Here is a 144,179-nt window from a genome sequence, read left to right on the forward strand (position 1 = left end):
GGGGAGGCGGCGGGCGAGGCCGCGGCCGCGAAGCGGAGCTGGGACTCGCTCAGCTCCACCGCGGGTGCAGCAGGCACTGCGAGGGGAAGGATCGCCTGCAGACCTGCAGCTAAAGGCCCAGAGCCCCTGCCCCCGCCGTGCTCCGCTTTTTGGCTTCTGCCGACCCAGCTTGGCCTTTTTTTGCTGGTGGACAGGGGACGCCTGGCTTCTCTTGCTTTTCCGAGCAGACGATAAAGAGCTGAGATTTCTCTTCTGCGGCTCTCTGGGTGATTCCTTCTCCCGCTTTGCTGTCTTATGCTTGTCCATTTACTTTAAAAACTTGGCGAAGGTTTCTGTTCCCGGAGCTCCAGATACATCTCCTGACAAGCAAGACTCGCAGTCGGCTTTTTCCCTTTCGCAGGAAACCGCCCTGCCAAAGGGGGTTTCTTCTCTGCTCCAAGTTCAAAGGCACAGTCCTGAAGTAGTTAAGGGGGCAAAAGGGACAAACGTGGGGGAGGCACTGGGTCAGGAGCGCAGGGTCGAAGACATTAGAGCCTCCGCCTCTGCGGCCTTGCCCTTTATGGCCTCAGCATTTCGCTGCGGGCACCGTCCCCACGCCTAGGACTGAGGGGCCTGAGGGACACAGAGTGGGGAAGGAAAATACCCTGGTGCTTTTCTTTGCAAACACTAAAGAGCTGACACTGAGGGCCACCGAGCCCAAAAGAGTGACCCCGGCAGAGAGCAGGGCTTGAGGAGAGCGTGGTTTTCCCACCCGCTCTCCTGCCTGCTTGGGATCCGCGATCACTGGGGTACCAGGGCAGGCATATCCTACTAATACATGGAATAATAATTTCTCTGCCCCTCCCGGTACCTGCTTTTCTCCGTCCACTACATCCCCTGTCAGCCCGAGGGTGTCTGCTGGGGAAATCTTCCCTCGCCGCTGCCCTCTGCTCCTTCCCTGCGAGTTATTGGGTTACATTCGGCTGCTGCGTTATACGGGGCATGTGCTGCGTTGTTTGAAACCTCTATAAAAGAATAAAGACTTAGTGGCAGCCTGCGCCTGAAACTTGTTTACCTACACGTTACAACACAGTCCGCAGAGGCCGTTTAGAAGCGACGGGATTTGGGCTTGTAGAAAGACAAGTCTCCCACTATTTCTATTTGATCGAAAGAATAAAGCCGTGTAAGGTGTTTCCTGTCTACTTGAGATTTTGTGCGGCACTTTAGGCAGGTTATTTCTTTGGAAAACAGCCATGGAGCCCATTGTCTTTATCTCATGCTTGAAAGATTGGGGAGGAGAGGAAGAAGAAAAATCATTGTTAAAAAACACTTTGAAGTTGTGCAACTGTTGCTGCTCCAATTTTTTTCTCCAGTTTCCAGATGCACCAGAAATCGTTACTTTGATCTCACAAAGCAGCAATTTATATTTTTTAATTTTTAAAAAAAAAATGGTTGGGTAACTCAAAGCGTAATGGCAAACATGCCGGGGATGAGGTCATCGGGCCGCGCGGGGAGGCCCGGGAGGCGGGAGCGAGCGGGCGAGCGCCGGGAGCGCAGGAATGAGGCTGCGGGGAAGGACGGGGCTTTCTCTGCGGACGAGCCCGGTTGCCGGAACATCTGCTCAGAGCTAATCTTACATCCCCGCTCGTTCCCAAGGGAGAAGTGTGCCAGTGCACAAGGGGCTGACTGAGCGTGCGGTGGGAGCCTCCCTTTCATGCGCTTGCCAGGGGCTGGCAGAGGGGCGCGATGCCACGGAGAGAGGCGCGCACACATCGAGTTGCAAGGAGCCCAGGAGCTATTAAAAACTGCGGCTGGAGCCGTGGCGAGGGCCAGGACACGGCTTGGCAAATGGTCCCGACCCAATTTCGTCAGAGCAGGAGGGAGATCACAGAACCATTTAATATACTGAGTTGCAAGGATCATCGAAGTCCAATTCCTGGCCCTGCACACGGCAGCCGCATGAATCACACCACGTGCCTGAGAACGCTGTCCAAACGCATCCTGAACTCTGTCAGGCTTGGTGTTGTGACCATTTCTCTGGGTAGACCGTTCCAGTCAGTGCCCAACCACCCTCTGGGTGAAGAGCTTTTTCCTGATATCCAATCTAAACATACTCTGACACAGCTTCAGGCCGTTCCCTCGGGTCTTGACACTGGTCACCACAGAGAAGAGATTAGTGTCCGCCTCTCGGGCGTATGAGTGCCCTCTGCTTTCACTGGTGCATGGCCAACCCTCTTTGAGCGTTCCTCCAAAATTAGTTGCCCCATATAAAACCAGGAGCCTCGCGTCTCTTGCGACGCTCCCAGCTCAGGGATACGATGCATAGGCTGGAGTTACCAAAGCCAACCCCACCCGTTGCCTGAGTCCACCGGGGCGGCTCTCTCCCATCTGCTCCCTCCTCGCCCGGAGAAGCCTGGACTGGTATCCCTGTCCCCAGGGTCACGGCCGCGGCCGGGCCCGCGGTGATGGCAGGGACAGTGCTAAGATCGGCCGGACGGAAGCAGCAGGCTGACAGCTGCCTCCCTCGGGCCTCCCCCTCCCCGACCGAGCCACAGCCACCTGCCTAATGGCTGGGCTCCCGGGAGACACCCACCCGTGCGGAGGTCAGGAGTTTATTTTGCTAAGGAAAATCAAATGGGAGGAAGGATAAGGGGAGTGTGTTTGTGCGGTGGACCCGAGAAACACCGACCCCATCACTCTTCCACTGAAAACGCAGGCCCGTGTTGGATCAGCGGCGTTGACTGCCGGTGATTGCCTTGCTGGGCAATCCCTGGGCAATCCCGCCGCTGCCTGGCTTTTCCATTCCAAAGATACCGACCCGAATCAGGCTGCTGACCCTACAGACCACGCAAAGTGTGAATTGGCTCTCTCGGGAGCCCGTCGTACCCAGTGGGGATGTTCGCAAAGTTCCTCGGGTGCCCGCGCTGGAGAGAGCTCGACCGGGGCTCTGCTTCTGCCATGCCCGGCGGGTCCCCGCTGGGATTGCGCGGGAGCTGCGCCCTCCTCCCCCAGCGCGGTGGGAACGGCTCCGCAGCAGCCGCATCCCAGCGGGATTTCGCTGTAAGGCCGCCTGGACCCACGCGAGCCCCTGGCAGCAGAAGGCTGGCTCTGATCCCGCTGCTGCCAAGGGGCGGGACGGCTCCAGCCGCCGGTGGCTGGCGAGCGGGCCCAGGCAGCGGGTGAGACACATCCCGCAGGGTGGCTCCCCGCACGGGCTGGCGTGTCACCGCCCCGCTGCCCCGGGAGCGGAGGCTCCGGTGCTGCCGCCGTCCCCGCTCCGCTGCGTGGTGAGCGCTGCTCGGTGCCTCCCCCGCTGCGGGGAGGGGTGCGGGGAGAGCTGCACACGCCAGCGGGAGGCGAGGTGCCCGTGGGGGACAGGAGACCTGCCAGCTGGCGGCCAGGCACACGGCCGCCCCCTCTGCTGCCTGCGGGCGGGGAAATAAATCTATGGTCTCCAGGGTAGGGGGCAGCCCCGTACTGCTAGAAATGTCCCTCCCGTGGGAAATGGGGCCGGAGTGACTCGAGGGTGAGGTGGTGGGATCTGTCGCGACTGTTCAAACCCCTTATTTTTAAAAGGGAAGAAATGCGAGGGGAGGAGGAAGAAGAGACAGAAATGAGATGCTGACACTGAGGAGTCGCAGGGAGACATCAACAATCGGTGCCTATAGACCACATCAAAGCACTGCAGAGCAACAATAAAATGCCTTGAAATACTTCTTAATGCAATGTTTGCATTGGGCAAGTCCACAGATGACGCCGAATTTGCCATCACAAGAGAAAAAGAGCAGCAGATGAGGTTTAACCAACATTTCTCTGAAACCCGACTGTAGAGGGAAAAGAGAGGAAGGGAGGGGGAGAGATTTTTATAATCCTGAAAGGCAAGAGGATAAACCACATCAACGCAAAGTGAGTAAAATGCGGCAGGGCAGGATTACTAAGGCACAGGGGGATCTTAACAAATAGACCAATATACCACAAAACATCTGTAAAGAAGAAAACTTTCAGTCAGGATTGCTAGGGAGGCACTTTTGACTCAGAGGCTATTACTCGGCCCTGCTATTTTAGAAGAGGCCATACTCGTTCCCCCTGGCGCTCGCGTTCCCCAGGCGATATGCGGGCACACACAACCTTAGTTATGTCCCGATAGCTGGAGAGCTTTTCTGGGCGGGACGCCTCTCGCACGGATGGTGAAGAAGGAAAACGGGGGCGAATGTGTGTGCTGGCAAGGGGAAAGCCTCCGGGTTCCGGTCAGTCTCTGCCAAGCAAGCAGTCATACTCAGATGAGCGCTTAATTGCTATTGTGTTTTTGTTTTCCAAAGGCAGAACTCCGATTCCCCGAGCGCGGCTGCAGTGTGGCACAGGCTGGCTTTGTCTGGTTGCTGTGCGGCCGCTCTCGTCATGCTGGCCCCGCCTGACTGCAGCCCAAAGCCAGGAGTGCCTATTTAACCTCCTGCCACCCACGCACGAGAGAATGGCTGGACGCAGGCGGCTGAACACCCCTCTGCCCTGCAGCGAGGCTCTCCCTCGCTGACCGCTCATTCCAGAGGAGAGGAAGCCCCAACCTGTGCTGAACTGTCAGATCCCGCTCTCAATTTGCCTCGTTGCCTTGCCCCGTGGGCGAGCTGCTGTCCCCTCTGAATTTGGCTCTCCCAGCTTACCCCCTGGCCGGCCGTGCCAGGCGAGACCCGGCACTGTCTTTCCCTAAACCGGAGCCCGTCGCGGCTGAGCTTTCCGTGCTGTTTTCACCCAGAACCTCCCATTGCTGCGCCCACGCCGGGCAGCCTCGGGAAGTGCTGCCGGGGCTGCCCGCCCTAGCTCCGGCTGGCCGGGGCGCTCCGCTCTTCCCTGCTGCGGAGATGCCCCCGCGGTCCGGCCCCCTCAAAATATTGTTCTGCGGGAGCCTGAGAGGCGGCATTGCGGCCCTCGGGCTCCTCCTCCGAGTATGCCACACGCCGCTCCCTGACCCGGGGCGACTCCGTGCCCGCAGCGGCAGGGGCCGAGCCCAGCGCAGGGAAAGAGGCCTTGCGGCGGGGGAAACTCGGCACACGCTGCCGGGCTCGCTGCTGCCTGGTCCTGCCTCCCCAGGGGATGGAGAGAGAAGATAATTTCACTTATAGAATCATGATAGAACGTGACCCCGACAGGAATGCGGCCGGCACCGAGACGGGAGCGGGGGGATATCTACAGGTTTCTGCGGCTTTGCGGGGAATTAGCGGGATGAGCTGTGGGGAGCCGAGAAAGCTGCGCTGAGAGAGGGATAAAGGTTCAGCTGGATCAGGGGGTATCCCACGGTGTACTCGCTCGTCGCCCTCCGTTCGATTCCAAGGTTTCTGTCTTCCAGGCAGGAGAAATCCCTGCGAGGTATGCAACTCACACGGCAAAAAAAGGGACCACAGATACCAAGAGAAGTTCCTCCCGCCAGCCCAAAATTTCGTCCTGAGAGAGACCAGTCCCCGCCAGCTTTCTGGTTACTAGAAACTAATAAAAACAGTATTAGAAGCTAATAAAATATTGTTTAATAATAAATCTGGGTGAATTCCGGGCGCGGGGCAAGAGCGGGAGAGGTTTGAGATGCAAAATGAGAGCACGGGTCTGGGTCCGGGGGTTCATGGCCACTTTCGAGGGACTTGTAGCCTCGTGTCCGGCGTGCCTGCCTCACACAGCACTTGTGTTTCACGTGGGTCAAAATGAGCCTTGTTTGAAGTTCCTGGGTTGTGCCTCGAGCGTATCTCGTGAGGAGGCCGGGGACCACTCTCCTGCTTCTGCAGTGGTGCAGAGCGCTGATAGCACTGTTTTCCATAGTGGGAGGATTACATCCGGCGGCCACGGATCTTTTGAATGATCCCATTAAAGTCTGCTTCGTTTTAGGTTCGGCCCCAAACGGGATTGTTTACAGTATAACACATCATGTATGAGGTAGGGGAGCGCAGAGACGTCTCTTGGTTCAAAGACCCGTGCCTTGAAGAGGGGAAGAAAAAAATCTCCCTATATTTATTTTTTTGACCGAACACACATTGAAATGCTGTGCGCATTCCTGCTTTCCTCCCTGGAAAAGCGAGCTTAGGATCCTGTCTCGGTAACAAGGGGCCGGTTGTCCGCCTGCAGCGCCCCGTATGAGAACTATTGTACAAGCGCAAGACCCACAGCGTTTTCTGGGAAACGCCATTTCTTCGGCGTGTGTGAGGCTTGGGGACAAAAGCAGGACAAGGGGCAGCGTGGCTGGGTCCTGCCCGGACCGGGGCAGGTTAAAGCTCGCTTGGCTTCTCCCTCTCCTCCTCCCCGGGGACAGCTCAGGCTGGGGCGGCTGCAAGGTACCATAGGCCCCGTGTCTCCAGATCTCCCCACTGATTGCACTCAGTCCTGTGGGTTTGGGAGCCGAGAGTTGCGTTTGGGCTGGAAAAATAATCCAACAAAAAAGGAAACAAATCCCCAAACGTCAACTCCCTTGAACGATCCCAAATTATAACAGCAGCAATTATCTGCAAAGAAGCAGCTCTTCAATGCTCCTCTGTGTAAAGCTGTTTGCTACCAGCTTTAAACTGATTTCTTTAACTTTTCCAATGGAAAAGTAGTCAGGCTTCCTGCAGAGAACAATCACCTTTCAGACTAAAATCTTCCTGCCGAGGCTCGCGCGTGGGCTGCCCCACGCCTGATCCCGGCCCGGCTTTCCTGGTGCTCCTAGTGGGGTGATAAGGGAGGGACACACATCCCTATCTGGGGTCAGAGGAGTGCCGAGCCACGGCAGAGCTGAGCCCCTCGGCCTCCGGGAGATGCTTGGCCGGATGCTTGGCGACCTTCTCGGGACCAGCTCTTGTGCCCTGACTCTGACAGTGGATCTGGTTAAAGTTCTTGTCCTGGAATTTGTGTAGATACAGCCTCGCTGCCGGCTTTTCCCCGCTCCTCCCGAGGTCTCCTAACCCTCTAGAACTCCGAAATTCCTTCAGGGTAGTTTATGTATTGGGGAAAAAAACAAACAAACCCAAAACCCAAATCAGCCAACAAGCAAACAACCCAACCCAGACCTATGAACCGCTTTGAAATCATTCTCGGTCCCGTCTCCCCGGCTAACACTACTCCAGAGTCCACCTGCAAACAGGGCAGGGGCAGGAAGAAGGAGGCCCCGAGGAAACCTCAGCGACCCGGTGCGGATGAGGCCGGGGGGCGCAGGGGGGCAGCGGAGCCCAGGAGTCCAGCTGCACCTTCTCCTCGGCACCAGCACCCTGTGTGAGCGGCTTCGGCTGGCTTTGCCGCCTCTCCTCGAGGCTGTGAGTGTGTGCGTGTGTGCAAATAAGGCTGTCAGGAAGGTAATGTGGCGGGTGGCATGGCTGATTCGACACCTCTGTTCCGCATGGAGCCAAGCGGTGCACAGGGGTTTTTTTGGGGGGGCGAGGGGAGTGGTGGTCAGCCCTGCTTTCCGGTGGTCTTGCCATCCTCTGCCCTCCTTGGAGCTGCCCCCTGCCTCTCGCCATCCGAGAGCTGCAACCACGAGGATTCACCTGTCAGCGGAGACCTCAGCACAGGGCAGGGAGAAAATTTGCTGAAGAGGGAGGAAAAATAAATGTCTTATAAAAAAGCGGGGCGGCAGGAGCGGCCGGGATTGGGTCCGGGGCGCCCGTGGGTGTGAAGCCGAGTGCGCCGGGCGGGCGCGCCCCCAGGCTGTGCCCGGCGGCTGCAGCGCGCAGGGAGCGTGGAGCGGAGCAGCCCGCCCGTGTGTATCTGCGGGTTCCACGCCAGCAGCGAGACTGAAAGCGGCAGAAACTCCTGCTGACAAGCAGGCAAAGCGGGTCTGTAGTCTGCAAATGAAGAGAGAGATCATCTAGTGCCCCGCTTATCGTCCCGGGTTGTTCTGAAGTTTGGCGTGGTAAATACGAAATGCATGGCTTTTAATCCTGCCTGTGTTGTCCCAAGTCAGCAGCTGAGAAGGCAGAAGGGTCTCTAGCCGGGACTTTGGTCTTTGTTTGCGAGGGGAACCTGCTTTGTGTGAATTATTCATCATAATTGCCTATTTCCAAGCAGCTCCGCGGGGAGGCTCCGAAATGCAGTCAGGTCTCACTGGTGCCTGGAGAAAAGTGACGCCCGGAACCAGTGGAAGTTCAGGGACAACTTTAAGTTCCCGATTCTCCTCCCCACCGGGAACACTGGGGCCGGCATGGGGCTGAATAGGGGGAGAGGCCCGGGGACAAGGGGCATTTTGTTGCCTTAAGCCCAGCAAACGCGCCGATGCGTCTCTGCTCTGCCTGGTCTCCTTCTGCCGCCCCGAAAACAGGAGAGACAAAAATAATGTACGCGCCGAAACAAACAGGGGAGAAGTCCTGGTAAAATGGAGGGAAAGTAGTGGCTGTTTTTTATAGTCCAAGTGTATAATCGGATTTTTTTTTCTGTCCTGATAGAAAGCAGATAAATTTAGGAAGGGAGAGCTAAGAGAATAATTACAGGGTGAAGGTAGTTAAATTTTATTTCGAGTCCCAAAGGCAAAACCTGACATTTTATTGCAAACATCTGGAAGGCTTAAGAGACTGGCATGGTGTTTGTTTAAACACTAATAGAGATTTTTATTCTGTAAAACACAAACAAAGCCCATTTAAAAACACTTGAGACTGTAAATATTTTGCGGTGGTTCAATTCTCAAAGCCTGAGAAAACCGGGGGAATGGGAGGGGGAACGAATAGACAGCATAATAGGGGTATAATTATGAATTAGTTAATATACGCAACAATACCGTTTGTGCAGACCATAAAAATAAATTGCAGGCGTATTTTTTTTCCCCAGTCACAGTAACTGACCCCGCGCAGCACGGGAACATCACCTCGCTCGTGTTTCCAAGCGGCGACTTGTGCTTGCTTTAAACTTGCCTCTTTCTAGAGAGCCAGCCTCGAAATCCTCGATCCGTTCAAAGATAATCGGCGCTGTGTTAAAGCCCGGCAAATCGCTCGCTCACGTTATCAGACAGCCTGGTTTTAACGTTGTTTTCCATTACTAACTTTTTAAAAAAAGAGAAATAACAATAAATCCACGGGCTAGATCTGGGGAAACCTCCGGAAAGGTTTTTCTTGCTGTGGAGAAGGGTTTGAAAGTGGCCCAGCCCCTGCAAACAGCACATCTGGACAGCACTCCCGCCCAGCAGCCGTCTCCCCTTATTTCTCTTTTTTCCCCCCAAATATTTCCATATATAAACAAATATTTTTCAGGCTCGCTCTGCGACAACTGGAAAGCAGAAGTGAATGATTTCTTTATAAACCCCGAGGCCTGGCCCTGCGACCCTTGCTCCTGCCACTTTATTCCAGGGAGCAGTTTCCTGGATTTAATGGGAGCTACCCCTGCGAGTAAGAGTCTGGAATAAAGACCAGGCAAAGGGACGCATTCATCTCTGGCGGCCGGGGGTCGGAGTCGGATCTGAATCCAGATTAAGGCCAGGCCTCGGGTAGACTCGAGGTTTGCGCCGCTCGCCGCGGGGAGAGGGGACCCCGGCCCCGGTGCCGCTGCGGCCGAGGGGAGCCCCGGGGCCCGGGTGCGGGCGGCGCGGCCGCGTTTTGCTCTGCCAGATCTATCTCGGTGCAAAGGCTCAGCCGAGTTCCCATCCCCCGGCTCGGGGTTTTCTCTGAGTGAGCTTTCTCAGCCCAGGGGGCAGCGAAGCCTGCGAGGGGGCAGCTCTCTGTGCCCCCCGCCCCCCTCATCCCTCCCCTTTCCCCCGGCACATCCAGTGGGGCCGCAAGGTCGCTGCAGGGGCTGCCCTCTCTCCCCGCTCGCACGGCGGAGCAGCGGTGCCTTTGTGCTTGCCGCTTTCGCAGCGCCCGGCGCGGACGGGCACAGGAAGGGCGAGCAGTCCTAACCCTCCCGGGCACCGGGACAGGGCCAGGGAGGAGGGAGAGGAGCAGCCGTCGGGGCCGTGAATCCATCCATCCATCCCCGCGGTGCCGGGAGCGGTGTCCGGGACCGCGGGGAGCTGCTCTCCCGCCCCTGGCGAAAGGGTCTGCTCCCTGGGGTTTCACAATTAGGGGCCGTATTGGCTTGGAAAGCGCGCCGTGTCTCTTGTCGGTGCTGCAGAGGCTGTGCTCGGCTGCCAGAGCCGGGCGCGGAGTGCTCGGACACCTCAGCTCGCACAGGAGAGAGCCCCAAGGTAAGAGACCCAAAAGGGGTCGGGGCTGCTTTAAACCGTCCACCCGTAAAACCACACTTGCTGCTCTGGAAAACGTATTTCTGAGTTCTTACATCAGTTCCCAAAATTCGCTTAAATCTCCCTGCCTTTCCAGTACCATTTCTTTTCACTAAACCGCTATAAATAATCCACTGTTTTCTTGGGCTCTTTTGCTAAAATCTCCCTCCAGCTTCTTTGAAAGCCTTCCTCGGTGCCTGCATCCCAGACAAGTGTTTCCGAGGCTTTCGGAAAGAGGGAAAAGAATTGTTTTGATGGGGTTTTGGGGGGGGATTTTTTTTTTTTTTGAGACATTCCTTCGCCTGGGAAAAGACACACAGCTGGGGGACCCGCTGGAAACACGTGTGCCCTCCTCCGAGTCCCCGCTCCCGCTGTCGCCTTCCTCCAAGCCCCTGCCTGGGTCGCTCCTTTCTTGTTGCTACTCCTGCCCGGCACGGCTCCCCGCGGGGCCGGGGAGCGGGCAGTGCAGGGTGGGGAATGCACGACACCCATCCCGTGTGGCAGCGCCGCTGTGCCCGCGGAGGGTGACCTGTCAAGGAGGTGCACTGGAGGGGAGGGGAAAGGAGCCACGGGGAGGGGGATGAGGGCTGCAGGGCGGGTGATGGAGACGTACAAATCCTGCTCCTCGGCCTAGATAACAGAGTTTAGCCGGGATTTCCGAAGAAATGGCTTCTTTCCCTTTTTTAATCTGAAATCCGTTTCCGTGCGTGGGAACGCCGGCGGGCAGTTGTCAGTCGGCGCTTTAGGCCGGGGAGAGCGGGCTGAAGGGCTCCGCCGTACCGCCGACGTGGGCACCATGGATTCTCTCGGAGCAAAAGGAAGTGCCTTTTCCCTCTAGGCTCCAACACGTGTCCCTTTCACTTGTTTCCAGCCCCATAGGAAAAAAATCGTCTGTGAAAAACTTGCCCTAAACAGCTCTGCACCTTCGGGGAGCAGCTGAGAAGCAACGGACAAAAATAATCCCTTCCTGAAAATTTGTGTGTCTCCTTGCCTGCTTTTCCACCACGGCTCGGTCCAGGCTAATCCCCTCTCGTACTTTATAATTATTTATATTTTATTTTGAACTTGTGTCGAATTAACCCCCCGCGGCTATTTTCCGTGTACAGTGTTTCGCTTGACTTCACCTATTTTTCCGGGGTCCCACCAGCTAATGAAAACACACGCTTCTGTCACCTTCTCAAAAGCCGCCCTTGCTGCTTTTCACTGCGAGCCCCCCCGCGCCACGCGTGACCGAGGGGCGTGGGAGCAGCTGCGGGCCCGCCTCAGCCGGGCGGATGTCAGGGCAGAGTGAACAAGAGAACAGAAATAAAATGCTGAATATTATCCAGGCAAGCAGCCGGGATTTGTACCTAGCGGCTTTGTTTTCGCTGTAGCTAGAGTGACAAAAAGGAGCGGGAAAGGGAAAAAAATATTTTTATCTAGATAAAAATCCCTTCCCAAAGAGAAGGCGCTCCCCACGCCCGGGCGTGTCTGGGTCTCCCTGCCAGCCCACGCCGCCCGCTCAGCCTCGCCACTCCACGGACACGCATCGTTTTGAAGTGAAATTTCAACCCCCTCGAGACGTTGCTTCTGCTTCTGCCAAACACCGATTCCGCCGGCAAGGGCAAGTAATACATGGTATAAATGAAGTTTTAAAAACACCCCGTCACCCGGCGCCGCTGGGCGGTAAAGCACCTCTCGGGTGCTTTGCGTGGGGATTAGCCAGCAGCAGCGTTTGGGACGCCTGGGTGCGGCGCAGAGAAGTGCGGGAGTTGTTACCTCTCTGTGTTTAGAGTTATGGGTTTCCTACTGGCTCCCCGTTCTTCAAACAGTTAATTCTCCCGGCCGGTGTTCCAGGACTCAGATGGCCAAAATTCCTCTCCCTCAAGCCCGAGTCTCCCTCCTCTCCCCATTGGGTCGCAGCTTTTGGGTCTCTCCCGAGCTCTCCCTCCTATTGGCCGGGGACATTTTTTTTCCCCTTTTTTTTTTTTTTTTTTTTTTTTTTTTTTTCCCTGACAGGCGCACGCAGCCTGCCTAACTCTTGGAGAAAAAAAAATCCCAGAAGTTTGGATCAATCAGAGAGAGACAGAAGGAAAGGGGAGAAGAAAAAAAAAAAAAAAAAAAAAAAAAAAAAGAAATCCAGCCTGCTGCAGCCCCTCTGAGCAAGTGCTGGGACCTGGGCTGAGCACACCCTCCTGGCTCTGCCTGCGGAGTATCTGCAGCCTCATGTAGTGCCTTCAGGAGACTGAGGGCTGGTTCTTCTGGGGGTGCAGCTGGGGAGGGGTGGGGGGGGGAGAAAGAGGCGAGAGGCTCTGCCTCTGGTCCCCGAGCTGTGCGCTCCCAGCCACTGGTCGCTCCTGTGCCCAAGGGTCTGGGCTGGGGGATAAGATGAGTGAGAGGCGAAGATCGGCGGTGGCCCTCAGCTCCCGAGCGCACGCTTTCTCGGTAGAAGCCTTGATCGGGACAAATAAAAAGAGGAAACTGCGAGACTGGGAGGACAAGGGGCTGGATTTGTCCATGGAAAGCCTCAGCCCCAATGGCCAGCTGGGGGACAATGAAGACCCGACTCAGTGCCTGGACCTCAACCCTGGTTAGTGCGACTCCTTTCTCTTCGCAACCCCCCCTCCTGCCCCGCTCCCTCCCAGCTTCTCTCCCTGAGTCCTGTCGGGAGCTGCCCGCCGGGCAGCGCGTCCCGGAAAACATCCGAGACTGGGAGTACAGAAAAAAAGCGGGAATTTTGGGGAGATTTTTTTTTCTTTTTTTTTTTTTTTTCCTGTTGTTGTTTTTTGTGGGTTTTTTAATTGTTTGGTTGGTTTTTTCCTTTCAGTTTACGGGAACTTTCTCTCACTCGCTGTGTCTCTTTCCCCCCCACATAGCTCCATGATCTCCCGCGAGGGCCGGCGTGTCCCCTCTGCTTCCTTTTTAACCCTCTCTCCTTCCACTCCCTCCGTGCCTGCCGATCGCGATAGTCCTTCCCGGGTGTCTCGGGACGGGCGTTTCGTTTTGCTCCAGTTTCCCGAGCCTCGAGTTGGAGTAGCCGGGTGGCTCGGGGGCAAAGGAGTGGGGTGCGAGATGCACCCTTCTCCTCTTTTCCGAGTCACCCCCGCGTACTCCCCTCGGAAACAGTGACGCCCTAAGCAGAGGTGTCAGTGTAGGAGGAGGATGTCGGTATCCAGGATCAGCGCTGCTCTGGGGAGGGGGTCGCCAGCTCTTCGGAGCGATGGAGACCCGCTGTGTGCTCCCGCAGCTCGGGATCCTTCCCCCGGGACCGGACCCGCTGGGTTCCGGCCGACGCGGCCTCGCTCCGCTCCCTGCACGGAGCGCACAAGCCGCGGCGGAAGCGCGGGGGACACGGAGGGCTCCCTTCCCTCTCCGAAGGGAAAACGCTCCCGGCAGGGAAAAGGAGCTCAGCGGGTAAGGGGCACTGCGAGGAGTCCAGCCCCGCTCCCGAGCCTGGCTCCTCCCGGGAGCCGCGTATGGAGCAGCGCCGGGCCCGCAGCCCCAAGGCCGGCGAGACGGGGTTAGGGGACAGGGAGCACAACACTTCCCTCCTGGTGTCCTGGTGTACTTCGGGCTTTAAATTCTCGTTTGTTTGTTTTTATTTAAAAGGAATCCGGTAGCTCGCAGCTCTCATTTGGCTCAAGCCAAACCCTCGGTCTCCCGAGTTCTCCCTCTCTCTCCGGCCGCTCCTCTCCGGCCTAAAGCGAGGGCTCCGCAAACGCAGCCGCGGACCCGCGGCGATCCCGGGGGTGAAATCGCGCCGGGCCTCGCTCCCCGAGCTGTCCCCGCGCCCTTCTCGCCCGCGCCCCGTTCCCCAGGGCCTTAACAAGGCACGGAGGGAGCGGCCCCGCTCTCACAGTCGTCGTGTGGGGAGAAAGAGAATTTTAGGTGATTTCTCTTTGCTTTTAGTGCTCAGATGGGGCAAAAAGGTCAAACGATTTCTTCGCGCAGCTCTAAGAAAAAGGGTAGAAATATCCTCCTCTCCTGCCAAGTCCATTCCGCTGCATTTGGAGCACCTTTTAAATTTCGTTTTTATTTATTTTGCGTGACGTTCCCTGAGCTATCAATTAGCATAAGCTGCCCAAAACTAAGAGTAAAAACCCCAAACCAACAAAACAAAAACAAAAGGAGGCGAAAAAAAAGAGAAAGAATTTTAGATCGAGGTATCAAAAATATTTGCTGTAAAAAATAATATTTAAAGTGTTTTTGAAGGGAGCTAAAGACCATGAAGACCTCGCCCCCCTACGTCCTCAAGGAACCGCATTTCTATTTGCTTTTAACAGCAGCAGCCTTTCTCGGTGCGGGTCCTAAGAAGAAGTAGGTAATATCTGCTGCCAGGGTCGTCTCTCTCAACGGAAGGACGGGCATAAAGGAGAGGGGACAGCAGCGATCAACCAGTCAAAAAATAGGCTATGGCTTCAGAGGCTTCCCCGTTCAAAAGAATAATTACGTGATCATAGACAACCGCTTTCTAATAACAGAGAGTATCTGTGCATCAGTCTTCTTTTTTTTCTTCCCCCCCCCCTTTTTTAACTGTTTTTCTTTTTTTTTTTAGAACAGTTTTTCATATTTTTTTTAGCCGCAGTGGGTTATGTTTTTATACAGTCTCAAAGTTTAATTTGCTTATTTCTCAGTTAATTCGAATTGGAAAATTGGAAAACTCTCCATGCGCCAGATTGGAGAGCGGGAGAGAATGGCTGCTAGTGCCTGAAACCTCAGAAAGTAAACGTGATGTTTTTCATAAAGCAAAGGAAATCAAGAACAGTTTGAGAAATCATTTTTAGGAGGTTGATAGACTTTAAATAAAGTCCGCGACTGTAATTTGCACAGTCACTTCATTAAACCTAATTCCTCGGCGGTGTACTTTTGCTGCTGGGTGAAAATTGATTAGCGGCTCTATAATGACCACCAAATTCCATCTTTACAAGACCTAATTAAGAACAAACTTTACACCTAACGTATTTTAAACTTGCCAAATCTCCAGCGATATAGAAAAAAGAATTGGAAAAGGGAATTTTTATAGCGTCCCAAAGGTTCAACACTCAAAGCCGCTGCCCCCGAGCAGCGACGGGCTGTTCCCTCTGCTGCGGTACTGCTGGGACGGGGGTGCTTGCGGGGAGGCCGCAAGTCGTACAGTACGCGCTGGGAAATTATGTCCTGATTTTCGTGGGATAACCTACATCGGTCTAACCCCATTTATCGATCTTTTCGCCTAAATTGCCTCCATTTCAGCGCGGGAGGGTCTGAAAACTATTTAGTGTGGGGAGTTAAACGCGGCCACAAATAGAGTAAGGATTTGCTCTCCTTTTCCCAGGTATTTTGCGTGCAAAAGGCGAGTATGAGGATTTCTCTCCCAAGCGCGGGACACGTCCTGCGGCAGGGGTGAGGGGGGAGGCGGCGGAGCGGCCCCGCTTCAGCCCCCGCGTCGGTGCGGATCTGTGCTGGATGTGCACAAGCCGCAGTGCCTGGGAGGCAGCGCTGCTTGTTTCCCCGTTTGGCGGAATCCCTGACCCCTGACGTGCCATCTTACAGCCGTGCCCAAACTCTTCGGTGACGATATTGGCCGAGACCGAGTCTCCCGAGAGACCTGCCCTCCCTCCGGGGCCGCATCCTCCCGGGAGAAGCGAGGTGGCAAGCTGGGAGGTGCCGGGTCGGGCTGTGGCGTGGGCAAAGGGGAGGAAAGCAAGCGGATAAATCCCCCAGGTTTGTAAGGAACATCTCCCGAGCATCCGAGTTATTTATGTCTCAGCCACGAATTTTGTCGCCAGAGTTAATGTGCTTTTTTTACGAGACTCATTTAAAAGGAGGATAAACCTGGATTTTAATCATGTGCGGGTTCAACCACAAGTTGTGAAAAGGAATCCGGGATTACAGCGGCTCTCACCTTCTCTTTCCCACCCCGTGCACTCGGGAGCGCCGGGCCGGGGCAGGCAGAGCTCGCCCGGGGGCTGCAGGAAGCCTCTCCCGCTGCTCCGCCGCCGCCCAGGGCCGCGCTCCCGCATCCTCCTCCGGCACTCGGCTCTGGCCACCGACAGGCCAAAGGAGGAGGAGGAGGAGGAGGAGGGTGGCGGGACGCCCCTCCGTCCCCTTGGCAGGTTCGGTTTCAGAGGGCAGCAAAACAATGGGCTCGGATGTCTTCTGGGTATTTATAGATTTAACCTGAGCAGCGGAAAGGTCACGGGGGCCCCAGGCGTTGCCTCCCTTGATGAATATATTGTTTACTGTCCTTTACGGCCGTGGCATTCGTCGGCCACCCCAAGGGCGCAGGGACAGACCGAGGCAGAGCCGAGCGCGCTTCTTTCCTTGCCGAAAGTTTAAGAATTTTAAAAATTTTTGGAGTGTGGGTGGGAACGTGTTTCCGTGGACGCGTTTGCCTTCACAAGAATACGGCTTGCTCCTTCAGGCGGTCAGGGTCTCTTCACGGCGAGACGAGCACAAGCGCTTCAGAGGCAGAACAAAAGGCGGCTAGATAGACTTTTTCGGCTTTGGGACCGTCCTTTTCCTCGCGTGGAAATACACAAGCCATTTTGTAAACGAATTTTTGCTGCTAGTGCAGTCTTTGTAGCACACGTCCATCCCACCGGTATTTTTGGTTGCATATATTAAAAGTGCACCTACCGGTTAAAAAACCCCAAAACCACCCGAAAACAAACAAACAACCCCCAAACAACAAATTAAACAAAAGAAAGCAAGGCATTTCTGAGAGTTTAGTTATTCGTTCCTTGTGTTTATCTGAATCTACACTGGCGAACTACTGCGAGCCTCTGCAAAGAGAGAAAACACAAGGCGCACATTTCAAGACCCACAATGTGTTTATTACATGTGCTTATCCGTAAGATTAAGATCCGAGAGTTTGACAAAGCCTTCAGTGGCTGACAAGAGTAAAACCTTCAGCTCTTTTAGCGCGCGTGTTGCTCTCCTGTGTCTCCCGGGAGGTTGCATCGATGTCCATCCCAACCCCGCTCCACCGCGGGGTTCCGGCTCCTCCTTACCCACGGGCAAACCCTCTCCGCCGGCGAGGGTGCGGGAGCCACACAGCCCGCCCACCCTCCGGAGAGGTAAAGAGATTTTAAGAGCAGGACAAAATGCCATTGACCCTTCTACTTCCTTTATTTTATTTTATTTTTTAATACCCTTGCTTCTGAATGCTTATATTGATGAAGTCCGTTCCTCGATCAGTGGCTGTTAAACCCGTGAAGAGGGAGTGACTTTGTTCGGTTTCTCACTTCAGCTTTTGTTTGAGTGCTCGGTGGATGGGGCTAGGATTTCAAGGGCTAGCAGAGCAATTTTTCTCGTCTCTTTCCGTAGGTAGAGCATATTGGCATACATAGTCCTTTGCATGTTCCTTGAAGCTCGTGGACGAGCAATGCTCTGTGGCAACGAGATGTAAGACAAGAGAGTGTCAGCTTTGCCTTGCCGTGGGACTGGGTGTTATTGATGAGAAGTCTTTCTAACGAATTTGTGTGTGACTGGGATTGGATGAATTCATTCCACCTGTTGGATCATCAGTTTGCCTCTTTAAGACGGATACGGAGCTCAGTTCCGTTGCTCCCTTGTGTACACGATGGAAGGAAATGCAAAAATCTGCCCCTCCTAATACCTCTGTTCCCCCATACCCCAGCAGCAGAGCTAATTCATCTTTCCCAGAGGAGACAATTGCAGGAGGCAGATGGAGTTGTCCAGATGAGAGCCAGGAGAGCCGAGTCCTGTAGGGGTTTGGGAAAGGGTTTAGTCAAGTTCATACACATCTGACCTTGGAGCCTGAGGAAACAGAGAGTGAGAAGGATTTGTTCCTGTGGTAATATGTGCCTTACTGAACTGGGGAACTCCTGCTGCTGGGTTTGTGAACCTCCTCCTGCAGAGAGGCGAATTACTCACACTGTATTAAGAGCGCAGGTAATAATAGAGGCAAACCTTAAAGAACAGCAGAGCGTTGGGAAAAGGGTAGTGTGTCAAGCAATTTCTTCCTTTCTTTTATATGTATTTTAAAGCTTCAGCATTTTTTACACAGGTTTATCCCATCTGCTGGTAAGGGGAAAGCTGCTGTTTCAAAAGATGTTTCTTGTCTTCGACAAGAACTTTGGGAGAATCCAAAAAGCTTCTGTTACAAGCAAAAGTCAAATAGTTCCTTACGAACCATCAATCACTTCTCCCTCCTCCCATTTGAGACCCAGCACTTATATCAAATATCAGCCCAGTTAGCCTCTCCTCAGGCAGAAGTGTCCTGCTTTATCTGTGTCTGTCTTTAAGGAAAACTGATGCTTTTCTCAGATGGAAAAGCTGAAAGATGCCTTCCAAGAGCACTGCATTCAGGAAAGAGCATTTACATTGTTTTACAGCACAGTCGGTGCCATTTGAGTCACTTCTATTCACGCAGATAGCTGTTCCTTTTGTAATCCGTTGGATTCCTGAATGAATCTTTTTGCTTGCAGTCTTAGGTCTTCAAAGACCAACATTTCTTTTTTTTTCAGAGTTCCTTTTTTCTGCCTTCTGATCTAGATTAATAAGGTTGAAATAGTTTAAATAATGCACTAAAACCAGTCTGAGAGAACTGAAAAAATTCCTGAATATATTGAGATGCAATCAGATGGCATTTACATTGTCATTTTTTGTAAAATTAGTAAAATCCCTTCAGGTGTGATTTAAATCACCCCAAGTGTCCCTATTGAGATCTGTAGTTTACTCTGGTGATGCAAAATCGAATTCAGTGAAAGAAACTTTAATTTTTTAAACTTGACAATGTTTCAGAGATCGAAAGAGTTTCCCAGAGAGGCTGAGTGTGCTAATGCCCATTGATGGAGTTTCAGGATTTTGTGCTAATTCTTAGCTCTCTGATATAATCTTAAACAGTGCAATTAGTTGGCAGTAATGGGATGGGACCTTCTGTTTGAATCCTGGCAGAAAAGGCATTGTGGGTATACAGACATGTGGGCAGTGCCTGTCAGCCCGGGAGCTGAGTGGCTCCTTTGGGAAGAGCAGCCATGGGCACCTGGGTGCAGGGAAAATGCAGGCAAGTGGGATCTTCCCAGTTCTCCAGTTCCTAATCCTGTCCAGAGCAGCTCTGCATTGCAGGACATTGAAAGATTTTGCTTCTGTAGCTTTTTACGTGAACTACAGTTTCCTCAGATAGACAGTACTGTGCAGCAATGCTGAGCCTTTTTTTTTTTTCAGTGGGAAAAAACCCCAAAGGTGTAGCTTTCTGCTGCTTATTTCCAGTATTGTTGAAAATAAGATATGATTGCAACTTTTACACCTGCGAAACATCTGCTGTCTCAAAATACAACCCCCTTGCATTTCCTGTGTTAAAAGCTGTAGTATGCTCTGGTGAGAAGTGCTAGGGAGAGATAACATCGTGGTATGGCAAAATTAAATTGAAATATCTTTGAAAGCACATTGAGAATTTTTGAAACTGAGAAGAAATATGTGCCAATTGAAATTCTTGTAGCAATTTGCATCCTGGAGGCATCTTTTAATTGCATATTCTTCAGGGTCAGAAAACAATGAATCAGTAAATCAATCCCAGAAGTGATAAAAGCACTTGTTACAGTAATATTTACAATAATATTTCCATATACCATTTGCTTAATTGAGCTATTGATCTTAGAGTGTTGTGCAGATGGTGAGAGGATAGTGTGAGTCAGACCCCTGTGGCAGTGGGCTCTCCACTGTTGGCTGTGTGTTTGCAAGTGCAGCTGTCAGAGGCGAGGGTTCACCTGGTGAGTGGCTCGGGCCGGCACACGCTCATTCACAGCAACGGAGGAAGCCTGAGGAGGATTTTCATTTTGGGACTCAGCACAAAAAAAAAGTGAAGATGGCGAGGATTCACTTACATTTAGTTTAGTAAAAGCTTTTAAAAATTTATTTAATGGAGAATCAGGAAAACTTAGGGTTTGGCCAGTCTTTAAGTATTTATTTTTGTATCATCAGACTACCTAATGTTTTTAAGTTGTGCAACCATTTTAGAAATAGATCCCAAGCCTCCTTGTTTTGATTAATTAAAAAGTAGTTTTAAAATAGATCACAGAATGAATTAGAAAATAAAGAATAAGGCATTTTTATTTATATAATACTCAAACCAAGCATTTGGACGCTCAAAACTGCTTCCCATTTTTTCTTTTTCTAGAAGCCAAAGGTCTTTGGCAAATTATGCAGGATTTAATGAAATTTTCATTTCTTCTAATCCGGATTTTCTTGGTTAATTATATATATACAATTAAAAAAGGAGTTCAGTTGCATGATAGAACTCAGTGCCTCTCATAGTGGATGGCTTCACTTCACTGCCACTGCACCTGTTCATTCTTCTCAAGGCTTTTGCTTTTTGGGAAAGAAATCTTCCAGTATTGTTAAATGGACATTTCCAACTATGTCCACATGTGTAGCTCTTGGAATGGAGCTTGGGAAGAAATTATTGCAAACCACCTTTGAAAGAATCAATTTAGAGTTTCTAAAGAGTACTTAACCAACTGGTTAAAAGCTGACCCAAATCATATTAATAATCAGCACATTTATATGAAGGCAGCCAGAGCAAAAATTGTTTTAAAATCAGTGAGCCAGGGCACACAGAAGAGTTATGAATGACTTACAGTTCTTTGACTTCACTCAGGGGCTGGATGCACTCTTGGCTAACACTGACATTTTTCCATGACCAATGAATTAACAAACCCGAGCTTCAGCTTTTAGGAGCGTCAGGAAATAGAGAACTCCCTGATCAGAAATCTCCCCCAAAACCAAGGAGAAAATTTAAGACATTGAAGTGTCTTTACTTTTAATAAGAGTGAAGAACTGTGCATCATAGACTTCTTAAGAAGCTTCTCTAGTAATAGCAATATCCCTAAGTAAGATATCAGAAGTGCTTCTTTCTCATGATACCAGCATCAGTGTGGATGGCTGTGCAGAGAAAATATGAGAGCGTGTTGTAACATTTAGAAATGTATGTTGCATATGATGTGTAGATTAGGGAGGCTTTAAAAATAGGTTCTTCTTGGTTTACCCCTCAAATGCCTATAGATCAGTTCTGTAAGGCTGAGTTTAGTAAGGAAGAAGGAAGCTTGGGACTAGATGGAGATTCACAGATAGATTTTTTATTTTTCACCTAATCGCCACACTGGATTTTCCTCAATCCTGCTCTAAGGATTCTATTGAAAGGTCAATTATTAAATGTTCACAGGTGCTATTGTAAACACATTTAATGACTTTTACAAGAATTACTTTCTTTGTTGAAGAAATTATCCTGGTTCTGCCCTCTCAGCACCCTCTTTCAGCTTTGCACTTTGCACAGAAAAAATGCAAATGAATTTTAATTGTGCTTTAGGCAGCCTGTCTCACCAAGGTGAAAAAACAGTGGAAGCAGACCTTATACCCTCTCAGACTTAATGGAAACATTCCCACTGGCTTTTTAAAAAGCAAACTTCAGCCTTCAGCTTGTGCTGGACTCTGCTGCTGCCTTAACTTGTAATTAAATGGCACTCAGGAATTGGGACTGGCAATACTAAATCTTTAGTTGATGCATCCTAGTGTGAAGGCTGTGTGGAAGCTCTGCTAAAGGAGGACCTGATTCTTTGACATGCCAAGTATCTGCACTTCAAAGGATTATATGGTGCTGATTTTCAAGGGTGCGACTTCTGTGACCTTATTTTCAGTGGTGTTAGGAAGGTGTAATTGCCATGGAGATCTTAACCTCTCCCTTGATTTCTGCTCTGAGACACCCTGAACAGGCTGTGATAGCAGAAAGTAGGCTACTCCTCAGTGCAACAGCTGGGATTCAAATAATTTGGGGGGGATTCCTTTTTCTTCTTCTTCAATACCATGTCAGTCTGTAGGAGTTTAATAGTCATGACAGTGAGGTTAATACCTCGGTGATCATTTTATGTTATAGCTGGATCATGTTCGCTCTTCAGATTTAGTGCAAATGCTTGATAGCATGAAAACAATCAGGTTGGGTCTGCTGCAGGTTTCTGGATTGTGCCTATCTTTGTAATTTCTAAGTGCTCCTGGCATTTAGTTGTGTAATACAAGAATACAGTGCTCCATACAAGGCAACAAGGCTGTTATTTTTACATTGAAGAGTTATTTTTTTGCTTCATAAAGCTTAATCTTTTTATGCCAGAAGATTGTAGCAAGCTATGAAAATACAGAATTCAGTCCATGGCTGTGGGTGCTTAATGGTTTTTATTTTGCTCTGGAATTTAAAAGATAAATAGAAGATTTATTATCGTAGGATTTAGGGGTTTCCTGTGCCAAGCTCTTTGGAGCAAATAAAAAAAAAAGTTTTCATTTACCATCAAACAAGCCTAGCAAAGTCTCTATGTGCCTAGTGGCAAGGCAGTCACATTATTCACTCCAGGGCTTGGAGTGTTACCACATAAACTGCAACATCACAGTGCTGTTACGCAGGTCCTGCGACGCTGATGGAGCGGCAGAAAGCCCACACTGCCTCATTAGAGACTCCCTGGATTATTCTGTACAGTGCAATTCTGTTTGCTCCATCACTCAGGAAATTGTGCCTGAGCTGGGGAAAGGGAGGGCAGCTGTGGAAGTGCCTAGCAGTGTGCTGTTACAGAAATGCACAATAATTAATAGCTTTTGTGAAAATATAGCCGTAAAATGCAACTTCAGGACAAAAATTAAAAAAAAAACACCTTAGTCTGCTTCTCAGAATGAAAGATTCAATAGTGAATTGGCTGGTTATTAAGAGCATTTGCTCAAGTTACATTAAGGTGCTGAGCATCATTTGTCCAGGGTAATGCTGGAATAATTGAATTAGAAAAAAATGAAAAGAGGTTGGATTGAGTACATACAGGGCACATAAGAAAGTAATCCAGTATGGTCACAGACTTCCATAGAAAAGTGGTTCAGCCCCAAAGGGGGATGGAAAATGTCTGGGACATTTTTTGTCTCTGTTCTGTTGCAGTGCAGATGCCCTGCTCCTGGTTGTGCTCTCAGACACCTGGAGCACTGGAATGTCCACAGGCTTCTGTAGGTGCTGACTTGTCCTTGGGATGAGAAATGACAGAAAAACAGCAAATCAAGAATAATAGTGCTGGAGCTTGGCTGGATGAGGGCTGCGTGTCCTGAGTCCTTCTGAGGGGCTCACTTGGCTGGGACAAGGGGATGAAGAGAGTCACCGTTGTGTCCATGTTGAGTCATGGGTGTACATTATCCTCCTGGGAATGAAACAATGCTGAAATCAGGAAGAGATGAGTTACCAGTGGCAAAGGAGTAGAAAACCAGAAAACTGATCGAAAACAGAGAGGGATCACTGTTGGGAAGGAAGAGGAGCATGAGGTGGGAAAGGGAGAGGTTCAGGGCTTCATTTCCTACCCACCAGCTGCTCTCAGCATGAGGAGAAATTAGAAACTATTTTCAGGCTTTCTCCCTGCATCTGGGTACCTTCCTGTGTTGTTTTTATTTTTTTTTTTTCCCAGAATAATGAATAGCATGGTTCCTATAGATGAAATATACTATTCATAATGGTTTCTGAAGACAACTTAGGACATTATGTGAGTAAATGTAATAATTTGGTGTACTTCAGATAGGTAAGAGAGAGGAAAGGGAAGATGTCTCAGTTAAGTAGAAGCTGTCATGAAAAAGAGCAGGGTTTCTTCCCATGGTCTTTGTTCCTCCATGGTTTAATGCAAAACATTAGGAATTTCAGGAAAAATTAAAAAGACTCTCCTAGAGGAAATAATTTCTCTTATAGTCAGCTTCACAGGAGTTTTAAAAATAATATTTAAAATCCTGTTTGCAACTTCTGCTACTTTATTGAGGTCTTTGTCCTTTTTATAATCAGTAGACGTTATACATGGGGTTCAGTCTATTTTATTGTGCAGTTGCATTGGCTGAACATGATGGATTTCCATTGAATATAAACATAATATATTTCAGTGCTTGATAGTATTAATATTTAAATTATCAACATACAGAAGTTTTTTATGTGCCAGAGAGAATATGTTAAACATTATCACAGTGAGTGTAGTTATTTATTCCATAGGTATACCTAGAGGCAATTTCTAATTGCTAATTAAATTACACATAGCACATTTCTGATTGTTAGGGTCATAATTAAACTAAATTTATAATAATCAAGTACTTCAGATAATTTAGTCTTCCCCCTCTACACCAAATTTGTACTTGTTATATTGTTTATTTTGTGTGTTTTTCCTGGGGGCATGGCTGGAAGGAGGAGGGACCAGCTTTTCTGCACAGCAACAGAAGTTTTTTGAAACGCCATTCTGGCTAGGACCCCCAAACTTAAATGAAGAATTATGTATAGTAGCAAAGATTTCTTGTTGCAATTATTTGCAGTTGAATGAGAATATGTGTTTGTGAACTGACCCTCAATCATTTGATTTGTGAATATTCGAAGAATTACTGAGTGAGTATTCATGAGGATGCTTGACAGTCATGAATTAAAATATAAATAATTACATCTCAGACAGTTGCTATTTCCTGTACCATTTACAATGATGTTTGCTGTGCAGACAAATGGGAAGAAAAAACTTATTATTATGGTCATCTAATGAAGTGTTTAATATTTGTTCTGCATTTTTTCCCTGAAAAATAAGCATTTCCTTTTCAGTCTTCTCCCCACCCATTTCTGCTTCCTTTTTTTCTTTATTCCACATTCATAGTTGTATTATTTTTGACCTGCCTGAGTCGTGACTTTTCTCCCGTGAGTGAAGGTGTGTGCCCAGCTCTGTTCCCAAAGCAGGAGGTGATTCATGGGTGGCACTTGGCTCACTGCACGTACCTTGACTGGTGACTCCTGGGGACAGCCCAGTGCTGCCCTTTGCTCACATTTAACAGCACAGCACAGCATCAATTCACATCCAGGGGCTCAGGACACTGCAGCTGTACAAAGAGCAATATTTTGAAGCTGTTGCTGGTCAGTCACCCTGCATGAATGGTACATCATTCACACCAACTCTTCACGCTGTGGTTGGCTGAGGTTTTTTCCCCTGTACACACTAAGATGTGATCTTCAATGCATGTGCCAGAATTGCCCCTTTAGCAAAGCAGGCCAAATGCTCCTAACTCTTCCCTGATATCTCTGTCATAAGGGGACTTCAACCAGGATTTGTCATTATTTTACTTGTGGTCTGAGTTTGATATAATTTAATTATAAATTCAAAAGGACAGTCATTGATATTTGAGAAGGAAATCAAATCTCAGTACAGGGTAAACCCTAAATGAAGAATGAAGAAATAATAAAAATAGAATTCTGTGAAATAGAACAGAGGTCATGAGGTTTTTTTGGTTTTTTTTCAATGCACAATGAATTACAGTCGAGATATCCATTTATAAAGGGACATTTTGTGGGAAGAAACCCCAGAAATTCCTGAACTATGTTTCTTCTTTGTCTAAGATACTGTGAAAAAGCCCCTTTACTCTTATATATCTTAACAACAAACAGGGGAATAGAAGCAGTAATTTCTCCTTCGTGAGGGTGGAGGAATCTGAAGCTTGAGGCTTAGCTTGCAGAGTTTGTAGAGCAATTAAACATATCAGGATGCCCAGTTCAAATTGTTGGCTCAAAATGCATCTTGATTTAATAAGGAAAGAATAGGAATAAGACAGTGATTGAGTTCCTTGAAAAAGGGATTTGCCAAACTGGAGATCTAACATTTTCCTTTTCTTCAATTACATTTTGACTACCCTGAGACAGATAAAAAAGGTTGTTTTTTTTTCTTTTTTTTTTTAAATGAGGACATGACTTTCAAAAGTTATTATAAAATATTTGTTTGTTTTTCTTCAGAAGAGTCTTCAGATGCTTATTTGGGGCCAAATTCAACAAGCAACTGAGAACTCTAGCCCATCCATTTTCTGCATTTAAACAAAAGCATAACAGTCACAATGACTTATACTTAAATATTTCCCATTTTTGGTGAATGTAGCTCTCCCTCTTTTTTTTGTTTTTGTTTTAGGATTTTTTAAGAACTGAGGATTTTTTTTTCAGTGAAGACATCCCTGCTACTCTTACCAACACAGAAAAAGTGACTGTTTAATATTGGACGGAGTTTGAATCCCATTTTACTTGCTATATACTTTCTCCACATCATGTGCATGTATAAGTCTCTCCCTGTCTAGATAGATCTATAATATGTACATATGTATATTATATTATATATAATTTAAAGAATTGGTTTATATATATATATATATATATTTCATATCTTACTAGTATTTTTGGTATGGTTGTTGTATAAGAATGTAGAGTAATCTTTTTTCTAGGGACATTAAAACACTGTATTTAAACATTTAACATATCTTAGGTATTTTAGAAATACGATTCTTTTCCATTCCCATTTTGCACTTACTTTTTTTTTATGGCAACAAGTGCTAGATACTAGTGTTACATTTGATGGCTAAAAAGAAGAGAATTTGCAAGAGAGGTTTAATGTATTTGGTAATGAAAACAACTTTCATTTTACAATGGAATTTTCAAACATGTTTTTGTATAGAGCAGGCAGCAAAAAAAGGCCTTGCTTTTTAATGGGAGAAGGATTGTTTTGTGTATAGATTTGTCCAATTAAGTTTGCAGCAAGTAGGGGATGTTCAGGATGTGAAGGTAGAACTGCCTACTGTCTTGGGTGAGAATCACTCAACAAGAGCACTCCCCTTTTTCCAGCCGATATATTTGTGGCAGCATGGGTTTCCCTCCAGGCAAAAGTGGATGTGAAATCTTCTTTTAAGGGGCAATTCAAAAAATTCGCAGTGTTAAACAGAAGTGCAGAAATCTCTCTTAATGAAAGACAGATTGCAAGTGTTTGCCTAAGATTATCACTCTGCTAAATTGAAGCAGTGAAGCCGAAGTTCCTGCATCATTTACATCCCATGAGCAAGGCAAGAGCAAAAGCTGGAGGGAAAATATTTCATAATGTGCGAGCAAACAGCTGTGAGGAAGAAAAAGCTGCACTTTCAGTCACTGAATCTCTTGCCAAATGAAAACATTAGCTTAGTCAATGCCAAACGAAGCAAGTCCTGGGCTGTGCCAGGCCATAAGTCCTTAAAGGGACACTCTCTCCTTGGATTTAAAAAAAAGAGATCAGGTCTGATGTCTTCCAGTTTCTCCTCCTTTTAAATACTCTGTCTATGCACTTAAAAGTGTATGAGAGTTTAATTTCTGTTCATTCCCTTTCTTGTGTTTGCAAAGGTGGTTTCTGTTAGCCTGTTTCCTCCTTGCTATCTGAGGCCCTGATCCTGCCAAAATGTATTCATGTCCTTCATTGCAGTGGGTCTCCCATCCAAATCCCTCCCAGCAGGAAAGGTGAGCTCACACTTATGTGTTTGTAGGAGCAGTGCCTAATTGTAGGGGAAATGGAAACTGCACAGAGTTTTGTCTGTGGAACAAAATAAGCAGTAGAGACTATGGAGTGAAGCATATTTCTTTAATATTTCAATTATAGATGTGCTAGATGTGATGTGTAACTTTAGTAAGGGACAGTCCCTTCAGAGAGGAATGTAATATTTCACCTTATAAGTACATAGTTTTAAGCAGAAATATCTATTAAAATAGTACATATTGAAATTATTTCAGTTGTGAGGTGAGGAATCAGGTTCTTTATTTTCATCCTATATTTTCATTTCAATGTGAAACTGTCAAGTCCTTTTGTTGCCTGCCATGGAACTCCAGTGGGAGTTTCCCTCATGCGTGATCTTGTTTTGCACATTTAGCAGTTCTGATGCTGGAATTTTAGGCAAGTCCATTCAGAAATTGCAGCACTTATTAAACCACCTTGTATGGTGTCAACAGAAGACAGAATGTTGAACAAAATGGCCTTATTCAGAAAAATAGTCTCACTGAAGTCCCTGGGAGCTGCAAAATACATCAGATGCAATTCAGGCATTTACTTGAACCTAAGAGCCTAAACTGCATTTGAAAATGCATGGAGCGGGGGGAAGTGTGCTTAAATTATTTACATGCCTTCAGAAGTATATCAAGTTTTAAACTATGGTAATGACATGCATGAGCATAATTGAAAAATGTAGCCTAGCCATAACAGGCTGCCTTCACCTGGTGCTAGAGGTGGCTGAGATGGACTGCAAAGCTGCTGTCATCTTACAGAGCTTGGTAAAGTCACTGCACAAATAGCTGTTAGAGCCAACATGAAGAGTGGGAATGATAGAGCACTGAGCTGTTAGGTGAGAAATTATCTGACTTTCTTTCCTTTTTTTCTGGCTAACAGCCTCTGGAAAAATTTGGGTAAAGGTGTTTTGCTGTTACTCAGTTTTCGGACTTCAATTGCAGGAAAGTTATGTAGAAGAGAGGTGATTTTTATTTCTTGTTCTGACCTCTTGCATGGTGGTGCAGCTATTTTACTGAAAGCTGTTTACAGAGCAAGATGGCATTATTTAGATTTTGTAAAATGAAATGTGAACAAGCATATATCAGCACTTCAGGAAGGTTTCATAAACATTTTCCACCCCAAAAGCCTGGTTTTGCTCTTCCCCTGGGCCCCAAACTCTTGAAGACTTCTAAAGGGTGTTTCTGTAAAAGAAACAAGCCTCTTGCAAGCAGCTGGACAAATGATTTGCATCATATTCTGATGTCACCAAAAATGTTAGTTCTTTCTGCCCCTTCCTCAATGACTCTATCTGTTGTTCACCAACATTTTCAACTCCCATACATTTCCCTTAGCATCTCACAGCATCCCAGGTGCAGGTGAATATTTTCTCCATCTGGATCCTGTCTGAGGATGTTCTCCCGGGCTCAGCACATAGAGCAAGTGGTCAAGAGAGCCTCTTCAGTGAAGGTGCTAATTTGTTTTTGATTTTCACAAAATGTGTAGTATTGTAATTCATTTCACACTGCTATCCTTCTGTCAAAGTTGTTAGAAACTGACCAGTGAGTCAGTTTGGACCAGTGGGTGAGAATATTAAGGGGCAAAGGAAAATTTACCAATTGATGGCCTCCTGTGGGCTAAATTCCTAAGAAATACAGCTAAAATGTTTGCTATGTAGACAGGCAATCTGTCTGCTTATTTTACAGCCCAGTGTTCAAAAGAGATGTTTTAGGCTAGAGTTATTTTATGTGCTTATGAAAAGATGATGAAAAAATAGTTTTCCACACTTTCAGACATTTTTTTCATTTGTATAGCTTCATTCTTCAACTTTCAGATCTGAGTGCCACTTCAGGAAACAAACCCAACTGCATAGAATTTAGGCACATGCTGTAAAGAGGTGCTGATTCTCCGTGTCCCTTTGTTCCCAACATAAGTTTTTTAAACAACATTTCCTCTCCTTTCCCAAAATACATATAAGGAAGTAGCTAACAAAAATCAGTATATCACCACTAGCAAACAAATTACTACCTGAAGGTGTAAACAGAACATTAAACTTCAAAACTGCTGGTTTAGAGACTGCAGATTCACACAGATGGCCATAGGGTGACTTGCAGTGTTTGGCACCTCGATTTAAAGGAGGTTGCACTTCATTTTTCCAGAAGGAGATTTGAATTGCCACACATTCAACTCAGGTACTGAAACATTATTTAATTCTGACTATGACAAACTATCCAGAAGCTTTTCATTGCTGTACCTCAGCTATTGCCCCTTTTCTTGGGCTCTTTTAGAAGCCCTGACAACTCAGAATGAAATGTTACCCCTTATTTGGTAAACGGTAACATTTAAAAATGATAGTTAATAACACAATTAATCTTTCATAATTTTTTTCAGTGGTTTGACATAAATAGTTACACTCTCTGAGTAAAGATTTGCCTGTTAGGGAACCCAGATCAAGAACCCCTTTACCACATAAGACTAATTAAAACCCCATATTAAGAGTTCAGTATAGTTGGTTGGCTCTTGTGTGGAACACTGGATATGAATTTCATCAGAATATTTATAGATACAGCATTCCTCCTTTGTATCACCATCTGCTCACCACCTCTGACTCTCTAGCTGAGCTTCAGGGTCTGTACCAATGTCAGCGGAAGCTTTAAAATCTGCCATTAAAATAGAAACAACAGCAGAGATCTGCTATTAAAATAATAGCAACAACATCCCTCTGTGGGATGCTGGGGAACACACAACTATGGACAGGCCTGATCCTGCATTCCTTTTCTGCCCTGGGAGCTCTTTTGGGGGGTAAAAATAAGAAAAGAAAGAATGTACAGGCTGAGCCCGTTTGTGTACAGATAGATGGAAATATGGAACTACTTTCTCCCATTGTCCTTCGAGCTGAACACTGGGGAGAGGTTGGAACAATGCATGGAAATGCCATGGAGGGAATGTAAAGAGATGCTCAGCAGATGAATTCAATATAAACAAAGCTAAAACCACTGATAAAGTTAATTTATACTTTTTCCAAATGACTCTCCATGTAATTGTGACTTAGCCAGCTTCTATGCATATTACAGCTAATGGCAGCAGGATTACAATTAATAGGAGCAGTGTTTATACTGGATTATAGTGGGACTGTACTTAGGGGTCATGTATGAAACACTCTAAAAACACACACAAGTAGAGCTGTGAGCAGGAAAATAATATGTGAAAATGAAAATAGTGAATAAACGTTAGCCTTGCTGTCTGGCAAATTTTTAGTTGATTGTAAGGGAAAACCACTGAGCAGTGTCATCTGGTTTGGTCCATTAGTTGTTCTTTTATTTCAAAGAGCCTAAGTGGCCATGGTATGGTTGAGACATATTCCTGGAGAGCATCTCAGAAGCCACACACGTCTAATGAATTCACATCATGTTCATCAGCACAATTTCTTGGCACATCTTCATGTGTTATACTAGCAGAACTTCAGATACAATGTAATTCCTCACAAGAAAATAACATTGTGGTGGCTAGAATGAAAGAAAATCGTGATCACAGTGAGCAGTAGTATCTCTTGAGAGGCTTAACTGTTCATATTTTGATGGTGCTTTGATGAAAAAAAGTAGTCCGAGATGTAAAAAAAATGAGCTTTTTTTAACAGAGAGAAATGAAGGGTTTTAAAAATTACCTTTTCCAACAGAAGAATAATTTAGGACTAATGAAGTGCCTTTGGATGATTTCTTATCCAGAAAAAAGTATGTGAGTACCATTTGCAATGGATGTTAACAGTGTAAAATCAGTGGGGTGTTTTAGGTGCTTGGAGTGGGATAGGACAAAGTGCATCTTTAGTGCAACAAAACCTGTGAATTTCCCATCCTTCACTAAACAAAATTACTGTCATTAGTTTAAATATAGAGGGAGGTTTGCTGATTTTGATGCAGTTACCTGCTGAAGAGCTAGGCAGAAAAATAATTCTGTGTTTCGAGGTGCAATCACAGGGAAGTGTATCATTCACTGGAGGAAGCATGAGGAATGCAGTCTGCAGGACCGAGACTGTTATAAAGTATCAGCAGGACGGCAACGAAGTGACTGAGCTGAATATATTTGTGAGAATAGATAACTCATCAGCAACAGTGTTAAAAGTAAAGTGTTTGATCTATAAAATACTCAAGTTCTGGTCAGCCAGTTCAGGGTACAGATAGACACTTGCAGTTTCATGGCACAGAATCAATTAGCATAGGCTAACACAAAATGGCAGCATGATAAACAATCAATTAATGTTTCAACAATGCTGAAGTGTAGTGAGAATACAATCTTTGTACACAAATTGATTTCCTCTTTTACTGTGTAGGATTTTTTATCTTGCTTCCCTTGTGCACTCAGAGAGTGCTGTTGGTTAAGTGGAACAGCAGATGAAGGTGTGAGCTGCCTGTGTCTGCTGTCAGGGGAAAAGGCTCCTGCATTTTGTTTTAATCTAAACTGTGTGAGTCTGTCGGCAAGATTGTGTGGAAATGAGCAGGAGACCAAAACAGGAGGGCAAAATAAGAGATCTCCATGAGATAAGGGAACCCAATTTATTATTTTTAATGACAGGCATATGGAAGAGACAAGTATACCACAGTAGTAACAAGAAACAGCCTACCATTTAATAAAGGGAGAAGATAGCATTTATTTTTATGGCAGGTCAAGAGCCCAATCCACAAAACAGATGAAACTTTGCTTTCATGAGCTCAGCAGGCCAAACCCATTCCATGCAAGCCATGACTGCAGTTCGACCAGCCTTTGAAGTTAGTTGTATCTGCCTTTGCAGTATCAGGCACATGAAGCCCTGGAACGTTACAGGAAAAAACCTTTAAAAATTACTGTAAAGGGGAAGTAGCATAAAGGGGAAAAAAAGTCAAAATCCACATTCTTGTGGGTATAAATCAGTTCCAGTGGCCTGAGTGAATATTCCCTTGTTGATACTATGTGAGGCTGACCTAGCAAGACAGAAGTATGAGTACAGTAGCCAACTGGGCAGAACTCCAGTGAGATAAGCATTGTCTGTGTAATCTGAGATAAATTCCTTTTACTTTTCTTTAATAAAGGTAAGAATTGCAGCGTGCAAACCATACAGAGGTCAGACTGGTCTGCACCTTTGCTGTGTGCCAGTGACTGCCTGTCAGTAATCTACAAGAGCTTGAGGCAAGGGCTCAAGGCTTGAATTTGATCTCACACATCTATAGCCTTTTGCTTCCTTGGTCTGTTAAGACACTGTAGGATTTCTCCTGGTCACTCTGGATTTTGCAGAGAAGCAAACTGAGATGAAAAGCATAGAGAAAAGTCTCTGTCTAGAGATACCTTTTCTGTCAGGGATGTATCTGCCTGAGTAGGAAGAAATAACAGTTTATTTGGGCACATCAACCCTGCTCCTTCTTGCTTATTCCTGGCTGCTTTCAGCTACTTTCTGTTCAGTTGATTTTTCACTTTCTCTTCTCCAAGTATCCAGCTTCTCCCTTTTGTTTCAGAATCCTGTTTCTTTTCTTTTCCCTAGAAAACTCACCATGCTCATTCTCTTAGACTATCTTGTCTACAGGAACATTACTCTGATAATTCTCCCCAGATGTTGTTTGGCACATGATCATGAGGCCAGGCCCTTCCTAAGCTATTTACCTTTCATTAAATAAATAAAAGAACCCCAAACCAAAATGAAAAACGATTTTCTGTTTAGACAACTAAAAAACTCCAGTCCAAACAAAGCCGGAACACACAGAAACAACAAAACAAGATATTCAAGATTCACAAGAGCATTAACATGATACATTTCACTTAATGGAAGTATTCTGCTGAGTAACAAATTTAAAGAAAAGTAGTATGTGAATAGTGTATGTGCAATATGTAAATAATCAATATTACTGATAAAAAATATCATTAATAGGAAATTGGGCTTGGTCCCTGCTGAATCCTCTCTCTTGTTTCCTATGCTGAGGTATCTATTTCTCTTTAAACTTACATGTGTTTTAGAAACTATACCATTTTTCCTTGAATTCATCCACATCAGTTGCTCCAAAGTGCAAAAAGGTGAGATGAGAGCTTGTATATGATTACTGCTGATTGCTATTGCGGATAGAAGAGAGGACTTCTTGATTTATTATTACAAATTTACAAAAGGGTTAATCTAAATGGATGACAGCTGTCATAATGCAAGGAGAAATATTAATTGGATTGAGTGAAGAATTCTTTATTTTTAACTCAAATGGTAAAGAGAGAAACATGAAGGGAAAAGAGTATTTTCCTATATACTCAAGGAAGGACAAGTAAAGAAGTGGCTTTAATTTTAATTTTTTTTCCTTTCTTAATCCCTTTCGTATGTGGTACTCATCTCAGAAATTTTCTCACACCATTCTCATTCTGTATTAGTCTACAAATATGGCTTTGTCCTCAAGTATAAAGCATCCTTCAGCTGAGTTTCTTATTTCAGCTGAGCTCTGTAACAATGTGCTACCCTTTCAGCCCTGTAAGATTTCCCATTGTGGGAGGCCTTAATAGTATGGAACTGTTTGTTTTTGACTCTGTCTATTGCCAGATGAAATTAATGACAACAGCTTTTCAAGTCTTTAAAGTGCTGTCTGGTACACACACAAGTATGTGGTGAAATGAGAAAAGAATGTGAGAGAGTATGTTCTTTTTCACAATTTTTTTAGCCCATCTGAGAAATTTCTGTTCTTACTTCATTTCTTAAAGTTTCTGAGGACTTGAGATATGCAGGTATTTCGTTGAATCTTTAATCCACAGTAGTTTCTGGGCTTTTTTTTTTTTTTTTTTAATTTGAAAACACAGAACTCTAACACCTTCCTTTCCTCTTATCTGACAATTTTCAGTGTTGAAGCTGAGCAGTATGAGGCATCCTGTGCTCAATTGCTCAGTGCTTCCCAGAGAGTTATTGCATGTCCTGCCTCTGATCTGCCCCTCACTTGCTCAATTTTGAGAATTCTCCTTAATTTCTCATGGCCAAAATGAACAGCTGTCAGCTGTCAGCAGGGCCTCATCAACTGTCTTCCCCTTGAAGACATTCAATCCAACAATCCACAAACAGATGAGCTGTAGGACCTTTATAGGCATAAGTGCCAGTCCTTGACATTTCTTCAAAATCATATTGTTTCTGCCATGACTATAAAGTTCTGTTGCTTAATTATCTCTGCATCCAGAGATAAGAAGTCCAACCCACACAATTTTCAAGCTTTGAAATTTCCTGGGTTTTAATATTTTACTTATTTTATCTCTCAAACAGAAAATACTGTTTTATTGAGCATGATCTTGATAAATAAGTCTAAGGACACTGTATTTGGTCATAAACCCATCTGTTCCTGCTGCCTTATTTACATTCAGACTTTCTATGATAGTACTCACTTCCTCCTTTGAAGTGTGTTATCCAAGAATTCTCAGTGTACACATAAATATGTAGATATGCATGTATATGTATTTATTTTTGTTTTTATTTTGTGGTTCTGTGGGAAAGAAGCCCCTAAAGGAGTTTAAAAGTTGTTGGCTTTTGGAGAGTTGAGCAATATATAAAACCTTTTGGTCTCAAATCACCCAACATCTCTTCTCAGCATGTTACCATATGTCCTTTGCTGTCTCTTTTGAAGAAACTGCCATATTATCTGCTTTCAAAAGCCTGCCCACCATCTTTCCCTTACATAATACTTTGTTTTTTACATTTTTGAGTTGGTTCTGTTTAACAGACTTGCAGGAAATCCAGTTCTCCAATTCCTGTGGGTTTATGCATATTTTAACAAAACCTTCAAGTAACTTTCTGTTTATCTCAGTCTGAAAGTCCTCACCAGGACTTCTCTTCACTGATTCTTGATTTTTTAACATGGAAAGCTTTACCAGTACCTTTGCCATTTACCCTCACCTTTCAAGCACCCTGTAGAGGTTTCTTATCTCAGTGAGTTTACTGGGCTTTTTTTTAGATAACTCTGGTAGGAGATACATCAGTGCCTGAATTTGCATCACATGGTTGACAACAGTAAAAGCATCCCCCAAGTTAAGACCTTACCACCTCTTGAACATTACCAGCATCTAACAAGGTGATATTAAAATTTAAAATACCTACGGACCTGCAAATCCTGATCACTTTCCTCTACCTAGGGCTGGATTCATGAACTGACTACAATTTTCTCTTCTGTCCTGAACTTTATGGAAAATTCTTTAAAAAAAGGGAAGTGATATGAAAGAAGCTTGTTCCTGTGTGGAACAGTATGGAGTATGTACTATTTCAAGTTACCATTTTAGAAGTCTTTGATCAGAATATATCTGCCATCTTCAAACACCAAGCTTTTAGGATGAAAAGAAGGTATTTGACTAATAAAACTGCCACCCCTTCTCCTGGTAGCCTGACAAGCAGTATGGTGTATATTCTCAAATTGCAGCTCAAGAAGCTTTTGTTGTTGGTCTGCAAAAGAGCTTCTTGTAATTGCAAGCTGTGTTATTAATTAAAAAAATAATTAATTGCTTATAAAACTCATTGACCTAAGCTGGTCAATAATTTAACAGTTAAAGACATAATTTGAATTGGTACTTCTGTTCTGTTGACTTTCCAGCTGCTGCTTTTCCAACAGTAAAACTTACAAGATTTTATTTTAGTCCTTTTAGCTGATACTTTCATAAACAGTTCAGTGCTGCCTGCTGCAATAGCCAGCATCCCCTTTTATTAATAAACAAGATGACAAAATTTCAGATAACTTTTCAGGCTTCATGATACCCTCACTTTACTATCTTTCTATGTGCTCTATACTATACCACTGCCCTAACATTCATTAACTTTAGCCATTCTGAATTTCTCCTGTCTTAAATAACTTAGTGCCAGCCTTCTGGGTCTCCAAGGACTGTTGTGTCCTGTGTCCTTTGGAGCACAAATGCAACTTCAAGTGACCAGAAATTGCCTTAATAGAAGGTACTGATCATTAAAGTGGGAGCATTTGCATCAGAGAGATGCTGGGACAGCAAGGAAGGGAGGACATCATTATCTTAAAAACTCTGCTGGCCTGGCCAGGGGGGTTAATTACTGTCATCCCTGAGAGCCTACAGAAAAAGCAGCTGTTTGCCTGCCAATCTGTGAGAGTCACTCAAATCAAAAGAAGGATAAGGTTTAAAGCACTGCCTGGACCTGAGCGGTAATGTTCAAGATGGTTCTGTTCAAGACGGTGCCGTGCATGTCGTGCACCCACTGCCAAGAAAATGGTGTCCACCAGGAGTTTTATTTCTTACATATGGAGGGGGCCTCACCAGCCAGGGTAACTTGGCAGCACAGAAGTCTTTGGGTGTCCCCAAAGCTTTTGCTCTCTTTGAAAGTCAAGGCAAGGAAGGCACCCTGCCTCGCTGGAGAGATTTCTGCTGCCCAGACGGGGGAAGTGCTGCTTGTTATTAAGTCTCTTGAAACTGGGAGCAGTTGTGAAAGCATGTTTGAAAGCAGGATATGCTCTACAATGATATCCAGGGCTCATAAGAGATTTTAAAGGGCTTTAAAGAGGAAATCAGACCTGATCAAGAGGGATTGACGATGATAATTTAACAGGGGAACTCTGTATAGTCTGAGGGTGTTGCTTTCCTGTGTATTGATTTTTCTGTGATTCTGAACAGAAAAAATGCATTAGGATATTAGAACCAGAACTTCTGGAGTAAGTTTGGTTGAAATCATGAAGTGGGAGAATGTGGCAAACTTGCCCCCACAAAGCCCAGTATAAGCTTTTCCTTAAAAAGTCACATCAAAGCCATAAACATTGCAAGATGTAAAGCATGCCAAATGTGCAAACAGAAATACCTCTCCCTGTTCTTTCCTTTTGAGCCTACAGAGGAGTGTGCAGAACACTTAACAATGCAGGATGCAAAAGGAACTAGCAAAGAAACCAAATTCAGAACCTAATGCAAACATGAGATTACTCTCACAGGCTTTGCTGCAGATTTACTGTCACATCCATCTATTCAAGAGCTGTTTAGTGTCGAAGTGGGTGCAGATGGTACTGCTGATAATACCTCTCCTGTCAACAGAGCTCCTCTGGATTCCTGCCACTGGCAGGGAAAGTGAAAAGGAATGATGGAATTCGGCATTATGGAATTTGGCCCATCTGCCCCATCTGCACTGGAGAAAAAGGAAGTTGCTTTACCTTTTTTTTGTTTTTTTCCCAGCTTTACTTCTGATTCAAATTTTCAAATTGCTTCTTCTTTTGAAGCTCAGAAGAGCTGAGTAGGGCAACTAACTGATCCCTCCTGTGATGTCTGCATCCTCTTTGCAGTGAAGCTTAGTGAGTTCTTTTGGCTTTCTAACTTTGATAACATTTTTTCCCAATAGTGCCTTTTTTTTCTATGAATACAAATATTTGTACTTTAACACTGCAGATCACCTTTTCCATTAGCAGTAGGGATATGCTGTAAACCACAAGAAGCATAGACTGAATATCCTTCTGCTGGATAGCCATCCTAGGCCATCCTAGTGGCCTTTATATGATTTTCTTCATGTTACACTGATTAGCTATAGTGTTTTACAGTTTTCTACCTATGAATAACATTAGCAGCTTGTATTTTGTTTTACAGTGTAAAGTGGTATTCAGTGGTTTTGTATTTGCTATCATATGACAGGGAAAAGACACATATTGAGCTTCTATTTATTTAAGTATTATGAGGGTCACACAGAAAAGGGGTGGTGAAACTCCCTTGAAGTCATCATCAGCATCATCATTATCCAAAGACAAAACTTTTTCCTTTTGAATGCTTTAATACAAAAGCCTTGAAGTTCAATCAACACAAGGACTAAAAGAGTTACTTAGTGAGATCACCTGAGATGCCTGTAGATTTATATATCCTGGTGGGGTAAGGAATAGTCTTTGGCATAACAACGTTTTTGCGTATTTCAATGAAAATCCACAGAGACCTGCTAACCTTCTAATTGTGTAAGGAACAGCAGTTCAGATATATGGAGTTTAAGGACCAGAGACTCTTAGATTGCCTCATTACCTTTCCATCTACCAGAGATTGCAGTATCTTATTCAGTCAACTTATCACTTGGCTAAAGAATATCTTCTAGAAAAGCACATAGGCTTCCTCTGAAAGATTCAGAAGCAGAACTCAGCACCACCTGCAGCAGGAGATATCCTGCTGCTAGGAACATGTGTCTTCTTTCCCTCAGAAAGGAGCTTCAGCTTCCTGTATTGGTTCTTGTCAAGTCTTCCTCCAGGAAATGAAAGAATTGTCTTATATTTCATGTTTTATACTGTAAGCATATTCCTGCATTGTAATAAACTCACCCTATCTTCCTTTGGTATATGAAGCAGGCACAGCTCCTTGCATCTTCCTCTGAAACACATTTTTCTCAAAATCAGAGGTAATTTTGCTGTTTCTTTTCCCTAATCCATTGAACTTTTAACCATCCTTTAAAAATATATGCACAGGACTATACACAGCAGTCCAGTAGTAGCACCTCTTCCTTAAAAGCTTTGAAAACCTAGATTTAAACTACCTCAAGTCCCACTCAGTACTCCCCAGTTTAAACACAGTTACATGTTTTTTCCAGAGCATTACACTGGAAATTCCCATGGTGTTCTTGTCACTGTGACACCATATCCCTTTTTAGGCACACTGCTGTTCAAAACACAAGCCTCAGTTTGTTGGTTTGGCTCCCAGTCTTTGTTCCTAAATACACAACTTTGCATTTGCCTGCTTTAGCACACCCTGTTTAACAAAATTTATGTTCCATTGAAATATACGGTATGGATTTATTTATATCTTTATTCTTTGGCTTTTTTATGAATGGGATCCCTTCCCGACTTCTGCATTTTTCTTGCCCAGAAGAAATATCAAGACTTGTCAGCAGAGCTCCTCTGTTCATCCCATCCACTTAGCACTGACACTGTTCTAGCTCTTCAGTGTTCCCCTGCATTTCCAGCAAACATTCAAGACCATCACAGCAGGTCAGAGATCTCTTCAGCCAAGTCTCTCAGAATTGTTATGCACAAGTGGCCTTGGCCTGCCAAGTTGAATGAGCTTACTCCTAGGGGGCTGATCTGAATTTATGTAGCTTCCTCCTCTGTTACTAATAAATATAAAAGTTCTTCAGCTTTCTTACATGTTGCTGTCTTACTTCTGAGACCTAGACATGACTAATTGTTAATTTTGTATTTATATTAATGTATCTGAACGCATTGATCTTAATAATTCAGCATTCTTAGTTTTATAGGCTACAAGCAAATATTTATTGCTGGTTTCTGATGAAATCCTGTAAATCCCTGATACTTTTAGCACTTACTAATGTAGACTTTCTTGCTGGTTTTGGCTTGCCTTATTCAGATAATTTAAAACTCGGTCAAAATTGTCTCCTTTGCCTGTTGCTTCCTGCTTATTTTGTGTTCCTGTGGACCCTTACTCCAAAATTGTGTTGGGACACTGAAATGGATTGTTTTGAAATACAAATACCCACAGACTTTTAATCAGCTTTTGGGTCAGGCTTGAGAACACAATTTGACCCTTAAACTGTTAACCACAAAAAGTGCTAATCTTCTGCCCCCACCAAGCAAACTATTTTTATGAAAGTGATTATCTGGATTGAAGCACTCCCACCTGCTCTCAGGAAGCCTTGGTGCATGCTGATAGTTTGCTGTAACATTAGAATTGCAGCTGCTTCGGGCCGGGCCGTTCTCGGCCCTGCTGTCATTCATGCAGACACAGGGCTTGCACTCTGTGCTCCTGTGACCTGGCTTGGTGGCTACCAGGCCACTGCTGTTATGTTTCAGGGTGCTGCCTCCATCTTCAGTCTCTGGAGGAGATCCTGATGTTTGCTCAGTTCACAGAACATCATTTCCATATGTTTGAATTCTTCCTCGGCCTGCTCTTCCCACCCACAACTGGGAATCAGGGTACTGCTACAATTGCATACACTTAAAATTTTGTGGGAGGGGAAAACTTTTCTTCAGGTAAGTGTAAGAAGAAAATAAAGGAAAGGGGAAAGGAAGAAATAGGGGGAACATTCACAACCAACAACCACCTGAGGGATGCATGTTAATTTCTGCTCCATACCCCTCCAAAAAGAAAAAAAATGGTCATCCTAAATTATTTTTGGCAAACAAGGCTCCAGAGGCTAGAAGACTGAAAAATTACAACTACTCAGTGTAGAGAGAAAAGATAAATACCACCAAATGAATAGGAGACTGAAGGTGAATTTTTGGTTCTAGCAATGAAAAACCAGGGAGACAAATTCACATGCAAAATGCCTGGTGCATGTAGCAGAGATCATGAGTGAAGTGAGGATTTCCAGGTATGTCTGCTGTAAAAAGATCAAAACTTGCATAAAACACAGAATAGAGTTATGGTTCAAAATGTTGGCATGTGACTGTGCAAAATATCATATAAAGATCGTACAAATCGTATCATATCAAATATTGTATATCATATATCATATCATATTGTATAAATAAATAGGTAGCACCATTATTTCTAATCCTAAAACAGAAATCTCCTTCTTTTCCTGCAGGCCTGTAGGTTAGAATAAGAACTGGACATTTTGCAGAGAGATATTTCCATTCCACCAGATTTGGTACAAATGAATACCAACTCATATTCATTTAAGTTTTCTCTAGGCTTGTCCCATGAACTCACTGCTTTGGTGGGCAGATTCCAGCCCTACAATTCCTTTAGTGTGGCATGGGAAGGTACTTGGGAAGATGCAGCAGCATTTCCCTTTTTCTAGGAGAAAGCAAGAACTGGAGAAGGAGAAAATGGGTGGTACCAGAGCTGCTCTTGCATTCTTTGGTTTGAACTGGATATGTGTCAGGGCATATGGATATACATACATTTGCATTTGCACAGAACAGTGAAATGTAGGGAAACAAGTGGATTTTCTGAGATTTTCTCCTGAAAAAGTGTTATCTAATTTACATGAAAATCCTGGGTATCTATTTTTTAGAAATTAAGTAAATGAAATCAGGTCAGCATCATCTTAATTCTCAGTAGGGATTTCCTCTTAAGTACCTTTTAGCATTTTAGAAATTCCACTTTAAATTACCAGCTTTCTTGGTTTAGTATAGTTTTCCTGAATATCTCTGTGTAGATAGTGCCTTGAAGGATTCCTGTAAAAGTAGCAATTTTAAAGCAGCATGGATATTTTTTCATCTTTCTTAAGGTTGTCTTAAAAAGTAAGATTACTCAGGATGAAGTGAAATAATTTACCCTTTACCTAGCTTGAAGAGGTCATAGTAATGTTTAGTGGTGGCTTGCTTAGTATCATTGCTTAAATAATTCTTTCTAATAGAATCTTTCTCAAACACAGACAACACCCAGTCAAGCTTCTGGTGATAAAGAAGGGGTAATACAAGGAAGATGGGAATCTACTCAGTCTGCATGAGATGGAGGGAGAAGGTTAAATGAGACATTCTGCAGAGTGCACTTGGCAATTAACTGTCCTGATAAAGGAGGCATGAAAACCACTGTACAGAAGTTTTCACAATGAAAAAAATGGTCATCAGGGAAAGAAAAATTATGTAATCATAAAAATAGTGGAAACTTGGGGGGTGGAGAGATTGAAGAGCAAAACTGCTTCTGCAAAAGGGAAACATCAGGAAGGCATAGTTCAGGTCACAGTGACTTTGTAGAAGTGAATTACTGAGCAAACCCAAACCTGACTGGAAACATTTTCTGCTCTAACTATAGCAGTGGATTCTGATGGCTCTAAATTGGAAGTCAGTTCTAGCTAATATGTTGCTAATTTTTTCCTCATCTGTTAAAATGTTTTTCATTTTCTGGTGTGCTGAAAATATCTCTGAATAGGACCTTACAAATATATGAACTTCTACCACAAACTGTGCAGGCGGTGGTACAAAGAATGTTGGAGAAAATTGCTTTTGGCCTGCGGGACACAGAAGACAATGAGAAGATTCTTTAAAAAAACCCAAACCAATCTAGTTTGCATTTTGTTGTGGAGCAGACCATAGGACCTGGTTATGGGAATCATCCCACACAGAAACCCAGCCAGCATCTCATGTTAACAGATTTGCATTGTGCAGCGAAAGATGAGCCCATATTTTCTGAGGCTTTGGTGGAGGACAAGAAGTGTTAAGTGAATGGACTATCAAATACTGCTCTACAAAGGGAGGACAGCTTCACTCCTTCAGCCTTCCGAGACAAAGTAAAACACTGGAATCCTTCTGTCCTCTAGAAGAGGCAAAAAATCAAAGGAGAGCCTGCCTACTGCATTAGAGCTAGGGAAAACACTGTGATGCTGGAAAAAATAGGAAACTAGGAATTAGTAGCCAGGCTATGCAGTATGTTGCCCACAAAGATTTTCAGAACACAACATGTTTTGCAGTGTTCACAGAAGAGCTATAACCGGCATTTAATGGGAGCGAAAGCTATCTCGAATAACTACTGTATAGTAACTAAATATGCAGCTAAACCCAGACTTCAGTTCCTGGTCTGAGCAGCCAGGTCAAGCAGTAGGCAGGGAAGTGGGCTGGGAGGAGTGGAGGGAAAAAAACCCTGGGAGCCGCTTTGAACCTTCTCCACACAGGCTCCACAGTCTCTTTTGTACTGCACAGCATCTGAGCAGGCCCTGTGAGCAGCAATTTCTCTGTTTACCCTCCTTGCCACCTCCATCTGCATTTCCACAGGGCCCCACGCAGTTCTGGGTTGTCTCCCTTTGGCTCCTTTGCACTGAGCAAGGCCAGTGACGGTACTGGGTGGGGATCTTTGGCCACCAGTAATGAAACGTGACATTTACAATTCACCAAGTCCCTTTGCAATCAAATTTCTCTTCCTGAAAATCTCTCATAGCATTGTTTCTTTTCTCTCATTTTCCACTCTGATTTGCTCTTTCTATTTGGTAAATACCTCAAGCAGTGTTTTGTCAGCCTGGCTAACAGTTGCTTTCTCTGTCTTCTGTATGTCCAAGGACTTAATCCAACACTTTGTCTTTTGCTGGTTTTCATCCAGGTGTTCTCCAGTGTTTTATGAAATGTGAGCTCCCCACCTTGTATGCTCTAGCCCCCATAGTCCTGAAACTTCCATTTAGAGGTTGAAAATCTAAAAATGAGCAGAGAAAACCCTCTTCAAAACCAACTTCCTCAATGAATAAATCAAGGGATATATTTTTCAAATCTGCCTGTGGTATTTTTGGAGGAAAACCTGAAATGCTCTGCATGTGTATTTGCTTTGCATGGTATTTTTTAGAATTCTGAGTGTTTGCCCTAAAAAATGCAATCTCAAATCCTGTACAGGCAGAACATTGGTTAGATATTAAATCCCATTTTATGTCTGACTGCCTTTGGATGCAGTCAGATGAACTGCAATTACAAATAATTGTATGGCCTGCACACTCTGCAATGCACAGAATCCAGACCACAGTGTTTGCCTCTGAAATTCTCTCACTTCAGAAAAAAAAAAGAAAAAGAAAAAAGAAAAGAAAAAAGAAAAATAAAATATGAAGATATTGTATGAAGATATTGTTATGAATTGAACTGCTTGCTGTAAACTGTTCCATATTTCTGTTCTGTCCTGGAGTCCATAAGTGCAGCTTCTAATGACACTGCTCCAGCTGCAGGAATCTGCTCAGTGAAAGAGGAGGAGGAGAAGGAGAATGGCTGCTGGCCATTTTTGTTTTCTAACGTGCATGGGTTGAAGAAAGAAGAATCCCTCATGGGATTTGATTTAGATGGTTTTGGCAGCTGTAAATTACTCACAGCATGCTGCAGAGTTTGTGCTACGAGATATTTTCAGTTCCGTTGAAATCTCATGCTAAAAAAAACCAGCCTCACAAAACTCGAACAAAAATAAGGCAGCAGGACAGAAGATTGCTGCAGATGACTTTCAGCTGGCTCATGCCTGCCTGCTCCATAGGAGGAGTTTTAAGGAGCTGGATTCAACACTTAGGGAATCTTGAAAAAACAACCATGAATGACACTGAAATGTTGTTTTTCACCCTTAATGGCAAAGAAAGGGCTTTTTTTAGATTTCAGATGACATTAGGTTATACTTACTCTGTCTTACAATAATGCTGCACAGGTTTTTAGAGGAATTGAGTTAGTGCTTTCTAAAACATTGTTTTCTTCTGTGGTTGTGTCCTGACATTTAAGAGTCAATATTAGTCAGAGAGCAAAACTGCTACTTATAAAATCCACCTCCACAAATAAACAAACAAATAAACAAAAACCTGTGCTAAAATTAAAAATCTCTTGTAATCTTTGAAGCACTGTATGCAAATACCTCTATTTTATGGAGGGCTGCTCTTAGAGGCACATGAGATTACTTTCCGTTAAGAAAGGTGTTGCTGGAATAGAAAGAACAATGTCTTTTTCAGTGGAAGGGAATGTTTTGGAAGTACTCAGCTTAGGTTTCACATCCCAGGCCAGTTTGCAAGGTTAGACTTCTCCCAAAAACATTTGAGAAATTGAATGTATTTGACTTAGAGATGATGGAAGAGTGGGCACCACAAGATGTCCTTGCTGACCCCTTAGTTTTTCAGAGCAATTGTGCTTTGTCTGGACATTTCACACTGTAACAAGTGTGGGGTTGTACCCCAACATGTGTGGGGTTGTATTGTACAGCCTTCCCACACCACACAGGGCCTGCAGCAGTGCAGGGCACCTGCAGAACTGAGCTGTGGGAAGGGAACAAGAGCTGCTCACCTTTCCTTGCATTGGCTGGATCATTCCACCATCTGTTCTTACAGACACCTGATATCTACGTTATTTTTCTGTTCCCTGCACCACCGCACATAGTAGAGGGGAAAATATTTTAGTAAGTGGGAATATGCAAGACATTTCAGAAAATGATATATGGACATTTTAATATTGACATTTTTGCAAATGTCAGTTTTTGGAAATGTGTAAAAAGGATTCTAATCAAAATGAAACAGAGAATTAGACATAGTTTCAGATATGAAACAATATTAATACCTGTTGGATACACTTCTATTTTCACAAAATAGCATATTCTGAAGAAAAACTGTTTCATTAGCAGGTTTTGACGAGTTTCATGGTTTCATTTTTCCATCATTTTCTCAGGTAGAGTAGAACAACAAAGAGTCAAAAAAATAGTGGTATCTTGTGTTACTTAATTAGTGTTTATGAATGTCTAGGCCCCTTGCTATCCTCCTCCTCTTGGTGGGTCTTTAGGTGCAGATACAAATGCAGACACACCCACACACCGAACCCTGAAGCTAAAGCCAGTCTGCTTTAGGTCTTGCTTGGTGACCAGAGCTTGGTCCATGTGCTCTCACATCCACCTTCCTCTCTGTGCCCTCCCAGGCAGGCGGAGGAGCACTGGGGAGGAATGCTGCTGGCCCCTGCAGAGCTCTTCCCCAGGCTGAGCCAAAAGCCAAAGAAGAATTTGCATGTCAGGTATTCATCCCACGATTTCCCCCTGGGGCCAGAGCAGGACTTCCAAGGTTACTTTGGTACTGTGGGTTATGGTGGCTGTGCAGGGTGAGCAGGGTCATTGTGGTCCTCAGGTCCATGGTTCAGCATTGTGCTGAAGGTGCATGAGTATATGAAGATTGCTTTAGGCATCCTAGGTGTTTCGGTCCCAATCTGTGTTTTACAAAAGCTTCTAAATATTTCTGCCGCTGAGAGCCGCCATATGGTGCAAGAAGAAGGCATTTTTGAAGGGGTCATGGTTGCCCTGTATCCTGGTAAGACACCATGATTATACACTTCTCAAGAAACTGATGTTACAGGACCATGGGACCCAGCCAAGCCTTCTGCTGGCAGCCACTCAACCTCCTTTGATCAAGAGGCATTGGTGGATGAGGAAGTGAGAAAAACAATATGGATATAAACGCAGTAAATTTTGTTGTTAATACTCATTTTATGCAAGGCATCTGGACCTGCCCTCTCTCTGCTATCAGGGGAATTTTGAAGGTTGTGCAAAATGTTTTCTCCTGTTCCTCTGCTGGATTAACAGCTGCAAAAACTGGACCAGCTCAGCAGTTTTAATCCCTGGGTTCCTGTGTGTACTTTCTGATTTCAGAGGCCTCTGTTGGTAGAGAAGAGAGAATTCATACCTCAGTCTGGGGCCAAATGATATAATAGTGGTTATGGGATGTCATCTGTTGTCTTGCACATGATCTTTGCATGTTTTCCCAATCTATCCATAATTGCTTCTATCTGAGCTCCCACAGGATGCTGTGGAAAGCCCTGACTTTGGCTGTCTGTAAGCCCATTCCAAGGTCCTTGGCAAAAGCACTCTAATTTGAGATGGAGATGCAGGAGTGTTTTCTCTAGTATACTACACTGCAGTTTGTTCTCCTTCATTTTGCTGTCTGAGCTATATCTGTCCAGAAAAAGAGCACAATAGAGAACAATTAGAAATCTCTAGTATCGCTGGAAATGTGGAAAAATGCCATTAAAATAGATAATGTAACTGTTGTGATTGAGGTGAGAGCTGGGATTCGTTTGTACTGAATTAAAAGCACACAGAGAAATACAGTAGTGGGTTAAGATTCAGTATTAGAGGAGTTTCATAGATTTCCTCTGTAATCCAGTTTAAGTGGCTTTGTGCCCACCTGCACATGGTTGTCTTTTTCATGCAATGTGGGCAACTCACAGAGGAGTAAAAGTTATATCTGGGGAGCACTGGTGAGGTGTTCAAACTCTTTAGTATGTCAAAATAATTTCTGAATTTCAGCTCGACTTGCATTTTCCATAATCTCTTTCCTCCTTATGTTTTTCTTTCAAGTTTTTATGCCTTTCTAATGTCCTTTTAATGTCTTTATGTTTATTTTGCTTTATTACTTGCACTATGTTTTTTTAAAGCTGTGCTCCATATTTACTGTGTTTTCATCTCCTAATCTTTTCTCCCACTGATTTCTTTAGCTTTTTCCCATTCTCCTTCTCCTGTGCTTTCTCCCCTTCTCACTACTGCAATCTACAGAGTTTCTACCTGTTTCCTCTGAAGACATTTGAACTCAGGATGGTCTGAACAGTTTCATGGGTGGATATGAGTCAACAGAACTTTTAGGGAAACTTACAGTCAAAGCCTTAATTTTAGTAAATAAAAAGTATTCCCTGTGACTGGAGAGGTGGCTCCTGAATGTTTGCATTAGCTACCAAGCCACATAGGAAATTCTTGAGAATGTTTTCAGTGATTTAATTTCTTGGTTACTAAGTCTGCAGACACTGAATTATTTTGAGTATGCGTGGGCAGATTTTATTTTTGGACTATTTTTCCACTATTCCTTTATTTCATTAAGTCTTTGGCCTATTGTTTTTATTTTCTTTTCCTCTTTTATAAATTGTTTCTCTCCCCATAACCTCACCACATCATCTCTTTCCATCTCTGTGTCCTTCCAGGTCCTTTTCATCTTCCTTCTTGTATTCTTTTTCTCCTTGCATTGTTCTTGCTCTTATTGTCTCTAAAAGATTTTATGTGCTTCTGCCAAGAGCAGAGAGCAGTATTCCTCTAAAGCAACAGGTTTTTGTGATATTAAAAATTAAAACTTGGAGTGTTTGGCTTAGGAGGTCAGAAGATTACCTTTCCCGGGCCAGTAACTGGATTGAAGCCAAAATTCACCTGTGTTTCTCCTGTAATGTCCTCTGCTGGAAGCCCTGACTTTGGGACCAGAGAAAGGAAACTTCCTGAGGTGCCTTTTCTTTGCTAAGCACTGAGGTAGAGTGCAGCCTTAAGAGAGCACCAGTGACTGCCACTTGCCATTGTCTATGGCAAGGAAAAATGGAGGGCTGTGGAGGGACACAGGTTGGGAGAAAGGATTTGCTGACCTGCTCCTCTTGTCTATAGCTGCCAGTCCCCAGACACTGTTGGTGAGCCCAGCTTCTGGGTGAGGGTTTTGTGTTTGAGCAGGAGGGCAGCCTGCCCAGTGGTGCCTGCTAATCCATTGCTGCTGCTTTGAGATAGCAACCATGAATTAATCATGGCCTCTAGGAGGGAAGGGCTCAGGTTTGAGCAATTGTCATAAGTGTGATTCAGCTTGGTCCTCCCCAGGATGCTTTTAGCACAGCTGAGTACAGGCACAGGGAAATATTCCTGGCAGGAGGTTGAGGACATTGTATGTAAGTAGATCTGTCTGTCTTTGCTCTCGCACATGTGTAACCCTTATGTCAATCCCCATCAAAAACAACCTCGGTCTAAAATAAGTAAGAAATTGCTTGAGCTCATTGAAGAAGCTGGAATATAATAGTTTTCTGTCAGAAAATGCTGCATAAAATTGCTTTAAATTGTATGTGTAAAACAAAGCATTTATTGGGACGTTGGAATCTGTACTAAAACAGCCTGTGCTACCACAGAGGTTTTTGCTTTCTGATTTGTACTGTCAAGGCAATCATGCTGCCTTATAAAGTTTAAAAGCTCTGCATTCTTAGACAGACTGTGCTGGCCTGTGTGAATGATTTGTATGAACTGTAATACACTTTTTACTCAAAAGCTGTACATTTTTGGCAGATTCTTTTGAGTGCTTTTCAAACCTTTGAAATAAAAAGCTGAGGAGCAAATAAATGGGAGGAAATCACATGCAGTAAATCACCAGGAACACATAGACAGTTTCAGGACTGTGAAAGAAACAAGTGTGAAATATCAATGATTCTGTAAGAGACACAATAAAATCAGAAAAAACAGTCAGGTCAGGTGCTAAGCAGCACAAAGGCTGATTTGCTCTGCTCCAGCAGCTCAGTATAGCAGTTAAGCAAAGATTTTATAGCTGGAAGTACAGACACTTTAGTTCCTCAAGCTGGGTGCTGTGCCCCTCTCACTCTGAGGGTGGAAGAGCAGCACACAGTCCTTACTTACACCGACAGTCAGAACTCATTTAGTGGGTCAGTGTGTGGGGGTGGGACAGAAGCAGTTCTCACTGCATGTAGAGTTTTGCAGTCAGAGCTTCTGTTTAGTTCTCTGCCAGCTCCCAAGCTGCTCTGCCCAGTCCTGCTTACAGCAAGAGTGGGGGAACCCCAAGTTTATCCTTGCAAACATTCACAAATGGAACTGTGGCAAGGTTGTGCTACGTTCCAGAAAAAAACAATTTTGCAGTGAACAACATAGCAATACTGACAAATCTTATAATTACTGGTGGTGATGGATCTTACAGCTCTGTCATAAAAAAATCCCAAGATTTGTTCACGTTGTATGAAATTGTTTAATTATCTTCTTGTCTAATAGCCATTAGTACTGTGTGTGACATACTTAAAGGGGAAAAAATTATTGTGCAGAAGTAATTGTGGCCAGAGAAGAGAGGAGGGAGAATATGTGAGAGAAATCATTATGCAGACACCAGGGCTGGTGAAGAAGATTGGGAAGAGGTGCTACAGGTGCCAGAGCTGAGATTCTGAGGTACACAGGGAAGCAGAGACCCGCTTATAGTACATGGAGAACCCCATGTCAGAGCAAGTGGAAACCTGGAAGAAGGCTGTGACCCTGTAGGAAGTCCTGGCAGGACCATGGACCCATGGAGAGTGAAACCTATGGTGGAGCAGGTTTACTGGCAGGACTTGTGACCCTGCAGGGGACGCATGCAGGAGCAGTCTGTTCCTGAAAGCCTCTGGAAAGGGACCCACGCTGCAGCAGCTCCTGAAGAACTGCAGCCTGTGGGAAGGACTCATGTTGGGGAAGTTTGTGGGGAACTGTCTTCCATGTGAGGGAGCCCATGTTAGAGCAGGAAAAGGGCTCCATCCCCAAGGAGGAATTAGAAACAACACGTGACCATAACCCCCATTCCCATCTCCCTGTGCCTCTGTATAGCAGAGAACTCCTGCTGTTGAATGAGGGGTTATGTGGAGGGTAGCAGGACAGCAGCAATGATGCAGCAAAACCAGCTGGTTGCAGGAGGCATGCACTGGTGCATGTACCCTGTGCTACATGCAGGGAAGATCTGTGGCCTTTCCTGGGATGAGGGAAGCTCTTTGTCATAGCCTTTGCAAGAGGAGGGGGCTGCTGTGGCTCAGGTTTCAGTGCGGGGGACAGCACGTGCCTCCTGCTTGTGCTGTGGAATGGGGCACCCTCTGCCACCTGTCCCTCCAGAGAGGAGGGACAAGCATGGCCTCTTGCTGCTTGAAACACAAGGGACCTGAGAAGAACAAGGTCTGGGGGAGTGTGGTGAAGGCAGTGGGATACTTAGGTTATCCCAGCAATATCCAGCCCAGGACACTTGCCCTGTGCTCTGAGGGCTTCTCTGCACAAGAAGTTCTTACTGAATATTTTTTTTTTTTGATTGGTAATCAGTGTAAGGAATTCTTTATTCAAGAAAAATCACAAAGTAACCCTATAAACTGACACGGAGATGCCTTCCTGGATTTAGAAATGCCACAGTTATTACACAAAGCATGTCCCATGGATGTGACCTTCTCAGTTCTTCCCACTCAGTACACAGAAGAATTGGTTGTTCTCTAGCTGTGTCTCCCTTTCAAGAAAGGCACACTTTTTAGAGTAAAATTCACAAGTTAGCTGTTTTTCTGTGAAATATTCAATATAATGAGCTTGTGAGGGTCTTGCCCTGGTTTCAGAGAAAGATATGGAAAGGCAGGAGATGTAATCGATGCAATGTCAGATTTGCTTTGCTGCCTTCTGGGGAAAACCCATTGCTCCTATTTTCAAGTGAGGCCAACAAATTTCATTAGTTTACCTTTCTCTAAATATCTTGACTTCTTTTAGCAGCAGAAAGGTAACTGTGGCTGCAAAACAGGCATTTTGCAAAGACATCTTGAAATTCAGCCAGGGAAATAGCCATTCAATTTCAGCCAGCCACTTCTGTTTTCTTTTACTTTATTTGGTTTTCTTTTCCTTTTTTTAAAGTCTCTATTCCTCAGTGGAACTTACCTGCAACTGCTCTGTGCAAATGTGTGAAAGCATTTTAGTACTAGCCTCTTTACCCCTAAAGGCCATAAAATTTATGTAAAAACCAGATTCTCAGGAGTCAAAAACAGAATGCCAGTCAGGATTCTGGGTGCTTTATGCAACAAAGAGTGTTTTGTTGAAGCAACCCCACATTTCCCTATTGCATTAGTGTTTTCCTCCATCACTAAATGCATGTGGGCAAGAAAGCTGCTGAGATGGGTTAAGAGGTCCCTCCCTAGCTGATGCCCATAGGAGGAAATGAGGTGACCTGCTCGAGCAGATCAGCCCTGCAGCCAGCAGTACAAAGCCAGACTGACATGAGCTGTGGAAAGGAGGGAAAGGATGGTGTGGCATCCAGGACATTAGCCTGGCTCACTGCCATTCCTTCTGCTGGGCTTTTTGTGAGAAGGTGTAATGCCCCCTGGACTGTCCTTTCTTTACAGTTTTGCTGCCAGGAAGACAGTTCCACCCAATAAACTGTCCTAATCCCCAGCCTCTTCCTTCTCCTTTCTTACCCTGTACATTTGTTGTACTTCTTTTCTTCTGTTTTAGCCTTGTCCTTTCCCTCCCTCTCTGCCTTCCATGGTGCATCTCTCTGAAGAGCAGCCCAGCTGCATCTCAGACCCTGCTGGGCTCCAGGCTGCTAGGGGTGGGTCACAGTTTCACTTTGAAGCATCTCTGTGGGGCTTCCAAACTGTACTGGGAGAGGAAATTGCTGCCTCCTCCCGTAGCCACATGGTCAAACTCAGCAGCATCAGAGACAAGCCCAGGCTGCTTTTCACATCAAATTTTACCACACAAGAAGAAGGTGACAGAAGTATGATTGAAGGGAAGGTGGAGAGAGGGGGAGGAAAGTATGTTCTTCTGAGACTATCTTTTTCTTCTCCTCTTTTCCCTCAGAAAGAACTGGTGGATCCCTTACTAGCTCAGTGCTTCTCTCCAACCACTTCATGCTGCAGTATGGGAAGGGCTGAAAGGAGGTTTTGAGCCACAGATGGCAGCATTTCAGCAATAAGGAGGGCATGGGAGGATGCACAAGAGCACGAGAGATAATAAATTAAGTGATGAAATAATATGTTTAGAAACCAAATAAGGAATGTGCTGTCTGCTTGTGCAATTACGCCCCGCTCCCAATGAAACCCCAATGACAAACTCTGCTTTTCCTCTGTGTTCTTCTTGAAGTGAGCAGTAAGATAAATCTGCAGCAGCATCTGGGAAGGGTGTGAAGAATCATCTTTATGTCAGAAAAGCCACACACTTTTTCATTATGATCTTTTGTGGGGAATATGCTAAATGGCAACAAGTACTGGTAGGACTGACAAGCACTGAATTCGTGGTCTGTTGGTGTCCATGGAGGTCTTTCAATCTCTGGCCTTTAGTTTGAGTGATTTTGACTTTCCATTCTGTGCATTTTCTGCAGTAGCACACCTTTAGTTTTCTCTGTGCCACAGTTTGTGATAGAAACTCCTAAGTGAGAGAGGAGTGTCTCAGTGTGCAACCTCTAAAGCTGGATGGCAGAGTGAGGTTGAACAGAGCTTTTTGGGAGACATCTGGAGACTGCAAATTTGATGTGCTATCTGTTGACATTATTTTAAACTCATATCATGAAGGCTAAAGTAGAAGTTAATGGTGATGTAAATTCTCATTTTCTACTTAAAAAATATGTGGAATATTTGCATTTTTAGTTGTAGTGGAGATTGAAAATTTTGAGAATTTTGTAGATTTCCTTTCCACATGAAAATGTTAATCCTTGTTTTCTAAATGTAGTAATTCATTAGTATCCTTTGTATTTCTTCTTCTCATTTGCAGTAAGATACAGTGAGCCATTTTTTCCGTTGCCAAAAGACCAACTTTTTAGAGAAAAGATGGTTGGAAAGAGCCCTCAGCAAGCTCAAAATATGCATATAATTTCCCAAGTGTAGTACATGCATTTAAAGGTTTTAAAAGAATGGGTTATGAAATAGTTTGGTTCTGCATGGTTGAAAATGTGTGGGTATTCATACGCAGAAAATTACTGGCCCTGTTTTTGACATCCCTAAAGGGTGCTATCTGAGGTCACAGAAACCAACTGCTTTCTGAGGACACCACTGCTGCTTTGACATCACTGGTGGGGGAATCAGGCAAACCTGAGACTTTTGTGACTTCAGTGCTTCCAGACCATGCACTTCCCAAAGGACATCACAGTGGGGCATCCTATTGTTTCTAGAGTGCTGAATTGAGAGTCAGGCAGGCATGAGCATTCTGAATTAAAGTATATAATATATTAAAATACAAAACTATCAGAAGGTTTTGCCAACATTCTCCTTGACTGTATCTTTTATATTAGATGTGGATGAGAGAAACAAAGGCAAACAGACTGGAAATTTCCAACATTCAGAAATGCTGAATTATGCAATCATCAGTTTCAGTCTTAAGCAGTGGGATGTTTTTAATTTAATAGCTATCTGGAGATGATTCTCCACTTCCTTTTATCAGTTTTATTCTGGCACAGCTTCTAACCAGAAAGTGGAAAAGTGAGCCTCACAGTAGGTAAGGCACGTAGACACAGGTATGACTAAGAAATAGAAAAGTGTATATGTAAAGTTATTGTGTGCAACACCTGTGAAGTGTTTATGTCAGAGCCATTCGTGCCCTGTTTTCAGAAGGGCTAAATAAGTGCTTTTAGAGTAAGTACAAGTGATTGGTTGTGTTTCCCTGTGTGTGCCTGTAAATGTCACATTAAAAGCCCATACTTCTTCCAGCGAAGTGAAAAAGTTACACACCTCTTCAGTTGTACAGATGAAGTGTTTGTGAGTTCTGTAAAGATGAATGAAGCCCATGGAGTTTTTGCAGTGAGCTTGTGATCACCAGATGTTGGAGTATGTGTGTGAATGCACACTGGTGCATCTGTTGTTTGGATAATAGGATATACACGTGTGGGACAACTGTGCAGTGGAGGTGTTATGACACTTGGGACCAGGGCTTCAGCAGGCGTAAATCAGGGTGGCTCAGTGGAAGGAACAAAGTCCAGCAGCAAGCGCTTCCTGGAACCAGCGTGTGCGATGGCATGTGGGGACTTGGACATGTGGGATTGCGGTCGGCAGAGTGTGTCAGGATGTGACCAGGGGAGCTTCAGCTGAAGACATTTGCTAAAAGGAAAGAAGAAAAGCCAAGCCAAAAATGCACATCTAAGGAGCACGAATGTTAAGGGAAAAGGAGAGAATGCATTCACTGAGGCTGAAGCCTCAGGCTAAGTCACCAGTTTTGTGCTGCTTTTCCTCTGTGGAAGTACGTGGGAGCTGTGGGATTTTAGAACTATTCTGAGGGGAAATTCAATTTAAGCCTTGGCATGTGTATGTGATATTTCAGATTTCAAATTAAATTGCATTTATATGACACAGTTGCTTTTCATAGCACAGGCTTGATTGAAGTTCCTAATGCATCTTTTCCAGGTCCATGCACCATACTGTTGTAATACAGCCCCATAACCTATTCAGTCACTCATGGTTCTGTCTCCCATGAACTCATACCAACTCCATCCCCCATGTTGTCACTTTTAAAAATATTTTTTTTTTATTCCTAGCTTGGTCTTGAAATGCTAGAAGCTAATAAAACCAGAACTGTGCTCAGGTTCTTCTGGAGAATCTTTTCTCTCAATCCTACCTGCACGGCTACATCATCAGAAAATTGGCTGATTTGGATGAAGTCAGTTGTATGTGAAGGAAATAAAAGGAAGAATATGTTTATCATTTGTGAAAATTCCCCAGAATCATTGCTTAGGAAAACATCTGGTCACTTTGCAGAGATGATCAAAACAGCAAGCAGAAGATTAGATTGCAAGAAACTTCCCAATGGAAAGTACCATTGAAAATACTGTAATTTCTGCTGTGTGAGCCATGGGCAGATCACTGATTTAAACCCCAAATACATTTTTAGGAACTCAATCCCATACATACATTTATGTGTCTTTGTGTGTGTGTGTGCACTCATGTATGTAATAAAAATAGGACAGATTGAGCAAGCAAGCAATTGCAGTGTTTAGAGTCAAGGAGAAGCTTTGTTATGAATGAAATCTGAAAGGATTTGGATTACAGTCAAGAAGTTTAGATAGAGGGCAATCTAAATTGTGCAAGGGCAGATAGTCTTTCAAAGTCTGGCTCAGAAAAGGGATGTGGGAGGTCTGACAGACAGCTTGGCTAATGTAGCATGTAGATGAAAAAAATGCACTTTAATGATTTGTTGAACTATTACAAACCCAAACAACAGTTCAACAGGACTAGCCTGATAATTACTGTTTTCCCAAAAGAAAATTGTAGATTGTGAATGAAACGAACAACTCAAACTTGAAACTTCAGCCTAATGGAGCTGCATTTTTCTTGTGAAACCATTCCCATAGAAATTTCCTAATGATTTCCTTTTGAAATCGTCTCATTTAGAAAGGAAATACATAGAGTGGCATATATCTTGTTACAGCACTGAAGAAAATGGACAGTCACACAACAAAGGCAAATAAAAAGTACTCTTTCTCTTCTTGTGTGCACAGTTACATGGTGAGGCTCACTGCTATGTGACAGCAGTGTCAAGAGTTCAAAAGGACTAATGGAAATACAGGATCTTTCTGGTTATTAAGATACCATCTAGCTCCCTGATACTACTGTAATGATAACCACCACAGTATAGGGAAACATATACAATATCTCTTTCCCCGTGGCTCGTAGGCCACTAAATATCAGCTTGCAAATATTTAAAATGTTAAACTTCTTCTTTTTGAGCTGTGTTTATGCCTACAAAAAACTTTAGTATCGTCTGGGCTTCAGAGTAATTTTAAATTTCCCAGCGATTTCACATAGGTCTCAGGGAGAATGGATACCTCTGCAGCCTTAATCTTCTGTCATGTTTTCCTTTTTTTATGAAGGATTTTTCTTTTCCTGTCTGGCAGAGAGTAGTCCTAGCTGCAGAATCCAGAAACAGACTGTCCCAGAGTTGGTGCCCCTTTCCGCCAGGGAAGGGCCTGCCACAAAGCTGGGATCTAGTTTCAAACTCCTGCACAATTTGTGGTTATTTAGAGCCAACATTTTGGTTAGAGTTGCTCTCTAAATATTTGTTGTATGGTTTTATTTATAAGAAAAATGACTCTGTGTTTACAGGCTACAGCATATAATGTATCTAATGCCTGGTCTCTTATTTTTTTTAACTTGCTCTAACTTTCAAGTGCATTTCCACTCTTTAATTTTACACAAACTCTTGGACATTGGCCAGACAAATTCTTTGTAGTCTGTACAGTTCAGGATCTTGGCCAGATTAAAGTTGTCATCAATTTCACCTCCCTCTTCTTTTAATAACATCCCACTTTTCTCTCCTGTACCTCTTATGTTTTTAAAGGTAGCCATTCTCTGCATTCTTCTGTACTTTCTTCAATATTATACTCTTTTATATTTTCTTCTGATTTAACTAAATCTTACTTTTCTGGAAGCTCATTTTAAATCCCTGTATTATTTTAAATATGGTCTTTATTCACTACTTTGCAGTCTTTTTGTGAGGCTTTACTGGTGATTCCTCGTTCTAAGCCCAATCTGAATGACAGCTGCAGAGAGTCTCCTCAGGGAATTTTAGGAATCTCTTGGTTTCTTCTATACTGAAATTTCAAATTGCTTTTTCCTCAAAGCTAGTCTGACATACTGAAGGCCCAAGCCATTCTTGCTTTCCAGAAGACAATAATACAATATCAAACCCTGAGTCCAGCTTTTGCTACTTCAGAGGATTTTGTTCTCCTGAAATATGATTGCCAGAAGCCTCTGCTGGGAAAAATTATGCTTATAAAATTCTTTTAAACAAACAAGATACCACCATCCACAGATGGGAGAGTTTATAGAACAGGTTTCTGGTTGACATCTATTTGATGAGATATTTTTAGTTGTGATAGATAGTCTAAAGCATGGATTGATGACTTGCAGGCAGTTTTACTCAAAGAATACAATGGGATTTGGTATGAAGTCTACAAAGAAAGCCTACACTGTGGTACTACTCAGAACAATCTTGGTCACCTAGCTTATGCCTCTGTAATGAGAATTTGTACTTGCCAAGGGTGAGTTCAGAGCCCAGCAGTCAGCATCTCCACCTTCAGCTGATGCATTTCAAAACTGGAGCTGGTGTCTTGGATGTCTGGTCCTAAACTAAATGTTGGCATAGCGTACAAGTTTTTCTCAGCATTCTTTGAAAAATTCAATAGATTGTGAGATAAAAATCCACTTTAAAGTTTAACAGTGGCTTATATTCTTTCTTCTCTCTGGAGCAAAAGTTAACTATTAAGGGCAAACCCCCAGGGCTGAGTATACTAGTAAACTCCAGCTGCTTTGTACTTCTTTGCCAATACTGAGAAGTCATAAACCCAATTTAACTTTCTGGTTAAACCAGGCTTACAGCTGTTTTGCATTGCTGGAGTGGAGCAGAGCAGCTGGAGTATACCCCTGAATCAGGACGATTTTTTCTTTGCTGAGTTTTGTTTCTCTTTTTTCAGTCTTACATAGAATAAGACAAGGCAGAGGCAGTCAGTTCTTGGCACTGCACAGTCAAATTGATGCAAGACTTGCATTTTGATCCAAAGCCACCATAGGTTTTGCGGTGTCTTTCTGTTTGCTTTTATATTCTCCTACTAGTTGTGTTTGCCATGGGGATATAGATGTGTGATAGCTGTACTAGCCTTAAACCCAGTTTGGGTAAGTGCAGCATTTTTTGAGTGGGTTTTGAATGTTTTGTCAGCTCAAGTCATCTTAATAAAACACCTTATAGCCCTACATATCAGGAAGATGAAGAAGGTTTTGAGGTTCAAGTGCCAGAGGAATTCTATACTTCAGAACCAGCCTGTCTCTATTGATACCACTTGTGACAGTCAGGTCATTCCACTTGTCTATGCCACATTTCTCCATCTCTACATCTTCCAGTTTTGTCTTTTTGGGTCTTGCTGATATGAATGCCATTTTGTCCTGCTGTGGTTTCATGGTCTTAGGCTAGAAATGAATTACTTGAATGTTTCTTTTTGCTGCCTGAGATTGCAATGCAGCATGAGTATAGATGAAGTTCTTGGTTTGGACAGGCTTGCACTGTCTCCAGATCAGCAAATCCTGATGTTGGTTGCAACTTGCAGTCACAAATGCAATAATAATAAGTATTACTAAGGGATACATAAGATAAATTTTAAAAGGTATCTTTGAGCAAAAAAAAAAAAAATTCTATGACTCTATTATCAGTAATAAACAGGTTATAAATTCTAGCTGTATGTAGTCAACAATGGGCTAATGTTGGAAGAAGGGATGATTAATGTCGTATGGCCTGTGAGTGAATGGAAAAGTTCAGGGGGATAAGATAATCTATAAGAACACCTGCAGAACTATCTTTGTGTTATTTGTTGTGTGCAGTATGTCCATATGGTTACAATCACCAAGTGTTTAGAAACCTTTGCCTACAGCAAGAGCAATTGCGGGATCAGCTGTGCAAAATACACCGTGCTAATTTGAACAGCTCTTTTCAACTCCAGACTGCTTCACCTCTGCTGCTCCTGCTGCCTTTGCCACAGCCAGACTTCTTGTGTGTTTTTGACGTTACTGAGGTCTTTGGTTTAGCTTCTCCCCAGGTGTTTATTATCAGGGAAAACAGTCGTGTACCTGAAGTTGTTGCACCAGGGGCCGCCACCCCATGGCCAGATAAGTTTCCACTCTTACAAACTGTTGGGACTTGCTGAGTTTCTGCTCTTTCACTTTTATGGGGCTGTGACATTTTGTTTCTAAATTCCAGTAATGTCACACTGCTTTATGCATGGTTCTTAGGCTGCTGATCTTGTGGGATGGCAGTAGCCAGTTTGAAAATCATAAATCTAAAAAGAACCATGAGATCTGTCTGCAACCAGCAGCAAAGGCAAGGTGTCCACTCTGCTAAATTCAGCTGAGTTCATAGGAAAAAAAAAAAAAAAAAAACCAAAGAAAAAGTTCCCCAAATTTTCTTTGTCAATACATATTCCAGATTTTGTACCTTCTTTATAGTCTGCAGGTCCTAATGACCAGCAAATCAACTGCAGGGGAGAGGGAAAGACCACCTGTTGCACTAAATATTCACAAACCCTGCAAACAAAAATAAACAGTAAAAGACCAAACCCTTAACAGCTTGTAACAGCTGCCACATTCCACTCAAGAGAAGTCTTTATGCTAATGGAATCTGACAGGATCTACATTAAATATCTACACATACGGAGGAAAAAAACCTAAAAAAAAAAAAGAAGAAAAATCATGAGAGAAAGAGAATAAATCTGTTGGGCTCCTCTGAGTAGGTGATGTTTTATGTATGTAATTGTTCCCACTCCTGTAGTTTACATTTTTGATAGTTTGAAGTAAAACATTTGTTGAGTGCATGAGCTGCATGATGTGGCCAAGGACTAAACTGAGCTCTATTTCTTTTATTGGTTAAGTAAGGGGAGCAGCATCCCTGCTGTGCTCCAGCTGCAGCAAAAAATTCTGCTGAAGATTCATCTATGAAGATGCGTAGAAAATAGTCTTTTACTATCTCACATACCAGTTTGTGTCTTGAACCCAATTGATGAAAACCCAGAAAATTTACATGAGGAATACTGGCCAGCTGAATCACAGAAACAGATCAGGCAGGAACACCTTGCTGATTTGTGTGGGACAGCTCTGATCCCAGGACACTGGTACTGGAAACTGGCTGGGGTTATTGTCTATCATCTTGAGGCACTCAATGCAGATGCTGACCTCAGATTCACCATGCTTGTCAGAATGGTGTTTTCCTTCTTCTCTGCCAACATGAAGCCTGGGGATTTGTGGATCAGAAAAAATTTAAAGTTGAGTATTTCCAGGGTGATACAGAGATAGTAGAAATGTGAAAGGGATTAAGAAAGAAAAAACCTGTACTACTTAAATTTTCTTCTATAAGCTCAGAAGGGGCCTGGAAGCTTTGAAAGTGACTCTCTGGTCTGGTTAGACTCAAAGGTTGCTAAAAGTGCTGAGAAATTTCCTGTCCTCCAATTCAGCTAAACTGCAGTAAGCAGCTGGATGGAGGGTCAGCATGGCAAGAAGGGATGGTTGGAAGCCATCCAACGGGGCAGTAGAAAAGGGAACTCTTTTTGCACAGTGACAGTGAAAGAGAGTTATGGCCTTCAGGCCTTAGAGACTTTTTTTGCACATTGAACCCAGGGGTGTCTTCCATGAAATTTACGGTATTTTCCCATTAGATAGTTTAGACCTCCTTGAAATGCAGTTCTTACAATAGCCTGTCTGGCTTTGACAGATCAGTGCAGGTCCCATGGTCAAAAACACTTGGTCAGTCTGTTTGTCCAGCAAGTTGCCTGTAACAAGGGATAGTGTTTTAGTATTTCCTCTGTAAGGAAAAACCTATTAGTCTGGAAGAGTTAAGCATTGGCATTTCCCTGTGGTCACCATGTCTGTCTCCACAAAGACCAAAATGTTTGTGTTTTCTTCTGGCTACACATCACTCCATAGAACAGCACAAATAATTGGTGGAAACATCAGAAAAAAAAGCATGAAGAATGAGCAAGAGTGGAAATGGAGAGTTTTTGAAGAGATTTGAAAGAATGGGGAAATGAAGGAGGCAGATTGGTACTAACTGTGCAGTCAGCAGTAGCTTTGGAGATGTTCACCTCCATAGCTATGGTGCAGCAGAAAGGGCCTTGCTTCAATCAGACAGGTGAGAGGAATGACCTTGTGAAGAAAAACAGTTAAGACCAGAAAGTGCAATTTCATGAGTTCCTGTAAAAGCAATAAGGAACATTTTGATCTGAGACAGTCCCAGCTGAAAGTCCAATGAAATACTGTAGGTTTAGAAACCTCAGTTGCATCTACTCCCACTTTTGTTAGTGGCCAGTGATGGATGAGCTGGTTGTGAAGAATTATTTCTCAAGGACTGTAACCTAACAAGAGAAAATCATAAAACTACTTTAATTGTGGCTTGACTTATGACTAAAGTGGCACAAATTAAAGATTCATGAGGGTTGAAAGAGACCTTCAAAATCCTCTACACCAGTCAAACTAGCACCACCATAATCCCCTCTGAACCATATCCCTGAGTGCCACATCCAGACACAGTAGGATTGCAGCCTAACATAGTGCAGGAGAGTCAGCATTCCTGGGGCCCTCTGATGGCACCTTGAGTTCAGAATGTGGGCTTTTGTATAAGGCACCTCTTAAAGGAGAGAGAAATACTCTTATCTTGTCGCTTTGGAGTTAGAAGAAACTACAGGTATCTTATCTTCCTCAGCAATCCTTCTGTTTGTCCTTCAGTCATACACAATATGTAGTACCAGCCCCAGGACACATCTCTGGGTGCTCACAGTTTTGTAAATCATATTGGGGCTTCAGGAACTATTGCCTGCTTTCCCTCTCCTCACAACAATGTAAAGTAAAAGTAATTTCTCTGAATTTAGCAAAGTTGCACCCCACTGAAGCTGATGTGTGAAGAAATCAAGTGTCAGTAGGGTTGAATTTCATATGTCAGATGCACTTAACCTCATCTGAATCCCTGGGTTTGGACTAAGTGTCTCAAATTGGATGACAACATTCAGGAGAGCTTAGTTCAGGAAAGGCTGAAGAAAACACAAAACAGGTCTCAGTTCCTATTGAGTCTGAACTAAGAGCAACAACTGTAGTGACTCTCCATTTCCAAAATTAGAAGAAGGAGAAGTAGTTGCTGTTCTGTGCACTAACTTGGGGGTAATAATGGTTCACAGCTCAGGGCACAAAGTAGTATCCCTGGGGAAAAAAAGAGTTCTATTCTCTTTTGTGTGGTACCACATATTTGGGTAGATACTGGCTTATCAGTAATTAGTGAAGTCCTTTTGCAATTTTTGATTTTTGCAGCTTGGAAAATTATGGCTCTCCTTCGACTTCCATGATTAAAGGCCCCTCCAGAAGTCTGTAAAGTCACTATCAGTATAAATCAGTGAGAGAGTGCCTTAGCCTCTGATACTTAATTTTTTGCATCATGCTATTCCAGTTAATTCCCAGGGATTCCCAAAGCTCCAGCCACATGCCCAGTTTGAAAGGCTGTCCAGGAAATGCTGGAATGACGTGGGGACAGCACCTAGCCAAGTGCCATCTGTTGGCCATTTACCATACTGCCTCAGAGGACAGTTCTGAGTGCCTGAACCAAGCACAGATGACGTGGTCTAAACCCTTCTCTTCAGATTCAGACCTAGTACCTCATTTCAGAAGGAGGGCTCTGCTTTTCTCTAGATCCAGTCCCTTCAGACTCCCAGTGTAGTTTATCTTTAAGTTGGACATGAGGAAGAATTTCTTCACAGAAAAGGTGATTAGACATTGGAATGGGCTGCCCAGGGAGGTGATGGAATCACTGTCCCTGTTAAAGGAAAGACTGGATGTGGCACTTAGTGCCATGGTCTGGTTGACATGGTGGTGTTCAGTCATAGATTGGACTTGATGATCTCAGAGGTCTTTTCCAGTGTAATTGATTCTGTAGTCTGTGATCTCAGAGAAAGTGTAAGATTTCTGGTTAATGGTTTAGGACATGAGCAGGTATACAAACAGATCTTACTGTGATTTGTGAAGTATCCTCTCTCATTTTGTTGAAGGACAAATTGATTAATCATTCCTAGAGAGACCTAAGCATAGTGACCCCTCCTCATGCTTACTTCTCCAACAATTTGAGGTTGAATAATTTGAGCTAGAGGAAGAAGATAAGATTTGCTCCTGCGTCACTGGGGTAGTGAAGCAGGGAGCAAATGTCTCAGCCCCTCTGCACTGTCAGGTTGATCATCTGTCCTGTGGCCACAGAACCCCAGGAGATTATCCCATATTGTCTGGAATCACCTTGTGTGTAGGATATTAGTTTTGGATGTAGGACTGATCTCCATGTAACAATCCTCTATGCATAAGTTTGTGCTACTCCTTTAGAGGGATAGACTTATTATTGCTTCAGCCTAACTTGGAAGTCCATGGGAGACATAAAGAACTCCCTTTTCAAAATAGATTGCGAGAAGTAAGTACTGAACCTTTCTCTCCTGCAGATTTCTACATTTTACTGGCAGATTGCCTAAATAACTGACAAAGCTTACTGAAACACCCCTCAAACAAAATTTCCACTGTCCAGTGACATCACCTAGGGCTCTCATAAAAGAGAAATGCTTCCTGATGATCCTTGGGGCTCGAAGTTTCTCATAAACTATCAGTCAAACAGTTTATGTCCATACCACAGCAAAATAGATTTTCCAGAAATGTCTCCATGTGGCAGGAGGTGAGGTGGGTGGTATCTTCACTGCCTCCTTCTTCTTAATCATAGCCTCTTCTTGACCTGCACTGATGTGCAGGCTGCTCCAGGAGACGTCTCTCAGAAACACTGTAAACTTCAGACTCAGCCTCCACGACCTCAAGATTATTAAAGAGCTTCCGGCATTTTCTTGGTGTGGAAGGAATTTTACATGCCAGGATTTAATCACATTTTTAGCACATATTGTTACTTTTGTCTCCTTAGGTTTCCTTTGCAGACAGAGATAACTCTTTCTTTCTTCATGTGCAGAGAACACATGTAAATAGCTGTCTTGTTCACTCACTGGGATGCCTTTACTGGTGTGAGCAATGAGGACACTAAAATATTGTTTCTGTATGTTCTGTGAAACTCACAGTACTCTTCCTGAGCCATTTGATGGAGTGTTTAATGTAACTTTATTATTTTCCTAAATATCATCTATATAATACTAGCACAAATCTATTAAAAATAAGGTTGGAAACATAAGCACATTGCTTTGCAGAATGTATTGTGAATTATTTTGATGCAATTTGGGTGTACCACACTGCTATTTGCAAAATTTCATCTTAGCCCTCTGAGGCTAAAAGAGGACTGAACATATATAGCATATCTACCCAATAAACACATTAAATATTTCTGCAAAGAAATGGCCACCTGACTCAACATGCCAGCCTGGACTTTTAAGCTAGTTGAACCTCACTTTTTTGTCTGTTTGTTTATTTTTTGAGCAAATCTTCTTCTTCTCCCCCATACAGGTGGTTGTGTCATGGGATCTTCTTTGCAGTTTGCTTCAGTTGTTTCCTTGGTAGCATAATCCATATGTTTACTATAATCTTTTTTTTTTTTTCCTTTAGTAGCCTGGAGCATTTTTCTCACCAAAAGCTTCAAGGGTATCTTCAGAGGAAATATCATTGTTCAAAAAAAGTTTTATAGGAGCAAATAAAACACTTTTCCAAAATAGTGCTGCCAAATAGAAAAATAGAAAAATATTCATTGTTTTTGATGACAAAGATATTAACGGGAATAAAAGCTGTGTTGTTTAAAAATAACCAACTCTTTAATAGTACTGTAGGAGAATATTCAATTAAATGAAGTGTAGTTTTCCAGTGAGCCCACCTTATCTTAGCATCAAATGACAGGTTGAATTAATTTTTTTTTCATTTCTGTTTCTCATCTCTGTTTTGCACTCCTGTCATTGCTTGCTACTATTTATATTTTATGTTAAGGATCTTCTTTTTCAGCTGTTTATAAAATTTTACAAAAGCAGCCAGATATCATGTTGGAAACTCAAAGCCCCAAATCAGGCTATAAATCATAAAACCCCATACATATACATGTCATATAAAATGCCACTGTACTGTTCTTTAGCACTTCCTGTGTTGACTTTCCTTCTCTTCCCTCCTCTTACCCCTCACAGCAGGTAGAACTGAAGGGTCTTACCTGGCTTCTTTACTTTGCAGACTCAGAACAGAGCACTGGGTCAGACACAGAGGTGCTGGCAGAAAGGACATCCTGCTCATTTGGCTCCCACTCTGACCTTACATCTGGTGGCTCAGGCCCTCAGCCTCCTCCACCTTCATCCATGGAAGAGATCCAGGTAGAGTTGCAGTGTGCAGACCTCTGGAAAAGATTTCATGACATTGGGACAGAGATGATCATCACAAAAGCAGGCAGGTAAGACATCTCTGGATTTCTGTCTAGTTAAAAAAGAAATCATAACCAAACAAACCAATTTTTATTTACTTGATTTTCAAGAAAGAAACCTTTTTATTCCTTCTTATAATCCAAAGGGATAAACATGCATAAAAAATTAAATGTCTGTCTGAGTTTCTCAGCTGTGTTTCCTATTAGCTTTCTTAAGACAAGTGAAGTTGTTTCATATGACTGTTTGAATAAGTGGCTCCAAAGGAGAAGTGGCAGCTGCAGGAAACCATTGAGGATAGTTGTTCCTTTGAGCAAATAAATCAGGAAACAATCATTGTACTGTTGGCTGTACTGAATTTAAGATGAGCTATAAATTTGGGGGGGAGCCATTTGAGTCTCTTTTCAAGTTTCCATAGCACTTCATGAGCTTATTGATTTAATCTCAAATATAGTGAAATTCAAACTCACCTTTGCACCAAATGAATGTCTTCCTGCAGCTCTAAATAGATGCAGTGTTAAAGACTTCCTGTATGAAAAATGTGCAACCCTAATGCTTTCCTTTGCTATTGCAGTGATACCATGACAGCTGAGGTTAGAAAGAGCCACTTAATTAGCCAGATTTTTTAAAAAGGAAAACCTCACCATGTCAGGTTAGCCAAGGGGAAGATCTTCACTGCTATTTAAAAATGGCTAGGAGTCTGTTTGCCAAAACACAATCCAGCGGTAGTTGTACATTTCTAGATGTCCCAAACCAGGATTTTTAGGCACGTTTGCATGAGCAGGCCGTTTCCTACCTTCACCTAATGAGGTTTAAATTCCGATTGATGCGGACAAGGAGAACATCAGCACCACGGACAGAGCCCGGCGAGGCGAGCAAACACCGGGAGCGACCCGGGAGCTGTCCCGCCTGTGCCGCAGAGACGCAGCAGGGAAATTTTTCCCAAGTTTTGGGGGAAACCCACGGTGCTCTATTTTTTACAGCGTTGTTTCATATCTGTGCTCTCAATTTTTTCCAGAACAGCTCGACTTGTTGTTTTACATGCTTGTGAAGTGAGTCCTATTGCTCTCTAGCCCCAGAAAGTCCCGATAATCCAAGGAAAATTACACTGGACAAATAACCCAGATCATCCCTGAAGAAGATTATCAGACCCAGATTAGCTCCCAGTTTTAGATTTCAGTGGCAAAGGAAGCATTTTTCACCAGTACAGAATGGGCTGCTGGTTTTGACCTGCCTCAAACAGAAGAGGCAAAGTAACAGGAATGGTATCACCTGCTATTGCACAACACCTCCTCTCTGGAGATGTTAAAGCAGGCACAGAGACAATCATTATTATCCTCTTTTCAAAGGTGATGACATTGAGACCTAAACAGATTAAATGATCTGTCCAGCATCATTAAATACGGCACTGGGAGAACCATCTTCCTTCTTTCTGGATTTATTGTCCTGGTGCCTGGATCATGCTGCTTCAGAAACTTAAAATAACACATTATTACCTGTTAGATTAACTATAATTAATTCTCTGATGATACATGGAGTAGATACTAAAAGCAGCATAAATATGTCCTTGCCCATCAGTTCAAATGAAAATGGCTGAAACTTAGTGGTATGAAGAGGATCTTGTCAGTTCACACATTTCTGAACAAAGTAGCTGACCTTTCTGACATCTTACAAGCTCCACCGTGGATAATTTTTTCACTTACAGAAAATTATGTATCACAATAGAGTCATAACTTCCCACGCAAATCATATATTCATTTTAATCCTAAATAATATCCTTTCTCCTTGGAAGGAGATGCTTGTAATTGCTTGAGTCCTGATGGCCAACTGTCACACTACTGTCCACAGTAAATCTATGTAAATACTAAATAGATGTGTTTTTTCTACTTGATGATGTTCTTCTTCAGAAGTGATGTTAACAATATTGGAGTGCTGCTGTTTTTTTCTTTTTCTGTTGACTACATTTGTAGGTTAATCATTTCAAACCACAATGAAGAGCTGGTCAGTTTCTTTAGGTAATACATCTGTTTTTTGAGGATGGTCCTTACAGGTGTGATAGAATTTGCAAATGAAATGGTTAACCAGTTCAGTAGGTTAAAGAGTTTTCTCTCAGAGAAGATGTGTCTGTGATGGGTGAGCTGGATCTAGCAGTCCTGTTTCTCCATATGGGATGCATGATACATGATGCATTCCAGAGATTAGATTTTATTATTTCTGGCATAAATAGCAGAATTGGTGTTATTTCCTGAAGATTTCCTACTACTTATTCAAATTGTTAGAGACACACAGAGTAATTTGCATCTGCTTCCTCCCCCACAGAAGATTTTACTCCTGTTGCTTTCTCTTTGGAAACCCTGAGTCCCATAAGGCCTTCTTGTTTTGAAAGCCATTATAATTACAGACTCAGTTGCCTATAACTACAGCTGCTCCTTAATTTTCTATGACTTGTAAAGCACTGCCTGGTTCCTGTCTGTCCCCACAATGTCTCTCTGCTCTTGCTGGGTAATGCTAATTTCTAACCTACGTTCTCATTTCAAACATAGTTATGGGGCTATATCCTGCCCTGCATTTTTTGACTTTCAGACTCCTACTCTCACTCATTTCTAATTCTGCTTTGTTGTTTTTCTTTTCTTGATGCTGTATTTATAGATGTCTTTTTTTTTGTCTGTTTCCATAAACCTACTCCAGTCCTCTTATAACTCTTCCTTTTTCCTTTCCATCAAAGCATTTTTATTTAGATTTTAATCAGATGCTTATAAAAAGACACCTTTTTTCTTTGTGTAAAAGATGCAAATGGCTGTCAGCTGCAGACAGTCAAATCTGCAGTTACCTTTATCTCCTTTTTGTTTGAAAGGCAACCTTGAACTCTGTACAAAATAAAATAAGTTCATCTTAAGCCCCAGGTCATACTGATTTGAACTAATCCTAAAATAATTTTTAACTCTTTTTCACTGCTCTCCTTTACTAACAGTGATCATAGTGGTAGCATCAGTGGAGGAATTTGAAACCTTTCCACAACTCTGCAGTCCCTATTTAATGTCTGTGGTCACCTGAGCTGCAGGGGTAACTGTTTGTTAAACGATGCATAGGAGTGCTGCCCAAAGTGGGGAGAAATGTGCACTTATTCCTGGGGGAATACACTACAGGGAGTGCTTGGAGTCCTCCTCTGGAAGGGAACAGCTGCCTGCTGTTTATGGAGGTGGTTTCATGAGTGCTACCATGCATCCCAGCACATCCAAGAGGTATTGTTCTGGGAACACAGGTTCTACCTGTAACAGAGCTGGGATCTCACCTCAGCAATGGGGGAATGATCTCATCTGTCATATCACAGTTACCATATCTGTGCTCAGGATGGCTCAAACCAAAATGCTGATGGCCAGGATTGGTAGTAAGACTGAAAAAAGCCAGCAGTGAGTGAAAGAGGTGACCTTGTCCTCTCCTGACTTCTCGGTGCCTCCTGACAGGTTAAGTGGTACTTTGCCTGCAGTGTCTTTGCTTTCCTGAAATAATGAGTCTGAGCTCTTAATAGAATGTACTCAGGGCTGTTTGCATTACCAGGTGTTATTTTTTCTTTCCAGTGGAGAGAAAGGTGGGTCCCAAAGTGCTCCTAAGTTAGAGAGAGCAACAGAGATTTTGTAATCAAGCTTGGTTGTTGCTGAAGGGGCCCATGAAGAGAACTTCTCATAGCAAGCTACCAAACTGATTTTTAGAGTTCCTAGCCCTGTGGGCCAGATAACCTTGCTCCAGCTTCCAGAAGAATGTCCCCTTTGGGAGCTACTGAGAAGATCTGTTGATCTCCTTCTCCTTCATAAACAATAAATCCATTTGCTACCACGCCCTGCCCTTAGCTTTTTCTCTCAAAACACACATGTCTCCATGATCCCATGCTGCAGAGGGAAACAGAAGGGCATTCCTACACTGCCTTGCCTTGCCTTGCCTTGCCTTGCCTTCATTCCTTACATATTTGTTTCTCTAAAGAAATATACATTTGGCATCAGTCTTAAATGCAAGGAAATGAGATATGAAATAACAAGGATAACCTCAGGTTGTCCTGTAAACTCACACACATTGTAAACACTGTGCATACTTAATCTGCAGACCTAAATCAGATTATATTTTGCAGAGTTTCTATACTGGATTATTTTTATGCCTGGGAAATGACTATTCTGTCTATTTCTTTTGTTGCAGTCGAAGAGCACATTGCTTCATTTAAGGGTTTGCATTTAATAGATGTCACCCTTATACAAATCTACTCTTATCTAAGTTCCTAACTTAAGGGTAAGAAACTGAAAGTTTATTCTACTGGGGAAAAAAATCCAGTTCAGGGATATATCTGTGATCCTCCTCCTATGACCAGTTTTCACAAAGTAAAATTAAACTGTATTTTAAAGGAAAGTTTCAAATACCACCACCAAAAGATATACTGCTAGCTGACACAACCTAAGTAATTTTTTTTTTGTTGAAAGTGCCCAAACATGGTTGTTAATAGGAGTACACTCCTGTGCTGGCAAATACTTTTTAACTAAGTTCTAGAGGTATTTATCTACCATCAGTTTTCTTCGCCTTTGATGTTCATAAACTCCAATCTCATTAGGAGAAAACCAGAAATTGAGTACACTGAGGCACATTGTTGTTGCTAAAAGGTTTTTTAAAACACTTCTAAGTGGTCCTAAAGCAGTTGTAATAAATTATTTCATATCATGTCATATTTCCCCTACAAGGGTACTGTGTGTAAGTTCACAATCTTAAGATTTGGAGGACTGTTTTCCTGCTGAGTGGTAAAGCTAACATATAAATAACTTGATCATCCCAAACTGCTGCTGATAAAAAACCTCCTCCTAAAATATATCATATGTCATCACATGTTCCCTATGAAAACAGACAGCCCTCGTGTCTGTAGCTGTTGACTGAAGCTGATACCTTTCTAGATGAAATAGTCTTGACTGTTTATTAATCCAGCCATATCCAAATGTCCTGAATTCTTTCCAAACCTTTGAGCCTCTTGTTTTTTATAAGGCTGGTGCCTCTGGGCAACCAAGAGCCAGCCAAGAGGAAATGCAGAGAACTGGGACTTTACCATGATTATACACGAGCACATCCCTAAGCCTCCCCTGTTAGCCTCTGCCTTTTCCATTTCCCTCTTTCCACACAGCACTGCTGCTGTAGACCTGCTGTGACAGTTCCAGGCCACATCTTTATAGTAAAGAAACCTAAGTTACTTTTATACCCACAGAAAAAGAAAAACAGCAATAATTTACAAAACTTGAAAAATACACTTAAACCTTAGAGAAAGTAGTGGGATCAGCCCAGCTCTCTCCGATCATTTTAGAGATTAGCCTCTAAGCCTGCTGAATGGTCTGTGGTAATCTTTTACAAGGCATTTCATAAGCAAACAACCCCACAGGCTATACTGCAACTTTACACGAGGCTGCAGATTTGGAGAGAACTTTTTGGGACACACAGCTCATTCAAAACACAGTGTGCAGACTTAGACCCAAAGAGACTCTGATTTAATCCTGGGTTTCTCATCAACCCTCTGAAACATGACCTACCTTTTAGCTGCTCCCAAGCCACCTCTCTCTAATTAAAGAGAGCTGGACTGTAAAATGCCACATCCTGTACCCATTTGGCTTGGCAGATTTAATGAGCCATTGTGGCAGAAACAAGGTAATGCCCTCAAGCCACTCAAGACTAATCCATTATTCCTTCCCCACTTCCCCCCCAGTCATTCTACTAGCAAACTCACACCATCAGTTGCACAAATTGCTCTCTCCTTGAAGGGTTTCTGCAGACGATTTTTCTGACAGTTTTACGTCTCTCATAACTCGGGTTAGCTGTGCTGTGGCAGCTGTGGGACGGTGCTCTCCCACCCCCCACGATAACTGCCCTTTTCCTAAGCAGATGCAGTTACTAATAGGTCAGCTCTTATCTTCTCAGTGTGGCCTGAAATGAAAGAGCTGTGGGTAAGGCAAAGGCTGAGCATCCTCCTCCTTCCCACACTCTTCTGCATGGAGCTATATGAGGCTTGGCTGGGAAAGAATGATATAGATCCTCATGATCACATCTCTGTCATGCAAAGTTTGAGAGACATGTCCGGAGACGTTGTCACAAGCTTTCCTGTTTTCTTCCTCCTCCAGGCTGTGTTCACTAGCAATACTTTGAGAAACAGAAATGTTGGAAGGAGAACTAAATCTTCTTCTCTGACATTTCATTTTTTCTCATTAAATAGAAGAGAAAGTGTCATGATGGTTTGTAGGGATGACTTTTAGAAACATTTCTTGCACACTTTCCTACTATTTTGGCATTGTGATCTTAAATTGCCCTTTAATATCCTCCCTCCATCCACATACTTCCATCTCTCAAGGATATGTCTACTTACCAGAGAAGCAGAATATGATTTTGTATAATCATGCAGTACTTTTGGGGTTTCTCCTGCCAAAGCTCTGTATTTTCTAGCCAGAAGTCATTTAATTGAGTAACACCATCCTATAGGACTTCAGCTTAAGTTTTTCTCAGATAAAGGCTGAAAAGCCACTCAGGTAGAGCTCAGGTCTGGGTTAACATACAGTGAAACAATGCAGGATTTCTTTCACTCCTCTGCTCTGATTTCAATGTTGCTCAATTCCTGCTGCACCTCATTCAGTTCAGCTCCTCAGATTTTATGAAGGTGTAAAAATACCACATGAGTTGGAAATATAATATGGCATAAGTAATTCCCTCAGCATGCTCTTTGAGGGAGGTGTAGAATAGAAATTGGTCTACTGGCCACCATAAAATTTTTAAGAAGGAGAAATTATGTCATAGCCACACTAACACTAACATGCTTTAAGGTTAGAATTGTTCTGATCTGTTCTCTTCTGAAATAATTGCCTAGCTACAAACACTTCCACAACAGTGACTGTGTTTAGCAGAGCTTAACTGGTGCTCAGACAAGAAGAAAAAGGCTGGAAATTGTTTCTTGTTGGTGTAGAGTTCCATACCTTGTCTATCAGGAGAAAATGCTTAAGATAGATCTGGATCATATGGCACAGAAAAGACAACACCTATTAAATATATTGCACAAAACACTACCAGGAGTTCAAGGAAGCCATGACATAATGCCAGTGTTTCTGTTGAATGTGAAGTACATTCCTAATGAACAGATTAATTTGAGGGATGTTTTTCTTAAATATCTGCAAACATGAGAGCCACAGGATCTTTCAGGATGATGCATTTGCTTCAAATGTTACCTCAGTACTGTCAAACTCTTTACTGAAACGTGACATTCTCAAAAAAAGAGAACTAAAGTGATCCTGCATTTAATGGAATATGAGAGAGGAATTACAGGTGGATGGCCAGTGGGAAAAACACAAGGTAAAAGCACACTGTCCATCCTAGAAATGCCTTAGAGAGGATGATTTGTGTGAAGCATAGCAGAACTGTCTTCTAGGAACTGGGAACAGAGTGCTTGACTGTGAGTATTTTATCATTACTTACAGGCTGTTACCCTGTTACCCCTTTTTCTAAGTGGGAAAAAACTGAAGATTCAAAGCACTGCCAGCACAGTCTTTTCTACCCACACCAAGCCCAGAGGAGTCATGCCAAGGACTGGGCTGTGTAAAGGAGCATGTTCTGGTGCCAGAGAGTACAAGGAGCCTGTTCAGCTTCCTTATTCACCATTTTCTTCCTTATTTCTACTCTTATTTTCCTAGGAGAATGTTTCCAGCCATGAGGGTGAAAATTACAGGCTTGGATCCCCACCAGCAGTATTATATTGCCATGGACATTGTCCCTGTGGATAACAAGAGATACAGGTAAGATTTTCAGGGGCAGAGGTAGGAATCTTGTACCAGCTTTACCTGTCAATGGCAGCCTAGGACAGACACCTGCATTAAACACCATTGCAAACGTGGGCTGGAGGAGACCCTACTGATTAGACCAACATAGCTGATTTGACCAGCATCTTTAGACACAAACTCAGAGTTTTAATACATTCTCTTGCACTTTTGGAGTGAAATCTTTCTCTTTTCAAGTAGCAGTTTTTAATTGAGGAGATCTCTGTCATGCATTTCCTGATTGACACAATTAGCAATGACTGTCTGAGGGAACTGGAGTTATCAATGGGGGTTATCTCCAGGGGCTGAGTTACCTTACTTCCTCAAGAAAAGAATGGGCAAGGAGCAGCTTGGAAATAAGCCAGGCCCTTCAGGTCTGGCCTGAACTGGACTGAGTGACTTCTGTTTCAAAAGTGCTCACTGTCCAGCACAGCAGCCTCAGTGAATATTGGTCCCTGACCTACAGTTTGGAGTCACTGAGAAACTTCCCACTGCTGAGCTGAAGACAGGAAGAGGAGATTTCTCTGATATTAATGGGCTTGTGATCTTAAAAAATACTCTGGAAAACTCATGATCCTCTGCATCCCAGAAAACTCTCTGGACTGACGTGATTTATGTGTTCTTATTAAAAGACCCCTGAGAGCAAGTCTTTCCTCCAAACAGTCTTGACTGAACCACATTTCAAGGATTCAGAATTGAACCTCTGCTTCAAATGCTAAATAGTACATTTTTGTTCCCAAATTGTACAGGGTGTTTTCTCAGGAAAAATTCTTTTTCCCTGGGAAAGCAGAAAAATAGTGTTTGATACTCAGCTGGATGTTTTCCTCTTTCTAAGAGTGTGGTTCTAGCAACACTGACATTGAAAATATGTTTATTTTCTTACCCTGCTTGGCTTGTGCAGCCACACAGAGCAAATTAACAGGAAAGGAAAAGACTCCTCATTTCTTTTTTCTTCCCCCCCCCCCCAATTTCTTGTGACAATACAGGAAATTAGTCACTGTTTGTAGGTAAAAACTGGAACATCTTAGCAGAGCTGAGTAGAGACCCAGTGAAAGGCAGCACAGGGCAAAACTCAGAGGTGTCAGTAGAACTGTTGGTGAAATGCCTTTGAGGGAAGGAGCTGCAGATCAGGAGAAAAAAGGTGCCTAGGCAAAGCTGTGGTAGAGAAATTTATGGTATATATAGGATGGCTAGAACAGGAACACAAAAATAACTTTTTCTTCTAATCCCAATGTATGTAATACTATATGGAATTTCCTTTTTTGCAACATTTCAAACCAGAAATTCTGTTTTATCAATTGTTTTACTGGTATCTATTAGATATTGCCCATTCTGGGTGAAGCCACATGTGTTTTCCAAAGTCTGGTATGAGATACAATGCAGATTTCCAGAAATTGCAGGGTATTTATTAATATTTTCAGAGAGGACTTTGTTTACCATATTTTCCAGCCTCTTACTCTGGCTCAGAGAGGGTTAAGGAGCTGAGAGGACACATGTGGCAGAGTTTTACAGGGAAAATAACTGCAAGGTGGTTTTAATAAGGAATCAAGTCTGAACAAGTGGCTCAGGGGTAATCTGGCTTTCATTTAGAAGGTAGGAGGTTGCAATAAAGCACATTCTCCCCTGACTGCAAATGAGAGCTTGGGGTGCATGAGGGTGGCAGGGGAGGGGGAGCCCTGGATGTGTTCCTGCAGTGAGTGAGTGAAAACCTCCCTTCCTCTTTCAGGTATGTGTACCACAGCTCCAAGTGGATGGTGGCTGGCAATGCTGACTCCCCAGTGCCCCCCAGGGTTTACATCCACCCTGACTCCCTGGCTTCTGGAGACACCTGGATGAGGCAGGTGGTCAGTTTTGACAAGCTCAAGCTGACCAACAACGAGCTTGATGATCAAGGCCATGTAAGTTAGAAGTTAATCCTGGTGCCTGGTGCTGTCCTAGCCTTGCTCCTCTCAGACTTGAAAGGGTGCTGCTGCTGCTTTGATGCTCCTGTGTCCTGTTGGGCACACGTGTCTGTGGTTGCTTCCAGATTTATGGGGTTTTTTTTGCTATTTCAGTGCTTTTCTTCAAAATGTTGCCTGATCCTATAAAGCACCTTTCTCTTTGCTCACAGCACAAACTTTGTTTCATACATGCTTGTAAGAAAAGGATAATTTTCTCCATATTAACTCTTACTCCATTCCTACTTTCTTGTACATCTGGATGTTGTGTAAAATATTTTTTGGGGAAAAAAAGGTCCTTTTCCTTTTGTTTTCTTTTCAGATAATCTTACACTCAATGCATAAGTATCAGCCTCGTGTTCATGTCATCCGCAAGGATTTCAGCAGTGATCTTTCTCCTACAAAGCCTGTTCCTTCAGGAGATGGGGTGAAAACCTTCAACTTCCCTGAGACTGTTTTCACCACAGTGACAGCTTACCAAAATCAACAGGTAAATCCTTCATGCTCCTTTTATGTTGTGCCTTCACAAAAATAATCAGTGTGCTCTTTGTGACTGAGACGCTAACTTCTCTGAGAAGCATAGAAAAGTTACACTTTACAAAAAAAAAAAAAGAAAATAAAATGCTTGCTTGCTCTGGGGTAATGTGTAGACATGAAGTATCTAGCTAGGAAACCACCTTGAAGATAAGATGGCTGTAGCTTTTACTGTAAAATAAGTAACTAAGAGCAACTGTAAAGAGATGTGTTGTGTTCAAATTTCCTTGCTACTTCATGGTACCAAACTAAAATATCCTGTCCTCACTATAATTTTAAGGCAGTACAGCTATAACTCCAGATCAGTTCTCTCAGAGACAAAGCAATTGGGTTTTTTATAGCAGTGAAGGAAAAAGTTTTGAAAAGGCCCAATCTCATCAGTTTGTTGACAAAAAAAGCCTTTGAATGCATGTCTTGCATATAAACTGAAATTCTCATGCATGCATGTCTTGTGGGATAGGGGTCAGGTAAGGGGTCAAGTTATACACCTGAAATTTAGGAAAGTAAACTTCCACTTTTGCAAGGAGATGGTCATTAGGATCTCCTGGGAGCCTGCCCTTAGGAGCAGGACATGGAGCAGAGTAGAGGTGGCAGATCTCTAAGGAAGTCTTCCATACAGGCCAACAGCCAGCAACCCCCAGGAGCCAGAAATCAGACAAGAAAGTCAAGAGAGCAGCATGGCTGAGTAGGGACCTGCTGGGAAAACCAGATGGAAAGAAACAAATGCACAGGCAGTAGAAACAAAGACATGTACCCTGTATAGGGACTGGGTGAGGAAAGCCATGGCAAAGCTGGAACTAGATCTGGTAAGGGATGCAAAGCCTAACAAGAAGGGATTCTACAGGTAAGTTAACCAGGAAAGGAAGGTTAAAGAAGGTGTAGCTCCCCCTGATAACCAATGCTGGAAAACTGGTAACAACTGATGGGAAGTCTGAGGTACTTAACACCTTTTTACCTTAGTCTTCAAATGAGTGAGTCTTCCCTTCTCATACATCTTGAGAGGATGGAGACCTGGATGAAGACTGGGTAAACAAAATGCTTCCCACTGTAAGTAAGGATCAGAAAAGAAGGCATTGGGGTGACATAATTGCAGTCTTCCAGTACCAGAAGGGAGCCTACAAGGAAGATGGGGAGACTTTTTACAAGGGCATGTAGTGACAGGATAAGAGGAATGGTTTCAAAGTGGAAGAAAGTAAGTTTGGACTAGATATTGTGAAGGAATTCTTTACTGTGACAATGGTGAGACACTGGTACAGGTTGCCCAGAGAAGCTGTGGGTACCTCATCCCTGGAAGTGTTCAAGGCCAGGTTGGATGGGACTTTGAGCAACCTGGTCTAGTGGAAGGTGTCCCTGCCCATGGCAGGGGGGCTGGAAATGGATGATCTTTATGGTCCTTTCCAACCCAAACCATTCTGTGATTTTATGATAATTTGTGTTTGATTTGGGTCTTGCACAGTTCTCAGTAATGAGACTTAGTATTGACTTTAGATACTGTAAGGAAAAGATGTCACCACAGCAGGACTCTTTCTCTAGGGACCTTGACTTTGTTAGTGATCTACACTTTCTTAAACTAAACTTCAGTCTTCTGGGACTGAAGGACAGACCCCTATTAAATCAGCTTAAGGCAGATTGCAATATTTAACCAATTTTTAACAGTTGTGAATTCTAACAATTTAGTGAAATGTTAGAGTTTTTTATTTGGCAATGTATAAGAGAGCGCAGATGCAGATAGTGCTCCTGTGACTGCTTCTTTTTCTTCCCATGACTCCCAGGTTTTATTCCCAGTCTGGTCCCCTTGAGCTGACTTAAGTCAGGATCCAAAATGCATCAAAAACATTGCAAAACACACAATGATAGGTGGGTTTGCTATCATTGCAGTATGGGAAACTTCCTGCCCCCCCCTTGTCCAAATGCAGATACTCTACAAATCTTGACTGTAGATCAGACAAAGAAGGAGGATAGGGAAAGGAGAAGAAATTACTGGAATTAAGCCTGCCATTCTTCCTTAATGACCAGAATTATAAGACATAATTAGACAGGGAGGGAGATGCTAAGGGAGGGATCCCTGTCAGGGATCGGCACCATAAGCTGCCTCACCATAAAGAAATGCTGACATTTCTGTCTCTCTGAATTCCAGGTGTTTGGGGATTGTGTTCAAAAAGATCTGGGGGACACAATCACATTTTCATAATACCAGTAAGGAGATTCTGGTGGGCTGGAGAAACATTTTCATTAAAACCAAATCTAAATCCCCTGAATCTGCCTGCATGCCCTCCAGTGGCTGCAGAGTGTTGCCTTACTGGGGGAAGTGTCTCTGGAAACAATTGTAAAATGTTAGCAAATCCACCACAGGGATTCCCTCTGCTGTAATTCCATCCTCCACAGAACATATCTGTCTCTGTACACACAAGTCCCAGGACAGCTGCAAAGTCAGGCTAGCGGAAATTAAGTTCACAAATTAAGCTTCTGCAAAAATAGGAGCTGCATTCCAGATCTGAGGTTAATATCCAGAGTAGGGGCTTGGTTCTGACAGAAGCAAAACACCTGCAAATCCCCATCAGATCAGACTGTATTAAACTAGTCCCTTTTGAGCAGTTTCAGCAAAACCACCTCAAATTTGGTAGGTTCTGGAGACCTCACTCTTCTTTCATTCCAAACATAGAATCTCTAGGACAAGCTGAGGCTGGCAGAGGGAAGCTCTTTTGCTACACCGGGTTGTGGAATAGCCAACAGGGAGTATAACACCACAGGCTGCAAGGTCAAGATCCCAGTGTTATAGTCTGTACTTACCAACATGGAATTCATGCTTAAAAATAAAGCAGGAAAGCAGATTCCCCCAAAGCACTCAGTCTGGCTGCTACCTCCTTTGTTTAGAGGAGGGGGAAAAAAAATTGAAAAATTTACGGACCAGAAAACTCTTGAGGGCTGCCTTGATGCTGACCAGAACAACAGCAACTTGTATGTGTGACTGGGTGGCCACCCGACATTTTTGGGGGCTGTAGCCTGTGCTTTTCTCTTCAGCATTGTTTGAAAGTCCATGAGTTGCCTTCAGCTGCTGGATATCTGGAGTGTTGAGGCTGAGATAACTCAGATAGCAGCCAAACTTGAGCAGAGTGCCTGCTTCCCAAACCATGTAGCCATTGATAAATAACAGCTCCTGGGGCTTTGCACCTGGTGTACTTCTACTCCAGGAACAATTTCTCAGCCCCAGCACTGTGCCAGGTTTCCTAATGCTACCATGATTTCTGTCTCTGGTGACATGTTTTGATAAGCAGATTATCTGTTGGTGGATAATGGAAGGGCACATTTGACAGAGGTCTGGGGAAATAAGTGTGAAAGGTCATTGTAGGGGTGGCTTGGGCGAGAATGGAAATCATCCACAATTTTCATCAGTTGAAAGAAAAAAAATTGAAAATATCAATTAATTTTTTTTCTTCTTTTTAGATCACCAGATTAAAAATTGACAGAAACCCCTTTGCCAAAGGTTTCAGAGATTCTGGGAGAAACAGGTAACAGAAACTTGTTTGTGTTTCCTCACTGATCTCTTCCCTCCTTTCCCTGATGAGTGCACAGGGCAAATGTCTATGGTTGAGAAAGGCATTTTTTTTTATTTTAAAATGAGAAACAGACATAGAAAAACAGGGGATTGCAGATAGTAACACAGACAAATAGGTCACAGCTTAACACTGTGCAAAAGAATTATTCATTATTACATGCAGAGTTGGCTGGAGGACATTTTTAAATTTTAATTTTCACAGGTAATGCCAAAGCTTGGAGAGCAAATGCTTGCTTTATGTTAGGAGAAAAAATAAGTTTCTCATGGGTGTGAAGGATAAAAGTGCAAAAAATGTTTTAGTTCCAAATAATTTCAATTTTTATCCAGTGGTGTCCAATGGTTTCACTTTGACTGTGTTGCTTAATTTTGTCATGATTTTTATGGAAAAATTAAGTAGAACGCCTTAAATATTATTTAGAAGAAATTATATTTTAACAGCACAGTAGTTAAAATGGAGCTTTAATCAATCCCCCCATTGTATTAGTAAAAGACATTACAGAGTTATCAAAAAAAGGTAAGAAAATCCAAAAAAGTTTCATCTTTTTCTGTTCATGTATCCTACAGCTGAATGTGCAGCAGATGTAAATATTTCAGATCTAAATGATGTAGGTATCCTTTAAATCAGTGTAACAAAGGCTTTAAACCTTAATTATACAATTAGACATATATGACTACATTACAAGAAGCCTAGGGTTGTAAAGCAAAGCTCTGAGTGTGCAGACCAGAGTAAAAGTTGTGTGCATAGCCCTCATTTGCTGTCCCCATGGGTGCTGTAACTCAGTTTTACTTGCATGCTCCTGTTGTGTGTGTTTACCAGGACTGCTGTCTCCTTCATAAGGAGGTTTGGTGAGGTCAGTGCTCATGAATGGGCAGCTGCCCTGTGTTTTCCACCACCCACTTCAGTGCTACACTCTCCATCATCCCAAAGAAGACATTCAAAGGACCTGAGCTCAGCTCCTCTGCTGTTATCTTACTGAATTTATGCATGAAGATATTGCCACTCATTTAAATCCCCACTGTGATCACCAGTTCTCCTTGAGGCACATGTGACTTTTATTCTGCTCTCCTCTCCTGTGTGGGGAGAGCAAAGTGTGTCCTGGGTACGAGATCTTCCCTGTGTGCACAGATACAGCTGCACTGGGGGCTGGGTTTGGGAGAGGGATTGATGCAGTTCCAGGTACATGGTGGGCTGCATTAATGTGGAAGGCATTAATAAGGTCCTAGCTCAGTGAATTTGGACAGTTTCCTGAAAAGGTTGGGAATTACTGATCTCTGTAGCTCATTGATTTAAGAAAGGGCAGGAAATTGCTACACGGCTGCAGCTGTGGGGAGGGCTCAGTAAGGCTCTCTGCTGATGTAAAGAGGAATTAAAATCTTTAAGGTATTACACATCAAAGGGAGCAGCCTGAGGCTTTAGGAAGAAAAAAACAGGCAAAGGTATTTGCAAGCATATATAGCAGTCAGGCGCCTGCCTCACAAGCAGGGGTCTGGCTGCAGTTGCACTGCTGTTGTCAGCTACGGGCGGACACAAATGCTCAGCTGCCTCCTTCCCAGAGGACACTTACACAGATATTCCCATCGGAGGGAGGAAAGCATTGAAGTCCAAGCTGTGTGTGGAAAGGACTTTTCGAATGGGACTTTCCTTAACTGTGCTGGATGGCTTTTCTCTCCCTTGTGAATCTGTAATCTCGTTAGGATCACTGGTCAAAAAACAATTGTGATACTCTGCAACTTCCCACGTCCTTCCCACAGCTTCAGTCAACTGCAGTGCCTCAGACTGTGGCTGGAGAAGGTCCTGCTGAAAATGAAAATTTCTCCTTTGCAAAAGAAATAGGGTAATTTGAAGAAGGGCCATTTGTGAATCAGCCAAGTGAGTAGTACATGTTCAAAAGGTTTTATGTATAAGGACTTAAAAGAAAAAATAAAGGTGTGGCAGCAGCAAGAGGCAGAGACACAGAATTCTGAGGCAACTCCAGGACATCCTATTCCAGAGACATTGGATACTGAGTCAGAGCCATGGTTATTGGCCAGGAAATAATGGAGGAAAGAAATGGAAATGATGGAGGAAAGAACTCCCAGGGACATGGTGGACGATAAGGAACTCTTAAGCCACTTCTTTCCTAGGATATTTCCTTTCTGCTTTATGTTGAGGCTCTTCCATTAAATGGAGATGGATATTTTTCCTCCACTTATTTATTGTTATTGTTTCATTGCTGTCTCCTGCTGCAGAAATTGTGGAGGCGACTGTTGTTTTTAAAACTAGCTTCCATTTTGAATCTTCCACTTCCGTCAGCATGCAGCCTGCCCCTTTATTTCCTGTGATCTCCCTTCATCAGTGCAAGAGGCTGCTAAAACCCTGCTGCTCTGGGGATACCCCATCATAGTGTGGCTGACTGTGCCCATATGGGGGAGCAATCTTTTCCCAGCTCCTTTCTTGGATCTCCGTCACTTATTTTCATGAGTGTCTCTCCAGTCCTTACTGCCTCAGTCCTTGAGCTGGGAGAAGGAACACTGAGGTGTTTCAGAGGGAAGGATGAAAACAGCTCAGCAGCTTGCTAATGTTAAGCAGCCTTTGAGCACTCAAACCATGTTAAGTAATGGAGTTTGGGAATCTAACCATGAGCCTTGTTGGATGGCAGAGGTAGCCTGTGATTGAAGGTCAATCCTAGCTCATGTTTATTAGAGATTCTCTCTATCTAGAGTTTTGGGCTTTCCACACTTTTTGCAAAAGCACATAAAGTCTCTGTAGAAATGCAACAAGAGAAGTTCCTGCTGTTGAAAGAGAAGTTTTCTGGTGGTGAAAGGATACCCACATAATGTATGAATAAGGCAGGTTATTACTTGGTTGCTTTCCTAAACTTCAAGAGATTGAGAAACCTGTTTTTGACATATGGAACTCAGCTAGCCAAATGTTTGGGTAGTGAGGGTGCAGGTTTAATGCCACAGAGGTTATTTTTAGAGACTGGGTAAAGTTCATCTGACAGTGGGATGCTTGCAGCAGCTCCTTATCCAGGAGGAAGCCAGAAGGGAAAAACAGTCAGGAAATTCAACAGGGTGATGGAAGAAAAAATCCCTAGGCTGAAGGAAAAGCCAGCACTTTCCTTTCAGATGTGGGCAGCTGAGGTGAATAAAAGTTGTTTGTTTGGAAGTACTCTTTGAGCTTTGTCTAGGATAAGAGAGCCAGGAGGACACTTGGAGCCAATAGTTTGGCTTCCCCAGCAAACAATGAAATGATGGCCTGAATCCTGTGTGCAGTGGAAATGGCAGGATCAGCCATATGGGATGGATTATGGAGGTGCACAGATAGCTCGTTTCATTTTTCAGACAATGGAACTGTTTCATTTATTGCCTATTATTAAAACTTTATAGCACTAAAAATAAAAGAATGAATGAAAAAGAGAGAGCAAATTTTGGATACCTTTTAAAGCACTGACCTTATTAAAAAAATGCTGGCAGTGAGACCTTCTGATAATTTTTTTTTTACTTCCTTCATAAAGATGGTGTGAGAGGGAAGGGTTTATGGCCTGATAGATATTTTGAAGTTAATTTTTCAGTGCAGTTCCTTGGAAGAGAAAGTAGATGCCACATGGATAATGTTCAGCACACTTGGTATCAGCAACCCTCAGCAAAGGCCCTCCAAATTTCCTGACATTTCAGAAACACTGAAAACAATTATTTTTTTGTCAACATTTATTATTGTCCCAAAATGTCTCTTCATTGGCCAGGTGGGGATCCTTTTCCTTGTTAGGGGGTGGAACGCACATACAGAATGGCACTCCAGTACTTCTGCTGACTGTGGGAGCACACCAATGTCATGAACTGCTACAGGAGAGACAGTTATTAGAGTTGACAGGGATTAAACTTCTTGATTCCCACCTCATCCCCTCAACATTTTCCTTCAAAAATAGAAATTCATTGCAGACAGAACAAAGGCTGGGACTAGGGCTGTAAAATCAGTAGACAGTTGTGGTGTGCCTTCTAACAAAGAGTTGTTTTTAGCACGAATGAATGTTTTTTCCTCTCCAAGACTCCATTCATAGTGTGGTAGCTGTCTAGCAGGTTAGCACATGAAGGTGCTATCTCATGGGTCTTGTCTGATACCTGGAAGGATGTGAAAATTCAGTAAGGATGTGTTCTGCTTAGAAGCTGTTTCAAAAACACCCACAACATTCAACATTTTTTCTGCATGAAGAAAAAGAGTTCCAAAACCCAGACACCAAAGATAAAAAAAAAGAAACCCACAAACTAATGGGGAAAAAAGGTTGATCTAGTATATAGAGGCTTAAATTTGTGCGTAGGAGAAGTGGACATAAGTTTGAGCTCTGTCACCCACATGCTCAGAGAGGATATTTTATACACGTGTTCAACATATGCAAACTTGTGGGAGTAAATGATTCACATTTGGGGAAGGAAGAGCCAACTGTGGAGTTTGACATTCATTCTTCAGGTACCTGTGACACCACGCTGCCCTCAGCTTTGCAGGGCAAGGCCACAGTGTTGCTGCCAGCAGTCACAGTGTGGAAGGGGACGGGTGGCAGGAGCTGTGTTCACAGCAAGGGGCATGTTGTAGAGCTGCTCCCCTGGAGCAGGAGGAGGTCGGTCCCTGTTGGTGTTGGCATCCTTCCTTCCTCTGACATGCAGGGCAGGAATAGAGCAGCTTTACAAGCTGCTCTGACACTCTCAGTGCTGCCATTTACCCCCTATCAGCCCACAGACACAGTCAAGTCCAACCCTTGAAAGCAATATATTATTCCCAATTTACTGTTTTATTTCTTCTTTTTATTATGTCTTGGCTATTCTTTTTTTTCCTTTAATTTTAGAAGTAGAAATTATATGATGCCTTTGAGAATTGTATTGATATAGGGGAAAGTGTTAAATGGAAAGCTAGAAACCTTGAATCGTGAGTCAATTGAAGAGCTGATCATGATGTAGGGAGAGGCAAGGGTAATAGATTTAATCTACTTTTACTGCCTCCATGAGCCACCTCCTATTAGGGACTGGATTTCACTGGAGGTGAGTTGTGAGAGCTAGAGCGCTGTGCTGGTGCAAAGTGAGGTTGTGTACCTGGGGATCTAAGGACTGAGCCAGACTGTGTGTCACTGCTCTCAGTAAGCTGGCCTCCCTGCTTCCCCACACCATCCTGTGGCAGACACAGAGCAGCTGGAATAGCACAGCTGGAAATTTCAGTCTGCATTTCTGATACATTACGTGGTTCTAATCATCAAGGCAGGTCCTTTAAACAACAGGTCTGGCTGCATTGCAACTTGCTCAGGGCATTTTATGCCCCCTGGATATACAGTACCCAGATATACAGAAAGTCTTCCCTCAGTGTTTGGGCTGGGGATCATTTCTTGAGGCTGCAAAAATGTACTGTTCTCTTCCTGGCTCTGTGTGTTGAGAAGCAGATGGAGTCTGAACATGTGTGACTTTCATACACAGGGAGCAGAGGAAATCCTGGGGGTGGTACCGGTAGTCAAAGGGCAGCTTCTGCACACAGAACACAGCTTGGCCGATGGGTTCAAATTCTGCCCTGCCTTGCTGCATCTGAGCTCCATGAGCTGGCAGAGGCCACTGTATTAACCAAATAGTTTTGTTGTAATGTGCTCAGCACTAGTGTGAGACTGCTATGCAAAGATGTCTTCTGTTTCTACTTCTAACAGCTTAGCAGCTAATAAACACCATGCAATAACCTCTCTTCTAAACCTCCTCTTAAAATACAGAGTTTGGTTTGCCAACTCCAATGTATTTAAAGCATCCAAGCTTCCGGGGAGACTTTGGAAAGTTAACTGAGTGAGTGGAGGCATGTGCAGAAAGACATTTTCAGAAGGAAAAGGCAGCTCCAGTGTCAGTTCAACATCTGATGAGCAGCTCTGGGGATGTTGTGCCTTTTGCATTGAAAGGGGATATGTTCTCGCATTTGATGAAGAATCTCTCCTGGTATTCAGTCAGTGCAAGGGCTGTAACCTACTGTGGGAAAACAGGCTGGGGAAGGTGAGGAATGGGGAACAGAGTACAACTTCCACTGAGGAGAGCTTTTCCTGGGAAGAAACTCCAGTGGGTTTGGTAACACACCTGTGTCCTCACTGAGTCTGTGGCACAAAGAGACTTCCAGCAGAGCTAGGAGTTTGTGGTGACAACAAGAAAAAATCTGAGACCCCAGCCTTTCAAGAAGAAAAATTCTTGCTTGGTTTTTGGCTTTTTCTCTTTGATAAGTGTTTTGGTGAGTTAGGGACCCAAAGCAGTTGTATCACTGATCTTTTAGAAAGATCATCTTACACATTTCTAGTCGAAGTTCAAAACCAAGAAGATTCCCTTTTTGATGGCTTCTCGTAGCACTTTGGAACAGTGTCCAGAGCTATGAAGTGGCAGGGAAAGGCAATTCACAAAATCTCTCTGATTACATAGTCTGAGTCCCAGGCCTTCTTTATTTGCATCACAGCTTATCCAAAATTGTGGAGGGCCACTCAATGATAAATTGAGTATGCCTTAAGGAGCTGACAGTCGTGCATCCCCTGGAAAGCAGACAGAAGGCTTGAGATTCTTGCTAGAAAGGAAAAAGGCATTTATAGACCGCTAGGAACTTTTGAAATCCTGGGCTGGGGAAATTTCATTTTACTCTCGTGGTCAGCACCTGTGAGGGAAGACTCACTTGAGGAATTCACAGATGCCAGGTGACCTTTCAGTGGCTGCTGGCAGCTTGCCAAGCAAGGTCAGAGCCTTCTTTCCTCAGTGCCTGTATCCCCAGCTGGTGACATTCTTATTCACTCCTTATTTTCTTTCCTTTGCACAGGACAGGGCTGGAGGCCATCATGGAGACCTATGCCTTTTGGAGGCCCCCCGTGCGCACTCTCACCTTTGAAGATTTCACTACCATGCAGAAGCAGCAAGGTGAGTGAACAAAGAGATGGCAAGAAAGAGATTGCTCTTTCTCCTGAAGAAAGAGCAGGGGAAGAGGACATAACAGCAGCAATGCACACACTTTGCTGTGCATCCAGCGAGTGGAATGGGAATGTCACACACATTGTCGAGGTCTTGGCTGAAGTGAGAGGATACAGAGCAGAGAGGGGGATGGAAACAGTGGGCAGTGTCTTATGAGGTGCAATGGAATCACTTGGGTTCCCTGGTCTCCCAAAAGCTGGAGTCCTAAGAGCTAGAAGGAGGAGCAGGAAGCATTGTAGGGTTGGGCAAATCAGCCCAAGTACACAGCATGAGTTAAATGTGAAGAGAACACAGAAAGATTGAGGAAATTCTCAGCCACGTTGTTCTCCATTTACAGTTTACATTTGCCATTTGTATGCAAACACAAGGGGAAGTAGTGGGGTGGGGGTGGGATTTGCCCTCTGGAAGTTTTAGGAGACCAAGAATATGTCTCCCTTTGGGGTCATGCTACCCTGATTTCAAAACACAGTGGCCTTGCTGGAGACACTTTCTGCTAGTAAGAATCTGGGAGGAATTATTGGATAGGCCAAGTGTTCATGCTGTGTCTTTTCATAGCTTCTGCCCTTTACATATCTCATTAGTTAAGTAGGGCTTTCATCTCTAGTTTCAGGCCATGTTGCTATTTTGCTTTTTGCAGAGGTAGGTCTTTCCCATTCACTTTAGTGCAGCTATTTCTAGTTAAAAACAGTGATCACTGAGAAAGAGTTATCAAGGCAGCAGCCTGATACTTTTTTTTATTACAATGTACATGCAAGAAAAGAAGCAATTCAAAATGGTGTTCAAATGTGACACCAGCAAAGGTAAGCAATCAACACCAAATGCCTGCCCTGTGTAGCAGATCTCCAGCCTCTCATATTCAGTCTTGACATCACCCCCAAAACTTCCCTCCAGATCTTGAATCCACCTAGGGATGGATGGTGTGTTCTCCTCAAGACGCAGGGAAGCAGTGGTGGCTGTTGGGGTTGCCCATCACCGAGGCAGAATCAGAAGAGTGTTCAGCTGAGGAATCTCTTCTTGCTTGTTGACTGTCCCCATGCCAGTTCCACATGCAACACCCCAGGGCCCAGGTCATCTGCTAAATATTTTTTCTGATGGCACAGCACAGAAGTAGGACAGAGCACGCTCCAGTCAGCTCTGTTAGACTCCCCATGCATGGTCTTCACCTGACCACCCAACTCCTCTTGAATAGCGCAGCATGGGGCAGGAGGGACTTTGCACAAACTCAGGGGCTTGTGTCGAGGAGCACTTGTGGTGGGGCACGTGGTCAGAGATGGGTTAAAGCAAGGATTTAGAAATGTTTTCATCACCCACCTAAATAGAAACATAACAGCCTCTCCTCCTGGTCACAGTCACTGAAGCAGCCTCTCTCCGATGTCTCACCCCCTATCCGGGCTCGCCTGCCTCCCTCCCCTCAGTTATCAGATAACATCCTAGTGCCTGGTCCAACTACTGCTTACGTGGTAAGGTAATATTAGGAAAGGAAAATATTTAATGTATTTTTAGCTTGTTATAATATAGTTTGGCAGCTGAAAAGCCAGAAAGCAGGCCAGTACTCTGTAACCAGCAGGCCCTGTGTGGACCACCACCACTGCACCAGAGACAATAAAGCCTAGGGCAGCCCTTAACTGAAGCTGTGTTTACAGGTTGATCTCAAAACCTAACAACTTGTTACAAAAGGGTTTTTGAGCTCTGCATTTAGCCATGTGAAATAATAAATCAGAAATATTCCAACCCTCATAGTGCTCATCTCTCCGGTAACTGCTGCAACAAGCTGACCCCAGTCTCAAAAACAGGTGGAAAGCTAAGGTACAAACATGCTCTAGTTTAATTTCTGGCTGCTGGGACAGCCCCCTAAGGCAAGGACAAACATGCTGGTATGGAGTACTTGGAATTGCTTACAGAAAGAGAAAAAAATGCTGAGGTGGCTTTAAGCCACATGTGATTCCTCCCTCCAAATGTAAGACAACCAGGATATATCGTGCTCACACCTCTTCGTCTCCTTGCTTTCAAGCACATGAGCTGGGTGACAGGTGAGCAAATCACTGTCGTTTAAGAGCTGACATCAGCATAAGCCATTGAACCTCAGATCCTCTGAGATTTTACATAGATGTGACTTGCCCCAGCGTTTCTTCCTCACTCATCTGGAGCTTCAGTGCTCTGAGCTGCATGGTGTCATCTCATACCTTTATATATTTGTGAATTAGAAACTTTAAGGGTTTTTTTGTTTCATAAACTGATATTTTAATACCAGATCCCGCTGGTTTCATCAAAGCTGGGTGGATATGTGACATTTCTGAATATACATTTGAGGACATGCAAGCTTTCCTTTTATCCCCTGAAATGTTGGGAAATTGCCTGGGGGCTACGGGAGACTTTTGGGAGTAGAGGTGTGCACTGCAGCTAAAGAGGAGTGAGTTCTCACTGCAGAGAGACAAGATGAGGGCAGCAAGAGTGGCCACATGCCTAGGACTGCTGAGGAGCAAGCCATGGTTATCCAGCCTATGAGGAGAGAGAAAATAGATAAAAGTACTAAAATAAGATACTGTCTGTGGTGATAGGAAAAAGTACAGTAGGTTCTAGTTACATTAAGTTTAAGGATGTGCTGTAACAGTTTCCCTGTGGGAACTGTGGAATTCAGTTTCAATTTTCTAGAGATGGATTCATCCTACTGTAACAGGAAAAATTACACTTTCAGGGGCAAAAGTTTGGGGCATCAGCAGCATAAATATGGTGTCTTCCTTGCTTTCAAGCTAAATTTTTCTGTGCTACCTGAATTTTCCAAGATAGTATTGCCTAACAAATCCAACTGAATTATTTGGCCAGGTTAGAGATTTGACTGATAAAAATAACTGTATAAATGTGATGATTTTTTGGAGAGCATTTAATTTACTGCCACATGTGCCAGTTTCGAAAAGCTAGTGTGTATTCTGAAATGAGGAGCTGACTGATCTCCAAGCTGACAACTACAAATATGCCCTCCTGTAAGGACAATCCCAGTATTACTCGGCAGTGTGGTTCCAGCACTAACTTATCCAGACCTAAATGAATTAGTGCAGTTCCTAAGAGGTACAAACCCCAAAAATACTGCAAAATGGTCAGTAGTGATGGGGACAGAGGTAGCAAGGGCAATAGAGATTTCTTGGTAAACTGCAAGCATGCAAGCATGCTTCATTCAAGAGACTTCAAGTTTTCTGCTCTAACTAAATGCTTATACCTTTTTGTGGGGTTTAAAGAGCTAAGGACAAATTTCCCCTCATCCACCTTCTTCATACATTTAATTGTTTACAGGTTTTTATCTCCCCCTTCTGTGTCACTCAAAGTGAATAGAACCAATCACTTAATTTATCTTTTAGTGGGAACTTTTCCAGATTCTTAATAGTTTCTTTAAATACAAGTCTGCACAGAGTATTCCAGACACATCTATGTGATACAATTATCTAAAGATACTACAATTTTTTCCACATTATCCTGTCTGCCATTTGACCTACATCCTAGTGCTTTGCTCATTTGTTTGGCCTAAGCTTTATATGGAGCAAGGGACACACCAAAATCGATACTTGGTGTGCTGGATGCAGCTGTTTCATGCAGGGATTGAATAACTTTCTAATCTGCACAATGATGGGTTTCAGCTGCCAGGCAAACTGGAGGGTTTGATGTCGCACCCAGTGGCAGATACCTGCTGCAGCTGAATCCTGTGGTCCATGAGCTTTAGTTGCACGTGTTGCATTGAAGGGCAGCACATCAGCAAGTCCTGGCAGGTCTGTGACCTGAGTGGTCACCATGTTGTCCTACCAAGGGAAAGAACATGCTGCTCTCTTAGCGAAATCCCCTGGCTTGAGAACAAAACCTCTCTTTTGGAGTGCGTAACCAAAAGTATCCGCAGCTTCGCAAGAGTGAGCACCAGGCTGGACACAATCACAGCAGATCTGCAGCCAGCTTTGAAAGCAAGAAGTCCCCCTTGAGAAAAACCTTTGCACGAAATGCTCCAAAAATGGCAATCCAGGAGCAGCTGATCTTCTGGGGAACGGTATCACCCACACTGCAGTCTACTTACTGCTGGTGAGAAAGGGGGCTTGGGGTTATTGAATGCATATGGCAGTGAGACGTGCAGAAAGCCAAGAATCTATTAAAGCCTTTAATTGGAATATGTTTTCAAAATTTAGATTGAACCTCATCCAGATTCTCATTATTAAAAATTTGTGGCTCAGTTTCTTGATTTTAAAAGGGAACATAAAAAAGAAAAAAAAAGAGGGAGAGAAAAAAAGAAAATCAGAGTTCCAGTAACTCTGCATTATGTCACTAAGAGTAAAAAGAGCTGTTGCTGGCTCATTTGTGATATCCATTTTCCCACAGGATATGGTGATGAGCAGATCACTATCAGTGACTCTAAGTTTTGTGAGGACATAGAGACTAAAAAGGCAGTATTAGAAGAGTGATGAGTATCTAATCCTTCCTACAAAAGCCGATGAATTATCAAGAAATGAAATCAAAGCTACCCTAGCAGTTGGTAGGAAGAAGTACCTCCTAAGTAAAACTTCAGGACTAATGTGACAGTCACATGATGTGGTCTATCACTAGGCTTGCAGCACATAAAAATTCACTTTGTCATTAAATTATTGTTTTGATGCATGAATAACAAATCCACAAGAGTCAAACATCTTAAACATGACTGGTCAGCTCTCAGGGCAGCTTTCCTTCCAAATGGGCTCTTTTCTTGAATAAGTGCTTTTGCCAGGGATCCAACAAAGGGTAGATGCAGTAGATTCAACCTCTTCTCCATCAGCTTGAGCATCTGCATTGATCTTGGACAGGAGGTAGAGAGTAGAGAGCACACCTCCTAGAGGGTCTGCAAAATTGGCATTAATGGCTCTTGAGATCAGCGTTGGAAATCATCTAGAAGGGTGCTGTAGGGAAAAAGGGCTGTGTTCCTTGCTGGTGAGACAGCTGGTGCTAGCTCTAAAGCAGCATGCATGTACAAACTGATTGAGTACAGGTCCCACTGTCCACTTCTGAGAGGGGAATATCTTAACCCTGCAGACTTGTGTCAACAAGAATATGCACAAAAGGCTCCCTCTCCTCGGTGTGGAAGAGATTCAAAGGTCTCATTTAGTGCTGGAAAGAAACAATGTTTTCTTGTAGTAACGATGTTTCCAGACAGACCCTAAGTCTGCACGGGCTATCAGCAGATGTGAGACAGATACCCTGAGCTGAGTTGTTGCTGCTTTTCCAGCTTCTCTGTCTGTAAACATTACCCTTTCTGGGCAGGCATCACCTCTCTCTTGCCAAAGTTTGTCTGTACTGCCTGTAACTTATTCAGTATAATACTCTTCCCCCATAGGGGTGGTGCTCAGAGAGCTGCCCTGATTGCACCCATATGAAAACAAAATCCTGAATACACAAGTGTGTACTAGTGTCAAGTGGAAGGAAGAATGAGCCCTCCAGAACTTCATCTGAAGGCATCACAGGTGCCTGGAGGTAGAAAGAAGTATATAACTGTTAAGATCCTTTTGGCTTTATCTGAGATCCTAGACCCCAAAAATAATGTCTCCCAAAAGAGTGGAGCTGTTTATGCCAAGGGAGGTTGAACCACCTACAAATTCATCTGATTGGTCCCTCGTCTCCCAAAGGCAGTCATCAGTTCTGTCAGCAACGCCACCAGGATAATCTGGATTCTGCTTCCCTTTCAAAAGCAATTGTGAACAGTCGAGGCTATTGGCAGAGGTCAGATAGCTGGGTGTGGACCCAATTATCTGCTTGATTCTTTTGACCTTGAAGAGGAGATTGGAAACAGAGCATTTGTTGCCAGAGTTATTGGGATCAAGCGCTGGTTTCTGCTACATACTTGCAATGGCTCGTAGATTGCCTCATTTAAACAAAGCACCAGGGAAAACACTGTTCCAGCTTCTTCTAGGTTGAGCTGCAGATCGTTTTTCTTAAGAGAAGGAACATTTTTGGTGCATCACTGGAAATTAAAATGCTCTCCCAGATGGGACACAGGAAGCTGGAAGTCAAAGCCTGTGCCACTTCCCAATGATCTGAAAGGGGCCTGAAGCGCTCTGTTACTCCAGAGAGGTGTTTACCCTGAGTTCCAGTGACTGAAGCCTATCTCTTTGTTATCTGCTGAGTGGTGTTCAGATTTCACATGAATGACTAGAGGTGGGCAATGATACTTTGAAGATTTGAATGGTTTCCTAAGAGTAGCACATAATTTTCTTATTAATAAAAAATTACATGTTCCTTGAACTCGCCGCAGTACTTCAATGTTTTTCCTCAGCTGTCTTGGTGCTCTGGATATGGATGGGAATGAAAATCACATCTCCTGAATCATACTCTTTGTCCACATTAGACAAGAAGGTCGGTTTTTACCATTAGATCTTGAAAATATTTTTTTTCTTGGAGGATGACTGAGGCAAGTTAGAGATAAAGCTTTCTGACTGCTCACTCTGCCTAGAAGAAATTTGTAAGATGTAAGGGGAAGTAAAGTATTATTCTGAATTGTTCTAGATCTACCATTAATTCCAATGATTCTTGTAATTTGAGGCAAACTTATTTAAAAAGTCCTTCTCTATAATTTGCTAACCTTAACCAAAATTTCCTTTCATTCCTCACTTTTGTGCCATACAGTACATACTTTCCCCCTTAAATCTATTGCTGTAATTATCTTCTTTTTTTTATGTGCTCTGTGAGCTGTATCCCAAAGAACTACAAAGCACTCTTTATGTTTCCTCTACAACCCAGCAACTTGGCATGCAATAGGAGTCGAGTCTCATTTGGGCCTTTTAAAGATTTTACCAGCGGATTCATAATTTGATAATTGGCCAAGGGCTCTAGAGAGAAAAAAGGCAGCTACACTCTCTGAAGACAGAAATGGCTCTCATTCCCATGAAAGTGGGAAGTTTTCATTCCTAAAAATAGGGAAGGAGTGAAGAGAGAGTCCAGCATGTCACAGACCAGGTGGCCCTGCCCTTTCTTGGTGAGAAGACAAGGAACAGGCATCAAAGCCATTTAGTTTTCCAAGGTGGTGAGGGAACTCAGAGGGGTAGTTATGGTGATGAAGAATGTCTCAGTCCTTCTGGAGGTTTTAGGTTTGAATTTTGGAAAGCTAGGATTGGGAGCAGAGACCTTGGGCTGCCAGTTATACTTGCAAAGAAAAAGTTGCCATGATAGGTGAGAGCAGGAGTGACACCTGATATTGTGGCATTTAGATGTCTGAAGGCATCAAGCAGGACTGAGGCATGTGCTGCTTGAAGCAGAAATGGATCCAGGTTTGTGCTACGCCTGGTTCCAAAAGGACATGAGATCAGATGGTTACAGTGGCACACTCTGGCCTCATAATCTATCTGTCAGACCGCCTGGCAATCTGCACAAACCCTCCCTCCTGACCTCATAACTCCCTCAGATTCCCATCCTTGGGCAATTAAAAATTTCAATTTTTCTTCTGCGACCAAAGGTGAAGTGACTTGGAAGGCAGAGAGTGAATTTCATATGCCATACTTAGTGTGCATGTGTGTGGAAGTGCACACAATGGTAGTAGGATTTACCTTTCTGTTCAAATTTGTTTTCCTGCATACATGCCATTACATTTATTTACTGTTGTGTCTGAGGATAGGACACTGCAAAACACTGGTAAGAGTTGCTCTTTCCTGTGTTTTAGAAAGACCCTGTATATATGTATTCAAGACTGTAGAGTCCTCACAAAAACCAGACCTTTCAGAAATGACTTGGAGTACATCTGCATGGGCAGGCTCCTCTGTGCTCCTTGCTGGCCAGACACATGCCAGCTCCTGGCCAGCTCCATTTGGAAAGATGGAGAGTTGCATTAGCATGGCTCTGTGCCCAAGTGAATATAAACTACCTCTCAGGAGGACTTATTTGCCCAAGTTAAGTGCCAGGAGGAGAGTTGTGAGCCAGGTGAATGACTGGCGGCCACAGTCCCTTTTTTCTGCACCCCCAGGTGCTTGGATACATGCCTATCATATGATGAAGATGCCAACATCTTGGGCAGTGTCAGAAGAGGGTCTGTGGCTCCTCCAGGTGAGGTTATGCACCTATCAATCCAAGCATCAGGTCCTGTTCACATATGGAGGTGGAAGGAGATGGCCTGGCTGAGGCTGTGGGCTGGACAGTGTCCTGTGGGCTCAGCACAGCCTGCAGGCCATGGGCTGACCATGCTGACCCTGTGGTTCATGTCTGGCCACAAGCTAAACCATCTTGTAGGTGGGAGTGGGCAAAGCTCTTGCATTCAAAGAATAGCTTTGTGCTGCCTGACCCATCAAAACATAAAATCTCAAGACAAACCACCTTGCTGTTCCCATCCTTGTCAGAAAGTAAAGCACAAACTCTGAGGACGTGCAGCCACATCTGTTTGCAATGTGACAGTGAATAACAGGTCACCCCTGTGTGAGACCAGCCATGCTGAGAGCTGCAGGCTGTGACCAAGTTGTCCAAACTTCTTTAAAGCTCTGGTGAGACTCTACCATTGCACAGGCACTCCTGTTCAGGTATGTTGTGCTGAAGGCAGCTCTGCACTGAGCAAGGGCTTCAGGGACCAAGAGGTTTGTATGGAGGCACTGTAGGTGATGATAGCATCCAACGCCTGGAAACATTACCAAGGAAAATATGCTGCAGCAGAGTCCAAAGTTTGATTTATATGCACCTTTCAGATAAAGGAGGTTGGGATAAATTGAGGGTCAAGTGAATAGTATGGTGTCATTTGTAAGAGAGATCCCAGAAAATTTTCCATGCACAGTTGCTTCAGACTCCCTTGGCACTGATGCTCTCCCCACTATCTTGCTGTTGCCAGAAAGCTCCTTTGGCAAATGCTGGCTGCTGGCAGATGCATTTTCCATCTACACTGCAGTATTAGAAGTTCTCTACGTGATCTGCCTTCTGTGGAAGAGGTCCCTGTAGGATTTCAGATGCCCTGGCACGCTGAATGTTTCCAGAATATTCCAACCCCTCATTTTAAGGCACATCATACCTTATGGACTATGTATATTTGGGCCGCAGTTTGCCCTTAAATTGTCCTCAACACAAGCTCAGTCTAGATAAAAGCAAAAGCAAGGGTTTATTTGGGACATACAGGAAGACAGCACCATTACTGTTTCACAGATGGACATGTGACAGGAAGGAAATGCCAGTCATAAGCTATTTGAGGTGGTATTTTAATGGCACCTCTTGTTGATACCCAAAGGAAAAGCTGAAATTTCTTCCCTAAGACTTGTGGGCATGTACCTGACACTGGTGCACAGACAGCATTTCTATTCAGTGTCACAAGAGTGTCAAGAAGAGGAAGGTTTGCCTTTACATCCCACCCTTTCCACATGGTCTCCCTGTCTTCCACCATGATTTCATTCTTCTTTTTCCCTACTTCTCAGTCTCAGTTTGCAAATTTTGACTTCTCTTGCACTTGATCATTCTCCAATTCCCCTCATTGAAAATGCTTCTGTCCTTTTGATAAGGTCAATTTAGTTATCACTTGTATGCCCAGAGATGACAGCATTGCTTGGCTAAACCCTGGACAGAATAGCAGGACACTGTGAGGACAGACACTTTCCCCTGCCATGTGGGGCAGGGTTCAGATACAAAGGAGGGGCCTTTGAAATTCTGAGCCTTCTGTGTTATACAAATGTGGCTCAATAAAGGCACATATGTGGAACCAATGCCTGCAGAGCCAAAAAATTATCTTCTAGGGGCTGCTCAAAATAGTAATTAATCACTCTGGAGTCATGGTAAGTGTGGAGGTGAGAGATACTGTGACATAGCTGGTAAATACTTTTGGTGTTGGCAATTATTTCCAGGGGAAATGGTGGGTAGAGAGAAGGAACAGAGGGCAACTATCGAGGGATTCATTTTATTCTTGCTTAAATGTGGTTTCAGTTGACTTAAACCAGACCTAACATAGTTTTGTGTATCAGTTTAACTAGATTGGTTTCTATCCATGCCTTCCATTGAAATGACACACACATCTGTTTTTCCAAGACTATGGTATGGTGTGGATATATTTACTGGGCTTGCTGCCATCTCTAGGGGTATTTGGCTGACTTTGTAACAACTATAGACCAAGTTATAACTTCACAAAAGTCCAGGTTGTGTATGGCCCACACTTGGGGCTGCCAGCAAAGGTGGCTAAGAAATGTCCTTCAGAGAGGAGTGGAGCTGGTCTGAAAAGAATGACCTGAGACAGGCCTTGCTTTGTATTATTTCCTGTTCCACTTAAAGGTGTAAAGATTACTCTGCAAATGATCAGGAACTTCTTGCTTCTGCATTATGCTCTGTTGCAGCAGAAGTGTGGCATGTCCTGTGCTTGTGGTTGGCATTGGTAGCAAAGCATTCTTGAAAGAGACTTGTCAGGTTTGGTACTTGCTCACGTTGATGGATCTCTTACCTCCTCATCATTTTGAAGTTACAGAGAAAAAGAAAAATCTTTTTTACTCTGTTTCCTAACTGCTGTGTTGTTACTTCAGGGTTTTCCTGTTTGCCTGTAAATAGGGATTATTCAAAGCAGAATCACTCAATCCTTCTTTGGAGGTGACCTCCAAATGCGCAATGTAGAGGTGACCGAAATGTGCAATTCTCAGTTTTGGAACCATTAAGAAACCCTTGAAACTGCTAACAAGCAAAACTTACTCTGTGTAGCCAAAGCCTCAGTTATGGGTACAACTCGATTGTAGTTTCTCAGCAGATGAATAAAGTCCAATGACCCCCGATTTAAATGCAAATTATACAAGCAGATCTCTCTGTACCCTCCTCTCACATTTTAAGGATCCTTATTCCACCAAGCAGGATGAAGGATTCACTTCTATATTCTTTCTAGATTGTCTTCTGAGTATCTTTGACAGCCATGTAAGTCACAGGCTGTGATATATCCTCTAGAGAAAGTGAGAGAGTGATATATCCATATCTGTGAACATGCTAAAAACTCAAGGCTTCAAATATTAATCCTAGAATTAATAGGAAAAAAATGAAGAAAACATAAAGCTTTAAAGTTTCAAAACAAGCTTGGCAAAGTTAAGAACTTGCTTGTTAGAAAATTCTTGTAAGCAAACAGATTTGGAAAATTCAGGAATAGGTAGGAATTCACAGTCTGAACCTGTGCGTTGTAACTCTGGTTGTTCAGTTTAGCAAGGGAACTCAGGGTTGGCTCTTTACAGTGGTACCTAATATGACATCTCTCCCTGGTAACTGGTGTGTGCACTTTTCTCCTACTGAGTTGATAAAGTTTAGCTCTGGGGCAAAGGAAGACTGAAATCAAGACATTGTATTTAATAATTTATCTATATATTTTATTTCAAACAGATCATTAAATACTCATACATGCACACATATGCATTTTCACTTATTCTCCAGACATTGTAAGCAAGGGAGTCACTTTCTGCAGTCTGTTAATGAAATAAATGGTGTAAAGAGTCAAAAGCAGGATTACTGTGGGTTAAATACACCTCACTTTGTGCTGTATTTGCTTTGTGATTGTTTGATCTCTGTATTTTGGTCTTGGATAACTAGAAGACGATACATGGATTCAGCTGTCTGCCTGTTCTCCCTATTAGAGGTGCTCTTTACAGCAGGGCTAACAAAAAATAGTGTCTGTAGTTGTGTTCAATCTCACATTTTTCAGCAATTTCAACTAAAAGAGGCTGGACTAGAACTACTTGTGTAAAAGCCAACCTTCCCTTCTGCTGACCCTATTGCATATTGACAACCTGTAAAAGAGAGATAGGGACAAAGGCTGAAGGAGGTGCCATCTTTACTTACCACAGCCAAAATAGCCCAAGGTTGTCTGACAGAGACATTAAATGAACCAGGAAGGTGTTGCCTTTAAAATAAACGCTAAATTAGAAACTTACACAACAAACCTTTGAACTCTGGAGCTAAAATATGTGAGCAAGTTTGAGCATATCAGTATTGTTAAGAAGTGAAAGCAGAGTCCATTTGAAAATTGTGGCATTTGAAAATTCAGTTTCTCTCATTTACTTTAATGGAGACTTGATGCAATGCTTCTCTTTTATGCTTTGGAATGAATGACAAAAGGAGTCAGTGGCTCAGCAATAACTGGTAAACATTCCTCCCCATGGCTAGTAATGGGAATGACTACTCTGACTTGGCAACACAGAAATTCGCCTTTTGTTAATGTTGCCTGGGTCAACAGCAATCACTTCAGGCTGTGCTTACCCAGTGCTGTTTTTCTTCATTTTTTCTGAATCTGGGTTAAAAAAAATTAAAATTAAAAAAATCACAAATATTATTACTGTCTCAAGGTTTTCACTCCTCATTCTATTTCACCCTAGATGTGTCAGAAAGAGTCAGATATAATCTCACTTCATTCTCACCATCATATACTGTGACAGAGAACACATCTTTCTTAACACCTAGCATCACCTATTCTCTTTTCATCAAGCAACACTGCATTAAATTCTTCCTTTTTTTTTTTTTTTTTTTTTCAGCAGCAGACCTAGATTGGTCTCAAAATCCTGCTGGATTTTTTTCCATGTAAGATGATACAAGAAAAAGTTTTCCCTTATTTTTGATCCTCAGTGTGCAATCTCTGCCTTGGTGAAATTTCACCTGCCCATTCAAACACTGTCTTTTCAATTCCCTTTGCCTCTCATCTGTAATTTTCTACCTTGTTGGAAATGCTGCTTCCCAGTTCCTCTGGGTCTGTTTATTCCCTGGTCAAATTTTTTCACCACTACTTCTTTGGTCCTTTTTCAAGAGTCTTCACTTTACTAATGCAGAAAGGGAATCTCTTACAAAGAGAATAACCAAATGAAAATAAAAGTTTTCACATCAGAAAACTGAATTCTTTGAAGCACAGAACTAATTTTCCTGGTTGTTCAAGGAAGCTTCCTCCAATTCAGAATGTTGCCTATAAATAATCACTTCTTAAGCTCAAAATTGTGCCATCTCTTTTTCATAACACTTACTTTCAGTTTGCTACCATTCTTGGTAGTATTACACAGTATTATTTTCCCAGGTCAGAACATGTGAGCATCCCTGCTGTGCAGAATGGTCAATTCCAACATTCGTAGCATAAATATTGTATAACGTGCTGATATTACTGACACGCATGTATATCAGTATTTTGTTAACATCAGTGGTACAACATATGGAATCCCTTTTAAATTTTGTGCACATGATTTAAAATCCTGACACATCCCCTTTCTGCACTCTGTGGAGCAGGATATAGCTTGAAATGGTGTCCCTTCATTTTAGTGTTACTTCTGGCTTGAATCAGTGCTGCTGCACCATGAGCCAGCTGAAAAATGCTGAATAGTGCAAAGTCCAACATGCTTTCAGCCACTTCCCACCACGATCCCCCAAGCAGATGATAAAGCGTGTTTGCAGTGGGACCAAACAGTTCACTGACTGGGGATCTTCCTGCAGACCAGGAGAGAGCAGAAATTACCAAATTACCTTTTTTTTTTTTTCCCCTAAAGATAACTAGATAAATATGCCTGGAAATGGCAGATCTCTTGACTGATGGAGCCATCGTTCCTCGCAGCTTTTCCCAATGCCTTGGGTTACTCTGTGGCAGGCTTGCTTCCCTCTTCCATTTTAAAAGGGAATAAAATGTCTGTTGAAATACAAAGTTGTACCAAAAAAGCAGAAGGAAAGACTGAGGGATGCTATTAATAAAGCGAGGGCCCTTGCCAAGAAATGCTGAGTTTTTCAGTGGCCATTTTACCACCCTTGCTTCTTTATTGAACTAAGCTGTTTTTCAATGAGGCTGTCTCATTTTGCAGATGTGGTTCTGGGTACTGAACATCCTCCCATGTGTTTTGTTTTGCAGGAGGCAGCACAGGAACATCCCCGACCACCTCCAGCACGGGGACCCCATCACCATCCGCTTCTTCTCACCTTCTCTCTCCATCCTGCTCTCCTCCAGCCTTCCATCTGGCCCCCAACACTTTCAATGTTGGCTGCCGGGAGAGTCAGCTTTGCAACCTCAACCTGTCTGATTATCCTCCTTGCGCCAGAAGCAACATGGCAGCGCTGCAGAGCTACCCAGGGCTGAGCGACGGGGGCTACAACCGGCTGCAGAGCAGCAGCGCTTCTGCCTCGCAGCCCTCCGAAACCTTCATGCCTCAGAGGACTCCCTCCTTGATCTCAGGAATGCCGGCTCCTTCCTCCCTGCCCAGCAACAGCAAGATGGAGGCGTACAGTGGCCAGCTGGGATCTTTCCCCAGCTCCCAGTTTCAGTATGTCATGCAAGCAGGCAACCCTGCCTCCACCTCCTCCTCTTCACACATGTTTGGTGGCGGCCACATGCAGCAGAGCTCCTACAATGCCTTCTCCCTGCACAACCCCTACAACCTCTATGGATACAATTTCCCTGCTTCCCCCAGGCTGGCGGCAAGCCCAGAGAAACTCACCACCTCCCAAAGCACTTTACTCTGCTCTTCCCCCTCCAGTGGGGCCTTTGGAGAGAGGCAATACCTTTCCACAGGGATGGATCATGGGATGCACATGATCAGCCCTCCCTCCAGCAACCAGCAGACAGCGGCCGCCTGTGACAACAGGCAGTACGGAGCGGTCCAGGGCTCCTCCTCACAGATGTCTGTGCCCATGGTCTAACAAGCCTTGCCTCTCCTTGGCATCGAAGGCAGCCGGACCTTCATCCTTCCCAGGGGTGAACCCATCCCAGTACTCTTTTGCCTTCAAACTTATAGTGGAACTAGTATTGTAACGACAAACAAGAACATAAGCCATCTAGGCGTGTGCCCCAGAACCTGCTGGAGAGCCTCGACTGACAGCCATCGCAGCTTGTTGTAGCCCAGGGCCTCCAGACTGGCACACAGCATCTGCTTTTTCTGGACATTGCAGAAAAGAGGGCATGACTTTAGCGAGGAGCTGGAGAGAAGCAGCTGAATTTACTGTTTTTTGCATTAACTTTAGGCAGTGTGAGCTTTCAGCGTGGAGGGATCCATTCCCTGTGCTGTCTCCTCCAGGTGCTGAAGAAGGGCAGTCTCCCAGGGCTTCATCCTCTGAGGCTGCGCTGCCAAGGCTCTAAAGACCTCCTCCTTCCCAGACAGTTCCTCACTGCCAGAGTGGCTCAGGCCATTTCTGAAACCAGCGAGGCCTGTGGGTCTTCCTTCCACTGTAGGACAGGAATGGCGCTGTGGGGCTGGAGCTTCTTCTGAAGAGGTTTCTCATTCTCACCATGGCTCTGCCCAGCCGGCTGTTTCTTTATGGAGGTCGAGCTCACCAGCACCCAGCCTGCAGATGAAGGTGGGAGAGAGAGGAGAGAAAAGTTTTAGCTCACAAATGAGCCTCAGACAGAAGTGGGGATGGAACTTTGGAAAGGTGAATGGGGGGAGGGGGCTCAGCTGCTGTTGGCTTGACTGGAAGTAATGCAGCGAAACGGAATGGATGACAGCCTTTGTGGGGAATGTGTGTCTCCCATAGCACTCATCCCACTGGGAAGAAATTGTCCAGACTGAGCTCATGGGGAAGAGTGATGAGAAAAGAGAGTTCTACAGGAGTGCAGCTGACCTTGCATGCGAGAGTTGCCGTAGAAAACCATTAGCATTTCAGAAACAGTGTGGTTGAGTATTTGCCAACCTTCCACCTGCCACATGGTCTCTGTTTAACCAAATAGATCATTGCCTTTTAACATCTTCTTTTCTGTTTTTTTCCCTTGTTCTTTTTTTTTTTCCCTTTTTTTCTCTTCAAATCCTTTAAAAATAAGAAAACAATTGTAGCTTGGTGCAAGCTATGCATTTAAGTTGTGTGAAAATGCAAATACCAAGTAACAGAATACAGATATTATTGAGAGTTGTTGTGAGGTGTTGTAGATAAATGTATTTATATGCCTAGTGGGGTATTCAATATTATGAATATAAAAGAGGGCAATAAAAATGGTATGTAAAATATGTATGAAGAAAAAGCTGTATAAAGATTTGCCCTATGCACGGAACTCTGTTTCTAAGTGCCAAGCACAGAAAGCGCTAAATAAATCTTTGCAATTGTTCCTTCTGTGTTCTTCTCTGTCTGTGAGGCTTCCTCAGTGGTTTTCTAGAGACAGACATTTTAAAAATACTGCCACATATGTTTGCACAACAGAAGGGGTGAAGATATGGTGCCAAATTGTGAAGTCCAGGCAATATTGCAATAAAAATAAAAAATTCTGTCTTCTCAAGTATTTTAAAAATTTAGTCCTTGGAGTTTGTAAGTTGTCTTCTTCACAGCAAGTGTCTCAAAATATTATTTTGATTATTGAAGAAGCTCTTCAGAACAATTTTTCACAGTCAGTACAGTCAATGATACTTAAAAATAGCAATATAGTTTATTTATAATATAAAAATAATTTTAAATTGCAATTTGGGGGAATGTGTCAGTTTTTTATTTGCACTATAATTCTAATATGAGATTGAGACATTAATACTGAAAGCTGTGGGAGGCTGAAGCCCCTTTAAACCTGGCTGTAAGTTATGGCCGCAGAGTTTACAGCTTTCCTTGTGTCAATAAACTTCTTTTCCTCTGAACTGAAAAAGTACCAGAAAGGTAGAAAGACCTTTAAAGATCAATTCTGCAAGCATTTCTTTATTTTTGTTTTTACAAGGGAAGATAAATATACCAATGCCATTCCCAGCTCTGTGCTAGTCTGTCTGACTGTATTCTGCCTCTTACTGTGTCTGGCCTTGGATGCTGCTGAAAAGGGTAGGGGGGATTATGGATGGGGACAATCTGTCCTTCACCTTGTTGTCTTTTGTTTACCCTAATAATGAATTATTGGTTTAATCTTGACCAGGGAGTTTTAGAGCCTTTCTAAAATCCTTTCAGAATCTTTCAGAAATGCCCTTCAAACTGTGCTTTGATTTTTGTTTTTGGGTTTAATTCCATTTTTATGCAACAATTTCTACAGGTTAATAGTATGTTGTGTGAACCAGCATTTCTTTCTTCTGGCTCTTTGCATTAGATTGCTCTTTCTTATTTAATCAGTTTAATTCTTTGTGAGTCAGTCTGTATTTCAGCTAGAAGAAGAGACTCAACAAAATCAAAATCATTGTCTGTATCGAAATACATGTGTCTAATCTGGATTAAACAAAACAAAACAAAAAGAATAAAAAATGATCACTGGAAACAATAGCTCAAAAAAGCAAAACACATATGCAGGGCACAACTCCAATATTAGTGTGAAGAACTGGTATCTAAGTTTCCACACATTTTTGTAGGAATCCATGGGTAAGAGCTTTGGAATGGTCACCCAGACTCTTTAGCAGTGTGATCCTTCATGTTATTGAGTACTTTTTCCCCTGATCCTAGCATATTCTTCAGAAAATCTTACTGCATTAGTACAAATTGAAATTCCTTTTAGTATGAAGCATATTGACCCCAGGGTGAGCATTCATGGACCCTACTTATAGACATATTTATTTAACTCTTATGGGGCACATAAATAAAATGAGAGAGCTTAGATATCTAGATAGTAGTTATTCCTTAGTGTTTTGTTGCTGCAGGGTCAGAATAGTCAGCATCAAAACTGAAAAAAATAGGAAAAAAATATGAGAGGCTTCCCTGTTCCAAGATGTAAAGTTGTAAGTACACAAATAATTGTTGGTGTGAAAGTTGCACTGACAGTTTATGAGGATTAAAAACAAGGTAACAGTGAAATGGGCAAAAAATATTTCACTTTTTCCTTGGCAGTCACTGGGCAAAGTGAAACCAGAACAGTGTTTGGGAGACAGTATCAGAAATAATGGGACAAATTTGTTGAAATTATTTATTTAGTGCTTGTTTAGGTGCACAATAGTAACACTCCCCTGAGCAGATAACCTGCTTAAGGCCTTGACACCACCCCAGAAAAACGACATGAGCATTATATTTGAGGTGGACCCAGGTGTGACAGGAGTCTCCTGTACAGCAGTGGCTCTTCTCCCCCTGCCACCCACGTATGGCCACAGGGCCCTGAGCCATTTGCCACTTCTTACTGGGGCTTCCCAGAGACAGGTGATAGCAGGGGAGAATGGGAGAGATGCACTGGGATCGGTGTGAGATCAACCATGTCCAGCTGGCCTGGTGGGCAGCCCGGGTTGCAGAACACCCAGCAGCCACCCCCGGCAGGCTCCCTTTCCTTGGGTGACTGCCCTGACCACAGGGCCTGGGAGCCCTCCTGGCATGGTCCCCTCTGATCCAGGAGCCCTTTGATGGCTCATTTGTACAGCATGTGTGTGTGGGTGGCAGAGGCAGCAGTGCTGTGGTTCCTGTCTCCTTCCTTCCTTCCCTACTTTACCACGAACATTTGAGTGCTTTGGGCAGTTAAGCAGCTTTGGGATGGAAGTTCTCACATGTTTCTTTAGAACAGACAGTGCAGGAGGGCAGGGACCTTATTAATTTTCCCAGTGCAGGGAAGGCCACCATGTAACATCTCATTCAGAGAAGCCACACAAGGAACAGGTGTCCTGCATGCAAGCCCCCAGCCACAAGTTTCCTCTGGCATATGGATGTCATTTAACACCAGAGGATCCACCCAGAGCTGCAGAAGCCAGAGGGTCTCAACTCTACCTCTCCCGGGCTGGCCCATTTGGCCTTAGCCCATGCAGGCTTCTGGTTTCCAGTCCAGGAGAAAAGAAAGCTCTGTATCTCCCAGTTTGCTGCTGCAAATCTAAAAGGTCAAATATCATGTACCTCTCTGAAGAAGTATCCCTTTGTAAAAGCTGAATCCAAATCACAGAAGGAGTAATGGAAATCTCAATGATGGGAGATCCCTCATCTTACAACACAGGCTGTTCCAAGTGCAAACCTGACAACTTGTTACAGAAATAAAAAGAATGGCACAAAAACAATCAGGGTGGGTTTGCAAGCTCTGCAGAATTTATTTAGCTTCATTCCTTAGCACACTGACAGGCACAGGACATAAATATTACCACAGTCAGTGCAGCTCAGCAATGCCAGGACACTGCAAACCAGGGCAACATAGTGTTCCCAGAGGAAATGTAAGCACTATGTCCTAAAGCAAAATGTTTAGGGCACAAACATAAGTGTAAATTAAGTTGTACAGGCTGTGACACTCTCTGAAGAATGTGAGAGGCTGGAAGCATTGCTGGTTTGAAACATTCTGTGTGTGTGTGTGTGAGAGGGGTAAGGGCAGGTCAGGTCTTGCCCTGGAGAGGGGATGCCCTGCCCTGCCCACCCTATTCCTAGAGTCTGTATCCCAGCCTGGCAGTGGCTGCCTATCCCTGGCACATCAGAGGCAATGCATTCATCTCTGGAGCCCCTAATCCAGCTCCAAAAATGACCAGAAGTCCCACATGGAGGAAAGGCCCAGGGAAGCCAAAGGGTATTTAACCCAGGACATGCAGCAAGGACATGTCTTGACCCTACATCCTCTTGTAATTTCTATCAGCTGAATACTGCAGGAACCAGGAGTGGTGGCTATATTTGTCCTTTTCTATATCTTTTCTGTCTTTCTTTCTTTCTTCTTCTAATTCCCTCTTATGGGAATTTTGAGTAACTTAAAATCGAATGGGCTTAGAGTTTGCTGAGTTGAATGGGCCAAGTTAATGCTTTGGGAAGTGTTTTATATTTTTGGGGCCTTACAATGCACTACAGCAAAAATTGCAGAAGATGATCTGCCCAAGTGCCTCATTTATTGCATACTGATTGAAGCTTTACTGAGGAAGGTGAGGGCTGACAGACAGCATCTGCCATTAAAAAGTCTTCAGATTATTTTTCCCCTCAACTGGAATAGCTGCATTGACCTAGAGCACCCATCCCATGTGAGATCAGCCCTAGCAGATCAGTTTTGCTGGATGCTGCTTGTTGGGCATCATTCTAGATGAAACAACAACATGAAAATGCAGCCAAGGGCTGGGCAGAGGAATGCCTGAGCATGCCCATTGCATGCCACAGATGTAGTAGAAATGCAGCTATAAAAGCAATGACAGGACTTCATGAGGAGGGTGCTGGTGTGGCCAAGGGACAGTTTGCTATAAATAAGCCAGTTCCTGTCCAGGGAACATCTGACTCCTTCAGTATTTTTTCTTCTACAGAGAGGCAAACTGCAGGAGCAAACTTTTTGGCCAAGTCTGTAGCCCAGCATTTTGAATCCACAGATGGGATCATTTCTGAGAGCTTCTCTGTGGGTTAGCTGGGAGGGGCTTCTGTAGCCTCATGCTGACCCACAAAGCTTCTGCTGGAAAAGTGGCTCACTCAGTTTTCTCACTGCTTCTTATAGTTTGTGTGTAATTGTATCTAGGAAACTGCATGGAATATAACTAAAATCCATATAACTCCTTCCAAGGGTTACTTCTCCATATCAGTCACTGTTGCTTATCACCCCAGAGGTGTGATATGGCCACAAATTACAGGAGCAGTGTACAGCTCTTCAGATATCAGCTTCTTTCTGCTATAAAGCCCTCCAACAGTTCTAGCCTGTCTGAACAGAGGAAGAGGCTGGAAAAGAGCAGTTCCCATGGACACTGCACAGTGTTGTGTTCCAACAGCAGTTGGTGAGTGTGGCTTTTGTGCTGGACAGTGGTAAGCACCAGCTGATTTTGGGAGGAGTGATGAACCTCCACAGTGGGGACAGTTGTGCAATAGCCCATCTCTGGAGCACTGGGCTCGCTTCTTTTCTGACTCACTGTGGAACTCATTGCATGCTGTGGGGGAGAAGGATTAGGAGCATGTAATTTTACACTGGTTGGTGTTCCTACAGATGCTGTTCTTATTCCAGTAATGTTCTGAATTTGTTGACCATTTTGGAAGCTCTGACATTGGATAGAGTGACTTCTGTGGACTAACCTCAGATGCTTTCAGGAGCAGTGCTAGGCTCTGTTTAGCTGAGTCTGCCCTTAAACTTCCAGCATTGTGCACAGCTCAGGGCACTGCCAGCAGAGACCATTGCCCTTCTTAGGATGGTGGAGAGGGTGGTGCTGCTTCAGCCAAGAAGCTGGTTCAGCTGTTAATGAACCTGGAGCTTTACTCACATAGTTATTGTCAGTGAAGGAGGCTGTGGCTGGGACTTCTCCCTCCAGACTACACTGATGGCAGCCCTGGGGACATTCTGCAGCACCCACAGTCTTCCCAGTGTTTCCACTGTAAGAATCAGGGGTGCTCAGTGACTTGCAGGGAGATTGACATGGTCTAGGGCTCTTTTCCTACTTGAGCTGGTTTATAACATTTCCCTTAATGTGCAGTCAGGTAATTGCAGGTGAATACAGTTGCATTAGGTTGGTGTAACCAACCCAGGAACGGGCACAAAGGAAAACTGCAGTTGCTGAGCTATATTAAAGAGGTGATGTGGTTTAGTGATTGCAGACATGATGTAATCACCTGCATCTGTCTCTCTCAGTAAAGCTGGAACAAGTTGCAGTACAATTAACCCTGCATAAAATAGATTTATCCTGCCAGCCATCCAAGCCAGGGCCAGCACTGCACTCTCTGGTTTATATTATGTTGCCATGCAAAAATCTGTATACAGAAACACGAAGATTAGTTTGAAGGCAGCATGAATGCAGAGGGGTGTGGAAAAGCACTAGAGGAACAAGAGAACAAGGGTGCAAAGAGTGGCCTGTACTGATAGCCAGGGACATGATCAATGGCAGTGAAACTGGTAAGCTCTGAGGAATGTGTTGCTTTCACCCAAATCACAGCATGGGTGGCTCACCCTGCAAGCAGCAATGGGAGAGTGGCAGTGAGACTGCAGTGCACTGCTGTGGCATTTCTCTTACTGTAACCCCAACAAGAAGTCTAGATTTGCTAGCAAGACACCCAGACTGGGGAAGGAGAAGAGAAGTGCAGCAATGCCACCCAAGATTTACAGTGGATAATTAACCAAAATTCAAAGGTTAAAGTTCAATACCTGTGACTCCTGAATTATATACAGGATCTGTCCAAATGCCAATACATTATCATCAGTGAAAAGAAAGCCAGAAGATGAAGAAGTTTTAATGGCAATCACTCCAGAATACTTGGAAACATAAATTTTGGAGCTTGTGGGTTCCATGTGTGAGTTGGCAGTGTCATATTTTTTTTAAAAAAACTAAATAAAAATCTCTTCCACTTTCATACAGTATTGTATTTTTTTACATGAGTTCCTACAGCTGTAGTATTATCCATAAAATACTCCGCCTCCTAACTCTGTAAACATTACAAAGTCAAGTTTTATAGGAGAGCAAAGGAAACCAACACAAAAATTTGGTGAACTGGGAAAAGAAAAAACCCCCAAAGATTATGTAAAAGAAGATTGGTCTTACATGAAGAAACCTGTATAAAAAAAAGAGAAATATAAAGTGCATGCATCCAAAACAAGAGATAATTGGCTATGGTCACATAGCAAAAGGAACAGCATAGTCTGAAAAGATATTCTGTGAATAGCTCAGTTACTTTTAGATAATGAATAATAAGCTGCTTTCCTTCTTGGATGGATCCAAGGAGCTTGAGATGCTCTAGCTTCTGACCACACAGACAGAAGTCATATCAACAGAAAAATGAACCTTTGAAAGGAAACACATTCACTTCTTCAATGTGAAATGTACTGTATTATATTTGTTTTTTACACTGTATACACAATTTCAGGCACTGTTCATCACAACAAATCATTAGACACAATTGAAAGCACACCAAACTGGTTACATTTCCTATACACCAACATAAATGGTTTTAGGCAAAGCCTAATTTTTCTTTCTTTATTTAGGGTGACAAAACCACCATGAAATGTTAGGAGTCATCTACTGAGATGTTGTCTGCCCCTGTGACTTGGAAAGATTTTTCCATCACTGCCATGATCTGGGAAGGAAACTATCTGTTTCAAAGAACTTGTGGAGATAAAAATCTGTTTTGTAGTCATTCTTGATTTATCATGCTTCCTTTCTGTCAAAAAAATGAAGACCCTGACTCCTGTCGCAGGTCTACTCATGCAAAAATCCAAACTGGGGAATTAATAATTCTGGAACCTCTGTTTTCTACCCCAAAGGACATGGTGGGGAGGTCCTGTAATGCCATAAGACAAATGCAAGGCTGGAAATATCTGCCTAACACGACCATAGATCAAGCTGTCAAGTCAGGCTTATAAATAGCACAAAGTGAAAGAGGCAGAGTGGTGGAGCAAGGCTTAGCTGTCATATGGCCTTAGTTCTCTGGCTTCTCCTTTCTAATATCAGGGCCATATTCACCCTGTGAGTGTCTGAGTGTGCCATGATACCTGATGGGAAGTGATCCTCTGATGTCCATCTCTTTCAGGTCTGAGCTGGTAGACTATTCCACATTCATTGTATTGGCACCAATGAGCTATTGATAGGAAATGCAGTCACAGCCTCATCCAAATCCATGTGACCCACGTTCAGGGCAGCCCCTGACACTCCATTTCAGCAGTGATTTACTTTTCATCCTATACAAGTTGTGAAGAGAAGATAGAACAATAAAAGGGAAATGCAAAGAGAATAATAAATTAAGTGGCTTTTCAAGCTGAATTTAGCTGTGGAACAGAGTTGCAGCTGTAAACCTTGGGGAAGTCTATGGAGTCAGTCAGTGCTGAGTGGGCTGTGGACCTGGGTGGACTGGATGCCCAGTGCTAATGCCCAACACTTCTACAGCAGAAGGAGTGACAGCATCCATGGGTTGCCCTTACAAGGCAAGCAGGCATGGTCAATTACAACTGAGCTTGAATCCAAGCCTAAAAAATCCTCTGTGTTCATCCATCCATAATATCTATGTTTTTTTCTCCCTTCATCTGTTGCCACAATTGTGCCACCGGGGGGTTCCTTAAACTCAGTTCTGCTCTGCTTTTACCCATGTTTCCCAGAATGCTGGCAGCTGCAATATAATGAGATTATTTATGATTTTTAAATATCATCTTCTGATGTATCTCCCAGACCAGCAAAGCAACAACCCAGCAAATCCCACTGAACCAGAGCTGCCTATAGCAATCCCAAAGTATCCAGTCATCCATTTCCATTTCCTGGTTTCACTGGTTTCTCACTGCACTTTTTCAGATTTCCTTTTGGACCTTTTATAAAAATTATTTTCACAGCAATAATGGAAAGAAAAGCGTTATTGGCTGCCAGTGTTCAATCCCATAGAGTCATTGCCGACAGAGCCTTTTTTCCCAGGAATATTTTGATAGTGTACAGAGTAAAATGGAATATCTGTCCTTGACATTATCCTGAGACATGGACAAGGTGTCCTTGACCCAGCCACTCCTGAGAGAGTGTCTGCAGTAACATGAATGGTTGTGCTCCCAAAGGTGTCAGGTCTCAGCAGCTGGAATGTCTTCTAGTCCTGCATTTCCTTCACTCACTTGGGGCTTTGCCTTTTCACACATAGACATACTTTGGAGTGAACACATTTCTAACACAGCAAGTAGAAACTCATCTCCTTCAGTGTAAGAATAAGTTGTTTGCTTTTCAGCAAATTTGTTGGGCATTTATGCCTAAATACAGACTTGCATATAACAACAAAAGAAAATCTTAAAATTTGTATCAAATTCCATTTTATGTTAATAAGTGTTTAAACACCTTTTTTTTGCTCTGTATAGTCAGGGGGAATACCCTGCAACCCCCCTTTTGTGACAGTGCTTCAAAATTTATCTTCAGCTTTCCATGGCCAAAGCAGTTAGAGAATAACTGTGAAATCCCTGTAGCTCCCTTGCTGGTCAAAGCATTGTATCCCCATTTTACAGCAAGTAAACCAAAAAAAGGACTTGCCCTTGGCCATGTGTGCCAATCTCTGCTGCATTATTGCAAAACTGTTATCACTGGCAGAAGTATTGACAAAGTCCCCATCTTTGCCAACTTGGCACTGAATAAATGTAATGTAGCTCAATTTATACTCTAATACTAAAGTCAGATGGAGGGAAGAGCATGCTGTGTGATGGCTGACACCACCAAGCACAGGTGTCAAGTCTGAGCTGTATTTTTCCCATCACTGTTGCAACACAACCCAGACACGCAGGCTTGGTGGGACCGAGCTTAGTATTTTATCACCGACCCATGGCAAGGTGGTTGTGGAAGAATTTCCAGCTGAGGCTACAATGCACAGGCAGGAAAACTTCATCATTGTGTGCTGCTCCAGAGCAGTCCTGCTGCTGGCCAGCAGAAATCTCCTGGATGCAACTCCTGGCTCCTTATGAGACTGTGGAGCTGAGAAGTGCACCCTGGAAACCCAACGATTGTGCCGATAGTGCTCTGCAGTGGTTTGAATCTCCCTCTGTGTGTGGGTAAATGCAGCCCTGTGCCAGCAGCCACGTGTAGGTGCAGAGGAAAAAAGAGGCAGTTGCTCAAACAATATGGAATGGAGGGCTGAGGAAAGGCACGTTGAAAATGTAAAGGACATTTATGTTAAAGAAAGGTGTGAGAACTGCAGGAAGAGCCAAATTACAAAAAAAAAAAAGTGAGTACTTCAAGCAGCCAAATTAAACAAGACACAATGGGGGCCAACTTTGCCTCCCAGGCAAGCCCACACCCCAGAGTTCAGGGGGTGCTGGGGGGAGAACCATGTGTCCCTCTAGGTCTTATTTAACTTGGCCACGTGTAAGGAATTTTAACTCTTTTGTGACTTGCTGATTTCTACAGCACTTGATTATTACTCTTTTTTTCTTCTTTATTTCTGGGTACTTTTTATTGGATAAGTTTTAGATCCTTCAGAAAACAAATAATTTCTTTTGGTTTAAAAAAATAATCATTGGAGGCAAAGCATAAAGTCATTTCAGTCATAGTATCTTGGAAGAAAATAGATACAGTATTTTGGAAAGAATTTGAAATGAAAACACAAAGCCTGATGGGATTTAAATGTAGAAAACCAAAAATTGAGTCTTGCCTCCTCTTTTCCCTTCCCCTATCCATGAGGTCACTATTTCTCATCTAACAGACTGTGGCATCTTGCCGGGATCCTGAGGCAGCCACCAGAAAAAATATTCTTGCTCCTGTAAGTACAATGCAGGATCAAACTAACCAAGTGAAAATAATCCGAATGCCTTATTTAAGCTCCAAAGAGAGAAACCTCATAGAACTAACAAGGAAAAGACATCCAGAAAAGGCAGGAAAAAAACTCTTTTGTCCCTCAAAAATTTGTTGCCTAAGAGCTTGAGATTAGGTGAAAATGTGTGAAATAGTGGATGTGCACTGAAATTCAGCATTGCAAGCAGCTCGATTGTAAAGGAATTGGAAGTGTCCATGTGTGCAGGGGGCATACAAAAAATGAGCGTGCATATCCCTGAGACGTGGCAGACCTCAGTCCAACAAGTTTAATCCTGCTTGGAAGCACTTCCCTGTGGCAGGCTGGCTCTCTGAAGAGCAGGGGTTGATGCTGCTGTCATGTCAGCTCTGCTGCTTCTGGGGCAAGTGACTTTTCTCATGGCATCACTCATTCTGTCAGTGCTCAGACCTGAGGAGTTGCTTCTCCACTCAGCCCTGGCATGGTATGAGCAGGAGCTGAGCTTTGCATCCCTGTAACTCTCAGCCCACATGAAGAAGAAGTGATCACTCTCTGACACTCTACTGGCCTCATTCATGTACAGGTATTTACCTTTTTTAATAAACTGTGATGCCTTTGGGGGTAAACCAAGAGCACGAGAGAAGCAGGGATTGTGAATGTTCCCCTCCCCTTGCAGATTTCTCTACAGCAAGACCCTGCAAACTCAAAGGACCTTCTGGCAGTTTTGATGGCTCCTACTTGCTCTGCCACAGCTCAGAACTGTAGAATATCTCAGCTTGGAAGGGACCCATAAAGATCATAATTTCCAGCATCCAGCTCCTCTCAGGAATACATGAAACTAAACAATATTACTGAGACCATCATCCAGATGCTCTTTCTAGAGGCTTGGCACTGTGATCACTTCCCTGGGGAGCCTCTTTTAGTGACTGACCATCTTCTCAGTGAAGAACATTTTGCTGACATCCAACCTGAATTTCACCCGATGCAGCTTTATTCCTTTCCAATAAGAGTAGTGAACAAATATGTCAACAGTCATGGCTCACATTAAAACTTCTCCATGAAAGCAGCAATCTGCTGGTCCCTGGTGTTTATTTCAGATTCCAAAAACTGTCCAACTACACCTATCATAGAATCATAGAGTGGTTTGAGTTGGAAGGGACCTTTAAAAGTCATCTAGTGTTACCCTCTGTAATAAACAGGGACATCTTCAACTAGACCAGGGTGCTCAGAAACCTGTCAGATCTGACCCTGAATATTTCCAGGTATAGGGCATCCACCACCTCTCTGGGCAACCTCTTCTAGTGTTTCACCACCTTCACTATAAAAAACCCAAACAACAGGTCTGCCATATATCTAGTCCATATCTTCCCTCTTTTAGTTTAAAAACATCATCCCTTTTCATATTGCAACAGACCCTACTAAAATGTCTGTCCCTACCTTTCCTGTGGGCCCCCCTTTAGGTGCTGGAAGGCTGCTATATGGTCTCCACAGAGCCTTCTCTTCTCTAGGATCAACAGCTCCACCTCTCTCAATCTTTCCTCCCAGGAGAGTTGTTCATGCCTCTGAAAACACAACTCAGCTTCTGGGACAAGAGTGGCAAAGTGAATGCTTTAACTCTTACTAATGTCAGGCACAGTTATTTTCAGTGTTATTTTCAGTATTTTCTGAGTTATTTTGCTGTTACTTAAATCCAATGTGGAGTTGAGTTGAAGATTCAGTTCAAAAATGTGTCCTCATGACAATTCTCCAATGTAAGAAAGAAGGAGAACTTACTACAAAGAAAATATTTTGCCCATTAGAGGGACAGATTTGTTGAATTTTGGATCTGAATTGTCCCCAAGGAAAACTGACAGCATGAAGGGCATGAAGTCAGTTTGGCTAGATGGGATAGTCCTCTGGAATAGGGGAAATGTGCTCATCAAGAACATTCCTAGTATTCTACCCATACTATTAGGGATGTCCAATGCCAAGGGCAGCAGCCAACCTCAAAGCACATGAGGTGCCCAAGGGCACGAGGCAGCAGGGAGGAGCACAGCCCCTGCCTGGACACCTGCAGAACTCTGTCTGAGCACCATGCTCACTTTGCTGCTCAGGACAGGACAAGCTCCAGCTGCGCCTGACAAGACTTCCAGCCTAGCCCAGAGTTCATCACATCATTCAGAATAATCTTGGGGGAAACTCCTACGAATTTTTCCTGTCCAGTCTGAAAGCCTCCACCAACCATGCTCTTCTCAGCTCCTTGGGAGCAGACAATGTTCACTCCTGTGCAATGCCGTGCAGCACCTTGGCTTGAAGCTGTCCCAGTACACCCCCTGGACTTTCACTCAGGTCTGCAATTCTCCAGTGTCCCTGAAAGCCAAATTATTTGGATTTCATTATTTTCTCATCCTCTGTTGCTCCTTGTGTCCTGGATCAGATGGAGCTCCTCAGGCTTGCAGTGATAGTTATTCTCCTTACACCACTTGCGGGAATGCAGGGATGAGCACTGAGTGCCTGGCTCTGACACTGACAGATCTCATACTGCTCCCAGGGAGTTGCTCAAATGCTACAAAGATGAACCATATGGGCAGCCCCAGCACTTGAGGCCATTAATAGGAATTTTTAAGCAACTGTGATTGATGAGGCAGCTCTTACAAGTCTGAGATCAATGAAAATGCAACTTGATCTTTTGAACCCAGCTCCTTAATTTTTTTGTTCCTTTTTCTGCAGAGAATCCCATAAAACCATTTCTGTGCAGACAAAAGCTGTCTGGGACACTTCATGTGGATTTGTCATGCATTTTCCTTTTTCTTTCCCCTCCACCCTCTTTGCAGCTTCATATGCAGTTTGTTTTTGAGTCTTTCTCCAAGATTTGTACAGCTCAAGATCAGCTTTTTCTATAATTGTAAATGGACATTGTCGTGAGGGTGGTTTGTGAGACTCATTATTTTTTCTTTTCTTTTCAGTTTAGATAATTTACTCATTATTATCTGAACACCAGGAAGAAAATACTGGTAAGGATAAAGAAAAGCAAAAATCATTTAGGAGAGAGGAAAGGCTGAGCAGCCTTCAGGAGAAAGCAGGGAGCCCAAGTAAAGAACAAGAGAAAGGACCATGCCTAATGAGTCTCGAATTATCCTGTATTGATGTTTTTCCCTCAGGATCTGCTGGCACAAATTAACAATAACTAAAACAGCTCCATCTTCCAACATTTGCTATCAGACTCTTGACCAACAGAGAGTTGTCCCCAGTAACTTTGGATTGAGACAGTGCCAAGATGTCAATAATCTTCCACCAGCTGAATGCTCAAGGAAATGAAAGTCTCTAAGAGGCAGAAGGTCACTCAGAACTAGAGGAGAATGAGCCTTGAAAGGCAGAGGAAAGGGGCAGCTTCTTAAAAATCCAGACAGGGAGTTAGGGGGAGGCTGAGGAGTAGGGGCAGGGAGAGAGGGCCACATGCAGAGCTCTGTTTAGCTAAGGTCACAGCTTGAAGGCACACAGGAGGGTCCAGAGTGCAGGAGGGAGTGCAGTGACATGGGTGAGTTTGATGGAGCTTAGAAAAGCATGATGCAAGAAAAGAGTGGCTCAGAACAAGGACGTGAATGGCAAAGAGCTGCAGAGGACATGAGGGGTGGACATCATTGAGGAAAATTATGAGAAGGGTTGAGGGAAGAGCCTTGGAGAGGTTGGGGCTGCTTCCCTGCTCTTGGTCACCGCTGTCAAGGAGCAAGGAACTCAGAGCCCACAACCAACTTGGAAAAAGAGTCACTGAGGGCATTGATGGGATTGGGAGCATCCAGTTCTTCATCAGCTTTCAAAAGCACGAGAAAAATTGAAGATGTTCCCAGAACCCAGCAACATAGCTTGGCTTTGGTGACAGCTGGTCACCAAAATAACCTGTGAACTTACACTGTGTGACAAAAATTCCAATACACTCTGTCTCTCTTTTGCTAGGGAAAGAGTCAAACCTTTCCTCTGAACAACATCTGGGATTCTTCCTTACATTATCAGGTTTCCAAAACTAATCCCTGTAGGATATGATCCTTGGCAGGCAGAGGGATGGGTGGTTGCAGCTGGAGGTGAGGAATGGAATGATGGGTCCAGCCCACTCCTCTGGAGCTGGCACCCACTTCCTGGGAGAAGGACAAACAACTGCTAAGCAATGGGAAGTGCTCATGCCCTCCCCAGATCTCAAACAGCCCAAAGTGCTCAAGCACTTTGATACATTCTAGCAGTGGGCACAGATCCATCTGCAGCTGTATTCCACCCAGAGGTTTATACCTTTGACAGTGTCACAAGGTGGGTGACTCCCAGGGCCTCTCCATGGTATTCCAGAGCACCTTTAGGTCTGGCTACCACTCCATGTTTGACAATGTGGTATCCCCAGAGATGCACTCACACTAGATGAGTTCCTCCATTAAAACCTTAAAATTGGAAAATTCAGTGCTTCCTCAACAGAAACATTACACTCATTTATCTGATGGTAGTGACTCAGACGTGCTTCAAGCTCAGGAGTGTGCCAGTAGCAATGCTACAAACCTGAGTGGTTTGGGCTTCACAGTCTTTTCTTTGTAACTAATCCCCGTGATTAACATTTTCCTTAGAAGCAGTCAGTGGAGCAGTGAGGAACACCAGCCTGGCAGCATTAGAAACTGGAGCTGGGTCCCCAGAGAGCAGATGTAGGCTGACACAGACAGGGCCAGCTTCTCACACCCACACAGGGCTCTGGCCACACAGCTTGGTGTCACATCCAGCTCAGAGTGACAGCTTCAAGAAGTGAACGGCCAGCTCAGTTGCCGCTTCTTTCTCAGATGCTGCCTGTGATTACTGGGGCTGCCAAAAGCCACAAGAAGGCAGCCAGATGCCCTCCCTGCAGGCAGGGTTGTCTCTTAGGAGCACCTAGAGGAGCCCCTACTTCTTTAGGTCAGCTGCAGCACAGGGCTGAACTTTACAAGGAGACCCAAAACAACCACCCACTGACCTGTCTCACCTCCCCTTGCAGACAGTTCCTCAGCTGGGCACTGCTTGAACCCAGATGAGTGTTTCCTTCATTAGAACACCAACAGGGTCTTACACAGTCTCTGTGACTGCTCATATTTACCTTTTCTCTATCACCAACATCAGGGAATGCCTAAAAGTTTGCAGGGAATTTCCTTTCAGTCTTACTCTCCCTGAACCCCGATTCATTTCTTTCATTTCTATCTTTTATTCCACTTTTAAAACTTCCTTGAAAATGACACTGACTCTTCTACTTATAGCCACTGCTCTGGAGCTCAATCAGCCTTGTTGATCCCCAGCTGCAAGTGACAACACTTCTCACTCTTTTATATATCAGCTTAACAGCCTGATAACAACTGGGCAGGAGAGGATATTCCTGGCACTCTGAGCATACTGTGCAAGGCTTGTAGTGTGGCACCAGCTCTACTTTTCTGTCTCTTGCTCCCGAGCTGTTGCCTTCCGACTGCTTGAAAATTACTTACAAGGTTCATATGGTCCAAATTAGGTGAATGGCTGAACACTCGTGATGCTGTAGGTTACTTAAAGGATTTTAGGCAGAATTTTAATATTTCATTGTATGCCTGCAAACTCCTGAGATTTCTTAGGAAATAAAATGCAAGTTTTGCAAACTAAAGAAATGTTTCATCAGTTGAGGATCTGAACCTTACTTCCAAGCTCATTTAATACCTTTTGCAGCACACTGCAGTTCATACAGATATAAAGCAAATGTTTTTTACAAAAACATTGTTCAGTTCTCAAGGGCATTTCTCCATTTTCATATGCTAATTTAAGACTAGAATTGTTCTTCAGCCAGTGTACATTTTCATTAGGTGTTCCTTTAAAACACATGCTAAGCATCTATAGGACATTGCCATTATCTTGGGTTGCAGAAGACATCATGTGTATGAAATTATTCATTTTGAGCTCTGCCTGGCAGAGTCATCTCTATCCCCAGTAGTTCTTTTCCAGTCCATCTGAAGAGCTTCTCTCCAGCCACTGTCCCTACTCCCAGCCTACCCACATCTGCAGTACTGGCCCTGCCCTCCTGCTCCACCAGCTCTGCTCCTCATCACCAAAGCAACTCTCGAGCACGTTCCAGACCATGTTTGGTGATGTGAGTTGCTGGAGGACAGGCAAATGCTGCTCCTGGTGAGCAAACTGTTACTGCACTCTACAACACTTTCTCTTAGAGCTGGTGCTTAGTATGTGGGTGAGACTCAAAAAGCTTAGGGCAAAAGTCTTGGCTTCTCTATTCTGCATTACCCTAAGACCCCTGACCTGTGTACCATTCTGAGGAGCTGTATTTTTTGTCTTGGAAGTCATCCATGCAACTCAGAGCTTCCTATGTAAAAAAATTTATTCTTCTTTAGGTCTTCATTCTTTGAGTCCCCAGGACTCCCAAAGGGAATGTCTTTTCAAAATGCCTTTAACACTTGGACTGTCCTTTTTAAATTTTAGTGAAGGCTGGAGGGTTTGCCAGTGGTTTTGCTTTCCCAGCATGAGCCAAACGTGCCTGCCAGATTTCTCAAGAGGGGATGTAAGATTTTCCAATTTCTAAATAGGCCAATGAAGCATTAAAATATCAAAATGTAAAATAAATGTGTTTTATGAAAGGATTCTCTGTTGTCAAGGAAGGAGGGCTGGCTAACACCTGAGGGTGCCGGGAACTTCTCTGCTCTGTGACCTGAGGCCTGCGGGAAATGACCTTTACCAGCCTGGAGGCACAGGAATGAGGTGGTGCCAAACTTCCCCTCCACGTGTTGTGGGCAGCTTAATGGAAAAATCTGTAAATATTGCAGAATGTCACTAATTGTCGTTGGTATCACTGTGCCTTTAGGTAGAGGCATGTGCTGTGCATTTTATCCTCTGTAACTTGCTTTTCATAACAGTCAACCACTGTCTAACAAGGAAAGAAAAGTCAGAGGTTTCATGCTTACAGGAAGTATATGGTGTTGATGGATTTGCATAGTATTTAGAGGAGCTACAGTTACATGGCAGTGACGCAGTTCTACAGCACTTGCTAATTCCCTCTTCTCCCTAAATACTTCCTCCTGCCTCCCACCTTTGGTTCTTTGTACCTACCCACCCTTTTATTTCTCTCTCTCTGGGCTGCATCTGGAGTTATAGAACAGCTGCACCAGGTGTGGTCATCCAGACTCTCAGGATGGGAACTCCAGAAATTTGCCTCTTGGTGTGTCTTGCCATCTTCCTTTCCATATCAACCCTTTGCTCTCCATTCTTGTGTCTATTCCAGCAAACCAGGTCTTAAAATCCCACTTGATTGCCTAGCAAAGGAGAGCACAGTGTTCCCAGGAGAGTTTGTGCAACGGTGATCTCTACATCAGACAGGATTTATGTTTGTCATATTTCTATCCAGAGTTCAGGTTTCACACAGATATTGCCCCATCCTTACACACACAGATTCTTACTCTGCAAAGTGCCTGACAGAAGCAGTGCAGCTGTTGTACCATCTTCACCTCTGATTCTGGTGAAATGGCAAAAGCCTCCCATGAACCATCCAAGAGTTTTGCAAGGGCAACCCTGGAAAACTCCCTGGAAATGCCCTTTCCTCTTTCCACCTTGAGAGCTGGTTTTAATTGCTCTCCTTTTGTGGCAAATGGGGGTAGAGGTGGTGACATCAAGCCCTTCTTGGCAGCTCCCTTTTCACGAGGAAGCATGCATTCAATTAGAGGATTTTAATTAAAATACTTTTCTGTAGCATCCTGTTTCCAGGCCCTGCAGTAAATTTAACTTGACGTTCTCTCATTTAACAGGTGGGTGAGATTATTGTGAGAGCTGCCAGATGGAAGAAAGCAGAAACAGGGCTGGCTGTTGAGATAGAAGAATGAAGAGAGGAAGAGAAAGAGAGAGAGCAAAAGAAAGGAGTGGGACAGATATCTGCTGCATATCTGTCAATATTTACTATGCAACATGTGATCCTTTTCTGTGATGGTTCTTCGCTGCCATATGCGCGTGACTTCTTAAATGCCTTTTGAAGGATAAAAGCAGCAAACGCGGGATCAACACAGTTGCATTTGATTTCCTTTCCTTTTGGATCATAGCAGTTCAGGGATAACCAATGAATGGCAGTTGATGCAATATTCAAAATACCCCCACAGCTATCCACCAAATAGGAAAAAAAATTCCCCAAACCAAACAACCCCACCCTTTGACCTGGCGGCTGAGGAGCAGAGAGAGAGCTTGTGAGGCTGCAGTGGCAGCCCTGGGAGTGGGCAGTTTGCTAGAGGTCCCTTCTGCCACTGCAGCTGTGTCACCACCAGCTTCCAGATGCAACAGGTTAAAGGATATGGGAGACTAAGAGATTGTTTTCAGGAGGTTAAAGCTCTGCAGCTAGCAGGAGCAAGGATGAGGAATGTGGAAACCTGCCACAGTTGGGAATCTCAGAGGTAGAAAGGGTGGGGACAATGGGTGGCCAGGAAGAAAAATGAAAGGGATCAAAGGAAGAGAAAAAAGGTGTAAAGACAGTTTGGGAAGGGGAAAGCTTAGGGAATGGGAAGGGAAGAACCACTCAGGGTTTCTGAGGAGAGGGAGAAGACTGAAAACCACAGAAATAATGAGGAGACAATGGGCGTGAAAAGGAACGGGCATGAAGAGGAACAAGGACCCTTATGCTCTCATTTTCCCCCTTGAAAGCAACAAAACTTACAGAACCTAAAGACCCAACTTCAAGCTAAGGTGGATGGGTAACAGTACTGATGTCCTTCCACTGTGCTGTGTTGGGCTGTAGTTCTCTAACCCACCCAGCACACAGCACGTGCTGCCAGGGGTGAGACCTCTGTGACAAGGCAGGGTGGAGGTTGCCTGTGCAGCCCCGAGCTGTGGTGCCAGCAAGGAGGGTGTTATTAACCCTCAGGAGCATTGCACACTGCTGTCAGAAGTCAGAGCACTACTGCAGCTACTCTCATGCTTGTGTTAGTTGTCTGAAACAGCTGTTTTCAAAGGAGGCTTTTTCAGTAGAAGGCTTAGCAGATAAAGTACTGCTGGGGAAAGTTCCTGGTAAGCTCTGTCTTTCCCCTTTCCATTTGATATAGATTGGTTTGAGCTCCAGCTTCAGAGGCCTGGAGCTTTCAAAGCTGTTGATTTTTTCTTTAGATTTGCTGTTCTAACTCCAGAGGCCTGCTGAGTAAATCCACAATCTGAATGATTTGCTTGCAGGTTGATAAACTCAAAATAGTTCAAGTAAGCACTGAGAGTCCTTATGATTTCCTCACAAAGAACGGGATTTCAGACACAGCTATGGTCAGACTTTGCCTCCATTGAGCAAACTGAAATATTTCAATACACACCAAAACTGAAACATATGGTTTTGATTCTCCAAATGGGAAAAATCCTGTGCAAAACAAGCTCCCATTAAAAAAAGAGAGAGACAGAGACAGAGACAGAGACAGAGACAGAGACAGAGACAGAGAGAGAAACACACAGTTTGAGAGGAAGATTCTTTACCAACAATTGTAGACATTTGTACAAGATGAAGCTTACATCAGAAAGTTATCACACAAAATTACCTGCTTTGGCCAGCAAACATACTTTTATCAGTCACTTCATAATCATTCTCTACTAAGAGATGTTAATTTTTTCCAACAGGATTTTCTCTCCATATTATGATACCAGTGATATTTAATTGCATCAGTATCCTTTAATTCTTTACCAGCCATGTCTCCTATGTCTCTTTGTATAATTTTCCCTGGGACTGATGCCAGGTTAATGGGCCTGCTTTGCTTGAGCAATACCATTTGTCCCCTTGAACACAGGAGCAACAATGAGCTTTTCCCCCCAGTTATCTGGAGCTGTCTCACTCTTCCAGGATCCATGAAATAGCAAGAGGAATAGCTCAGAGCCCTCTTCAGCAAGTATTTTTAAAGCTCTTTGGTAAAATGTATCTAGTCTGTGGACCTTGAAATGTTTACTTTTAGTAATTGTTCAGAACCTTCTCAAGTTATTTTCACAGATTGACAGGGAAGAAGGGCCCTCAAGCTGTCTGCTGAGACCTCCCATGTATCACTGACTGTGGTACACATGTTGTCTACATCACTTCACATTCAGTTCCAAGGCCAAAGCCTGAACAAAGCCAAGAACAGGGCATAGCAGAATCTTCTGTCTGCATCCCAACAGGAGCAGGGAAGCCTCCCTGAACACAAGGAACAGCCTGGCAAACAAAGTGTGCCCTGTACTGCAGAAGGGGAAGCCACCTCCAAGACTGTGCCAGCCTGAGCTTGGGGAAGCCCCATTTGCACCCTGAGCAAGCCAGGGACTGTAACCCTGAACACAGGGGCACAAGGTACTACCCCCAGGCACCTGCAGCAGAAGTGCTTTGGAGCACAGACCAGCTCCCACTCAGAGAGCTGCCTTTTATTTTCTCTGGTTTCTCAGCCCTCAGGAAAAAGCAAAGCAAGAAAACAAACATTACTTCTCACTGCAAAAGCCTGAAAGCACACTAGAACATGTCTGGCCAGCAGAACACCAAGGAGAAGCACCCTCCTGATACCTTCAGGGAACAAGGCAAAATCCAGATGTACTGAATTTGCTTTCAGCTCTTGCTCATTCAGAGAGTTATACAGAACTGAGGGCATTTGCAGCATACTGAGGGCAAAGGGAGGTAAGTATTTTACTGAGAGGTTTAATACAAGTGACTTTCTCTGAGCCCTTGATTTACAAACTGTGGGCTCTTATCCTGGAAACTAAATGGGCATTTGCAAGTTTCAAAATTTTCCCATAGCTCTATCATTTCCTACCCCCCTAGCAAATGAATCCTCCAAAACTTTCAAATTTTCCCAGATTCACAGGATTTTTGAAAAGAGTATGATTCAAGAAGTTCAAAAACCTTTGTTGTTAAGGTAGCTTCTGTCTCATGCCTTCATTTGCTACAGACTGCAAACTTTTTACTCCATCCATAATATCATACTTTATTTTGTCTTTATAGCAGGAATACAATGTGCACTGAACACTTTGGACTTCACAGTTTTGCTGTTAAAGAGACCCATATTCAAGCAAGGCTTTGTGGGGGGAGTATTAGGTATTGTTTTTTAATTACTTTTTATCATTCAGTTGTTATTGTTGTCCTTGGTGTTATTGTTATTATTGTTGTTACTCTTATTAGTGCTATTATTATGACTGTATTTATTAAACATTGACCTTTAGGTTATTTATTAACTCTTAGTAAATTATATCTAAATATAAAAATATATTTATTTAAATATAACAAATTTATTAACTCTTAATGAATATTCAGAGTTGGTACTGAACTATCTCATCCAGGATGCAGGACACTGCATGTAAAGAAATTAGCACATATTATTTTTAGAAACTCTTAGAAGTTTTGTCACTAGTAACATGAGAAGTCCAGCAAATACTCTCCATGTTCTCCTAGGCCAGATGGCTGTCATTCCCCATCCTTAGTGAAACCAGCTGACCTTTATCCCACACGCATTCAAATTTTGTGATTCTGGAACAGTCACTCTTGAGCACATTACAGCCCCTCTGCTGCCTGGAGACACAGCCTCTCTGCTGCCATCCCTGCTGGACAAGGTGGCTGTGAATTTCACTGACTGCTTGGTTATCATGAACAGGTGGGTTAGAGAAACTTTGATTCAGGCACACAGAGATATCTCAGAGCTTGGACCCCATCCATGGACCCCATCCATCTCAAATGGTTTGAGAAAGGTGCCTCAATGTCTCTGCTCTTGCTCTTTGCCACTGCAGAGTGTACAGCCATCTCAGGTCAACCCCAGTCACCATGGTCTGACTTGATGCTCACCCATCTCCTTTGGAGACAGAGCTCTGTCTGTGGACAAAGCTCAAAGGGACACAACTGGGAAGATCTCTTGTAGCTTTGTATCTACAAAACTGAGCTGAAGTTGTTTTTTGAAGTTTACGTGAATACAGGTTATATTTCTGATGTTGTTGCTGTAGTAGCGTTGCCTGTAGGATTAGTTACTCCAGATGCTGCCAAATTTTAAACATTTGGACTCTGTTTTGCGCCACAGACCACTGCTCAGACCTCTTCATCTCCCATAGTCTTGTTTTTTTCTGAGAGAGAAAAAAAAGGGATAAAGTGATTTAAGAAGAGTTAATACCCCCGAACAGATGCACCAGCAAGAGATGTGACAAAATGTCAAGTGGAATGTGCCTGAGGGCTTGGAATTTGGCCATGGAAGCAGCAGATGAGTCCCCAGGATGGCATGTCCCCCAGAGGCCTGGCATGCTTTGGTGACAGCTGTGATTTTTATGACCCAGCTTCGATGACAGTTTGGGAGGGGTCAGCTCTGCTCTTTTCTGACAAGAATTTGGTTTGTCATCAGATTCTAAAATCCCTCTGATTTATGGTATCAGCCATTGCTAGCATTTTACTGAGATGCAGGTCCTCTCCCCACTCCCTGCAGACTGAGAGGTTAAGGTGCAAACCCTGAAGTTCAAATTAAATTAATCCTGAAGAAAAAGGAAGTGGTAAGTCATGAAGTGACAGGGGACACTGAAGAGCGAGTTCCAAAAATCTCACATTAAGAGCACTTCATCTGATAGCAGGCTGCTCTTCCACCTCCATCTGAGCACCAGCTCTTCCATTCACCTCTACAGTCCACAGCCTGCCAGAAACCTTGGTACCATATTGCCTTGTGTTTGCCAGTGACAAAGCAACTTCCCAGAAAGGTGATCTGCTTGGATCAAAAACGATTAGGTGCCAAATGCCTCCAGGGGAAGGGCCATGTCAGCACAGCACTCCTCAGCTTCTCAGCTCCCACTCAGTGTGACCATGGTGTGCATTTCCATGGTCACTTAGCACCCAGCAGGGGACCCAGGTGGCAATTGCAGCCAGTCATTAAGGACACAGGTAGTTTCTGTTTTCCTCATGGGTTTTTTTAGCACTATTTTTTTTTTCTTTTTCCCCCTGCCTGATAAGACATAGTAGCACAAACAGCTCTCCTGCAGGCCAAGAACCCAACTCCTACCTCCACCACCATGTAATTCACGTCTTAAAGGAAGATGTCATAGAAAGAGGAGGACAAGGCAGGTCCATTCTGATGACTCTCTCAGCTCCCTCCCAAAGGGAGGTTGCTTCCCTCAAACATTCCCACTCTTTGCTTACCTTACCGGTACGGCTTTGTTGCCAGCCAGAGGCATTGAATTTTTTCCTGCTAGAAAACCCAGTTCCATTGAGGCCTCCTAGCAGCTGGAAGATCCAAAGGGGTGGGATTACCTTCTTCAGAGGAAGCTGAAGAAGACCATTCAAATATCTGAAACAAGAGGAAAGGACTGGCTGTGAAGCAGCCTCCCTGCAAGGGTGAGAAACACTGGCCTCAGGCTAATACAGGTGTGATCACAGAATTATTATAAAGTCCTACATTGGGCACAAGGAGCCACGGGTGCATCCCCACATAAAGGAATGAGGGTCAGCAATGCTCCAGCAATTCTCATGAACTTTGCTATAAATGTCTTGGCACAGTCCTGGGACAGAAGATGGAAACTTCAGGGATCACTTTTTGTGGAGATGACAGTAAAACATTCTAAAGGACCAGGTACCCTGTGGCCAAAACACGTGTGCTCCATGGGATCAAGAGACAGGATTTCTCAGCACGGAATTTGACGCTCTTCTTGCAAAATATATGTATTTTCTGTTTGGATGCACCACCATTCTTGCTTGGAATCGTCCTGCTCTTGAGTCCTGCATATTTTCCTCCCTCTTTCCTCTTTATATTCTGCCACGTGGCATTATTAGCAGGCCAATTAGACATTCCTTCCATTCCCAGTTCTCTGCATTTTTTTGAAGGCAGAGTCCTACTAACTCTCCAGTGGTCCATTAGATTATTACAAAAGATGTCATTTTCTACTGTAAATTTTTAATAAAGTGAGTAAAAGCTAAAGAAATTAAAACTATGTATTTAACTCCATCAAGCACAACTCAAAGGAATGTCAGGCTCAAATCTCTCGCAGAAAGTTATCTGACCACAGGGTTTTACAGGGTAGATCCTTTCATTTCTACACAACTGATTGAAAGGATTTTACATTAGCATTCCCACAAAATTTGCTGGAGATGTTTGGCAAGTTTCTCTTTGCCCAGGCAGGGGAGAAAATAGAAATATTCCCAAAAGTAAGAGAAGCAATTCAAATCAATCAAGTATTTTTTCACCAAAATAAAAGTGCCTGGGAGAATCATAGCAGAGCAATGGCAAGAGGAAATTCAACTCAGATCCTTGCCCACAAAGGATGCAGAGGTGACGCAGAGGGTCCCAAGAGATCTGCCACAGCTCCTGAGGCCTTGCAAAAAAAGATGAACTGGCCCTTGCTGTGTAAACATTCCTGTTCAGTTTTTTTTGGTTTTTTGTTTTTTTTTTTTTTTAATAAAACAACTACAGTTTTGATCTGTGGAAAAACATTCATCTCAGTAAGAAATGTTGGGCAAAAGTCATTCAGGATATCTCAATACTTCTGGTGCAGTGGCAAACTGTATTTTGTCACCCATTCAATAGCATGAAAAATATTTTGAAATATCAGACTTTTCTGGTGAATGGGTGCTACAGATCCCAACTGTGTTTATTGAGAGACAGTTTTTTCTCTGTTTGCCATCACGGGGCTCTAGCAGTCCTGTTACAGCACTTTGCACAACCAGCTCTGTGTGAGAGATGGATATGAATGGCAGAGCAAATCTATTCCAGAGGGACGGTTCTGTTTCCTTTATGGCTATTTTGGTTTATGTTCCAGTTGTCATCCTAATATGCAACTGCCTAATCAGATAGCAAATGCTCCCTGGAGACCTCAGGATGTTGCATGCATTTTGGGGACAGCACTGAGACAGGATAGGCCAGTGCCACATGATATAGAAGAGTATATTTTTTATTAATGGTATTTTTAATTTATTAAAATAATTTATTTGTAGTATTTTCCCCCTGGTTTTCAAGCAGCTGTGTTCAGTAGGGACAATTCTCCTGTTTCCTCAGTTAAAAGGACAGCAATGCTGAAGTGCAGGCTTTGGGACAGGAGTGGTCCAAAAATTGGAGGGAAAATAAATGACCAAGACCAAGTGATTGTAATTTCTAACACAATCAGAAATATTGTTCTGAGGCCCCAAAAGACTCCCAAGCTCTACAGCCATTTGAATAAGGAACCAGAGTTTCAGTGCCATCTTGGACTTCACAGCACTTCACAGATTTTTTTTTCTATGCCTGAGAAATGTTTTCCAGATTTCCTCTGTTTCTGGTTCTTGCCAGTGATACAAATACCACAAGAACAGTCTATCTCAAAAGTGTTCTGGCAAACAATTCAGGTGCTGGCAAAGACTCCAATGTGCACTGGCTACATTAGGTTTTTATAATGTGTCAGCTAGTCCCTGATAGCTACCATGTGGTGATAACGATTATTCAGTCCAAGCCCTAAACGAGATGGAGAAAGAGCATGTGTAAAGTGGGAATCCATCTCTGCAACCATGCTCTCATTTCTACACTTGATATATTTCCTGGGAAACGAGTCAATCCAGAGTCCTGGGCTATTACCACTGAGAAAGGACCTGCTCTTCCCAGCCTTATATTTATGGGTTCATCAGCACTATTTGTCGCCACTATGTCTTCACCTTTTTATTTTCCCCGGCTTAGTGATGCAGAGGTTGTGGACAGCCTAATGCAACTCACATCTCTCTGTAAAGCAGGTAATGGTCCCAGTGACTGCTGGAGAAAATTGATTGTGTAGGAGTAAATGAGCCACTGCTGGGATGATGAACATCCCTGAAGTCAAGGTTTGCACGCAAGTGCAGATATTTTGACGTTGCACATCAGGCATAATTTAATTCTGGGAACCCAGAAGTGTCTGACTGGGCTTCAGAGAGAGCCCAACCACCCTGTTCAGCATGTCAAATTAACTACCCAGTAGTGAGCTACCCTGGCTAAATGATCACCCCTTGGCCAGGTGCCATACCACAAAGCTCCCCATACAACCGTCTCAAAAAATGGAAACTTGTTATTCTGGAGCTGCCCTGTGAATACCCGTTCTGTCAAGGCTGGAGGGAAATATTTGGGGCAGGCAGGCTGAGAAAACAGAGAGGTGTTAGGTGTCAGAATTGATTTAAATGGGTTGCAGCTTTGCATGGGAGCAGTGGAGCTCAGCAGCCAGAGGATGGGAGGTAGTCAGGGTGGGGGGCTCAGGGGCAGAAGAAAATGGCTAGATATAAGATTCAGATGCTTGAGAGGGTCCTTTGGAGCCAAAGACAGACTGTTCCCGCTTTGCTTCGCTTCCTAGTCTTCACAAGCACCCAGAGGTAGCAATTCACTACAATTGGCTGCTGGTGAGCCAATAGAAGTTTCTTCTTGAGGCCTTTGCAGGTAGAACTGCCAGCAGACTTGGTGAGTGTGAGAGTGACAAATTCAGCCTCAGCAAATGTTACTGACCCTTGTTTGAGTCAGTGTGGAAGTTAACAGTGTTTGGGAGGCCTTTCTGAACAGCTCTTGAGGTGCTGAGCACTTCTGTGTGCTTCTCCTGAGCCCTAAAGCCTCTGCATTATGCAGACCAGTGCCACAGGAGAACTCCTGAGGCACATCACATCTCCCTTGTTCTTAAGAAATCAGGCTTGGATAGGGGTGGTGAATACCAGCTGTCATCTAGACGTGCAGTCAGGTCATAATCAGAGTGTGCCCAGGAGCTGGAACCTGGAAAGTTGTAAATCAGTGCCCCTTGATAAATATGTGACCAGGACCTAGAATCCTGACAACTTGAAAATCTCAGCCCAAGCCTCTGCTTAAACAGAGTTGTCTGTGAGAACAAATCAGATTGCTCAGGGTTTGCTGTAGCTGTGCTGTGTAACCCCTTTTTTGGTCTTGGGAGAAATCTCTTTCCTGCTCTAAGTTAATTGCCACTCTTCCCCTCTCTTCCAGAAGTCATGTGTTTAACTAAACCACCAAGTACAAGTGGTCAAACACTACAAGTGACACCAAGATGCCATACTAGGAACAGCAGCAACAGCAAAAGCTACCCAGGTCCACAAAGACACCTAGAGAGATTGGTATGCACATAAGCCCAAGTGGCAACACACCTACAGTCATGAGCAAAAGTTTGCAGGAGTGAAAGGGAACAGGAGGAGCTCCTCTGTCCCTCATGGTGGGTGATGTGACAAACTGTGCAGTCAGAGAGTACAGATCGTCTCAGAAACAGGTGCACGTGCCTGTTTTTTGGTTCAGGTGGACATACTCTACATGGCTGTTTTCTCGGTCATCAGAAGGTACCAGTTCTACCCATTTATTTTCTACTCCAATTTTTTAACATCCACAGAATGTAACCTCCAATCTATGACACCAATCTATGATTTGAGACAAACAACAGGTACTCTAGATAAATGTTTGTCATAAATGCCTTTCACTCTTCTTCTGAAACTCTTTCAAAATTGTTTCCACATTTGGCTGTTACCTGCAATAAATTGTTTCCTTTCTACCTTGCAGTAAGCCATTTTCTTCCTGGTTTTACACTAGTTTTCCTCTCTGTTCCACAGCCTGTTACTTTAAGTTCTAAGCATTTTCAGGCAGCTTTCTGACTTACCCCATCTCACAGTAAAACACTCTTTATCATATTTTCTTCTTCTTTTTGATATCCAATAGCATTGCATACAAGAAATTTTCTAAACCCCATTTTATATCAAGGTAGTGTAAATCTAGTTATACACTGTGCTACATAAAATACATTGTGCTATGAATCACTGCTACATGTTTGCATTTACATTATTTATTTGTTTATAATAATAAAGATAAGTTTATCATAATTTATTTTAGCTTTCCAAATATGAAGATGCTCAACTCTGTGACAATAACTTTTCTGGCCACAGCCTATTGTATAACAATCTGATCTGTCACCCCATGAATGCCTGCGCTGTTTTTGTATTTTTTGTTACACCACTCTGTCAGCAGCCCTGGTGAGCTTGGTTCCTCCCTTTTCAAACACGTCACTCTGCAGGGGCTGCAGTAAAAGTGCCATAACTTATCAGATCTTCTGCTTTAGAGACACCCATCATTGTGGGCTTGATGTGAGATCTCTGATAGTTTGCTCAAAGATCTTTTCTGAACTTCCATATAGCACACATGTGTATCAGAACTGGCAACATTTTAATCTGGCAGGCTTCTCAGAAAAGATGCCCACATATGTTTTGCTATCATCCCAGGCTTCCAGAGAATGTGAATGGGCAACAGACTTGATAAGGCCACAGTATTAAGCAAACATTGCCCTGGTATGTATCATGCAATGAATTTAAATCACACCAGAAGTTTAGAGGTCTCAGAATTTCTATGCATTGCTCTTTCAGCAACTAGAAGTCTACTTTAATAGACAATTTCAAAGTGTTTGGACAGTTACATATGTTTTTAGCTACTGTTTATATGGCAAGATTACTTTCCAGTAAAAGCTTTGTTGTTTGCTATAAAATTGAAGGCATAGCTGACTATTTGATGAGGTGTTGTGTGCACTGTGTCTGTTTTGGAAAAACAAGAACTCCATCCTAAGGGAAGGCCTGAAGAATTTAGGCAACTGTATTAACATCTGCAGCTATCCCACAAAAATGCTCTTAAAGGGAAGAAGGTTGTAGGGTTTAATATGGAAAGACAAAAAAATTGTTACTTTGATCACATTTGAGTTTTGAAAGTTTTGGATAACATTAACATATGACAATATAACTAAAGAACTAAGGCAGAAGCAGCAAGAATTCTGCTTGTTTGCAAATGGGTATTCAGACCATAAAATAATGCTTGGCTATTGAATGTTAAAATTCTTGCTTTTCTAGGTGCTTCTGGAGGCACATGACAATTTTCATGACCAAATGGGAATGACACGTGCCCTGGTGTCCTCTCTGTAGACAAGCCTGTGAAATGCAATAATGGGAAAAGCTCCTTCCTAGTTTCTACCAGTAGAAAAGGAGTTCATACTATTGCTTTTTAAAACATCATTTTCCACAATAACTTCACAGAATCACAGAATATGCTTATTTGGAAGGGACCCAAAAGGATCCTCTAGTCCAGCTCCTGGCCCTGCATCAAATCATCCCCAAGAATCACACCATGTGCTTGGGAGTATTCCTTCAGCACACCTGCTTTTGAATTTCATTTAACTATTCACACAGTCTCAGATGTTTTTGTGACCATTACAGATTCATTAAGAGCTACATGACAAAAAAATCTCCTTAGGCTAATCTTCAAATCTGAAGCTGATATTCAAATTCAGGGATGCCCTTTGCTCTCGTTATCATTTCACCTACTCCATCTCTCCTTTCTAAACTGAACAGATTTGGTTTCTTCACTCATTAGGAAGTCTGTCTTTCTTACAACCATTTTTTGTCATCTGACACAAACCCTTTGCCAGAAGTTAACCAGAGTTGTTTTTTACCTGGATAGTTCTGCCCATGTGGTCACAGAGCAGTCTAGCAGAACACAAATCAAAGCATCCCACCCAATTTGGATTTACCAGCAAATTCTTATATGGTTCATTTGACAGAATGAAATGCAAACATTAGAAGACATTTCAAAAATAGCTTGTGAATTTTCACATGCTCATGTGAGCCATGTGCAGGTATGGGGTATAAATTACTTTGAAACCAAAAGCCAAAGTGCCATAAAATTTAAACACAATAAGCTCATGTGCAAACAAGCAGCATAGTCTGTGAGTTTGTGAACTTTTTACTACATTAAGCGCCTGGCTGTATCTCTGCCTGCAAAATCAAATTATAGAAATGGAAGAGAGTAAATCTCTGCCCAGCAACTCTGTGCTTGCAGAACAGCAGGTGCAAGTTTCAAGGGCAGGTCAAGGTCACTTTCAAAATGCAGCCCTTCATGTAAGACTATCAGCCAAAGATAATATTTTTCTTCCTAAGAGTTCGTAACAACACAGACTCCCATCAGAAATGGAATCACCTTGTCTTTGCCAACACAGAAACCTTCTGTTTCATGAATATGGCGCCTACTGGGACACAAATCTAACTCCAGGTCCAAGGGTCCTCAACAACTTTGCTTTACATGAGGAGACAGCTTCACACACACAAGAAAACAATTGCTCAGATGTCTTACTCATAGTCCACCTGCCTGTTTCTTTCTGACCTTTTGGTGGCTATCACCAGGATGAGCAATGTAGCTTATGGCTGACACAACCAATTTTCACCTCCCTACTCCACAGCTTTCCAGAGGACATAACATATATCTGTCTCTATCTCTATCTATCTATCTATCTATCTATCTATCTATCTATCTATCTATCTATCTATCTACATATTTCATACAGGTCCAACAAAGATCTTTCCCATGCTGATGCTCTATGAGGCACAAATTAAGTCTTCCCAGTCTTTCAACTTGACCATTATGCCTGCTCAATTCATGCTGGCCTTTCCTTCCTTCTGAATTTCCAGGCTTTCCTGCTAAAAACATGAGTTGCATCTACAGGCCACTTTTCTCCTAAAGAAGGTAGAATTTGTCTGGCAATGTTATTACACTGCCTGTTCTCTCTTGAAGAAGGCTTTCTTACAGCTTCCTCTCCAGTTCACCTGAGCAGAGCATTTGCCTGCCTGCCAGGAGGCTCTCAGCAGGCAAATTGAACAGCTGATTTCGGGGACATGAGATTTCTGTGTGACCTTGTACAACACAGGAACTTTCCCAGCTTAGCAGTTTCCCCAGAGGTGTAATTCCAAAACACTCCCTGAAATAGTCCCACTACAGCTGCTCTGAGAGCACTTCCCAGCCCCCACCATGGATATTCTTCTTGGGATTCACACTGGCACTACCCCAAACTGTGTCATCATGTACACATTTCTTTGGTTGCTGTATATATATTGGGATATACTCATGTATGTTCAACTGTTTTCAGCCTAAAAAGTTACCCAGTTTTCTTTGCATCCATCAGGAGCTTTCATCCTTATTTACTATGCCATAAATCTTGTGCAATTAGCTACCTGAACTAAAAAGGCTTTTTATGCTTACTTTAAGACTATCAGCAAAAATACTCAGCAGTGATAGACTAAACCCAGACCTCTGTGGGACCACATTAGAAGCACACACCCCTTTACTGAAGATTCCCCACTGTTAAATACAGTTTTCAGTCACTTCATTCATTTCTGATTTCTTTAATATGTGAAATAGTGTTTTGGCAGGTTACCGGTTTTTAATCAGGATTCAAAATATTTCAAAGTCACATTTGGAAGGAATTGAAACCTACCCTAATAGAATTAGCTTTGTCAGCCAGGAATACAATCTTTTCAATGAAGAAACTGAATTTATTTTAGTAGAATCCCTTTTCCATGTAACCTCACTAACATGAATTCTTGTACTTTAACTGTTTTTTGATTGTGTCCCACTGCTATTTTTTCCCAGCATCAATATCATCCTAACTGACCTATAACTTCCCCTGTTATGCCATTTATCTCTTTAAAATGTCAGCAGACTAGCTTCTTAATATTTCATTGGAACCCTTCCAATACTTCAAAACTTGAGAAATTAAATCCAGTATTCAGAAAGCTCCCTGATTTGCTTCAAAAAAATCTTGACTGCAAAGTCGTCAGATAATTTAATTTTAAAATATTTAAACTTTCATAGTTACTGTTTGACTAAGCTACCATGGGACTGTGCCCAATATACCAGTACACTACACCAATGCAATAGATTTTTTTGGGCTACTTTCCAAGCTTTGTTCTCTAGGAACTGCACAGGCTCTTGGCTTCCTTTCAGAGGAAGATATTGTTTTTAGTTTTTGGATGTCTTTCCATTATGGTGCCTGGTATGGTTTTTATGACCACTCTGACCAAGATTCTTCTTAGGATGGTTGGTTTTGTGCACAAATCACAGCTACCAGCCCAAACATTGTCCAAGAAAATTCCACATCCTGAGAGGCACAACTTTTTAGCAACACATCAGGGTGTGACCTATGTCCCATCTTTCACTAACCAAAGGTAATTTTGTTTTAATTTCTGTGCTTTATTTTTATTTATGTTTTGCTTACAGTTGGGAGACATCATGTGGGCTTTTGGCATTAGCAAGCACAAATACTGAGTAAGCCAATCTACACTGGATGTCTTAGATCCACCAGAACAATTTGGCTAACTGAAATTCTTGTTATTTTGCATAAAATCCAGGATGTGTACGTGTATCTTCTCTATGTGCTACTGCATGTGAGTGTGCATCTACATTTTCTATAGATGACATCAATATATAACTCCTATTATCATCACAACCAACTCAACCAACTCAATTTTCTCATTTTCCTTCACCTTTTCCTTTCTTTTTTCCAGTACTAGGACACTCTTCATAAGCCTAGGAACCCAACACTGCCCACAAATCAATCTAAAATTAATGATAATTGCCTTCCTTTAATTCAAACCACCTATTTTAACCAGCAAGGTGGTGTTAACCAGGCATGGTGCTACCTCGTGTGCTCCAGCCCTGCCTGTGCTCTCCAGGCCTTTTCCTTTTCTTCCTGCCGTGGTCAGCACTATGTAACAGGACTCTGCTGAAGCCATGCAGCACTCCCTGTGCTCACCAGCTGCATTAACTACATGCCCTGCTGGCTCAGTTAATCCCTGTCTTTCTCAAGAACGGAGGTCACCTCCTGGGAGAGGACTGGAGGGGGATTCCTCCTCCTCCTCCGGGGAGGTGCCAAACAGAGCAACACATGGAGCCAGTTGGTGCGAGTTCACGAACAAGCTGCAGCAGATAAAAAAGGATTTCTCTAGAAGATGTCCTTCTTTTGACATATCCAAGTCTATACAACACAAAATGACTATTAAAATGCAAAATCCAGACCTATTTCATTCCGTGACCGCTACAGGCTGGTAACAAGCTGAGAAGGACAAGGGAGTTTTCCCTGTAGTCATTTCTGATTCCAGAACTGGTGATCTTCCCTATTTGTTTTGGAATTGTGTGGTACAAAGTGGAAAGAAGTGGTGTCCTCTAAGTCCAGGAATACGCACCTGACTTACTGGGTCTCTGTTCTAGCAAGCTCTGTGATCCACTTCTTCAGTGACAGTGTTTTGGGGATATCTACAGGGCAGTTTTCCAATATTCTTCATTGACATACTTTGGTCATCAATGCCAATACCAGAACAGTCTTTTAAGTAAAACCAGACACAGGCCAGGAAAAGCTTTGAGATGGAAGGCAAAGGATTGGGTGGGAGAGTCAGTGTGGCATGCACATCTGGGGTGCTCTGGATACATCAACAGAGAAAGTGGGAATGGCACCAAATAGGCTTCAACTGACTTGAATCTCCTGTTCTCATGACCTTGAAAAGTCAAAGAGTAGGGGAAGACAGCTGGTGTTTTATGTGGAGGTCACAAGCAGCAAGTATATAGGACTCTGTCTCTGGGCCAGCAGAAGGCAGCACCCAGAGCTCACACTAATTTTGATACAGCAAACCTCATCACTTTTGCTGGCAAAATAAGTCTCCTACAAGGTCTTCTAAACATAGGCCTGCTGCCTCACAGCAGTACTCAGGGAGACCTTAAAGGGGCATTAGACCTGACACAATTCTCAGTTACATGTAGCTAACTTCCCCAACTAGGATAGTTTCTTCAAGGACAGAGAGAACCAGACACTAGACCAAGGTATTCTCAGACTGGGATGTCAACACTTTGCTCTGGAAAGGGCAGTCAGGTGTTGTGCATAATCCTACACCTGGTGTCATCTGAAGCCTGGATCTCCATGTTTCAGTGACACAATCATGACATGTTTCACGACAGGCTAATGAGAAACGAAAGCCACGTAAGTGGAAAGTCCCTTAATCCTAAACCCAGACAAAATCACTGTTCTGATTTTTCTCTGTGATTCAATACAGCCTCTGCAAACCCTGTCCATACCTCTCATATCCCAAGTGATGACCACTCTTGCCTTTTCTTTCGTGGAGTGCAAGCCTTGGCAGAAGCCATCCTGAAAATCTTACCTGAAATCTGACTTATCATTTCTAATAAAAGAAAAGGTCTTAGCTATGGTGTCCTGTCTGAAGGCCAACACATGTAATTCCATACTGGATTCCTGTAATTTCATGCAAAGTTGACTAGAGTCAAAATCCTTTGTGCTGTGTCCAGGCTTTATGCCACACACTCCCGACACTCAGCTCATAACAAACTGTATGGTCCATCATCACCTGAGCACCCGTCCCACAACAATCTCTGCCTTCTTTCAGCATCACTCCAAGATATGTCACATTTCTATGCCTGAATATATTCAGTCCAGAGCTGTAATGTAAATATTTTCCAAGCTTTATGTCCTGTGTTGTGTGCTGATGTAATTAAAGACCTTACCAGAATGCAACTAGCAGGCATACACTCAGCAAGGCAATTGTGACTCTGAAAATCCCAATATTTTGAAATTAAAGTCTTAACTGTCATGGTTTATAATTATTTTTTAGTGTTAGAAACATCCTTTACTATTTATCTGTTTCTGTGCTCTGATTCCTCTGATCTACCATTTCTCATGCCCATGGGGAGATGTGGAAGTTTTGAGTTTTTTTTTAAATTCAACAGATTCCCCTCATACTCCTGACCCAAATAATTTAATTCTACCTAGATGGCAGGTCACTGATGTTTGCTACATCAAAAACTACAGTGCATGCTCCTGTGTTACAAGAGAGCAAAAAGTGCTTTAAGCCTTGAAGGTAGAACTTATTTATTAGGCAGAGAAGTTGTCAAAATTTATATGTTTTGTTCTACAGAAAGCTCTGGTATCAACATTTATTTTGGATGCACATCTGGAAGAAATGTTGAAAGAGTAATGTTTTTACTAAAAGCAAATGTGTCCTTTCTCAGAAAAAGTTTAGCATCAGCCTGGTTTGATATAACTGTGGGTCCCTTGGAACTGCTGTGGTGCCTCATGAGGGTGATACATCATGTTGCTCAGTCGATGAAGTTCCCAGCCAGAGTCCTGTGATGTTTTGTGGCCATCTGACTCTCAGAGTACATTGCAAAAACTTAATGAGAGAGACAATTATGATGCATTATGGGAGTATGATGGCTATAAATTAAAATGTCCACAAGGCACATAGTAACTCTTGTGGACATAAATTAAAGCTGAACTGCCCCTTCATGAAATGTTTTAATTCAGTTTGACAAACCAAAGTATTTCAATTTAGGTTGGGCTAATTCAAAACAAAGCATTTTATTTTTCCCAATGGGGACTAAAAATCTCCAGCAAAAGTGCCATAGGGAAATTCAGAGCTCTTGAAGACTAAATTTCCATTCAGAAAAAGATATTCATGGGAAATATTTGACCCTCTATAATACATACTCCATATCCATGTTTATAAAAAAATATAGACAAATATATTAGCACAAGCAAAGATATATAAGGCAGGATGGTTAAATATAGTTTAATATGCTTAATATACAGTTGGTGATATTTAAATTACAGTAAGTTGTATAATATGCAATACAAGCTGGACAGAGAAAGTCATAGAGCATTTATTTCTAATGCCTATATGGATAAATCTGTAAGTTGCAAGCTCAGCTCCCTGGAAGCTCTTTTTTTTGGTTTCTTGGGGGAGAGAGAGCTGAGAGGAAAAGGTGACATTTCATCTCAGCCTTGATGAATTCACAGAACTGGGAGGCTTTCTATTGCCTCATGACAATCCTGTAGTACTCCAGCAACTGGGAAACATCTCATTACATCCACACAGCCTTCTGGTTTCCCATTTTAAAAGAGGGAATCTGCTTCCCTGAGACAGAACGCTGCTATTGCATTTTGGCAGAAATCTAATGTTTATGTATTGCTGACAGAGGCCTATTACACCTTCTGTATTACCACTGCTCAGGGGGAAAGATTTCACTTATTTTGAGCCCTCAGAAAAAATATTTCACACTTTTTGTCAAAAGGATTTTTGTTTCCCAGAAACCAAAGTTATGTTTAGTCCCCAAAGAAGAGTCTTGTCCCCAGGAACCTGTGCCATCAGAGGTGGAAAGGTGCAAACAGCATCAAATCCAAACACCTCATCATTTTTAATGACGTTTCACCATGGCAAAAAGTATGAAATTACTCTCTTGTTATTCTTATTTCAGAAACATGAGTCATTCTAGACCATTTCAGACAGAAAATAATGGCAAAGCAACTTTAGAAATTGCTGGTAAGTATTCTCACAGTGACACAGTTTGTCACTCACAGCTGCAAAGGGGTTTCTGTAAGAAACACAGTGCTAGCCTGGCCTGTGACTCCAGAGAGCTCACAGCCATGCCAGCTCTGCCAGCTGCATCCTACTGCCAGCAGCAAGCAGGAATCCTGTAGGAGGGGATATTTCTGGGATGCAGCTGAGCCGCAGGGATTGCAGCAGCAAAGGTGTTTCAAGGCTGTGCAGACTCACATGGGGACAGCCTTGTATGTCCAATGCTCCCTTTGCTCTCTGCTCCCACCTGTCTGGAAGGCCATATGACTGTGTTGTAACAGCTTGTGACTGTGACCTGCTTCTTGTTAAAATTTGGACCACTCATTTTCCATTCCTTATTCTCCTCATTGAGCTGTAGGGTCTGACTTGCTTTCCTGCCTCAGCCATCTGCCTGGAGTTATCCAGCCTCGTGACCCTTCCTGAGTCTCTGCTTTCCAGGATGTGTGCCTGCCTCTCCACACTGGACAGAGCTTTCCATTCTGTCCCACTAGATGCATGTCCTGGCATTTTTATTTATTCAAGCTGAGTTTTGCTCAAAGGGTTCTGTTCAGGTGATCAGGCCTGAATCAGCAGTCTGAATCAGTGTCCCCTCGTCCCCATTCTTCACCACACCTCCAGCTTTGTCTCCCCTACAAACTTCACCAGCTGTGATTTTGTACCTCTCAGAGCCCACTGAAGGGACACACTTGTCCCCATTTGCTAAAGCTGTGTGTCTGGCATTTCCACTCAAAATTATCACTGTACAATGTGAGCTGAATGTAAACAGAATAACAGCTGACAGAAGAAGCTGGAAAATATTGCCTGTGGAAGAGGGATAGCAGAATATGTTGTATAGTAAAGCACTGAGCAAAACCACTCCAGGAGATCCAGATAAAGCTTCAGTCAAGCATTATGCATTGCCCTACTATTGGGGCAAGGAGGACTTGTGTACATCTCAGAGACACAGCAGCTTTCAGGGAGAGACAAGTCTGGGCAATGCAGGTTGCCTTTTCTCCATGTCCCAAGCCCTTGCTGCATGACAGCCTCACCATCTGTAGCTGTAATTTTGATCTATAAATAGCATGAAACATTTTTTCCTGCCTCTGTGCCCGCTATGCCATTCACGCCACCGATGTCCTGCAACAGACCCATCCAGTCCCTATCCCATTTACCCTTCTCCTTCCCTACATATGTGCCAGACCTATTTTGAGCCTATTTATCTGAGCCATTAATCATAGCATGGTTAGTCATATTAAAAAAAAAAAAAAGAATTTCTGGTCTGTGGACGTGACAAGTCATTCCCCGCTACTGAACAACTTGGCAAGAGATTTTTTTTCTTTGGTTGAAAATATTCAAGACACAACAGGGAGGATTTTTTATCTGTGTGTTTTTATAAAAAGAACATGTAAATGTGTCAGAGGGGAAGAGATGGGAAACAGCCAACTCTTGAGCAGTTGCTAAAAGATGACACATTGTAAACTATGTTGATAACCCTCTGTGGGAGGAATAGCAAAAACTTAATTAGTCCTGCTATATATTATGAGAAGTCTTATTTTTAGAGTTCTGAAAGGAGCATGCAGGAACTTCTTGTCCATAACCTCTTGTGCAGAAGTACAATGCCATGACTCCATGGGTAAGTGAGAGGCTTGACAGGGAACAAGGCAACCCACAGTTTCCTGTGGCTTAGCTTTGTTCTGTCCATACAAAATGCTTGCTGACTTCTAGGAAGGACGAAACTCAGGCTTGTAATTTCTGGGATCTAAACTAAAATGAAGAAATAAATAGTTCTGACATCTGGAAAAGAACCCCAACAATGAGGTGTCCCAGATCAGTTTGCTGCTGACCCCTTGAGTAATATAGAGAAAGTCATTGAACCTTTTTGTACTTCACCTCTGTCCTGGAAAATGGCAATAATAGGAGCATTTGGGATGCAGATGGCTTTTCCACCTTGTTAATATTTTTTGCTTTTAACAAATTTTGTGGGTTTTGCACAAAGTTATGCCTAAAACCTGTTAAAATTGCCCACAAAAAGACAGAGATTGTAGATGAAATTTCTGGGAACAACATGCTAGAATTGTTCACCCCAGTATGTGAAGGGCTCAAAACTAAATCAAAATTCTAACTCAGACACATGAGCCCAACTCTTCTCCTGTGAACATTGATACCGTCACTGCCTAGCTCTTGGCTATTTTAGGTCAGTCCAGCCTCATTCTAGTGTGGAAAAGACCCTTCTTCTTTCAGATAAAGATTTTTTCATTGAAAGTAACTCTAGCCCTGCAAAAAATAATAGTTTCCTGATAAGAAGCTATTCTATTCAAATAGTCTTCCCTATTCCAGACAATATTTTGCAGCTTTCACTTTGCAGCAGTCTCATCTGGTCGCTGGGCTTTTCAGTGATGCTTCAATTGAAGTGCATGGGAAACATACTGTAAATTCTTTGTTGTCAGTGTCATTTGAGTACTGCTCTTATCTCAGGCAACCTAAGTCTTGTGGGATGCCCCTTGTTTCTAATGCAGAACACAAGAATAAAGCAGAAATAACAAAACTGAACGCTGAAAGACACTTGCTGAGAGCCACATGGGATCACTGTTATGGATGCCTCTTCCACTGGGTGAAAAGTCAGAGACAACACAGCTGAACAGAGAAACATGGTGAGAAAATCTTTGTATAACATCAAAGAAAGACACCTAAAAATAGCCCAAATCTTCTTTCTCTACTTGTTTAAATAAATCATCTTTCTAAGGAGAACTGACACTTTGCAACCTCACAGCCATATTTATAGGAGGTGGTAATAATTTTCAAGAATGGTCTAAGCTGGGAGGAAGTAATTGATCTGGAGGGCCACAAACGATTGGTGATGATTGATTTAAACTGCAATGCAGTCATCTGAGATTAAATAGCAGGGAACTTTATAAAAATGTCAGTTGAGAAAGAGAAAAGGCTTTGAGGAGGTGTGAAGGATTCAGAGAGCTTTAGATGCATCAAGTCAAGCCTTGTGATCGCTTCTGACATAAGGCTTCTCCAGCATTGTTTGCAGCCCTGACAGATGCCAAGGATGTGTCCAGGCTTCTCTCAGTGGTGCTTTAGCTCTGCCTCCCTGCACAAGGGGATGCAGTGTTATAACACCATGGAAAAGAAGCCTGAGGCATCCAAGCATTTGAGGATCTCTCCTTTTCCTACCCAGGGTAAGACTTCAGAGCCGCTGGTGTTGGTGTGATCCAGCTGATTGTCATCCATAGGAAGAGTTGAGCAAATGTCCCGGGTGCAGCCAGCCAGTGTTCCTCTGGATGGACAAGACAAGCAAGAGATCTGTTGTTATCTTCAGGAGGCTCCATCTCATGTCTACCCTGTACAGATCCACACAGGTCTGGGCTGGCATCCTGACTCTACAGCAAAACCACTGCAGTAAATCCAATGAAAAGCTGTCCTGCATGACACATCTCCCTTGGGGGTCCTGTTCCTGGAGGTTCAGTAGCTCCAAACACTTTCCATCATAACAGTTCCCATGTTTCCACTACAGCTTGAAAGATAAATTAAGGAAAACCCAGCTGTGCCCAGGGAAAGGGAGCCCACAAGAAGTTTTAAATGTAAGTGAAATATAAATGTCAGAGTCCTGTACTGTGACAGCAAGCACGGCTCCAAGCCACGTACATCTGTCCCCTCTCTGTATTTTAAGGTCCCCCCTAGGCCAGCAGACCGTGTTGTGTTTCAAGAGCTGCCATTCATTGTCAGGCACTCACTGTCCAAGGAAGGGTACAGAAGAACCCAGCAATTCCAATGAGCAAGACAGTTTTCTTGTGTGATGGAAATAATTTATTCAAGCCTATTTCTAAGAAGGGGAAGATTCTAGAGACAAATTTTACTTTAGCTGTTAAAACTATTCAGTTTTATTAGAAATTTTTATCAGAGTAATATTTTAGAGCCTGTAAATTCATTCCTCCTGGAGATTTTCAACAGTGGGAATTTCATTCCATGTGTTTTCATGCTCTACACACTGAAGGGAGAAGGAAGACATCAGAGATCAGAGCATATTGAAACAGGCATAAGAAAGTATATGCACCTCTCCTCTTCCTCTCCTTATAGTACTGTACAAATGCTGCCTCCTAGAGACTCTCAGCCTCTCCCAAGTTTCATGGCTATCTCTGTTTGTGAAATTGAACTGCTGCTGCAGCTGCTACCTCCTCCTTCATTTTCACTTCCAGTTTGGGCTCAGCAGTGGGATGAACAGGAGGGAATAGCAGTGATCATCACAGCCATAAAAACTTTTAAGGAGATACAAGAATGCCATACCTCAGACACTCCATTTCTCCTCCTGCTAACGAGCCTGCCAAACAGAAGGGCTGGGCTGTCTTGTGAAGAAGAATGGAGGGATGCAGCAGGTCATTTGATATCAGTGGCTAAGGTGGCATTTCTGATTGCATAGCTGGTCTCTCAGATGACCATTGCCAGGCACACTGCATTTAGGGGTTTCCTGCAACATGGTGCTGGGAAGACGACAGGCTGGAAGAGGTAAATCCATCTGCTTAATTGGACCCTACAGAAGAACAGTGGGGAGGTTAACTTACAGAAAACAGAGGCAAAGTGCTGCAGACTTCTGCTATCAGACAACTATTAATTGTGTTTGGAGACACAGCCCCAGCTTGTGCACAGCAGATGGGTGTCCAGGAGCCACTTGGACTTGTAAGCACCCACTGTGTTGTGGCAAGCACAGGCCATGATTAGTGCTAACCGTGCCATGAAGTGGTTGCAAATGGAATTAAAACATGTCATATGCATAGCCACTGCTGTCATTGCTATGGCTTTTGGGGAAGAGAGTGAAGAAAAGGCCAAATACAGCACAAGGGAATCCCTGAGAGACACAAAAGTTCAGGCATTTGTAACTCCCAGCTGGAAAGTTGAGTTGTTGAAAGGAGACTGTGGTTTTAAGGAAGCTCACTAGATAAATCTGACAGGGTGATAAAAACAGTTTGTGTTTTTGCTCCATCTCCAGCAGCACCCATGTTATTCCCAGCATGATCATGACTTAGGTCTCAGCCTCCATATGCCTGCTTAGGGGAGATAATTTCATTGTGTCAGCTGTCACAGATGTGCACAGCACTGCTAACCTGCTGCAGCAGTGTTTCATGGTGTCAGGCAAACTCAGCAATATTCATTTACCTGCACTTATCTGACTGACAGCCTCTGCCCTGCCTTCCACATCAAATCCCTTTAAAGACCTATAAAACACCCAGTGACATTGCCTAAGGCTAACCTCAAAGGCAGTTGGATCAAATTGTTACAGTATTATTCAACGTCTAATTTCAGGTGTCTGCAAGGAAGCATTTTATGACTCAGTGGGTTGCTCTGGGTCCTCTTGAAAGTCACAAAGGGAAATAAATCCTTTTAGGACCTGATCCGTTTCATTGTTTTAGACATTTACATAACCGTGAGGTAACTAGCACTGCGTAAAGGGAGGCTGCACATGCAGACATCCAACTCAGAGGAAGATGTCCACATCTGGTCAGCTGCATCCCACCCACTGTGACTAAAGGGAGAGAGTGCATCATACTTGCTCACATTCAAAATTTATACCATCTAAAGCCTTCTGCCAAAACCAGCAAACCTCTTCTTTCACACGAAGAGACAGTTCTCAGTGTTTTGTGGTTCTCATTTACTCCTTGAAACCTGAAGAAATCAGAAACTGTAAGCACAAGGAAGTCTTGCATGAGTGCACTAAGGAGTGCAATGTCAAACTTGTCACATAAGACCATTTTTGGTACATGAAGGCCCAACTTCCACTCACAGATTTTGGCTGATGCTTCCAGGCCGTTAACTCGCTCACTAGCCAAAAACTTCATAAAAGGTCCATATGACAATAATGGATAGAATAGGGGAAAAGAAACAAAAGCAGGCTTTGCTCAGAAACATGGCTTGAATTGTTCTTACTAAAGCACAGTCAAATGCTTTGCCAAAGCAAGGCAGAACAAACTTACAGCTAGTATTTAAAATACCCCAAGTGACTAAACAGTACTTGACCCAGCAGGACTGCAGCTTGAGGCTGCTGTCAGCCCATAGCCTAGAAATTATTTAGGTGTAAATATGAAGATAAATAATTCATTTTCATTTCATTGCAAAGAGCAAAAGTGATTTTTGTGAGTTAGTTGAATTTACCAAAATTCTTTCATTTCATACAGTATGAAGTGATATATGTAACAACACATAATATTTGTAACACATTTCTGCTGTAAATTTGCCTAGAAGGTTTCCTAGAAGGAAAAGCAAAGAAAATATATCCATATTGAATTTGACAGGCAAGGATTTTTCCATGCTCCATGACTCAAATTATTTCACTTACATTTGAGCAGAATGAAAAAGTTGCAGAAGACTTTAAATTGACTAAAACCTCATGTCTTACAAC

At 43.4% G+C, this 144,179-nt stretch overlaps 1 protein-coding gene across 1 annotated transcript; it reads left to right on the forward strand.

Annotated features, from left to right (window-relative positions):
* The first annotated feature begins 12,415 nt into the window (after positions 1–12,415).
* Positions 12,416–101,818, forward strand: TBX15 (T-box transcription factor 15). Its single transcript, XM_071433221.1, has 8 exons — positions 12,416–12,701; positions 64,893–65,106; positions 72,766–72,867; positions 74,615–74,786; positions 75,148–75,315; positions 78,804–78,868; positions 85,706–85,803; positions 99,644–101,818. Exons 1-8 carry the CDS (start codon positions 12,500–12,502, stop codon positions 100,426–100,428), a joined length of 1,806 nt encoding a protein of 601 aa, XP_071289322.1. The 5' UTR covers positions 12,416–12,499; the 3' UTR covers positions 100,429–101,818.
* Positions 101,819–144,179: the final 42,361 nt, after the last annotated feature.

Source organism: Agelaius tricolor, unplaced genomic scaffold (genome assembly GCF_023055355.1).
Source record: "Agelaius tricolor isolate 1412-34295 unplaced genomic scaffold, bAgeTri1.0.p SCAF_9, whole genome shotgun sequence".
NCBI lineage: Eukaryota > Metazoa > Chordata > Aves > Passeriformes > Icteridae > Agelaius > Agelaius tricolor.

What these genes read in the sequence shown, in the direction of transcription:
- TBX15 (XM_071433221.1), top strand. Translation starts at nt 12,500, where the DNA reads ATGAGTGAGAGGCGAAGATCGGCGGTGGCCCTCAGCTCCCGAGCGCAC. An exon ending in GTGGATAACAAGAGATACAG is followed by an intron (nt 72,868 to 74,614) that starts GTAAGATTTTCA and finishes TTCCTCTTTCAG; the next exon opens with GTATGTGTACCACAGCTCCA. An exon ending in TACCATGCAGAAGCAGCAAG is followed by an intron (nt 85,804 to 99,643) that starts GTGAGTGAACAA and finishes TTTGTTTTGCAG; the next exon opens with GAGGCAGCACAGGAACATCC.